The sequence below is a fragment of the Panthera pardus genome, unplaced genomic scaffold, assembly GCF_024362965.1.
Source record: "Panthera pardus isolate Hobbes unplaced genomic scaffold, ASM2436296v1 HiC_scaffold_16, whole genome shotgun sequence".
Lineage (NCBI taxonomy): Eukaryota > Metazoa > Chordata > Mammalia > Carnivora > Felidae > Panthera > Panthera pardus.
Genome location: NW_026526721.1, coordinates 85,223,537 through 85,367,715, shown reverse-complemented (window position 1 = coordinate 85,367,715; position 144,179 = coordinate 85,223,537). Strand labels below are relative to the sequence as shown.

General features: G+C 36.3%; 2 protein-coding genes and 2 pseudogenes across 7 annotated transcripts; 1 reads left to right on the top strand and 3 right to left on the bottom strand.

Moving 5' to 3' along the window:
* The first annotated feature begins 27,594 nt into the window (after nt 1-27,594).
* Nucleotides 27,595-94,627, top strand: FXR1 (FMR1 autosomal homolog 1). 5 transcript variants are annotated; one of them, XM_019463257.2, is made up of 18 exons: nt 27,600-27,787; nt 47,970-48,022; nt 49,634-49,727; nt 60,471-60,542; nt 60,963-61,111; nt 61,336-61,429; nt 61,856-61,972; nt 63,694-63,864; nt 65,160-65,238; nt 68,901-69,010; nt 73,820-73,906; nt 75,326-75,383; nt 75,471-75,533; nt 80,468-80,671; nt 82,444-82,644; nt 83,370-83,450; nt 86,970-87,061; nt 87,825-94,627. In XM_019463257.2, exons 1-18 carry the CDS (start codon nt 27,737-27,739, stop codon nt 87,993-87,995), a joined length of 1,947 nt encoding a protein of 648 aa, XP_019318802.1. In that variant the 5' UTR covers nt 27,600-27,736; the 3' UTR covers nt 87,996-94,627. The 5 variants fall into 5 exon arrangements, with proteins under 5 accessions (XP_019318800.1, XP_019318802.1, XP_019318805.1 ...); XM_019463255.2 differs by having other exon boundaries at nt 27,595-27,787; nt 75,326-75,533; XM_019463258.2 differs by lacking the exon at nt 83,370-83,450 and having other exon boundaries at nt 27,609-27,787.
* A 1,762-nt stretch (nt 94,628-96,389) lies between these two features.
* On the bottom strand, nt 96,390-101,154 carry DNAJC19 (DnaJ heat shock protein family (Hsp40) member C19). Of its 2 annotated transcripts, XM_019463264.2 has the most exons (7): nt 100,986-101,154; nt 100,378-100,489; nt 100,095-100,146; nt 99,942-100,015; nt 98,791-98,870; nt 98,176-98,246; nt 96,390-96,684 (listed from the first exon to the last, which is right to left on the bottom strand). In XM_019463264.2, the coding sequence occupies exons 2-7, from the start codon at nt 100,450-100,452 to the stop codon at nt 96,614-96,616; spliced, it is 423 nt and encodes a 140-aa protein (XP_019318809.1). In that variant the 5' UTR covers nt 100,453-100,489; nt 100,986-101,154; the 3' UTR covers nt 96,390-96,613. The 2 variants fall into 2 exon arrangements, with proteins under 2 accessions (XP_019318809.1, XP_019318810.1); XM_019463265.2 differs by lacking the exon at nt 100,378-100,489 and having other exon boundaries at nt 100,986-101,150.
* On the bottom strand, nt 101,124-112,067 carry LOC109275116 (cilia- and flagella-associated protein 44-like; annotated as a pseudogene).
* Nucleotides 112,068-123,108: 11,041 nt separating this feature from the next.
* On the bottom strand, nt 123,109-123,487 carry LOC109275184 (40S ribosomal protein S12-like; annotated as a pseudogene).
* Nucleotides 123,488-144,179: the final 20,692 nt, after the last annotated feature.

Genomic DNA, 144,179 nt, shown 5'->3' with positions numbered 1-144,179 from the left:
CTTTGAGTCACTCTCATATGCTTTCTTCAAGTTCTTACTTCATTACATACAGAGAATTATCTAACAGGTTATAATAACATATTATTTGAACAACTAGATCACTGCCTGCAGTGCACGTTACCTAAAATAGTATGCTTAATAAATGTCTCATGTCTCCAAATGGAACTGCAACAGACAAGTTCCCGAGCTGACTAATCTATTTGGGAATGCAGGCTGATTTTAGGCATGGTTTATTAGACCAAATTTCTTTCCTTCCTTCTTCCCTCCCTCTCTCTCTTCCTCTCTCCCTTCCCTCCCCCCTTCTTTCCTTTTTTCCCTCCTTTCCTCTTTCCTTCCTTCTTCTCACCCTCGTGCATTTCAGTAACCATTCATTACATATGTTAGAATACACCTTTCAAGTCTTGGTACTTCCATTAACCACTGAGACATACCTGTGAAATAGTTACAAGGTCTAAAGGGAAAGTGGGTGGCTCAGTCGGTTAACCCTCTGACTTCGGCTCAGGTCATGATCTCATGATTCGATTCGTGCTGTGTGTTCCAGCCCTGCACCCTGCGGCCTGTGCCCCACGTTGGGCTCTGTGACAGCTCAGAGCCTGGAGCCTGCTTTAGATTCTGTCTCTCTCTCTCTCTGTCTCTCTCTCTGCCCCTCCCCCGCTAGTACTGTCTCTCTCTCTCTCAAAAATAAATTTTAAAAAATTAAAAAATTAAAAGAAACTATAATAAGAAAGAAATAGGTATGATGTATGAACGACTACTAAGAGGTGTATCTAATTTTCACTACCAGTTGGAAAACTGAAAGACCAGGTTTTAAAAAGTGGTCCTCGTTTAAGCAATTACAGGATTACACTTGTCGAACTGTTTTTCATTACAAGGGAAGACTTCCATTATGTTTTTATTGCCTGAAAACAAAAACCCCTGCCATGCTTTTCATGTTATCATGTAATCTATAAATAGATTTTCTCATTCAGCAGAAAGGAAACAGAAATTTGAAAAGTTTTACATAAGGTATCAAATATTCTTGTGGTTCATGGGTCAACAAACTGAACAACTACACCAAATCTCCCTCATATATTACAGTCTCCATTAGCAGTAATTCTTAGTTTAGCAACCTAAGAAGAATATTGTAACAGAATCAAGGTCTGAAGGCATCAGAGGGTATTTTTAGACTTCAGTAGGGTCATGATCTGCTCTTTTTAGGTGTGGATTTCATATATTAAAATTCAGTGACTAGTTTTCTCAACTTCATAAAGCCCTTTAGGCAAAATGCATAATGAAAAATTCTGTGGGGCCCAAACAGTAACAAGGGATATGTTCTAATTTTATTTCCAATATCGTTTTCAGTAGTTATTCAGCTTGTTTACTGTCATACCCTAGGTCTTCCTAGGCAGCCAGTTGTAAAAAGCGTCTGTGATTTGGCAGTGTAAGAGCCTATAAAGGAATGGACACTGAGTTATTTCCAATTAGCACAAATGCTAGGTTAGATATCAGTCAAGTACAGCAACAGATAACATTTCTTGTATGTGTAAGAAATTTTTGTTCAACAAAACTTCCTGCCAGGTTGAATTTAATTTAAACATACTAAATAAAGAAAACTTCCAGAGACTTTGTAAATAGATTTCTCAGAAGGCTATAAAACGGGCTTCAGTTTCTCAGTTAAGTCTTTTAAAAAATCTGAATTATACTCTCTCAGCATTTTTATACTAACATCCAGAGCAATCTCTTTGTACTTTGACCAAAGATTTTTTTTTTAAGTTTATTTATTTATTTTTGAGAGAGAGAGAGAGAGAGAGAGAGAGAGAGAGAGAGAGAGCATGCGCATGAGCAGAGGAGGGGCAGAGAGAGGAGGAGAGAGAGAATCCCAAGCAGGCTTTGCCCTGTCAGTGCAGAGCCCAATGTGGGGCTTGAACTCCTGAACCGTGAGATCATGACCTGACCCAAAATCAAGACTCAGTCATTTGACTGAGCCACCCAGGTACCCCAAAAGATTACTTTAAAATGCAATGAGGTAGAATCAAGTTTTCCTTTGTATCTGCAAAGATGCTTACAAAATTAGGGAGAATTTTTAAATGCACTAGTAAAATCCATAAGACATTTTCATTCTAATTCTGATTCACCCTAAATAAGTTTAGGTAACTGTCCCAACTGTTTCATATCACTCGTGATTTATAATTATAAATACTTTCTCAAGTTTTGATTGTATGATGCCATAGTGTTCCAATATTATTCAAATTTTTAAAGCTTATATTTGAAATGATGTTATTAATCACACAGGAAAAAAAGGGACTATTATCAGCTCTTACTTTTGCAGCATGTGAAATTTATTTCATTTCTACTCAGGAGTGGCATGGGATTAGATCATGAGAGGTAAAATTTCTACTCATTATTCATTTTCTATGACCAAAGTTTGCCACATACTCATAGGTTGCCTCCATTTTATAGACAAGGAATATAAAGCATGGAGATGGTGAATAACTTTTCCAAGCTCATATAATATTTTAGTAACAAATCAGAATAGTCTTTCTGGAAATTTCAGAATGTGACTTAACCCACCAAATGATTTTAAAATACTAATGCAGTGACTGAACATAGGAATGGATTGTAGCTGATGCCATAGAGCAGAAGCTTGTTATATTTACCATTTTTCCTAGAATGAAAAATAGGGCAAAGTATAGAAACAGAGTAAGAAATATATTGGGGCGCTTGGGTGGCTCAGTCGGTTAAGCGTCCGACTTCAGCTCAGGCCATGATCTCGCGGTCCGTGAGTTTGAGCCCCGCGTCGGGCTCTGTGCTGACAGCTCAGAGCCTGGAACCTGTTTCGGATTCTGTGTCTCCCTCTCTATCTGACCCTCCCCCATTCATGGTCTGTCTCTCTCTGTCTCAAAAATAAATAAACGTTAAAAAAAAATTTAGAAATATATATAACTAATTAGCATATAAAATATGTATTGTCACTAAGAACTAAAAAAAAAAAAAGTAGATATACATAGAACAAAGTCTGAAAGACACATACCACTTAATAGTAGTTATTGAGAATCAAGATGATGAAAGACAAATCTTTTATTTTTAAATTTAAGCATTTTTGTATTGTTTATATTTGTTACAGTAAAAAAGGATCATAGTCAACAAATATTTATTAAACTTCCACAGTGTACCAGCACTGTATTTGGACTACATTAGTGAGCAAAATAAAAAATATTATTGCCATGAAGCTTACATTCAGCTTCTATTATATTGGAGTTCAAAAAAACCATAAGACATCCTTAATGTAAGTTTAATTTAAACTTCAGCAGAAAAACTGACAGGGGGAACGGCTTTCTCAAGCAACATAAGTTACACTGAGGTAGATTTGTTTGTTTGTTTTCATGACTAGTGAAAAAAAGCCCCATGGGAAGGTGGAAAAGACACAAAGCAAACAAATTAAAAACAGGAATTAGTGATAATATCATAAAATGTAAACTATTTTTATATCCAACACTAGCTATGCTTTATGATTTCAGTATAAAGCATGATTCACAAAACTTAAAAGTAAACCAAGAATAGGAGTTAGAGTTTGTATTTGTAGTAGAATATGGTTTCTGTAGCACATTTAAGAGACCTTGTATGTTTTTGTAACTTGGGTATCAGGTGACAGAGGAGGAGGAAATCTATGAAGGAAATGAGAGTATAACAAAATTCAGTCTGAAGTGCAACTTTGAATCTTAGCCCAACTGGTTCAGCCAATTTGCTGAACAAGGTATTGTAAATAATTCAGAGCAGGGGCATTTACTGCTTTGCTGCTGAGTAAACTGAGGGGCCAAATGATTGCTTCAAAATCTCCCCTTAATTAAAACTGGTTTCCTTTCTTACAAGAGTGATTCATATCTCTTATTTAATATTTTCCATTATCAAAAAGATGGCTTATACTGTTCTACACTTAGAAGACACTAATTTTTATTTATGATCGCATACATATTTTTCAAATGCCTTTCAGTTGTATACGTGATATATACACATATGTGTTCACATATGTGCATGAACACCATACCATTCATGGTGTGGATGCAATTAGGTTTGATTTTTAAATAATTTTTTTTTACATTTATTTATTTTTGAGAGACAGAGACAGCACAAGCGGGAGAGGGGCAGAGACAGAAGCAGACACAGAATAAGAAGCAGGCTTCAGGCTCTGAGCTGTCAGCACGGAGCCTGATGTGGGGCTCAAACTCACAAGCCATGAGATCATGACCTGAGCTGAAGTCGGACGCTTAACCAACTGAGCCACCCAGGCGCCCCTGATTTTTAAATGTTCTTGAGTTTATATTTGAAGATTTTCTCTGCTACGTGGTACATTTTATCTGAATTTGATTTTTAAATGCTACAGGAAAGTTTCAAAATGCTATATACACGTTGTACTTTGTAAGTCATACTGAGAAAAAACACTGATTTCCAAGTACGGGTCCATAATAATCATAGCTATACTCCTATTGAATACCATCAATTATGCTATAGAGAGCTATTGCACATATGGTGGTAAGTTCTGTATCATATATTCATTAAACTTTCATTTTGTTCATCTTGGATTATGAAAAATATATTATTATATATAACATATTTTTGAATCTATTAATATTTATATATATTTATAATATGTTAAAAATATATCATATATACCTACATATCATTTATGTTTTTTACATATTTTAAGTGTGTATTTTTTCTTAATTTATTCAATGGGAAAATAAGAAAAGAGGCAAAATGATAACCAGTGGACAATGATTTCTTTTTTTTTTTTAATATTTATTTATTTGTTTTGAGAGAGCTCGAGAAAGCAGAGAGAATCCCAAGCAGACTCCTTGTTGTAAGCACAAAGCTTAACATGGGGCTCAATCCCACGAACTGTGAGATCATGATCTGAGCCGAAATCAAGAGTTGGACACTCAACCAGGTGAGCCACCCAGATGCCCCAGTGGATAATGATTTCTTAATAATTAAAAGAAAGCAGTGAATATTCTTGGTGTATTTAATACTATTTTTCAAGTGTTAATACTTACCAGTTAAGCATTCCACATTTTTAAAATCACATTTTCCAGAGAGCGAGGTGAATTATATATTAAGTGAATCAAAATACTCTTGGTTGTTTTACACATGATTCTTCTAAAAATTTCTTGGTAAAATGAAATAATTATCCAAGAACCGATAGACATGTTTTTTGGTGTCTTCTATGATATTTTATTGTTAAGTTCTATTTTTGTGTTTACCTTATTAAACCAAAAGTTCTATTTTGTAGAATATGAACTGAATTGATCCTGAAAATCTTGAATTCATGCTTAAATCTCTAAATTTATGAAACAGGTTATGAGCAGGTTGGAATGATTAATTTTGCTTTTGTGTTAGGAATCAGAAAGAGTAGGTTTTGGTTCTCTTTCAAATTCTGAATTAATTTCATGTCAATGAAAATACACCCAAAATAGCTACATGATATTTTAGTAGTCTTCAATAAAGGCTAGGGGAAAGAAAAAAAGAAATCAGTAGCTGAAGGCCTAAGTTTGCCAGGAATTGATACAAATGTTTTTTCCTCAATCCCTACCAAAGTATTATGAAGTAGGAAATATTATTTTCAACGGTTCAAATTTTAAGGAAAGTAACTTTCTCAATGTCACACTGTTATTAAGTGTCTGTGTGGTTGAGCCCAGGATTGATGGCCTCAGAAACTCAGCCCTTCATGACTTTACCCTACTGCCCATCTGATTGACCTTAATTTCCTTTTGTTTCCTGGTTTACTGTTAACTTCCTGTTTTTATTCTACTTCTTTTTCTTCCTGTACCCCCTCTTTCTTTCTTTTACCATGTTATGAATGGAGAAACGCAAGAGAATAAGTATTACTTCATTGTGTTGGGGAAAATGCATTATGAATATCCTAGGCATTTTACATTATTTATTTTCAAATTCTTTAGGGTAAGGTCAAAAGCAGTAGAGTCCTAAAGGATTTTATCAGTGAGGAACTGGTAGGAAATTGATGACATACTCAAATTGGATCATTCAAGTACAGTTTTAAAAAGAGACTATTGGGGTGCCTGGGCGGCTTAGTCTGTTAAGCGACTGATTCTTGGTCTCGGTTCAGCTGATGATCTCACAGTTTATGAGTTCAAGCCCTGCATTGGGCTCTGTGCTGTCAGTGTGGAACCTGCTTGGGATTCTCTCTCTCTCTCAATCTCTCTCTCTCTCTCTCTGTCTCCCTGGCCTCCCCTGCTTGTACTTTCTCTCTCTCTCAAAATAAATAAATAAACTTAAAAAAAATTTTTTTTAAAGAGACTATTGTAGAGGCGCCTGAGTGATTTAGTTGGTTAAGGGTCTGACTCTTGATTTCGGTTCTGGTCATGATCTCACAGTTCATGAGTTCGAGGCCTGCATCGGGCTCTGTGCTGACAACACGGAGCCTGCTTGGGATTCTCTCACTCGCTCTCTCTCTGCCCCTCCCCTGTTCTCTCTCTCTCTCTCTCTCTCTCAACAAATTAAAAGAGAGAGAGAGAGAGAGAGAGAGAACCTATTGTAAAAGTGCCCCCAGGATATAGGGAAATTACCATATGAGATAGTGCAGTAGGAATTGGGTTCCCTTGCCACTGCAAGGCCTGCAGAGCAAGGGGGATGTGTAGCTTCCAGAACCTGGAGACTAAGAAAGCTCTGTGGAGAGGGTCTGACAGGCACTCTAACTCCAGTCAATAGATGCAAATATATGTTAGATGGTGGAACCAGTTCCCGAATAGCTCATGGCCCTTCTACCATCTCCTGCGGGGGTTCTCTCTTAGCAGCAAACACTCAAAGCTCAAAGAAAAAAAAGCCTGTGAGGCAGCCTATGCAGGTCAACCTCCCTGGTTGCTGCTAAAGGTTGCTAATCTAAAGAAAGAGTAGAGAAAGGGCCCAGCAAAGCAAACAGAAAATATCCAGCAAAAGGTCTAAATTGTGGTGAAAAGAGGTAGTGCATCTTCTCTAGCTGGGAGTAATTCCTTGTCTATCAAACGCTTTCATTTTTGCTAATATCAGAAGTAGCTTGCCCTGCTTAATCCCATCAAAATTAATGTAATTTCTTTGTACAAATTGTAATGACATTAAATATTTTATCTATGCCTGATTAATTTATCATTTCTTTCATGCATATCATTGTTCCTAAGTTTTTGCAATGTGTATATTTTATGTATGCTACTGCTGAATCATCAAAAGAGTATGCCTGGGCATCCTACATCAGCTGGCTAGGCCCTGGACAATATTGAGGACTGCTATGGTCCTCAGATACTAGCCTCAGGCAGCCTGTACTACACAATGTTTAAGAACAAGGACTTTGAAGCCAGACACTGCTACCTGCTAGCTGTATGATGTCGGGCAAATTATTTCTGCCTATGCAACCTATTCATAAAATAGGGAGTAACGATACCATCTACCTCAAAAGGTCATTCCAAAGTTTGGATGAATTGACACGTGCAAAGTGATTACAGCAATGCCTGACACATTGTAAGTACTGGACAAATGGTACCTTTATAATCTCAAAAATGAACGTTTCTGGTCTGACACAAATTGGCTGGTTAAAAGGAGACTATGTGTTAGAGTAAAGATAGATTAGTATAAATTACTAATTCAATTCTAAAAGCAACTCAAAGTGACTTTGAGACCACATAAAGAAACATCGAGGCAGAAACCATATTAAATGACCAATCTGCAAGCAAAAACATAATTCCAGAAACCAATTTTGCAGTATGGAGCCTCACATCAAATCTGCTTTATGTTTAGCTGACTATCATAGTCCCCTTATTCCACAATACTTTATCAAGTATTTTGGGGTCATCCCAAGTGACTACAAGTCAAATTGTTTTCCCCCTGGATCCTCTTACCTGATCTCATATCTCAAATGTCTTGATGAGCCACTTTCCCTCTCTATGTCTCTGGCTCTGCTCTGATTTCATTTGATGCCACTTTATTTTCCCTGCTTCTGGGGACAATGCCTTTTTCACCATTCCTGTTCCTACAGTTCTCTACTTAACTTAGCCTAGTTCACACTTAGGGCCCTGGATTATTCTCTCTAGAAACCCATAGCTTTATCAAATTTATTCCTGTCAAACAATTTCTTCCTCATACAAAATGGTTGCTTTTGAGTAGTCATTTTATGTACTTGTCCTTAACTTTCGTAGAACCAAAAATTGAAAGCACAGAAAACATGTTATCATAGGTAAATGAAAAAGTATTATTAGTAATCTAACAAGCTCAATGTTTTCCAAATTATAGGCCATGACTCATTATAGGGTCATAAGCTAAGTTTAGTTGGCAGACTCTAGAATGTTTTTAATTAAACAAAATACAATGAAATAGGATGGGATAAAAAAATAGAATTTAACCATAAAATAAGACTATGCATTCTTTCATGACTTTGTTTTAGTTATTTATGTGGATATATGCTTGGTCACCATGCAAAATGTATTTCTTACTCTGGTTCAAGATGTAAAAACTTTGAAAGCCACTCTAATATGTCTCATTTACTTGTTTATTGCTTTAAAAATGTTCTCGGTCTTAGGCACCTGGCTAGCTCAGTCGCTAGAGCATGCAACTCTTGATCTCAGGGTTGTGTATTCAAGTCCCGTGTTGGGTGTAGAGATTACTTAAAAATAAAATCTTTAAAAAATAAAAAGAAATAAAAATTCTCTTAATCTTTTCTATAAGAACATTTTTGTGTTTCCAATTAGATTGTAAGCTGGTTGAGGGAAAGGACTCATATCATTTACCTCTTGTATAACAGCCCCACAATTCAATTGAACCAACATTACTGAAAGCCTTAACACATACAGTATATAAGTATCCAATAAATATTGACCCTCTTGACATCTACATAACTGAAGAAAAATGAAAGCATGCTAGCTGAAAATAAATCTATAAATGAAATATCCAATTATGATAAGTCTCCAACTTATTTATAGGAGACCCACTACCATTTGTTCAATAGCATTAATTAAATTAAATGAAAAAAATTTGCCAAATACTTTTGCCAGACCAGGCATTTTGTTAAGTGTTTAAGGTAGAAGTGTGATTAACATATAGTCCCTGCTCCCAAAGAGTTCATGATCTATAAAGGATATGTATTTTGATGAAAGAAAATGGAATTATAAGTGTTAAGTATTAGGTGTTTTTCTCCCACAACATTCTACTGACATGGGTATCATATTCCCATTTAAAATTTTTTTAATGTTTTTATTTATTTTTGAGACAGAGAGAGACAGAGCATCAGCAGCGGAGGGGCAGAGAGAGAAGGAAACACAGAATCTGAAGCAGGCTCTAGGCTCTGAGCTGTCAGCACAGAGCCCGACGCGGGGCTCGAACTCACGGACTGTGAGATCATGACCTGAGCTGAAGTCGGACACTTAACCGACTGAGCCACCCAGGTGCCCCTCATATTCCCATTTTAAAGAAGTTGAAACATGTTTAGAAATGTTAAAGTATTACTGCAATTTTAATCCTTCTGAATTCAAAACTCATGAATTTCTACTAAGATTTTTATGTGACTTATTTTGCCAAATCCCAGGATATGGAGAGGCATACAACTGTAACACTTGCATTTATTAACTAATCAATACATTTTTTGAGTGCCTACTATATGCTTATGTTCTAGAAAGAAGATAAACATGTGGAAATTTAGTATAGAAATTAACTACCAAATTTAAGGAATCCCACAAGGTGGACAAAGTCAGTTGCCAGTGGGATGGACTTTATGAGAACTGCTATAAAAATCAAGTATTACAGAAAACTGCTGTAGAAGTCAAATAATTCAAGTTAGGTCTGGTTACACACAGCATTGCAAAGCATTTCAAAGAAGTCATAGCTCTCGTATCACAAAATTGGAATAGCCCTGAGAAACACTGCTTGTATGCCTCCACCAGATCCATTCATTCTAAAATGTGTAAATCTGAACCAAAATGAGAATACCAGCATCAAGTAATTAGGGTTTACTGCAGTAGTTAACTTTCCATAATGTTACAAAACTAACAGTTTCCTCTGTGGCAAGCTTACAATGAAGTCTAAAATAGAGAAGAAATAAAAGCAGAGTTGATCATGAAGAGACAGGTGGTCACACAGAGTAACACCCTTCTCTGTCAAACAGTATTTCATTGTTACAGGATTAGAAATAATTCCATCAGGCAGAGATTCCTTGCTTACTTTATTACATAGTAGGCATTGGTGGCGCCCTCAGGGTACAAGAGAAAGTTGGAGGAGAGGAGATTTAAACAGCCTTTAGGAGTTTATAAAACACATCTCATTTCCTCAGAATAATCTTGTGTGATAGGTTCTGGCAGAGATCTCAGACAATTTGGCAAGACTGTGAAGCTCCAACCTGATTTTTTTTAAATTGGTTCTTTCCTTCAGTGGTATTCATACAAGTGGCTTTATAAATATGTTCTTAAAATAATCAAAAAGTATTTTTACATACTGGATTCCTTGGTAATACCAAAAATCCTTTACGTTTTATCACAAAATAATAATGTATTGATGATTATTGATGGTGGAATGAGTCTAAACTTTGTCATTGTCTTATTCAGTATGCTTTGAGACTTCCTGAATAACTTAACATTTTACATTCTTCGTTCTCTTGATTTTAGGTTGACATGTAAGAAAGGCCTAAACTTTTGTGTCAAATTTATGTATTTACACTTTTTAAAAATATACCTAAGCTCCATACACATTGATTCAAGGGATTAGAATCCCACCTTAGCATCCTTAGCATCCTTAACATGTTTCCCATTCTTTAAAGTGGGGTTAAAGTTACTCACCTAAGGATCGTCTATTTGTAAAAATTAATTACCTATCAAATGTCAAGTTACTGAAGGTTTGCAGATGTGTCTTTAAGTATTTTCATTACACAGCCGATCCTTGAACGACATGGGTTTGCATGGCACAGGTCCACTTCTATGTAGATTTTTTTTCAATAAATATATCATAGTACTATAAATGTATTTTCTCTTACTTATGATTTTATAAATAAAATTTTATTTTCTCTAAGAGAGCTTACTTTATTGTAAGAATACAATATGTAATGCATACATAAAATATGTGTTAATTGACCGTTTATGTTATCAGTAAGGCTTCCAGTCAACAGCAGGCTGTTTGTAGTTAGGTTTGGGGAAGTCAACGTTATATGCAGATTTTCCAATGTATAAGGAGATCGGCACCACTTACCCCCTTTTTTGTTGCAGGGTAAACTGTAATTCCCATATATTCCAATTATAGATGTATTATGTAATTTCCTACTGTGAGATCTCAGCTTAAACCTCACTTCCTCCAGGAAATAATACATTTCCTCTCCCTATGATTACATTATGATGCCCTGTTTTGTGCTCTAATAGAACCCAGTCCTTTCCCCATCTGGAACCTATCTTATTCTATTGTAATTCCTTGTTCAGTCACCTTCTTGCCTGATAAACTGAAATCTCTTAGAGAACAATGACTCTATCCATCTTTCTCATACTATCATATCATATGTGTACCTAGGATAACACATAACATAGTAAAAGTCTAATAAATATTTGCAAGGTGAATGGAAAATTAAAGTTGGAGCTCTTTCTCCCTTTCATAAAACTTTATTTTCATTATTAAAAATTATTATTTAAAAAAATTAATGTTTTTATTTATTTTTGAGAGAGAGAGAGAGAAAACTAGTGAGGGAGGGGCAGAGAGAGAGGGAGACACAGAACCCAAAGCAGGCTCCAGGCTCCCAGCTGTCAGCACAGAGTCAGTCACCAGGCTCGGACTCGTAAACCATGAGATCATGACCTGAGCTGAGTTGGACGCTTAACCAACTGAGCCACCCAGGTGCCCTGAAAATTATTATTTAAAAAAATAATTTTACTAGTAATGCAATCCCCTAAGATTCTGATCACTTTACTCTTCCTGTAATCCATTTGTATAAACATTTTTGCATGGAAAATGCAATCATAATAGCAAAACAATCTTAAAGTGCCTCACAACATATTTGCCTAGAAAACTGGTGTTTTTGAATGAGGAGTCATTAAAATGAAATTCTGAGTTATCAAACTTGTTAAGTTGTTATGAGTTAATTACATATTATTCTCAAAAAATGTCATCTTACTAAGAACATCCTTTTCCCTAAGAAGATAATTCTTAGTAGAGAAGAAAATGTTTCTATTTTCTAGCCATGATAGAAAAAGAATTTACAAAGCAAGATCAGAAAAAGGAATAAAATAAATCCATAGGCAACTTTCAGAAAATAAAATTGTAGTAAAATACCAAGATTCATGGGTGCATTAACAATTTTTTTAACTTCTCAAGCCATTTCCCAAGTGAAGTTGTATATCTTGGTCTTTCTCATGATGAATACCAAGGTTATCTTAGTTTAAAAATACAATGTGACCTATGAATAATAGTAGTATGGTTTCTATTTTGATATTAAAGGGTATGTACAATGTAATTAGTAAATTAGAGAATTCATAGGAAATTGGAGATCCAAGTATTATCTCCTTTTTTCCCCCTTTTCTCCCACTGTTTACTCCATGGGGAAAGGAGGGGTAATTCACATAATATAAAAAATTTTGCTCAACATATACCCATAAAAAGAATATGAGAATCAGAGAAATTAACTGTATATATGTATTTTTGCTGTTTATATACTTGATACTTAACAAATGCTTGACATATTGTAGGGGTGCCCAGGTGGCTCAGTTGGTTGGGTGCTTTCAGTTCAGGTCATGGTCTCATGGTTCATGGGATTGAGCCCTGTGTTGGGCTCTGGGCTGACAGCACAGATCCTGCTTGGGATTCTCTCTCTCCCTCTCTCTCTCCCTCTTGCACATGTGCACACGCACATGCTCTCCATGCGCCCCCCCCCCCCCCGCCCAAAGTAAATAAATAAACATTTTTTTAAACCCTATATTGTATATATCCCAGAAATGTTTAATTGATAGATAAATGAAGAACAGTTTTTAAAAGAATTAGTTATTCTTTAAGATCACATTAGACTTTTTAAAAATTCTTAGTCTCCATACAAATGTATTTGCTTACATTGCTTATGCTAACTAAAACATCTAATAATACTTGTCAGAGGAAAAAAAAAACTTGTTATGGATAAGAACCTAACTTTATTTAGTGAACTAAATCCAATACAACTTCTACATCCCCAGCTTTCATGGTTTCTTAATAGAAATGTGTCATTAGAAGAATTACTGCAACTCCGTTTTCTTAAATCATTAGCTTATTCACAGAGAACAGAATGAAAACTCACCAAAGAAAAACAAACAAACAAAACAGTTAAACCAGGTCAAAAGATTCATCGAATCTAAGACAACCAAAAAAGCTTCTGCTTACCCTCAATTAGAACAGATGTTTTCTTTCCCATTTTTGCCTAACTGAATCTACCTGATTAAATGTTCTTTATATAGAAGTATCTTTTTCTCAACATCACCAAGTATAGATTTAAAGCAAAACAATTTTAATCAAATTCACATTCAGATTATATGGGCTCCAGCAAATTCCTCTTATCATAATTGACCAGAACTGTGGTACTGCTGTGCTTCATAGACTTTTAGAATAATTTTCTTTCATGCACATTTCATATCATTATGAAGTGATATGGCCTGTTTAAAAATATGTCTTATAAAATTATTTCCCTCTCCTGTCTTATTAACTCTTGAGAGTATTGAACAGTAAATATTTGAAGTTATTTATTTCCATCTTTTTGGCTTTGAAATTTCCTTTATATTGGAAATTAGAGAAAACATTATTAAGTTTCCATTGTGTTTCAGGGGTGCCTGGGTGGCTTAGTCAGTTAAGTGTCCAACTTTTGATTTCAGCTCAGGTCATGATCTCATGGTTTGTGAGATTGAACACTGCATCGGGCTTCACATTGGTAGCGCAGAGCCTGTTTGGGATTCTCTTTCCGCCCCTCCTCTGCTCTCTCTCTCAAAATAAATAAATAAACTTAAAAAATTTTCAGTGGTGTTTCAAAGTAGTTTTATTTATCCCAAATATATATATTTAAATATGTATATGTGTCTCTCTATATATGTGTGTGTATATATACGTATGTGTGTGTGTGTGTGTGTATTTTTTTTTTTTTTCAGTAAGCTGTAGGCCCATTGTGGGGCTTGAACTCATGATCCTGAGATCAAGAGTCACATTCTCTACCACCTGAGTGAGCTAGGCACCCCCCACCAAATATATTTTGAAAGTACTACAAAGTATACATTCTCTGCAGTTATGGAAATTGGAGTCAAAATTAGCCAAAGAAGTTAAATCCAAAATACAAAGAATTTTATAGTAAAATTGGAAATGCCTATCATTTTTTTTAGTTTGAAAATCATCTTTAAAATTTTTAGATACAGGCACCTGGGTGACTCAGTCAGTTAAGCATCTAATTTCTTGATTTTGACTCAGCTCATGATCTCACACTTCATGGGTTCAAGCCCTGCATCACGCTTTTTGCTGACATTGAGGAGCCTTCTTGGGATTCTCTCTCTCCTCTCTCTGCCCCTTCCCCTCCTCTCTCTCTCTCTCTCTCTCTGTCTCTCTCTCTCAAAATAAATAAATAAACATTAAAAAACTTCAGATATATCATGTATTCATAAAAGCATATAAAAAGCAGATCTTCTAGAGAACAAAATCAATAATAGGTTGAACTCCATAAACCTATTCACTTAATAAATAAAGCATTACTAGTATCTTAGAAACCCTTTTTAAACTCCTCTCAGATTGAAAATCTTTCCTTTTCCCATCTCAAGAGGTAACTGCTATCCTGATTTCTCTGTTAATTAGTCCCTTACTTTTCTTTTCTTTTTTTTTAATGTTTATTTATTTATTTTGAGAGAGGTGGGGGTAAGGGCAGAGAGTAAGAAAGAGAGAGAATCCCAGGCAGGGTCTATGCTGTCAGCACAGAGCCCTACGGAATGCAGGGCTTGAATCCATGAACTATGAGATCATGACCTAAGCTGAAATTAAGAGTTGGATTCTTAACTAACTGAGCCACCCAGGTGCCCCTGCTTTAGACTTTTTAATAGCAACATTGGAAACAAGAAGATACTTGAGCAATGTATTTCAAATGTCTGAAGGAATATGATTTCAACTTAAAATTTTATAGCCAGCCAAACTATCATCATCTATGAAGTAGAATAAAAATACTTAAGATACAGAAAAATGTAGAAAAATTTACTTCCCCACATTCTTTCTGCGGAAGCAACTGAAGATTATGATCTTTAAAAAAAAAATGAGATAAACGAGACTCTAATACAGGAGAGAGGTGAAGTGAAACCCTAGGATGTTGGTGAAGGAAGATCTCAGGATGATAGCTATGGGTCTGGTGAAGAGTATAACCAGTTCAGTTTAGAAAAAGTTAAAAAAAAAATCCCTGAGAGATACTTTTTTAAGACAAACCTGTTAGAATGGCTTATTGTGAACGAACTTGTTGAAATGACATTTAAACAATTAGTGAAAAGTTTGGGATTGAATTGCTGATAAATAATTAAAACATTAAGCAAGTTAACACAATAATTTAAAACTCCAGGAAAATTAAAAAAAATTTTTTTTAACGTTTATTTATTTTTGAGACAGAGGGAGACAGAGCGTGAACAGGGGAGGGGCAGAGAGAGAGGGAGACACAGAATCTGAAACAGGCTCCAGGCTGAGCTCTCAGCACAGAGCCCGACGCGGGGCTTGAACTCACAGATGGTGAGATCATGACCTGAGCCGAAGTCGGACGCTTAACCGACCGAGCCACCCAGGTGCCCCTCCAGGAAAATTTTAAAGTCATCCCGGGGGTGCCCGGGGGGCTCAGTCGATTAAGTGGCCAACTTGGGCTCAGGTAATGATCTCATGGTTTGTGAGTTTGAGCCCCAAGTCAGGCTCTGTGCTTACAGCCCAGAGCCTGGAGCCTGCTTTGGATTCTGTGTCCCCTTTCTTGCTGCCCCTCCCCCTCCTCTCAAAAATAAATAAACATTAAAAAAAAAAATTTAAGTCATCCCAGAAAACTAACTCTTATTTATCTTATGGCTCACCCCTGAGTATATGAATATATATTATATAAGTATAACATATACTATTATTACATAATATAATATACTGATCCAACCTAAATTCCAATAAGACTAAAGTAAAAGGATAACAATAGAAAGTGTGCATGTGCTGTGGTGGTAGTAAAAAGAAAAGACCTAAGGCCTCCTTTTTCACAATGGGAAGTCAATAGCTAATGCCCACATACTATCTGAGATACAGAAGATAGCTAATAAGTTATAAGTGGTTATCTCTGGGAAAGGGGAAATGATTATAGATGAGAGTGGGGCACTGAAGTTTCTAAAATTCATTGAGAACTAACTGATTCTTTAAATTAGATATAACTTTCAACAAAAAGAAAAACATACAAGAGAAGATATATAATTTTTCAAAAGAAAGAATGTGTATCCTATGTGCTTTGCATAGAATCCAGGACTGAAAAGTCTGAGATCTGGTAATACCAGTGAGGACTAAGAAAAGTAGAAGTATGTTCAGAAGGTCAGTAGACAATACCTGGTTCTCAAATTCAGATTCCTGTTCTTGGCTACATTATCAAATCCTTTGTCTACTCCTTTTTTTTTTTTTTTTTTGTTAAGATTTTATTTTATTTATTTTATTTTTTTATGTTTATTTATTTTTGAGAGAGAGAGACTGAGTATGAGTGGGGGAGGGGCAGAGGGAGGGAGACAGAATCTGAAACAGGCTCCAGGATCTGAGCTGTCAGCATAGAGCCAGACGAGGGGCTTGAACTCAGGAACAGCGAGATCATGACCTGAGCCAAAGTTGGATGCTTAACTGACTGAGCCACCCAGGTGTCCCAAGATCTTATTTTTAAGTCTACATCCAACATGAGGCTCAAATCCACAACTCTGAGACCAAGAGTTGCAAGTTCTAGAACTGAGCCAGCTGGGTGCCCCATTTGTCCACTCTTAACCTGACTTCCTCCACCATCTTTTGAGGCAGTTCTTATCATTTAACCCTTGTGCCCATTCCACCGTAATTAGCTTGCTAATGGTACTAAGATATTATAATTTGGCAGTTCAAAACATGAACTTTGGAGTTAGAAAGACTGGATTTGAATTCTAAGCTGATTGGTTAACATCTCTGAGCTTTGGTTTTCTCTTCTGTGAAATGAAGAATGATAATGGCCACCCCTCTAAGGGCTAATGAGAAAATTAAGTGAAGCAATGTATGTAGAAGAGCTGAGTATGGTGTCTGGCATGCAATGAGTGCTCAGTTATTATTATTAAACCCCAGAAGCACTGTTAGAATCAGTGCTGATTAGAGTATTAAAATTACCGTTTTTGTTAGAATCAGTATTTTATTTTATTTTTTAAAAATATTTATTTATTTTGGGGCACCTGGGTGGCTCAGTCGGTTAAGCATCCAACTCTTGATTTCAGCTCTTGATTAACTGCTCGGGGCTCTATCCCATGAATTGTGAGTTCATGATCTGAACCGAAATCAAGAGTCAGACACTTAACCAACTGAGCCAGCCAGGTGCCTGGAGAATCAGTATTTTAATTTAAGTGTGAGACTCATTTATTTGAAAAGACTATGGGTTCTTTGTGCAGTTTATTTATTTTTATTTTTATTTAATGTTTATTTATTTTTGAGAGAGAGACAGAGCATGAGCAGGGGAGGGGCAGAGAGAGAGGGAGACACAGAATCTGAGGCAGGCTCCAGGCTCTGAGACAGAGCCTGACGCTGGCTTGAACTCACAGACCGCGAGATCATGACCTGAGCTGAAGTTGGACGCTCAACCGACTGAGCCACCCAGGCGCCCCTGCTTTTTACCTTCTAAGAAGAAAAATTCCCTAAAAACAAGGACCATCCATTTATAGATGGTCCATCTATAAATTGCATTCACTCTTATTTTACTTTCTCCTCAAAAGCTTTCCTAGGAAATCTCATCCACTTTCCTAATCTTAAATGCTAAATATTCACCATAGGCTCCCAAAACTTAATCTCTACCCTACACCTCTACTAAACCTTCACAGAGTGTTTTCAAAACATCTCAAATGCAGTATTTCCTGAACAGAACTTATCTCCCTCCACAAATCTCCCCTTATGTTCTAAATTAATAGCATCATTATGTGCCCAGTTGCCCAGGTAAAAGCTAACATTTATCCTTGAGTCTCTCATTTCTCATCATATATCTAACTATTAGGTCCCATTGCTTCAACGTTTTAAATATCTCAATTTTATCTCTTTTTTGTCACTCTTATTGCTTTCATTTGAGTTTTATTTATCTCTTATCTAGCTTGCAATAGCCTTTTATCTGGTTTCTGTTTTTACTGTGATTTTTAAATCTATGCTCCTCTCTACTGATAAATTTTCTTTCTTAAAACCCAAACATAGTTAAGTGATCACCCTATTTCTGAACTTGTGGTGGCTTGTTCATTATCTGACTCCATCATCGTCATTTATTGAGCATCTATCTAAAATATACCTGACATTCTTCTAAGTTCTTTGTATATATTATTTCATTGAATCCTTATATCAATTCTTTTGGAGTAGTCATTTTCATTCCAGTTTTACAAGTGATAAAACCAGGGCACAGAGAGGTTAAATAATTTGCCCAAGGTTATAGCTAGTAAGTGGCAGAGCTAGCAGTTTGACTCTAGTGTTGTTACTTTTACTTTACATTACACAGCTGCCTTTCAGAAATACAATAATTCCGAACCTCTTAACATGGCTTACAGTATTTGTCCCAATGTTTACTAAATTTTTGTTTAGTAAATATTTATTAAATACCAAGTGCAGCTGAGTATAAACCAAAAACTTCCTTCAAAGAGCTTACAGGTTGGTAGAAAATGAGTGCAATATGTTTCAATTAAGTGGCATAATACAATGACATAGAAATATTCCCATATTCTATGTGAACAAACTAAAAATCTTTAACTGGACTGAATTTTCCTATTTCATGCATTTGGTCATTTTTCACATTGTTCTTAGGTTTGGAATGTATCCTTCTTTGACTACATGATAACTCGTGTCTTCAAGGTGCCACTTAATTGCATTCCTCCTTGGAATATCCACTTTACAGGGGCAGAGTTGTAACACAGTATGTTCTGTTGAATCGTCATTGCTTATTTATGGGGCTATTCTCTACCTCAACCCCCAGACTTCACCCACTGCAGAGGCCAATAGCTAAGTAAGTCCAGGCTGTCCTGTGCTTCTGACCAACCTACGAATTAGAGTTTTCTATGACCTCCTCCTTGGGTTCAATTAATTTGCTAGGGTGGTTCACAGAAGTCTTTACTTAGGTTTACCAGTTTATAATAAAGGAAATTATAAAGGATACAGATGAAGAGGTACATAGTGTGAGGTCAGGAAAGATCATGAGCATGGGAGCTTCTGTTCCTGAGGAACTAGGGTGCACCACCCTTCCAGTATGTGGATGTGTCATCAAATCTCCTTATTCAAGAGTTTTTACAGGGTCGGCTGTGTGGCTCAGTTGGTAAAGGATACAACTTTGGCTCAGATTATGCTCTTGCGTGCAGTTCATGAGTTGGAGCACATGGTGCTCTGTGCTGACAACTCAGAGCCTGGAGCCTGCTTTGGATTCTGTCTCCCTCTCTGTCCCTCCCAGGCTTGTGCCCGTGCTTTGTCTCTCCCTCAAAAAATAAATAAACATTAAAAAAAAAAAAAAGAGTTTTTACAGAGCTTTAGTTTCCAGCCACTCCACTCTTGTCCTTCCCAGAGGTCAGAAGTGGGGCTGAAAGTTCCAACAGCTCTAATCCCTTAGTCTTTTTGGTGACCAGCCCAATTCTGAGCCAGATAAGGGGTTCCATGCTAAAACACATTAGCATAAACTCAAGAGTGTTCAAAAAGGCTCCATGTGAATAACAAAAGACACTCCCATCACTTAGGAGATTCCAAGGAGGAGAGAGAGACAGAGACAGAGACTGATTAAAGAATTACCTCACAAAACTGTAAGGGCTGGTGAGTCTGAAATCTATAGCTAGGCCAGCAGAATAGAAGTTCTGGCAATTTTGAGTCTAAAGGTCTTATCCCATTCCTTTCAATGGGTGTATATTATTTAATTTTATGGATAAGTTTGCTCTAATTATTGCTGTATGAAGGGTTAATTTAGCATTGATTTTTATTTCTTACCTTTTTTATTTATTTTTTCTTAATTGGGACTATAAATTCCTTCCACCAATAAAAATCCTTATGAACAATCTTGCAACCTTATTGAGTAGATCTGTAGAATAAGTTCCTACAAATTGAATTGCTGGCTTAAACGGTATGATTAATTTAAACACTGAGACCATTGAAAAATGTCTCCAGGGGTGCCTGGTTGGCTCAGTCGGTTAAGCATCTGACTTTGGCTCAGGTCATGATCTTGTGGTTCGCGAGTTCAAGTTCCTTGTGGGGCTTTGTGCTGACAGCTTAAGCCTGGAGGTGGCTTTGGATTCTGTGTCTCCCTCTCTCTTCCCCCGCCCCCCTACTTGTGTTCTCTCTCTCTCAAAATAAATAAATAATCTTAAAAAAAAAAAAAAGAAAAATGTCTCCAAAGAAGTTGAACCAATTTACACATTTGTGTACCAATATGACTCTTTTCCAATTTTTTTCTAAAATGTTTCATCAAACTTTATTATATATTTATACATATTTATTATTTCTAGATAGTTATATTTTTATAAGTCATTATTTTTCAGAGATGGAAAAAAGTGGTATCTAGATGTATTTCTTTTGTTGAGAGTTTTACTTGAGTTTAAATATGTATTGACCATTTATATTTAGTTTTATGTCAATTGTTCATGTCCTTTATCCATTTTTCTTTGGGCTTATTTGTTTCCTTATGATTTGCAAGAGATCTTTGTTTAGTAAGGAATTCAGTTATTTTCCCCCTCAGGCTATATTTTGACTATGACAAATATTTTCTTTCCATTGAGAAGTTTTAAATGTTCATGTATTCACATTTCCAAGTCTTTCCCCATTGGCTGCTGGATATTTTGTTTTGGCAGAATCAGTCAAACAATAGTTTTTAAACTATTTACTATATTTACCTGTTTTGGCAGATATTTTGTTTTGGCAGAATCAAACAATAGTTTTTAAACTATTTACTATATTTACCTGTTATTTACCATAATTCCATGGTTATTTTTACCCTTAAGTTTTTGTTTCAACTGGAATTTATTTTGAAGTAGTAGAGTAGAAATGTTAGTAGTCTAGTATCATTGTGTCTTAACATTAATAAAATTGTCTTTCTCACTCACATATAATTCGAACTAGAAAATGACAGAGCTGGGGCACCTGGGTGGCCCAGTTGGTTAAGCATCTGACTTCAGCTCAGATTATCTCATGATTTGTGAGTTTGAGCCCTGCGTAGGGCTCTGTGCCAGCTCAGAGCCTGGAGCCTGCTTTTAGATTCTGTTTCTCTCTCTCTCTGCCCCTCCCCAGCTCAAGCTCTGTCTCTCTGTCTCTGTCAAAACTAAATAAACATTAAAAAAAAAAAAAAAAAAAAAAGACAGAGCTGAACTTCAGAAGGGCAATCCACATTCAGAGCCTATGCTCTTGATTTTATTATTTGTAATCTAGTCTTTTTTGCTTTAAATTCAACTTTACATTAGGTTAGGGCCGTGGGGAGGAATGAGATTCAATTTCTGACTTGCAAAATAAAACTTATATGGTGCCTTTCTTCTTTCACTCTAGTTGCCAATATCATAATAAATAAATTGAGGCATTATAATATGAAGACAACTGAACTCAATAGTTAGGTTTAATGTAGTTTTCTTTAATATTAGTTCTTATACTCAATGACTGATAACATATATTGTGATCAAAAAATTAAAAATGCCTGTGGAGCAAAAGCTAAAATATTTTAAACTATGACCCCTGAGTCTTTCATTAGCTATTTATGATATAGGGCACAATTTATCTTGGAAACTATTGGTTGAAATATTAAAAGTTATTTCACACAGTCTTTTTTTTTTTAAGTTTATTTATTTTTGGGGGCTCCTGGGTGGCCCAGTTGGTTGAGCATCCAACTCTTTTTTTTTAAATTTTTTAAACTTACATCCAAATTAGTTAGCATATAGTGCAACAATGATTTCAGAAATAGATTCCTTAGTGCCCCTTACCCATTTAACCAATCCCCCCTCCCACAACCCCTCCAGTAACCCTCAGTTTATTCTCTGTATTTATGAGTCTCTTATGTTTTGTCCCCCTCCCTGTTTTTATATTATTTTTGTTTCCCTTCCCTTATGTTCATCTGTTTTGTCTCTTAAAGTCCTCATATGAGTGAAGTCATATGATTTTTGTCTTTCACTGACTAATTTCACTTAGCATAATACCCTCCAGTTCCATCCACATAGTTGCAAATGACAAGATTTCAGTCTTTTTGATTGCCGAGTAATACTCCATTGTATATATATACCACATCTTCTTTATCCATTCATCCTTCAGTGGACATTTGGGCTCCTTCCATACTTCAGCTATTGTTGATAGTGCTGCTATAAACATGGGGGTGCATGTGTCCCATTGAAACAGCACACCTGTATCCCTTGGATAGATGCCTAGTAGTGCAATTGCTGAGTCATAGGGTAGTTCTATTTTTAGTTCTTTGAGGAAGCTCCATACTGTTTTCCAGAGTAGATGCACCAGCATGCATTTCCAGAGCATCTAACTCTTGATTTTGGCTCAGGTCATGATCTTATGGTTTGTGAGGTCAAGCCCTAGTCAGGTTCTGAGCTCACAGGATGGAGCCTGCTGGGGATTCTCTCTCTCTCCATCCCTCCCCAGCTCTCTCTCTCTCTTTCTCAAAAATAAGTAAATAAACATTTAAAAAATATTAAAGCTTATTATTTATTTATTTATTTATTTATTTATTTATTTATTTATTTATTTTAGTAATCTCTACACCAACGTGGGGCTTGAACTCATGATCCTAAGATCAGGAGTTGCTTGCTCTTCTGACTGAGCCATCCAGGTACCCGTATTTCACAGTTTCTAAATCTTTGTTTCTTTCTTCCTTTCTTGAGAAAGGAAAACTCATAGTCTCAAATTAGTTGGGTTAAAATTATTTTCCAGTGCAGTACCTTGAGAAGATTTAAAATGAATATAGCATGTTTCCATAACACATTTCATTAATACAACTCAAACTAAATATAGTGCCAAAAACTTGATCAAAACTTAAATTCTTAGTGTTTCAGTAGCTGTGTACATACAAAGTCTCATTGGGTGCATACTTAATTCTGTTTTGTAAATGTTTATTTAGGGGCACCTGGGTGGCTCAGTCAGTTGAGTGTCCAACTTCAGCTCAGGTCGTTATCTCATGGTTTGTGAGTTTGAGCCCTGCGATGGGCTTGCTGCTGTTAGCCTGTCAGCACAGAGCCCACTTTAGATCCTCTGTCCTCTTCTTTGGCCCTTCCCAGCTCATGTTCTCTCTCTCAAAATAAATAAACATTAAAAAAAATTTTTTTTAATGGTTTACTTGTTTATTTTGAGAGAGAGAGAGAATGAGAATGGGTGGAGGGAGCCAAGGGGAGGGACAGAGAGAGAAGAGGGAGAGAATCCCAAACAGGCTCCATGCTGTTAGCTCAGAGCCTGACCAGGGCTTGACCTCACAAACCATGAGACCATGACCTGAGCTGAAATCAGGATTTGAATGCTTAACCAACTGAGCCACCCAGGCACCCCAATTCTATTTTTTTAATGTTTATTTATTTTTGAGGGGGAGGAGAGGTAGAGAGAGAGGGAGACAGTTTTTGGTTTTAATTTTTTAAAATGTTTATTTTTGAGAGAGAGAGAGAGAGAGAGAGAGAGAGAGAGAGAGAGAACATGGCCAGGGTAGGTTGCTGCCTGTGTTCTCTAGGATTTTGATGGCTTCGTATCTCACATTTAGGTCTTTCATCCATATTGAATCTATTTTGGTGTATGGTGTAAGAAAGTGGTCCAGGTTCATTCTTCTGCATGGTGCTGCCCAGTTTACCCAACAGCATTTGTTGAAGAGACTGTGTTTTTTCCATGGGATATTCTTTCCTGCCTTGTCAAAGATTAGTTGACCATATAGTTGTGGGTCCATTTCTGGGTTTTCTATTCTGTTCCATTGATCTATATGTCTGTTTTTGTGCCTATACCATACTGTCTTAATTACTACAGCTTTGTAATATAGCTTGAAATCCAGAATTGTGGTGCCTCCAGTTTGTTTTTTTTTTCTCTTTCAGGATTGTTTTGACTATTTGGGGCTTTTGCAGTTCCATACTAATTTATAATTTTTAAAATTAGAAATGGTACTACTTGCCAATGCAGAGACTTTGGAAAACAGAAAACAGGAAGAAAATTGATCATTTATGATGCTACTGCTTTAAGATAACCAATGTTAATATTTTGGTAGAAGTCTTTACAATGTATTTTCTTTACAATTTTCTGTACAAAACTGATTCCACATGATATTTAACAATCTTCTTTTTATTAGTATATTATAAACATTTTCTCATATTAATAAATATTACTCTAAAACTTCATCTCTAATGGCCACAGAGGAGTCCATGGTATAATGCTAGAAAAATGGAAATATTTTTGTGAGAATCAAGTGATTTGCTCATTCCAAAAGATCCAGATATGTAAAAAATACAACAATTATAAAATTTATGGCTACCATAAGTTTCCCCTGTGGAAATATACACTAATAATAAACACACACAATATTTTAAATGTGATTATGCATGTTGCCTTTCTTTTCCTTTAATGATTTTTTTTTACTTTTACTTTTTTCCAGTTTTATTGAGATATAATTGACATTCTTTCCTTTTCATGACAAACGTCTAAGATGATGAAAATAGATCTATTCAAAATTCTAAACTTTGTGTAATATTTCATTATGAATATAACAAACAGGGTCACTGATGGGGATTTGGAAATGGAAAAGGGAGGACTTCAATCCTAGTCTGCTACTTAGAACTTGTGTGATCTTAGATAAATGTCTTTGCTGTGAATCTCAATTGCTTAATGGAAATCATAGGTCTACCTAGCAGGAGTAGTAAAGTGTTAGCGGCAAGAGGTCGGGGGTAGGGGCAAACTCGCATGTTTTTAGCATGCAAGTCCTGAAGAGGACCAACTTTTATTCTTCAAAGTTCAGATAATATGGAACGCTTTAGTTTGTCTCCAAATGGAATTTTTGCAGCCCTATCCAAAGTCATTCACACTGAGAAGTAGAAGAAAACAGTGCATAGTTCTCCAGAGTAAATTACATCTAAAGACCAGGTGAGAATGACCAGAAGAAGCTACCATAATGCACATTCCAGACTACTAGAGCTAGACATCTCAACACCAAGACCCCCTGGCTCCAAGGAATGACACCTGCTTACTCTGAGAGGAGATGTAGATCAGAACTCCATTCTCAACAGGACATGTAGATCAGAACTCCATACTCAATAACCCCTCCAGCACTCTCTCTCCAAACAAAGATGGGACTCCCTCCTTTCCTTTCTGAGTTTCCTGGATACTCACTCTGTCAATTGCTCTCTCTATATCTTCAGTTAAACTGCTCTCACGTCCTGCTAGCTTACATTTGATTTCCATCCTATGTCAAGCCAAGGACCCTTTTGGCTGGTCCTGTGGGACCCCCTCGGGGTCCTTCAACCTGGCCTGCTGGTATCAATATGATCAGCAATTTCAATTCTACATATATTAATGAATACATACATCTATACAATAACTTGTACAGGAATCTTCATTGCAACATTTTTTCCTAATAGACAAAACAATGTAAACAACTCAAATGTCTATCAAAGGATGGATGAATTAATAAAATGATGTTGTATATCCGTACAATGGTATACTTGACAGTAAAAAGGAATGAATAGTGATACATGGATGCTACAACATGGATGTAAATTGAAAACACTGTATAGGCTAACTGAAAGAACTCAGTCATAAAAGACCATGTACTATATGATTCCATTTATACGAAACGTCTAGATTAAGAAAATCTATAGACAGAAAGTTAGAGATTGCATAGTGTCTGGGACTTGTGTGAAATAGGGGGGTGAGGGGCGCCTGGGTGGCTCAGTCGGTTAAGTGTCCGGCTTCAGCTCAGGTCATGATCTCACAGTCTGTGAGTTCAAGCCCTGCGTCGGGCTCTGTGCTGACAGCTCAGAGCCTGGAGCCTGCTGTGGATTCTGTGTCTCCCTCTCTCTCTGCCCCTCCCCTGCTCATGCTCTGTCTCTCTCTGTCTCAAAAATGAATAAAAAACATTTAAAAAAAAATAGGGGGGTGATTGCCTACAGGTACAGAGATTCTTTTTGGAGGGATGAAAATGCTGTAAAATGGATTGTGGTGATAATTGGACAACTCTGTGAATGTACTAAAATCCATTGAATGGGACACTGTAAATGGATGAAATGTATGGTATGTGAATTATATCTCAATAAAGCTGTTGGAATAAAAAGCAAACTAGGGCATTGTAATTTGAAGGATCATAATAGGATGATATTAAAAAGTGTTGGGCAGATGAAGCCCTTAATAAACGGTGGCCATTACCCATTGATGAATTCAGTTTAATTACAGTTTCCTCACCATAATTAACATTGTAAAAAGGTCATTTTGTACAGTGCAAAACAATACTGAACACTGTTATATATTGTTTTCCTTCTGAACATTTGGAGATGTAGATGTGCCGATGAAAGGTTATGTACATTTAAGACCCCCTGTCCTAGAAAGGCTGGGCCCATGGGCGTTTCTTTGAGAATACAGTGTCAGCAAATCACCCTTTTTAAAGATTTTTTTCTGTCAGAATGCTAATAAGACACACACATAAAAGAGTCCTAATATTTTTTCCAACGGCCTTGCTAGGGGAAAATTTTTTAGTATGGTTAAAATAGATACTCAAAATATCTCCGTCATAATGCTTGGTAGAAAGCCATACAAGATGATTGTGCTTTGATCCTTTTCGTGGAAGTTTGCAGGATTTGCGGAAGGGGAAAACATGGTCTCCCGCTCAGAGCTAAGTTTCTCCGCCTACTTATAACAATGGGTACTAACCTAAACTCTGCTGCAGGTTGTACACACTTCTGACCCAAAACTAACAGCTTTAGCTTGACATTTAAGCATTTGAAACGTTAAACAGGTGGAGGGAGGATTCAGGCGAACTGTTAGGAGGTGTGGAACTGCGGAATTTGAGTCAACGGAGGGCCATCCGACTTAAATAAAAACGAGTGAGGTGAAAGAATTCGGAGAACATAGGTACATTTTTATGCTCCCTGCTCAGCCCAAAAGTTGTGCCAGTGGACAATTGGAGCCCCCAAAGTTGCCCTTCCGTAGGTGAGGAAGCTACTCCAGGGCTACCAGCACTTGCAAGAAGTTTAGGGCAGAATGCCCGAGCCCCAAGGAAAGCAGATGCGTGGGGCAGGCGGCGTCAGGGAAGCTCACGCCTGGGCAGCTGGAGGCACCCACTGGCCGGAGCGGGCAAGCCGCGGGCACTGGAGGGCGGGGACGTAGGGGCGGGTCAGCAAAGGTCGGGCGATTGTGTCGGGAGGCGAACGGGGGCGTGGGCGGCGGCGGGCGGAGCCCAGGACGAGTGATGTAAGAAAGCGAGGGATCTCACTGGGAGAGTCGGGGTCGTTGCTGTGAGACCCCAGGGGTGTGGGGCGGGGGATCCCAGTCCCCGCCGTGTTTTCCCCGCCCCTCCCCCCGCCTCCTTTACGCCCCTCCCCCCTCCTCCCCTCTGGTTGGAAAGTTTCTAGAATCTCTTCCCAGCGGCCTTTGCGGTTCCAACATGGCGGAGCTGACGGTGGAGGTTCGTGGCTCCAACGGGGCTTTCTACAAGGTACCGACCCTTTTGCCGCTTTGTCGGGTGTTGTGGGGGTTAAGTCAGGTTTGGGAGAATGCTGGTGGTCCTGGAGAGTGAGCTTTGGGGTCGAAAAGGACGGCCAGGCCGAAGCCCGAGGCTCCTGGTTTCCTCGCTTCTCCCCCCTCCACCCGCGGTTTAACGGTCTCGGGGGCCCGGGCTCCGTTATGTTTTGAAACAACACGTCGGACACCTCTTGTGTTTTTCTACTTATGGACCTTCTTCTTGGATGCTAGTGCAGTCCTTGGCTGGCCGGTGAAGAGAAGCCCAGTCGCTGCTCGGCGGCGGGGAGCTTCCCGGGAGTAGGCCTGAGCGCCGGGAGGTTGGGGAGTCGTGAAAGGAGGTGGTGGGATTGTGTGGTCACAGCAGCTCCCCCGCCCCTCGGACTGAGCCGAGCGGGAGCGCGTCGGCCCGCTGCTCCGACCCCTCCCCACCCCTTTGAGGGGGGGGGTGCGTCGCGGAATCTTAAGAATTCACCTTTGTTTTAGGGTTTTGGGCTAATAAACTTCAGTGTCTGATTGGGAAGCGGGTACCGAATTGAGGGTTAGGATCGAAGGGAAAACAGGAAAACCTTTTAATGTGGCGGGTTGAAATATTTTTGCGGCCTGGGAATTTGGGCGGCGCCTTAGCCCCTCTATTACGGAAGAAAAGGTTAGAGTTATAGGCTTTAAAGCAAGATTTAAAAAATGAAATCGATAAGGGAGACGGGTGGGGAGGTGACTAGTTTCTTTATATTGCCCAGTGTTTTTGGAAAGAAGTGTTGATTTTTTTTCTTCCCCACGAGGTTTTTTGTTTGTTTGCACCGGGAGATGCATTACGGGATCGGGCTGGAAAACAGAAGAGGAATTCGAGAGTAGAGGAATTTAGTGGGGGCTTCCAGTGCAGGGGTCACATAACTGAAAATGAAATCCTTACAATTTAGTTTTGCCAATATAAAGGTCCCTTGTCCCGATTCTTTCTCCAAAAGTATACCACCACAATGTTTCGAGATCAATACAAAATCTCCCCAGCTGTTGTCTGTCAGTCAATCTCACTAAGCCAGGATCTCAAATGTTTGAGAGTCCTGGCTATTTTTATGAAGGGCCTTCTCCTAAAACAGGAGTATTGTGCGTACGCAGAATGCATTCTCCCAGGGTTTCATTTCGGCGTACGTTTCAACCCACAGGATTTTGTTTTACTTGACGGTCGTAATTTCCTATTTCAGCGTTGTTTTCCTTTTGTAGTTTACTGATAAGCTGTGTGGATTTGGTTTAACTGTCACGTGGTAGTAGCATGGTGGGGAATCGCAGTTGGCGTCTAAAGGATCTCCCTAAGCTTTTTACAAGTTTAAGTCGCCTTAGGTGGTCAACATGAAGTGAAAACTGACTGCCTGGTGGAAAGGAGTCTTTTTGCTTGACTAGATGTATTAGCAGTTAAGATTTAAAACTTGGTGTCAGACAAGACCCAAGTGAAATTTGAGTAGATATTTCATTGACTTGTTATTGAAATCTAGTGGTTGCCTTCTCAGACCCTAGATACAATACAGTTGTGGCACAGTGCACAAAGAATGGGCTTGCCATACTTCTGTTAAGGGTAGGTAAGGTTCATCGTTTTTTGCCCCCCCCCCCCCCCCCCCCGGAAAAGTTTCAGATTCCTACTCTTTGCTGATACAATTGTGTAATGGAGGTATACTTTTCTTTCCTCTTGGCAAATTGAAAATAGAAAAAAGATTTTTTGTCTTAAATCATTTCACAGCATGTAGATGGTAGAACATTTCTTGTTTAGCCAAAGTATTGTGTTGGTTGCTAAATAAGCTGTTTTTCATTTCTTATTTTTATTTTGTAAGATTCATTATGTAAGGTCATCAGTTTACTAAAACTTTAAAGATTGTTTTTTTACAGTCTTGGGTTTTTCATAGTTTTTTAAAAATTAAATTCACAATATTCCCATTTTGGAACTCTAAAGTATTGTGGATTCTTACTCATACTCTACAAATCTACTTGATTCTACTTAGATTTTGAGTCCATTACTTATTTTTACTTCATAAATAAAGGTGGTTCTTTTGCAGAGGTTGGGAAAGATCCTAGCCACATTGTACCAAAATAATTGCACTTGAACATACAGAATTTTATGTCCTGTCATAATCCACTTGTACTTTGTGGAAACTGAGATCTTTAGAAGTCTGAAAAGAGTGGGAATGGTGAAGTGGAAGGAGCCCTGGATTTGAAGTTAAATAAATGGGAATTCTAGGTCTCTACTTCAGTTTACCATTATCTGCCAGTGGACTCTTGAATAAATCTCGAGTCCGTTTTCTTTTGTGTAAAATGAAGGGTCTGAAGTAGTTCAGATTACCAATTTTTTTAATCCACAGAATTGCCTACTTGGGGAAAAATTGATTTATGGCACAAGCAATAGTATTTTTAAGTATATGAGTTTTTAGGTTAATTTGCATGTGGTAAAATTCACCTATTCTGGTACACAATTACATGAGCTTTGGTAAAATGTTGTGTAACCACCATCAACATTGAAGAGAAAGAAGAGTTCCACTGTGCCCCCCAGTCTTCCTTATGCCTCTTTGTAATCATCCTGTCTTCTCACCCTCAGATCCAAGGGGGTTTTCCTGTCCTCATAGTTTTGCCTTTTCCAGAATGTCCTATAAATAGATTCATACACTATGCTGATTAGTATTTTGAGTCTGGTTTCTTATATTTAGCATAGCAGCAGTTTAATTTTAAGTAAAATTTCTTAATTTAAACAATAATAGTGGTCAGTGAGGGCATTTTCAAAACAAAAGTTGCCTTGGGATAACAACTGTTAACATTTTAGTTTATTGTTTCATAGTGTTTTTTTTTTCTTTTTCAATGTGCAGGTGATTCTGATTTTCCTTTTTTTTCCCCCTTCCCCCCATATACACACACAGCTGTAAATGTTGTAAATCTCAGTAGAAGAATTTCAGAGTCCTGGGTTTAGTAGCCAGTGTCACCATTCCTTGAGGCAGTGTTCTGTAGACCTTTATTACAAATTTTCTGGTGGAACTGAAACTGCATTTTACAAGTTAATTGGAATCAGTGAAAAGCTGAAGATGTGACCTAAAATTAGGATCGTTTTTTTCTTCGGTAAAAACCCCAAAAAACAAAACACGTAATATGTTTTGCATCTTGCCTTTTTTTTTTTAAACGACAAGTGGATCTATAGTTGTTAAAGAGATAAAAATCTTGATACATTAATGGGAGATATGTTAATTAAGTACCTGATAGGGGATATAATTTTATATAAAAATTTGTGTTTATAGCCTTTTCTACCTAGAGTGAGACATCTTAGGGTTTATACTACTGGCCATTTAAGGAGCTTTTCTAAAAAAATATTTAAGATAGAATTTACATTTTATGATTGTTAGCGTATTTATAGAGTTGTGTAAACCTTATCACAACCTTACTTTAGAACATTTCTATTATCATCCAAAAAAAAACCCCTTATGCCCATTTGGAGTCATTAAAATGCTTTTTAACTGATTTATTATATAAATGGGCTTTGTAATTGCATCGCAACTTGCATAGCCATGGGCAGAATATCATTTAAATGGAAGTTGAAAGTAACCCCTCAATTCCTAGCTGATGTAAAGGAAAGTTTCCATGGTGTTCCAAGCAAATATGTAATCTCTAAGATGGATGAATGAAATTTCAGGCCTTTTTTGTAAAAGAATTACTTTCAGAGCTCTATGATTTCTGCTTTTACTAATTGACTCCAAATTTCATTTTGTTTTTTAATTGTAAGTTTATTTATTTTGAGAGCGGTGGGGAGGGGCAGAAGAGAGGGAGAGAGAGAATCCCAAGCAGGCTCCCCACTGTCAGCACTGAGCCTGATGCAGGGCCCAAACTCCTGAACCTCGAGATATGACCTGAGCCAAAACCAAGAGTCAGTCGCTCAATGGACTGAGCCACCCAGGGATTCCTTGACTACAAATTTCAGAGCAATGCAGTGTTTCCAAAATTTCCCATTACTTTACCTTAATATTAAAATGAAGTTTGAGAGAGTAAATTAGGCAGTAGGTTTATTAACATTAATAAATGTTGTAAAACCTATAGAACTTTAGTAAAGGAGTTTTCTGGGAGTGTACTGATCTTTCAAAGTTAGTTTAGCATATTGATTTCTTTGTGCAGATTAATAATTTGGGAAAAGATGGTGGCTACTTTTTTTTTTCTTTTTTTCTTTTTTTTTTTTGAAGTTCATTTATATTTGAGGGAGAGGGGGAGAGAGCGCATCCCAAGCAAGCTCTGTGCTGACAGCACAGAGCCCAGTTTGGGGCTCAATCTCACAAACTGAGATCATGACTTGAGTTGAAATCAATCAAGAGTCACATGCTAACCCACTGAGCCACTCAGGCTTCCTGGTGGCTGATTAATATTAGGGAAACTGTTAAATTAAAACCCTACATTTCCAGATATTTTAAAGATTTTTAGTTGTACCTTTTTTTATTATTAAATTTAATACATGTACAAATGGGGTATCTACACAGATGTGGAAATTCCAAAGATTGTCCTAGTTGTTTTAAATGTTTTAAAATGTCTTTTGAGGGGCGCCTGGGTGACTCAGTCGGTTTAAGCGTCCGACTTCGGCTCAGGTCATGATCTTATGGTCTGTGGGTTCGAGCCCCGCATCGGGCTCTGTGCTGACAGCTCAGAGCCTGGAGCCTGTTTCAGATTCTGTGTCTCCCTCTCTCTCTGACCCTCCCCCGTTCATGCTCTGTCTCTCCCTGTCTCATAAATGTTAAAAAAAATGTCTTTTTATTAAAATGTAAAAGAACTAAGATTTAACTGGAAAGGCCACTTAATTTTTAAAAATTAAACTTAAATGCTGTCTGTAAAGTTTTGATAAAAGCAGTATGTAGGGGTGCCTTGGTGGCTCAGCTGGTTAAGTGGCTGACTCTTGATTTCAGCTCAGGTCATGATCTGATCTCCCTGTTGTGAGTTTGAGCCCTGAGTGGAGCTCTGCTTGGACAGCGCAGAGTCGGCTTGGGATTCTTTCCCTTTCTTTCTCTTCCTGTGTGTCTCTCCCTCCCTCCCTCCCTCCCTCCCTCCCTCCCTCTCTCTCTCTCTCTCTCTCTCTCTCAAAAATAAACATAAAAAAAGTAGCATGTAAGTATAAAAAACCTGAAAACAGAAAAGCAAAAAATGAAAAAAATTTATCTACCTAGACATAAATCATCAAGGCCTTGGCTTTATGTATTAAGAGAAAACATATTCTTTTCCATGTTTTCATGCACCTGTACATTTTCTGTAACATCAGATTCTTGTGTGGGTTATTTTAAATAATAGTTTACTATAAGTGCCTGTTATTTGCTGGATAGTCTATGAAGCTTATATGTATTTTCTGATTTTTTTTTTTTTTTGTCTCAAAGGCTCCATGAGGCATGTGTTTTTATTCCCATTTTATATATTAGGAAACTGACAATAACCCATAACTTTGTCCAAGACTACACTGTAGCCGAAAAGAGATTTAAATCTAGGGCTTCTCACTTCCAGTGCCTAGTTTAGTGTGACATTAGAGGATCTTCAAAGGAAATCTCAGGGTAGTGAGCTTATAATGTATTTTAATTAGACAAGGCAGACACTTGATAATTCGAGAAGTGAGGTTTTACCACAGTGTTAAGGATGTAGCAAACTAGTTTTTTAAAATTTTTATGTTTTTTATTTTAGAGTGTGTATGCATGGGTGGGGGGGAGGGGGCAGAAAGGGAGAGAGAACATCCCAAGCAGGCTCCATGCTCAGCTTGGAGCCCCACGTGGAGTTTGATCCCACGACCCCAGGACATAAGATCTGAGCCCAAATCAAGAGTCAGATATTCAACCAACTGAGCCACCCATGTGGCTCATTTTAAAAAAATTTTACTATTTTTTTTTAAGCAATCTTTACACCTATTGTTGGGCTCAAACTCCTGACCCTGAGATCACCATGCTCTTCTGATGGAGCCAGCCAGGTGTCCCAAACTAGCTTTTTTTTTTTTTTTTTTTTAAAGTATATCTTGATATCTCAGTATGCTAGCGCACGAGTGAGGGAGGGGCAGGGGGGTTGAGAGAATCCCAAGTTTGTGAGCTTGAACTCACAAACCTTGAGATAGTGACCTGGGCTGAAGTCAGAGACCACCCAGGTGTGCCCCCCCCCCCCCATTTTTTAAATGTATGTTTATTTTGAGAGAAAGAACTCCAGTGGGGGAAGGGGGGGGGTAGAAAGAACCTCAAGCAGCCTCCACACTGCCAGTGCAGAGCTTAGTGTGGGGCTAGATCTCTTCAACCGTGAGCTCATGACCTGAGCCTAAATCAAGAGTTGGATGCTTAACCTACTGAGCCACCCAGGAGCTGCCCTCTTTTTTTAAATAGTGAGAAGAGCAATATTTGTTCCATGAGTGACTCCACTTCTTGTACTAGGTGGTTGTAAGACCTTTTTTCTTTCTTTCATCTGCAGTATTAGGCAGTTAGATTTAACAGTTTATCAAGTGGTCTCTGCTAGGTTCATTTAGGTCTCATTTAGCTCCTAACAAAGCTACTGTTTATTGGCACCCAGGCTATCCATCAGACTGCACAGGTACTTTTCATGAACTTATTTCATTTAGTCTTCTCAATCACGGTGAAGGGGAGATAATGTTATAAACAACTGAGGAAATGAGACCAAGTGAATCCAGGTCCATAAAATTAATAGACTGATTCATGGTTCCCACCGGTCTTTCAGACTTCACTAAAGTGTGATTTTTAAAAATACACATAATTTTATCACACATTAAAAAAACCCAAAATGTAACATTAAAAAAAAAAAACCCAGAATTTACTATGGATGTTAATTTCTACAAGTTTGCTGTGCTACAGTACACAAGTTAATAAATTAGAAACATTCACCATCAGGAGCTTTAAAAATTTAACTGTAGTAGCCCTTCAAAAAGCTACAACCTGCATTTTAAAAAGTATTTCCTCTACAAAGAATGTTATCAGCTGTATAACAATCTGTACAGCTTTTATTGAGTTGCACTTGAGTTCACATTCTTAGAACAGTCGGCTGAGTACACACCCACTCTACACACATCGTTACAGGATAGCCAGTTATTCTTTTTTTTTCCTCTTCATCTTCATTTTCTTCCTCTTCATCTTCTTTGAGCCTGTTGGCCTGCCAGGGCCTTTCTTTTCTGCCTCAAAGTGTGATTTTTTTTTTTAAAGTACAAATATATAGCTTAAGAAACTATTATTAGTTAGATACAGTTACTAACAAGCTATTAATACATATTAATACAGTTGGAGTCCGGAACTAATTGAGAGGATTCCTGGAGAAATGATTTGATCTGTGCTTTCACATTACAAAAATTTCTTTCCAATATGATAGCCATAAGCCACAGGGCTGAAGTATGTTAGTGCGAATTGAGATGTGCTTTAATTGTAAAATCTATATTGAATTTCAAAGAGTTAGTATGAAAAAAAGAAGGTAGGACGTCATAATTTTAGAATCTTGATTACATGTTAAAATAGTATTTTGGATATATTGGGGTAATTTTGAAGTTAATTTTGCCTGTTTTTTTTTTTTTAAACTTTAGTATGGTTACTAGAATCTTTAGATATTTGCCTCAGATTATAATTTATGCTAGACAGTTATGATTTAAATATACTGTCCTCTCCTGGCTTTACATTATTCCTTGTATGAAGTATCTTGGGAAATATTTGAAATGCTTCCTATATGCATATAAAGTTGACCTTTTAACAACATGGGTTTGAACTATGTGTGTCCTCTTACATATGTAAATATTTTTGTTGTGATTTTCTTAACATTTTTCTCTAGCTTTACTGTAACAAGAGTATATATAACATATAAAACGTGTTAATAGACTAATTGGTAAGGCTTCTGGTCAATAGTAGTCTATTAGTATTAAGTTTGGGGGAATCAGATAATACACATGGTGGGTACCCCTATCTCTTGGTGGTTCAAGGGCCAACTGCATGAAACTTACTATTCACATTTTCTTATTCACATTCAAATTTTCTTATGACATGGCACCTCTGGGTAATCTGGCCATATAGTGTTGAATATTAAAAGGCTTTAGAACATTCTTTGGTGGATGTTTAGCCAATAATAAGAGATTTTTGATAGCCCTGTTAAATTTCCTAGTACCAAGTCTTAAATACCTTGAGCAAAACAAAATGAAGCAACACAAAGGGTTGCTTTGTTGTTCTGAATGTGTATATTTAAATGTACAATTCTTAGGGGTCTGAATGTGTATATTTAAATGTATAATTCTTTGGGGCGCCTGGGTGGCTCAGTAGGTTAAGCCTCCAACTTCAGCTCAGGTCATGAACTCATGGTTCGTGGGTTCAAGCCCCACCTCTGGCTCTGTGCTGATAGCTCAGAACCTGGAGCCTGCTTCAGATTCTTTGTCTCCCTCCTTCTCTGTCCCTCCCCTGCTCGCACTCTCTCTGTCTCAAAAATAAATAAACATTAAAAAAAATTAAAAAAACGTAGAATTATTTTATTTGTGCTTATATTAAAAGATGCTGAAAGCTGTGGCAAAATTTGGCCAACATTAAATCTCAGTTAATTATCAGTTGTTTTAACTTGTCTCCTTTACTCTAAGCCCCAGCATTTTTTGCTTAGCCTTTTTGGGAGAATGAGTAGCAGTCTCCCCCAGTAATAACTTATGAAGTTTGTAGTTATTGTTGGCAGAAGCACATGCATTCCTTGTGATCTCTTCAGGGTCAAGAATTTCTCTCAGGCTTCTGTATCTCCACCTTTCTTAACACTAGCTAATTAATAATAGTAAAACTTTTCTTCTTTCTTTCCCGTTTTGTAACCTTTTGCTTTTATAGTTTTTCAGGTGGTAGGATATTTTCAAGTCTTAAATTTTCCAGTGACTTGAGAATGTGTATTTAGTACATAGTAGACCTTCCTTATGTGTTTGTTGAATGAACAAGTGATTCAGTCATTCTTGGCTTCAAGACATTCTTTGATTTGTTTTTAAACTTAGGCAATATAATAGCATATACACAAAATTGACTTCATCATTTCTGATTTTGATTCATTCAATTTAAAATTTTTTGGGGGGGAGGCATCTGGTTAGCTTTGAAGAGCATGCAATTCTTGATATCAGGGTCTTGAGTTAAAGCCCCATGTTGGGTGTAGGGATTACTTGAATATTAAACTTTTTTTTTTTTTTTAACGTTTATTTATTTTTGAGACAGAGACCAAGCATGAACGGGGGAGGGGCAGAGAGAGAGGGAGACAGAATCGGAAGCAGGCTCCAGGCTCTGAGCCATCAGCCCAGAGCCCCACGTGGGGCTCGAACTCACGGACTGCGAGATCGTGACTCGGGCCGAAGTCGGACGCTCAACCGACTGAGCCACCCAAGCGCCCTGAATATTAAACTTTTTTAAGGCTTACATATTGATCCTTGTTGAGTTCTGATGTTATCACTGAATTTTATGGATACATAGAACCATAGGGAACTTCAACTCTTTGCAACTGGAAAGGTCACAATAGTTTTGGGTGGCCATGTGGAACCAGTAAGTGATTCCATTTTCTTTTCTTTTATTTTTTTTTCATTTATTTATTTTTTGACAGACCTAGAGAGACAGACCCCAAGTTGGGGAGGGGCAGAGAGAGGAGACACATAATCTGATGCAGGCTGCAGGCTCTGAGATGTCAGCACAGAGCCCAGTGCTGGACTCGAACTCACAAATCATGAGATTGTGACCTGAGCCGAAGTCGGATGCTTAACTGAGCCACCCAGGTGCCTCAAGTAATTCCATTTTCAAGGAGAACTGTTGGGTATTATAAATTTGTGAAATTAACAATCCAAGAACATTGTGGTATGTAAGCATTAGTAGGTATTTATACATCCTTAGGAAATTCTCATATTGTCATTTTTTAAAATTTATTTTTATTTTTTTTAAGATTTATTTTATTTATTTATTTATTTATTTTTTAATGTTTATTTTTGAGAGAGGGAGACAGAGCATGAATAGAGGACGGGCAGATAGAGAGGGAGACACAGAATCCAAAGCAAGTTTCCAGGCTCCAAGCCGTCAGCACAGAACCCAACATGGGGCTCGAACTCAGAAACCACGAGATTGCAACCTGAGCCAAAGTCATTGAGCCACCCAGGTGCCTCATTGTCATTTTCTTTTTTTTTTTTTTTTTTTTTATTCAGAACTCTTAAGTGCTCAATACTAAGGAATGCTGGAGGTTTACCTGAAATAATTTTTTCCATGGTAAAATTTACCCCATTATCCAATAATTTAATGTATAACGTATTTAGTAAATTTGCAGACTTTTATCTGTGGAACATGTGTCCATTGATTTGAAATGATGTCCATTTCTAGATTTAGTTATGTAGGTTTAAAAAAAAAAAACACATTTTTTTTTTTTTTAATGTTTAATTTTGAGAGAGAGAGTGAGAGTGAGAGCCGGGGAGGGGCAGAGAGAGAGGGAGACACAGAATCTGAAGCAGGCTCCAGGCTCTCAGCTGTCAGCACAGAGCCTGATGTGGGGCTTGAACCCTCAAACTGTGAGGTTATGACCTGAGCTGAAGTCGGGCACTTAACCAAATGAGTCACCCCGGCGCCCCTTCAAAAAAATACTGTTTGAAGTTAAATTTGATTGCAGTATCAGTCTTGAATGGTTGTGTCTGCTACTGGAATCAAATTACAATTCACATCTTTTAGGTGTTGTAAGCATCAAACTAGTTTGTTAATTAGAATGCAGAATTGAGATCTCTAGAGATGGAAAAATTAAAAAAGTGTATAAATGTGCTGTATGGAAAAAGTGCTGGTTGACAAAGTGTTTTAAGATATATTTATACATACACATATGTATAATTATACACCCATGCATTAAGTATTCATGAACTTGCTTTAAGTTTTTTTCCTTGCTCCCATTTGCCACTTAATCTCCTCTCATTCACACTCCATTTTAGGTAGCATAACCAGAGCGTATCGTACTAGATTTTTCTCTGTACTCCTATAATGGTGCATAGATAAATATCCATGCACGAATGTAGGGTTTTTTTTGTTTGTTTGTTTGTTTTTTTTTTTAGTATTGCTCTATGTAAGTATGATAATCTATTTTGGCTGTTTTCACTTGGAGTGTAATTTATTTTTAAATGGTCATATAATGTTCCATGGCAAGAATTATGAAATCCAGCCATTCCCCAGTTAATAGACACTCACTTTGTTCTCACATTTTTGCTACTCCACATGTTTCCATTGGATAAGTTTCGAAGAATGGGATAGGTTGGTGGAAGAGAGCTTTTTTAACTTTAATAAATGTTAACATTACTTGCCACAGGGCTTGACCCTTTGTATTTCCTCCGTCAGTAAATGTAAATGCTTTTCTTTACATCGTTGCCAGAAAATTGGTTCTATAATCTTTAATTTTGGCCAGTTTCTGTTGGACCTAAAGGATTATCATATCGGAACTTTGATTTGCAGATTTCTATGTGAGAATTTTAATGTTTTGTTGGCCATTTGGATCTGCTTTTCTGTAAATTGTTCGATGTTTGCCCATATTCCTGTTGTGCCTTTGTCACTTTTTGAGATCTCTTAGGATTCATTTATTGTTAAGAGTGTCCCCTTCTCATTTAATTCTTGTTGACTTTTTGGTATCTCTGGGTTGTAGAGAAGTTTTATGTTTTACATACTGAACTATTTTTTTCCTCGACAGAAACCAGAGTTTCTAGTCCTGGCTAAACACAGCCTGTGTCATGTTTATACATATAATTTCCTAAATTCTTTTGTGGTGTTTTCATTTATTTTATCTTAATTATAAGACTTATGTTTGAATATTCATAGGCAAATGTGCTAGTACCATGTATTAAAAAATCATCTGTTGTTTTAAAGGTGTTTTGTTTTGTTTTTGCATGTGTGGGAATTATGAGGAGGATATCCAGCATCCAGGAGAGCTGGGTCTCATTCAGGGTTGATAGAATATCCTGAGAATTGCTGCAGAAAGTCTTCTGGAGTGCTCTGGGAAGACCGTAAAGAGTCCTTGAAGGATGTGTGACATGTTTTGTGGCAAAAATGCAGCCACCTAGGAGTCTTATCCTTACCTTACTGCCCTGGGGCCCTCTTGTTTTACCAATCACATAGTAAGTAGTGTATATGCCACCCAGTCTTTAACAGCGAAAACACTGGGGGCACCTGGCTGGCTCAGTTGGAAGAGCATAGGACTCTTGGTCTCAGGGTCGTGAGTTCAAGTCCCATGTTGGGTGTAGAGATTACTTAAAAATTAAAAAATCTTAAAAAAACAAACCCAAAACAGTGAAACCATTGCACTCTAGTCTTTTTAGCAAGAATGTTTTCCCCCTTCCTTAATGAGGTCTTTTTATATCTGTTACCTGAATATATAGTCCAGAAACATAAAATGTTTAAATGTGAAATATTACTTGACATAAAAGCACTGGGAGGAAGGTTTTTAGATGGTATTTTTTTAGGGAGAGGAGTAGTTTTAAGTACTTCTGGCACACCTTTGAGTGCGTGGGAATACCTTGATTTAAGAAGCTTTGATTCCTTCAGCTTACAAATTGAGACATAAAAAATTAGGCAATGATGATGACCTGTATTTGGGAACCTATTATCTAAGTCCGTTATAATCTGATAGAGTTTCTCATCTGAATTATATAGAAGCACTATTTTCTTTAATTTTTCCGAGGTTAGTGCATAGCTTGTACCATTCTAGATGCATGGGAGAGAAGTTCATCACACATGGTAATGCTTAGTGAATGGATTGTATGTATTCTCTTAATACCCTGGTTGAGAAATACTGTGTGCTATATTCAGTTGCCTTATTTTTACCCTTGTAAAATGGATCATAATGTGTAGAGTGCAGAGCAGGACAAGAGATGATTCTGATTGTTGACATGTTGGTTTGAGGTAGGAGAGTGAGCCAGCAGCAGAGATGACCTGTACAGTTGAAATTGGGGTTTAGAGTCCAAGGAATAGGTTACTTTTCTGTACACAGATTTGGTAAGTTCGTGGGAGATATGTACAATTTCATTGTATCTAAAGTGGTATCAGTTCTAAGTGGCACTAAGAAATATTGCCAGTTAATCTTAGTGGATGTTGATGTTTATTGAAAGATTATTTATTAAAGTTTATTTATTTTGAGAGAGAGTGGGGGAGAGGCAGAGAATTCCAAGCAGGCTCTGCACTGTCAGTGTAGAGCCCCGTGCATGGCTTGAACTCATGAAGCGTGAGATCATGACCTAAGCCGAAATCAAGAGTTGGACACTTAACTGAGCCACCAGGCACCCCTTTATTTATTTTTCAGTATTTTATTTTTTAAGTAATCTCTGCACTCAACGTGGAGCTCAAACTTACAGCCCCGAAAGAGTTGCATGCTCAAGACTGAGTGGGCCAGGGGCTCCTGAAGGGTTTCTTAAACATTTGAATGCATAAAATGGAAGGAGTAAGCAGATTAAATTGGTTAAAGTATCTTCACATTCAGGTGATTGTGTTTCTACTTACAGTATCTTCCTCAGTGCCAAAGAGAGCATTGATATTGCAAGCATACTTTAAAAAGAACTCTCCTGGGGGCGCCTGGGTGGCTCAGTCGGTTAAACGTCCGACTTCGGCTCAGGTCACGATCTCGTGGTCCATGAGTTCGAGCCCCGCGTCGGGCTCTGGGCTGATGGCTCGGAGCCTGGAGCCTGCTTCCGATTCTGTCTCCCTCTCTCTCTGCCCCTCCCCCGTTCATGCTCTGTCTCTCTCTGTCTCAAAAATAAATAAAACGTTAAAAAAAAATTAAAAAAAAAAAGAACTCTCCTGTATTAACTCCAGGGTTTTCTTGCAAGAATTTTCGTCCACTCTGTAAGTTTTGGTGCTGGTGTTTTCTTGATTTTATCAGAAGGTGTCAACAGAACTACCTTCTGGTAAGAAACCTTTATCCTTGCTTTTCTTGGTTTGCTGAATGAAATGCCAAGAGGTTGCAGTCAAGTGCCACAGAAAATTGCAAGCAAACCGAGTTTGAGGGTGTTCAGTGACATTTATATCCTGGCTGCCATGTGCCTATCTGCTGTTCTCTTAAGATGCCATCAATTTTAAGATGTATCCTGATTTCAGAGAGATTAAATTAGAAGTGAAGAGCTAGGAAGGTAGACTGGGGCCAGACAATCAGTAAATAAGTAGGTAATTGATCGAGGGATAACAAGTGATCATCAAATCCATGGGGGTAGTTTTTGGGGGTAGTTTTTGGGGGTGGTGGTGGCAGAGGAAGACCTGAGGTGAATTTTTATATGCTGTCAACTTTTCCTTTCTCATGAGTTATGTTTTCATAATCCTATTTATGCACAGCAGTAACTTTTACTGATGTAGCTGGGGAAATGGAGAGTTAGCACAGAGGAAACAAAGGATCTAAGAAACTGAGCTCAGTGCCTTTAATATATAATTTTTTAATCCACTTAATTTTTAGAAATACAGTATTTTGTCACAGATTTGCTTATAATTAAGCCATCAGCTGTGATGTTTTAACACATTGGAAAAGGCATCCAGAAATATAGAATTAAAAAATTTGTTTTTAATTTTGGGGGAGCCCCGGGGGGGGGGGTGGGCACAGAGACAGGAGCCAGAGGATCTAAAGCGGGCTCTGTGCTAACAGGCTGACAGTAACGAACCTGATGTGGAGCCACGCAGTTGCCCCTAGAAGATGAGTTTTTAAATTCAGCATTTACAGCCTCTTATGGAGTGAATTTGGGGGCTGTGTGCATGTGGTTTCAGCTTCCCTTTTACAAAAATGAAGGATCTGGAAGGGCTATAAAAGAAAAATACATTTTTTTTTTTTAGGTAAACTTAACGCCCAACGTGTGGCTTGAACTCAAGGTTCCAAGGTCCAGGTGTGCTCTACTACTGAGCCAGTTAGGTGCCCTGGTAGAAATTTTATCTTCAGGATTATTAGTTAACTTTTCCACAGACAGGGTCCCTGATTCATCTGTCCTGATATTTGACTATATTTATAATCTCATTCTTCCCATTCCTGAAGTAATTCATACCATGTTTTTTTCTGTTTAATCAGTAAGATTCACCCCCTACACCCTCCTATGACTACCTTCATCAAGTTAAAAACTGTTTTTCAGCTGTAGTGTTTTCTGCCTTTTAGGTAGATAATTCTGTGCACCTTGTTCTTTCCACAGACAATTTAAGCTCTCACCTCAAAATTGCTAAATACATTATGCAAATGTTAAAAAAAATGAGGTTACTGTTTATATTCTGATAAGGAAGGATCTGCAAGATAGAAAGGAGAAAAGGGAAGTTCATAGGAATTGACAGTAAACATAAGATTTTAAAGAGGATTTGTATATTATTGAAATTACAACTTTTTCTGTGATTACTCCTTCATATAGTTCATACCCATTGTTACTTTTGCTTATTAGCTTTGTTCAGCTGTTAGGTCACTTGACACTTATAAATTGGGAATTTAACTCTGCTGTGTTCCATCCTCTTCTACTCTTTTCATGTGATGATTGTTTACCTATTTTAGCTTTTAGGTATTGTAAGCTTGTCAAACTTTTTGTGGCTTTTGGGTTTTGTTTATTTGGTTAGAAAGGACGTCCTTACTCTGAAGTTAAAAGTAACTTGTGGTTTGGGATCTTTATTGATTTAAAACACTTTGGGTCTTTCATCCATTAATTCTATTTTTGGTGAAAACATCTATTTCATTTTTTTTCCAATAATTATCCAGGTGTCCCAGTACCATTTAAAAACAATCCATTCCTCCCTCTATTTGTAATTTCCTAAGTGACTTGGACCTGTTTCTGGAATCTGTTTTCCTTTAAAATGTGTTTTCTTTTATCTTGGTTATTGTAGCTTTAAAATAAGCTTTACTATTTGGTAGGCATAGGGGTGCCTGACTGGCTGAGTCCACAGAACATCTGACTTTTGATCTTGGTCGTGAGTTTGAGCCCCACGTTGGGTGTAGTGATTACTTAAAACTTAAAATATTTGATTGGGATAGTGTGTTATCTTTACTTCCTACCCCCACTTAAGTTTCCTTTTTGAGTGTTTTCTTTCTTTCTTTTTTTTAAACAGATTTTGGTGTAATTTTATTAATATTAGCCCCTTTTCCCCCAATGGAATCATCATTCTCAGTATTTTAGTGGGGTCTCATAGAAGGGCATATTGTAAATTTTACAATATCAAGATCTCCTATCAAAGAATGTGATAGGATTTAACATTTTCCTGAGTATTCTACTTATGTTCATCAGTTGAATTTCAAATTTATGTACATAGGTCCTGTACATTTATGTTGTTTTAACTGTGGAGGCATACCTAAGATTATATTTTTTCATTGCTACTGCTATTAGAATATTTTTTGTCTTTTATTTTCCAGCTGCTTTTTGCTTTAATGCTTGAATTGTTGAAATTTAAAGAAAAAATTATTTTTGGAAAATACTTTTGAAAAATCACTTCAGGCAGTTCTTCTATAGCTCAGGGATTCTTGCTGTTCATCGTGTCCCTTATCTCAATTTTATACATGGTTCATGACATTCTGAGGTTTTTACTATGTAATGTTCTATTTGTTGTTTTGTTGGGGGTAGCATTTTATTTTATTTTATTTTTTTTACTTTTATTTTTTTAAAGAATTTACTTTTATTTATTTATTTTTTTAACGTTTATTTATTTTTGAGACAGAGACAGAGCATGAACGGGAGAGGGTCAGAGAGAGAGGGAGATACAGAATCAGAAGCAGGCTCCAGGCTCTGAGCCATCAGCACAGAGCCTGACATGGGGCTTGAACTCACGAACTGCGAGATCATGACCTGAGCCAAAGTCGGACGCTTAACTGACTGAGCCACCCAGGCGCCCCGGGGGTAGCATTTTAAAGATACATATATGTTTTTAATTTTTTTAAGTTTTTTTTTTTTTTTTTTTTTTTTTTAAGTTTATTTTGAGAGTGAGAGAGTGAGCAAGCATGAACAAGGGAGGGGCAGAGAGAGAGAATCCCAGGCAGGCTCTGCGCTGACAGTGCCCTGAAATAGGCTTCAAATTCAAAAACAGATCATGACCTGAGCTGAAATCAAGAGTTGGACGGTTAACCGACTGAGCCACCCAAGTGCCCCTAAAGATATTTCATCACATTTTAGATGTGGTATACTGCCTTGTTGCTTATTGATGCTATTTTAAATTATAGTTAATAGTGTTACATATAATCATATAAAGAGACCGTTTTGTAATGATGAATCTTCCATGTTTGCATAGCTATGGGAAGAAAAGAAAGAAATCTCAAAGGTTTTGTTCTGAGAAATATGGGTTCTGGGCCAGATGAATAGTGAATAGGAAGAGAGAAACAAATCCCCAAAGGTTGGACTAGAATACAAGGTGGACAGAAGTTGTGAAGACTTAGTCATAAAGCCCCCTACTGCTTTGTGCAGAGAAATGTGACCTTTGTAATTCAGTGTCCCCTGACTCCCAAGATTTTGGCAAGGACCCAACCCTGCCATTTTGGGTCTTGAGTGTATAGGGACCTAGCATCATCATTCTGGTGACTTTGAATGTACAGAAATAATTTCAGGAGTGTGGACTGAGTCCTGAATTAAATGGACAAAGTTTCATAGAGATCTGGCCATTAGAGGTACCTTATCCTTAGAATCTAGAATTTGGGGATTAGAACATGTTTCCTAACTGTTCATCACAGCCCAAATACATTTTAAGAACCGGGTTTTAAATTCTTTTTTTTTTTTTTTTTTTAAACCGGTTTATTTTGAGTGAAAGAGAGGCAGTAGGGGAGGGACAGAAAGAGGGAGAGAGAGAATCCCAAGCAGGCTCCTTGCCAGACTCGGGGCTCAATCTCATAAACAGGAGATCAGTGATTTGAGCTGATCAGTGACCTGAACTGAAATCCAGAGTAGGATGTAACTGACTGAGCCACCCAGGTACCTCCTGGGTGTCCAATTCTTAATCTGCTTAATCTCATGATTGAGGGGTATTAAGTAATTAGAATAGGTGTCTAGAGTTGTATTTTCTCTTAAAGTTTGTGGAAAATGTGCATCCAAATAAAGCTGGTGTTGGTGATGGAAGTAAAGGGGATGGGGCTGGAAAGAGATGAATAAGCATTGAATTTTAGATAGGATAAAAAAAGATTTTTACTGTAACGAAGGGTAGAATTTCCCCAGTGGCTTGAAGTTCTTATTTGAACGAATTCACTGTGTAAACTATACAGAAATCTTAAGGATTACTTAGTGAAACATTCTAGACTCTGAAAGTGGTTTCTGAAGGACTAGAAAACTAGTGAAAGTTGGAAATAGGACTCATTTCTGATGGCAAGATGTGTTTTATTGTCATATTCGTGAACTTGGAAATTTTCAGTTTCTGAAGTATTCCTTACAGATGTTATGGGTATTAATTTGTTGGTGATGTAACTATGAAAGTGATGACCAAAATTATTGCTGAAAGTGGATGTGTGGCTGAACCTACTAGAAATAAAGAAACTGGCTAGGCTGTCATTATAGCATGGTCAGATAATCAGAAGTGGAATGTTAGCTCTTAATATTTATTTATTTATTTATTTACTTACTTACTTATTTATTAATGTTTATTTTTGAGAGAGAGAGAGCGTGAGCAGGGGAGGGGCAGAGAGAGAGGGAGACAGAATCTGAAGCAGGCTCCAGGCTCTGCGCTGTCATCACAGAACCCGATGTGGGGCTTGAACTCAGACTGTGAGATCGTGACCTGAGCCAAAGTCGGACGCTTAACCGACTGAGCCACCCAGGCGCCCCTAGCTCTTAATTTTTAACTTTAAGGAAGAAAGGAATAAAAAGATCTCCAGAATTGCATGGCTGGAGCTTCTATAACACTCTTAAAAGGAATGTATTCTGAATTTTAGGCCTCATATGAGGATATTTGCATTGAAATGTCCCAAAGTACACAAACAAAGCAGGTAATAGACATTTGAAGCTGGAGTGAGAATCAGGGCCAAATACAAAATGATGCAGTTAATTGAGTAGCAAATGTGAGAAGAGTGCACTGACCTTAGATTTATTAGTTACCTACATTCTGTGATTGGTGAGTCTGCATTATTAAGGAAAATGTTTTTGTATTAAGCCACATCTGTTACTCTCTCCTTTTTTAAGAATTTCTGTCTGTAGTTCCAAAAGTTTTCTGTAGTACTGATCTTGCTTTTCGGTTTTTCCACTGCCAGTTTGTTTCAGTGTTGGGTTTGCTAATTTGCTTAGAATTATGTCTGATGTAGTAAGTATTCAATGTTAGTAATTGTTGGTTTGTTTTTTAAATAACTGACATTTACTCTTCTGTTTTGTAAATTTCTAAAGTTTTGTTGTAATGTTTTCTCTTTATTGTCTTTATTCTTGTGTCAGTTTACATCTTAAAATTCCTTTAATGCTATTTAATGGACTTTGGGAGGAAGATGAGGTCAACAGGATATGTTCATTCCTGCTTTGTTTTAAGCAGATACTGCAAGTGTGTTCTTTATTTAGCTAGTTTTTAGTGGACATTATGGAGTTTAGTGTGATAAAAATGTTTTAGAAAATTATTTACTGAATATCTTGTGGTTCAAAGTGTGTGTGTAAGCATTTGACTAAGGCTGAGAACTTTGCAGTTCTGTGTGACAGTAATATAAAGTATCATTTAATGTCAGTTGTAATCATACAAGTGCCAAGGACTGCTTTCCCAAGGTGTACAGTCGTGGAGCAAGCACTTGAACCATTATTCTACACCTAAGTCCTTTGCTCTCTTGAATGTCCTCTGACAGTTTCTTTCAGTTGCATCAGTCAGATGACGATAGATTAAAAATACTCAACTAGAAAATGACCCCTGATTTTTATTGAGAATCTTTATATTCATCCCAAAATGGTTTTGCAACAATGTATTTACTGTAGCCCCCCGTTTTTTTTTTAAGTGAAGGAAGATGGGAAGTTAGGAAAAAATGAGATTAAATTAATGGGAGGTTAGTATTCAGAACGAAGTCATGCTTTTTACTAACAGTTGATTATAATTTAGTGTTTATAATCATAATTTCACCAAGTACTATGGTGACTATTAAATGTTTTAAATTCTCATAATTCCATTCTGTGCCCCAAATGGGGCTTGAACTCATGACCCTGAGATCAAGAGTCACATGCTCTACTGACAGAGCCAGCAAGGCACCCCAGTATAACCTTTGATTGAATATTGATATGCTTTTGATAATGTCTTTGTTTTTCACAGGGATTTATCAAAGATGTTCATGAAGACTCCCTCACAGTTGTTTTTGAGAACAAGTAAGTTATTTTTTTTAAATCGATACAGACCTTGATTTTAACGATTGGTTGTGCTAAATTGGTGTTTGCTTTTGGATATTCCTGTTGCCAGTGAAAGTGATTTTGCTCTTGGGTGGGGATCTTTGGTTGTTTGATCATCTTATCAGTTCAAGTAATTCTAGTTTTGATGACTTTTCACCATTTTTCTGCCCACAATGTACTTGTCACTTTTTCATGACTTTCTTTTTTTTTCCAAAACATGGGTGAACAGGAATCAGTATTTTTTGTAAAAATGGGTGGCACAAATGGGATTATGCAATGCTTAATTCTTAAAATCCAAGAATGTTGAAATGATGTAGAAGGCCTTTCACATGGCTACTAGTAGTCCGAGTTGAGTATTGGGCTGCTTTTAATTTAAGCTGGATATTAATAAGGAGTAATAATCAGTTTTATAACTGTTGTAAGATCTAGGTCATGTAGTTTTAAAACTTGGTTAGGAAGAGCTATAAAGGAGCATTGTATAATTAAAGGTCAGAAAAGAAATCTTCAACTTCCACTTTTTAAAAGGTAGCTGCCCAGCAGCTGTTTTCATGTAGAAACAAGTGTTGGAATGATTTCTTTCTTTAGCAGCTGCCATTTAGACTGTAATAGTGAAAAGAAAGCACTCAAAAATATTCCTTATCTCCTGATGTTTTGCACAGCATTTGCACCTGGAAGCTATAGGAATTCATGTGGTGATGTACCTCCCAGGCATATGAATGACCTATTAGAACTTAGAGTAGGAATATCCATACAAAAAATGTGAGTTAAGCAACAGCTAAATTTTTAGTTTGAGAGAGCACACGTGCGTGTGTGCAAGTCAGAGGGGCAGAGAGGGGGGGAAAGCGAGAATCCCAAGCAGGCTCCACTCCCTCAGCCTGGGGGTTGATCTAATGAACTGTGAGATCATGACCTGAGCAGAAATCAAGACTCAGACACTTAACGGATTGAGCCACCCAGGCACCTCCTAAATTTGTTCTAATACAGTATTTGCTACAGAGATTGAAAGTAAACTTTTCCCAGGTTTTAAGATTGTTGTATGAATTCATTGCAGAAAACATAAATTCTGTGTAGGAAAATCTTTTATAATTCAGGCATGCAAAATAATTGAGTAATTTTCTGTGTTTCTGTGAACATGTACACATTATGCAGCTAATATTTTATAATCTCTGAAATTCTGTTCCTTGATAGATCATTTACTTGTAAAATTGAGAGAAGTTTATTGCACTGCCGTTTATTGGCAGCAGTGTAGATGTGACATTATTTTGAGTCTAAATTACTACTATGAACTTAGCCTATTTCATTTTTAGGATAACGTATGTATTCCCTTAGGATGAGTAATTTGGATGGTGATAGCATAATTACTATTAATGTTAATTTAGAAACTTCATCAACAGTCTTGCAAAGTCTGTTTTACCTCAACAAACTCATTACTTGGAAAAATAATATGAACGAAGCTTGTTTTTCCTTAGGGAAAGCTAAATGATTAACTTGAAAAATATATACCTCTAAGCATAGACTGTATAGTTTCCATATTAGGGGCTTATAGAATAATCTATTCTAAAATTGTTAATTATTTTTCTGATCCTTCAGCTGGCAGCCAGAACGCCAGGTTCCATTTAATGAAGTTAGATTACCACCACCGCCTGATATAAAAAAAGAAATTAGTGAAGGAGACGAAGTAGAGGTACGTATTTTAAGTTTTATTTTCTTGTGCTTTTTTTTGTTTTGTTTTAAATATCCTTGTAGGAAAGTCTCTTTAGCTGATAGAGAATAAATATAATTCCTCTTCTCTATTTGTATTGTTAATTGGCTGTGTAATATAGTAGTGCTTGAGTTTTGGAACCAGAACAGGGATTCATTGTCTCAGCTTTACCATTTTTACCTTTGTGGCCTTGATTAATTTTTTTTACCACTAAAATGAAAATAATTTGGGAATTAAACATGGTAGTACCTTTGTATTGGTTTGTATAAAATCTGACACAACTGTGTGGTGTTGGTTGCTGTTTTCCTTCTTTTTGCTAATTACTTGAAAATTCTCTTGTGCTTTTTTTTTTAGTGTCTTTGTAATAGGTATCCTTTAATATGGTGAACGTTGATATCGTTGATACGTAACTGTGAAATATTGTATTTAGCATATTGCCTTGTTGAATATTTTAGAAATGTCTGGAAAATTTTAAAAGTACAGAAAAACACAAAGGACTAAACAGGAATTGCTGCTGAGAGAACAAAACTGCTGTTAACCATTTTTGTCATTCCCAGGCTCGCTCTCACCTATTCTTTTTTTTTTTTTTATAACGTTTATTTATTTTTGAGACAGAGAGGGACAGAGCATGAACGGGGGAGGGTCAGAGAGAGGGAGACACAGAATCTGAAACAGGCTCCAGGCTCTGAGCAGTCAGCACAGGCCTCCACGCGGGGCTTGAACTCACAGGCTGTGAGATCATGACCCGAGCTGAAGTCGGACGCTCAACTGACTGAGCCACCCAGGCGCCCCTCGCTCTCACCTATTCTTAAAAATAAAAGTGAGATCATATAGTATTGCTTCTTTGTATATAGCTTTTTTTTTTTTTTTTTTTTTACACTTAGTAGATTTTAGATGTCTGTCTTAAGTATGTTAGTGTTGGTTAATATGCCTGATGTTATGTAAAATGAAACTTGGAAATACTTGTCAAATAGAGGTGTTATGAGTTTGTTGGAGATAGAAATTTGTGATTTTCAAGGAATTGACATAATTCCTTCAAGTGCTCTAATACGCTGAATATATTTCTCACAGGGAGTTGGTTTGATAATACTGAAAGAATTTTCAGGTTTCCTTTGTACCTAGTTTATGTAGGGCGGGGGTAGGGAAACCAGAGGTATAGGAGAACCTATACAGATGAAATAGCTGTCTAAATGTTTTTATAAGCACTTACCAGTACCTACTCTGTGCCAGACAATGGTCTGAGCACTTTGCACATGAATTCATTTAGTTATTTGCCTTTTTTTCCTGTAATTTTTAAAAAAAACATTTTTTTTTAACGTTTATTTATTTTTGAGACAGAGACAGAGCATGAACGGGGGAGGGGCAGAGAGAGAGGGAGACACAGAATTGGAAGCAGGCTCCAGGCTCTGAGCCATCAGCCCAGAGCCCGACGCGGGGCTCGAACTCACGGACCGTGAGATCGTGACCTGAGTTGAAGTCGGACGCTTAACCGACTGAGCCACCCAGGCGCCCCTTTCCTGTAATTTTTAATGGTAAATTTTGAGTTCCCATTAACCGTAGGTGTTATATACTAGGAAACCAAAGAATTATGGCACTCCTGACAGCCTGAAAGCATTTCCATTCTAATATTCAACCTAGATTTTAATTACTTGCTCTAAGTTCGTGGGGGCACTCTTGTTTTTGGTAAATCAAGGCATGTTGTAACTTAATTGTGTCTGGGCACCATGAGCCTGCTCCCTAATGGTATAATGGTATAGGTTTCACTTTACTCACTTTTTTCTTTTATAGTTCACTTCCACTAAAAGTGGGTACTAAGAACTTTTTTATAAGGAGATCTGTAACTGTAGTCTTGGTGTGTGTATTTGTGTCCTTTAGGGAAATGTCATAGATGGTATGGGAAGACACAGGGAAACAAAGTGGCAAAGTGATTGCTAAAAATTAAGGAATGTGAAGTAGGTTACTGGTGGGTAGTACTATGAACTGGTAGTGGTGATGCTGCTAATTACTACTGTACCTGTTCGCTTGGACTTCCGTGAAAAAATGTTTTTCTCAATACTATATCCTTTCCTAATTAATTTCTTTCTGTAGGGATGGTAAAAGAGCTTGATTTATTTTCAGTTTTGAAATTTTATTTCTGTTTTAGAAGTTCTTCCTTCTGGAATTCTGGTAATTAGTCAGGAAAAGCAAGGAATGACTTCATTTTTCGAAATGTTCTAGAATTAGGAATGTGTGGTGGTTGATTCTGAGATTAATGCTTTTCATACTTTTTAAATTGTTGGTCAGATACTCATTGATAGTGTAAAGGCTCAGATTTAAGGAAAAACTTGGTGGTGTGCTCACAATGTTGTTACATTGTGCTTTCCCCTGTCTCAGACTTAGAAGTTCCTATCCGGTTCCTGGACATCTTTTTGGCTTGCCTCCCCAGCAGTATACAAAATACTGGTGTAAGAGATGGAATGAATTGGAAATTGATGATTGCAGAGTATTTTATTTCACATTGTGTTTTATGGTTCAGTTGGTGAAATTTGCTCCTTAAATTGTGAGACTCATCTGAAACTAAGATGTTCTTGTCATTTTTTCCACTTTTGAAAAATTCGAAAATTTAAATAAAGTTAAAATTGATACTCTACCCATGGATTTGTTGGCTCCCCCCCCCCCTTTTTTTTTTTTTTTGCTATCATTAGTTAGGAATCTGTCTACATGACCTGGAATGTTTAGGAATTGTGGTTATTGATGCTTTATATTTTGAACCAATTTTTTGAAAACTCCACTTTTTTTAATTTTTAATTAAAAAAATTTTAATTTTAGTGTAGTTAACATACAGTGTTACATTAGTTTAGTTGTACAATATAGTGATTGAATAGTTCCATGTATTACTCAGTGCTCATCAAGATGAGTGTACTCTTTATTCCTTTCACCTGTTTCACCCATCCCCTCTGGTAACCATGTGTTCTCTATAAGAATTTGTATTTTGGTTTATCTTCCTTTTTTTTTCTTTCTTTTGTTTTATTCCACATATGAGTGAAATGATATGGCATTTGTCTTTCTCTGACTGGCTTATTTTGCTTAATGTTATACCCTTTACCTTCGTCCATGTCACTGTAAATGGCAAGATTTCATTCTTTTTGTGGCTGAATTGTATTCCATTGTATATGTTCTGTGTATGTGTACTATGTCTTCTTTATTCATCAGTTGATGCACATTTGGTCTGATGCACATTTTGATGCTTCCATAGTTTGAATATTGTAAATAATGCTGCAGTCAACATAAGGGTGCATGTATCCCTTCAAATTGGTGTTTTTGTATTTTTTAGGTAAATACCCAGTGGTGTGATTAGTAGGTTGTAAGATAGTTCTATTTTTAATTTAAATTTAAGTAAAGTGTAATATAAGAAATGAAATGATACAGAATTATATAAAGTGAAAAGCAGACCTTCCCTCTTAGTGTGGGTGTGCTTGTCTGTTCACCATATCTTAATTATCATTTACCAGAGTTGTGTTTCTCTTCAGCTTTTTTATTTGCATTTATAAATAATGTTTTATTTTAAGTTAGAGAAATTGGGAATACATTATATTTGTGATTTCTGTGTTCATTTAGGATGTAATTGGACCTTTTCATGTCTGCATATACAGATTTACCTCATTCTTTCTAAGCACCCCATCATATTTATTAAGATAGGTGTATCATAATTAGAAGACATTGAAATTGCTAAATTGGAGGCATGTATATTTCAAATTTTGATGGTACCAAAATGTACCAATTTTGTCCTCCAAAATGCATTTTGATTTACCACTTACACATTGGCTGACACATAAAGGTGTTTGTTTCCTCATAGATTGGCTGGCTGGGTTGTTATTAATTGTAAAGTTTTATAAACCTGATAACAGGAAGGGGATGTCTTCTGAGTGTTCATTTGTTTGATCACTAGTGATATGGAGCTTCTTTTAAATTAGTTTATTGGCTTTTAGCCCTTTGTTCTATGAATTGTGTGAGTTTTTTTGTCCGTGTAGATTTTGATAATAGAACATTTTTGTATTTTATGTAGGTTTTTGTGTTATATGTGCAGTCACATGCTCTACCCCTGAGCTATACCCCCATTTTTGTGTTATATATTGTACTTTCTCCCAGTCAGTTAAAAAGCGTATTTAATGCCTTTTGCCACAAAGTTATAATTTATTCCAATCTGCCAATTTTTTTTGGTGTGGCCTTCAAGATACTCCTTTTAGTATTTCTACAGGTATGGTCTGTTCTTTTTTTTTATTAAGGAGTGTTTAGGTTTTTAATCTAACTTCTCTAACTTAATACACAGTATATTTTAGTATATTGATATATTTAAATCATCAGCCACTGTTTCTGCTAGTCACATATCATAAAGCAGTAATAATAGCTGATGCTTGTATAGCACTAACATGTGTAATATATGAATAATTGGTTTTTTAAACAGATTATCTCAGTTTGACATAACAGTCTCTTTAGGGCCTCTTCTAAATGCTGTGAATACTTTATTAAATCTTTCCTGGGTCGTATAGCCCGAAGGTTGGGAAGCTGAGAACCAGTTTCAGTTTTTGTCTTAAGTGTTATTCTCTAATATGTTAATTATGCTGTATTCACAGGGTGTTGTCAGTTTTGTGCCAGACTTGCAACTCCTGTTCTTTTGCACCTTTGGGAACCTTTCCTTTTTGCAGAAGGGAAAGATCACTTTGATTTGGCTGTCAGTAATGAATTAGAACAAAAATGATCCAGGAGAGAGCTTTTTGTGGAACTTTTCAGGCATTTGTTTAAAGTTCAGCCATCTGAAATTTTCATTCTTGTCAGTCAGGAATGGCTGAATATTGACAATTTCATATGATTTACTCTAAAATATTTCTGTTATAAAAATGTTAGGCTACTTGAGGATTTACCTTTCCAGTCAACCTGAGGCTGACGTGGAATTAGAGAACGTAAATTAATGTCATTGGTCCAGTGTTGTCAAGAAAACACTATATGATTTATAATACAAAGATGATTTTGAGAGGTCTAAAATTCCAAGCTTTATTTTTAAGCCCTCTTTGTCACTTTCTTTGACTTTTAAGAAGCTGTGAATAGGTTTTAAAATCCTTACAACATTTAATACAATTAAATTTTTCATCATTTGTTTGCTTGTTTGATTTTGCTAACTTAAGATTGCTAAGAAAATGCTCAGCTTGTGAAGTTGGAGGTAATGAGAAAACAAAGATTTTTTTTTAGAATTTCTTAAGATGGCTATATAATGTGAGATTACCGAAGTGCAGTAGAAAATGTTTTTCCCCTGGTGATTTTACATGTGAAGTTTTGTCTTTATTATAGATACCTGCCTTGTTCAGTAAGTTAATACGTGAGCTCACACAAACACATTACATAGAAAGTCTGACATCTGAGGCTAGTGTATCATTTTACAAGGTTTTTAAAGTTTTCTTCTTGGGTTTAACATATTTGATTAAAAAACCTTTGTTTCTTTGTTTCTTTCTTTCTTTCTTTCTTTCTTTCTTAATTTCTTTTGAATTGTGATGCTTTTTGTTTGAGATAAGAATTCGCACATTTTTGTTCTTGCAGCATAGGACTTTTCTCTCATTTTATGGCAGATTGTCAGGCTTTGTTAATACTTTAATAAATGTTGGGATAGAGGCCTTGAGAGAAAGTAGGTAAAGGTAATAAGAATACTTTGAGATAGGACACTCCCTTACCTTAAAATTTTTTAAATTCAGTATTTTAGGGGTGCCTGTGTGTCTCAATTGGTTAAGCATCTGACTCTTGATTTCAGCTCAGGCCATGATCTCACAGTTTGTGAGTGTAAGCCCTATATCAAGCTCTGTTCTGACAGTGTGGAGCCTGCTCCAGATTCTCCCTCTCTCTCTGCCCCTCCCCCTTTCTTGCATGTGTGCACGTTCTCTCTCTCTCCCTCTCAAAGATAAATAAAAATGTAAAACAATTTAAAAAAATAAGCATTTGACTTATACAAAAGATGCAAGATATGTGTAGTTTCCATTGTACCTTTATTTAAAACAATATTTTTTTAATGTTTATTTTTGGGAGAGAGAGCAAGAGCCAGGGAGGGACAGAGAGACAGACAGACAGACACAGAATCTGAAGCAGGCTCCAGGCTCTGAGCTGTCAGCACAGAGCCCAGCGTGGGGCTTGATCCCATGAACAGTGAGATCATGACCTGAGCCGAAGTTGGACTGACTTAACGGAAGGTTAACTGACTGAGCCATCCAGGCACCCCTCCGTTGTACCTTTAAAAAATGTCTCCGTTTGATTCTTGGAACCAGTCTGAAAATTTTACCTATTTGTAGTCTTTCTTATAATACCAAGTCTGTTGTTAGTCTTAGTGCTTGGGAAGTGTTCTTAAATGTGCTTCTTAAAGAAGAGGTGAACATACTCATCTTTATTAGGTGGGAAATGGATATTTTCCAAGACTTAAGAAACTCATTTGTTAAAAGTATCAGCAACATACACAGATGAGAAAATACTATTGTATAGGTAGATAAGTCACATTAGTGTGTTCTAGATGTTAAGCTTGTTTTTCTAATGTACATATTCCATTTTTTCATAATAGATTATGATTGTAATGAGATAGCGGATACAGAGGAATAGTACTCAACAAATATATCTCAGTTATAAAACCAGCTGCTGTGATTAAATATTCAGTTTAATGGTTAATATTATTTAGAAATTTTCTTTATAATTAGGTGAAATTAATAAACATTCTTTATTTCTGGTGTTCATATTATCTTTATTTGGTTGTGACTTTGAAAGGGATAGTTGAATGTTATTATCTTGAATGAACAGTTGATTACGTTAGGATCCAGACTGAATTCCATTTAAGTAATAGTTTGGTAGTGTGCTAGAATTTGGAGACCATTTTGTAATAAGGTTTGACTTGGAGTTGTTTGGTAGCAAGAACCCTGAAATAGATTTTTGGAATTTGAGTCTTCATATTCTATCCTCCACTACATGAAACTGGACTTTTTCAGCTTGAGTACTGTTGTGTGTTTAGGTCTGTCACAGGTGCTTTTTGATCTGCTTTTTTTTTTTTTTAAAGATCTTCCTTGGATTTGAAGAAAGAGAATATTAAAACCAATGAGGGCCATCGCTTGAGAGTGTGATTTGCTCCCTTGGAATAGTTTGGAAATTTAAAGTCTGAATAAAGGGAATTTCTATGAGGTGCTTCTACTCCAATGATGTAGTCATAAATATAGTAGTCAACATCTGAGACATAGTATAGTAGGTCACAATAACAATGCTGGGTCAATAAAGTGATTTTTTTATTGTATGGAATACACTCTTCATTTTATAAAGAATGTGATTTGACTCACTGCACTCAGGTGGAGCCAAATTCATACTGTTTGATTCAAGCTTCAGGGACTTGGATTTAGTTGGCTTTATGTGAGTGAGTGGCTTTGTCTTTCAGCGGTAAACTTACTAATGAAGCTTACAGAGGTAGATGTTAAGTATGGAATGGAATCCAGCATTTTAATGTTCATGAGAGATAAAGCCTCAAGGCAGTTCAGAATGGTTTATTCTCTCTTTTGGAGGTAAACTCAAATAGGAAGCCAGATTCCTAGAAGATTGTGTTTTGGTGAAAACAGAATTAGAACAAGGGGATTAGGTAGATTAAAGACCTATTTTTGTCAGCAAACTTTTGAGGCACCCATTCACTAGATCACCAAGAGATACTCCAGTCTGCTTAGCTGAACTGCCTTTCCGAGATAGTACTTGGCATGGACACTTTCCCTCTGGTTCTTAGGGTTTTCTTGTAATCTGCAGCGTTTTTGGGAAAATGGTCATCACTTCCATTTGGGTCCAGTGGGCCGTTAAAACAATTTTTTTTTTAAGTCATTTCACATATAATTTCACAGAAGTTAATAAAAGGATGCTGAAAGTCAACATTAAGGATTTTAATGAGCATTTAAAAGATAGCAAATTCAACTTTTTTTTTGATGTTTATTTACTTGAGAGAGAGAGCACGAGAGAGTGCGCGGGGGAGAGGCAGAGAGAACTAGAGACACAGAATCTGAAGGAGTCTCCAGGCTCTGAGCAGTCAGCACAGAACCTGATGCAGGGCTTGAATTCAGGAGCGGTGAGATCATGCCCTGAGCTGAAGTCAGACACTCATCCGACTGAGCCATCCACGCACCCCAGTAAATTCAGCTTTTTATTTCGTATTTTTTTGTTTTGATAATACATCTACCTAAAGTGAGAACAGGTCCCTATTGCTCATCAGCTCATGCATATAAACCCAGAATAAATTCATCTTACAGATACTAATGTCAAATTTAAAACACATCTAGTAAGTTCTGGTTTATCATTTCATTCTAGTTCATCTTATACTTGAATTGTAATTATAATTATATAATTATAATTATCAGAATCCAATACTCTAAGAATATTTTGGAACTTTTAGTAGCTTCTAAAATTATTGAACAGACCATAGTCATTTTTGTGCTACAGTTATACCATTTTCATATTTAACCGATTGCATTGACTAATCCATTGAATTTTTTCATGTCTTCATCATCTGTTTCTTTCTAGTTATCTTTGCATGCACAGCTGTTTTGGCATTTGTCCATTTATGAATTGTATGGTGTACATTTTGGTGTGCAAACAAAAGATGAAAGAATATGGAATATGGTCACATGTCCTTTTAGAAAAACAGAATGGTCCCCAGTCTTGTCTCAGGATTTTGTATGATGAAGTCCAATTTGAATGATTAACTGGATGAGAATACTAAATTTCCTTTTTCTCCTTAGAAGTGTATTGTTTGGGAATATTCATCTAGGTTGTTGTCATCTAAGGGCTTCATATTGGGGAGATTCTGCTTGTAATTTCACATTCATCATTTGAATCTAGGGTGCTGTCTGCATCAGTCCTGGTTCCTCTGATAGTTATGAAAGTTCTTCCTCTGTAAATTTTGTCTTTACAGTTATGGGTGGAAAATTAAAAATTCTGAATTCTTAACTGTTCAGTGAAAACCAAAGGCAGACTGCAAGAATGGTGTCTCCAGTCTTTTTATACTTTATTCTTGAAAGACTATGCAGTAAAACTACAGGGTGATGCAGTAGTAACACTATATTTCACTGTTGTGTTCTTTCAGGTGATACCATCATTCTTTTCTTTAGACTTTTTTAAAGCACAATTGGAAATAATTGATGAATGATGGTGAAGTAGTAAAGTGTTTCAAGATCCAGAAGAAACAGGATCACTAGATTTCCCCAGAGAGGTTCCATTGGATACATACAATAATTGCAAGATAGAATGAGTTTTGTTTCACCCTAAAGAAAGTAAAATTTATTTTTTGGAGACCTATAAGAAAGGAAAAAAGTTGCGACGAAGTAGATTTGCTCATAAAAAATGTACAGGTAAAGTTAAGTCCACTGGAGCCTGATTGGTATATAGGTCTTCCTTTTTTCTGATCATGGTGCACTGTGAAGTTGATCATGAGGTTTTGACTTATTTACATTCCCAGTATTCCCCCACTTCAAGATTACTCTCAGATCACCTCAGTGAAGCTTCAGGCTTTCCAACAGTATTTGCATGTTTAATAGTTTGCATTTAACCCACATATGGATGTTATCATTGGTAGGTTTTCTCTGCAGAGGCATCCTTAGTTCATATAATCAAGACTTTTGTGGGGGTACTTCTTGGTCATCTGTTCCTCCAGCCTCCCCCCTCCACCCCCTGATTTCCATGTATTGAAAATGGTATATCAAACAAGATGCTGTATGATAATAACTCTAATCCCTAATGGAAACTTCTCTAATGTGTTATGTTAACAAACTACTTGATAATTACAAATACAGAGCATATAAGGTGATTTTTTGTTGTTGTTGTTGTTGCATAGGATGCTTGTAAGATACTTATGTACCCTGCTAGAGGTTCTAAATTTAGAATTTAAATATTTATTGTTCAGGTGAACCATTTGTGCATTTGATTCAGGTTCTTCAGCAAGGAATCTAAATATCATATCCTTGAAGGAATTTTAAAGTTGGGTTTCTTCTTGAAAACAGCTCTTGATTTCAACATTAAAAATTTTTTTTAAATGTTTTTATTTATTTTTGAGATAGAGTGTGAGTGAGGGAGGGGCAGAGAGAGAGGGAGACACAGATTCCAAAGCAGCCTCCAGGCTCTGAGCTGTGAGCACAGAGCCTGACGCAGGGCTCGAACTCACAGACTGTGAGATCATGACCTGAGCTGAAGTCAGACGCCCAACCGACTGAGACACCCAGGCGCCCCTGATTTCAACATTTTAAAAATAGTTATCAGATTTCAAATACATCTTTAATAAGTTCTAGCTTATCCTTGTGTCTGATACTTGCATCACCACAACACAGTGCTTACAGATGAACAGTATTGACAGAAACTGAAAGAACTCTCTTTCACACTGTGTTAAACTGTCTTGTAAGAAGAGTTCTTTAAAATACTTACTTATGTTTAGGAAACTCACAAATTTGGAATTAGATTTCCAAGGAGCCAAATGGCCCAAAAAAGGGTTCATTTTTGTTTTTCAGTAGTCAAATTTAACTGTACATGACTCTTTTATTAAATTATTTGTAGCACACTAGTTTCAGTACAGTGACATTTTTGATTCTGGAGTTTCACGGGATTTCGCATTTAAAATAAGTCATTGTTTATAATGTTGAAATCTTTCAGAATGAAGGATTCTTCATTCAAAAAAGATAAGGACCTTTTATCCCCCCCTCTTCTTAGGTGTATTCAAGAGCAAATGACCAAGAACCATGTGGATGGTGGTTGGCTAAAGTTCGAATGATGAAAGGAGAGGTAAGTAATGTTAACGCTTGCATTGTGACTAGTTTCTAGGGAAATAACCTCAACTCTTGGTTTCTGTAAATGCTACTTCAACTCTTAGTTTTGTTTCTAAATGCCTACTTTATAAATAGTTCATCATACATTTAAAAAGTTCATCAGACCATTAATTTTTATTTGTTTTCTGAACTTGCAAACATCAAAGCTGCTCTCCAGGGGTGCACTTCAAACATGTGAGGACACCAAGGTTCATGCTTGTAAGAACATATAATCTAGTTTTAAGGCAAATCAGATTGACGTAACTAAGCTGTACTTAGTATTTGTGCCACAAGGGGGAGGTTCTACTGGTTAAGCTGAGCAAGGCAATTAGAATTTCATTTAAAGCTCATTATTTTTGTTCAGATGGGATTTTAAAAGTATTTTGATGTCTTTTAGTTTTATGTCATTGAATATGCTGCTTGTGATGCCACTTACAATGAAATAGTCACATTTGAACGACTTCGGCCTGTCAATCAAAATAAAACTGTCAAAAAAAATACCTTCTTTAAATGCACAGTGGATGTTCCTGAGGATTTGAGAGAGGCGTGAGTAGTTTTGTTTACTACTGAATTGCTTTGTGAATTAAGAGGATTTTTTAGTGCTACAAAAATCTTTTTTTCCCAAATACCCAATCAGAAACTTGATAGAAAATCTTTTTAATAAACAAAAGTTTTAATGGGTAGTGTTGAAATGAAAAACTTAGTTTGTGTTATAATTGCCTTCTGAATTTAATCTGTTATTTAAGTCTTAAATATGAATTCCTCTCTAGGTGTGCTAATGAAAATGCACATAAAGATTTTAAGAAAGCAGTAGGAGCATGCAGAATTTTTTACCATCCAGAAACCACACAGCTAATGATACTGGTAAGATAATTCCATATTTTAAGGTAGTCAATGGATATTTTCCGGATTTTATAATTAAGTATTTCAAAAGATAAAAGCTAACTTGGTACAATAGTGAATTTATTAATCCATGTGGGAGAAAAATTTTTACAGCTATAAAATGTTAAATTCTTTTGTGGAATTAGGAGGAAAAAATATGACATTCTTAACAACATGAAATTATTAACATGTGGGATCCTGGATCCTTCTGTCTCCACCAATCATAATTTGAATAGCAGAACTAAATAATATGGGAATTCAGAAAAGAGTAAGATTACTCGTGGAAGAGGGTATGGTGGGTGAGGAGAGAAGTGTAGTAGTTGAGAATCAAGGAAGGCTCTATGTGGAAGCCCTTTGTATTATCTTGAAAAATAAGATTTTTTGAGTGATTAATTTGTTTGTTAATAGTCTGCCAGTGAAGCAACTGTGAAGAGAGTAAACATTTTAAGTGACATGCATTTGCGAAGTATTCGTACGAAGTTGATGCTTATGTCCAGAAATGAAGAGGCCACTAAGCATTTAGAAGTAAGTGGGTTTACTTAAAAGATTTTTTGTGTGTCCCACTTAGTTTCATAAGTATATTATTCATAAGTATATTGAGTTCCCTGGCTCAAACTACTTGACTGTTAGGTAAGGCAACTTGGGACCTGTTCTGTGGCTAATACTAGGAGTCATTGTGTCTATAGAACAATTGTTTTTTGTTACTTTCCCCAAATATAGCCTTCTGTTTGCTAAATGCCTGTTGAGTTTTTGGTTACGACTGAGGTAACGGTGCTAAAAGAACTTAGAAACACATTAGGGATGTCCAGTAGAAAACTATATTGCTAGTTTTTCTTTATTCTGTCCTTACCGTTTTTTAGTGCCCTGTCAGCTGTCAGTCATAACACACTTCCATTAGTAAGTAGTTCAGTTTAATAACTCTTATGTAAGAGGAGAGGAGGACACATAGCATGTAGTTTTTAAAAAGAGCCTGTTGTTGGCTTTTCTATCCCATCCTAAGGTACTCCTCTCTTTTCTCCTGCTCTTCACTGGCCCACTGTTAGGAGAACCCAACATACATTCAAATCTTTTAGAAATTGACGTTTGTTTAGGACGAATTTGTGCATACCCTTATTAATTTAAAAGTTCCAAATAAGGGATATGTGACTGTGTTGTGAAAAATGAATCCTCTGAATTGGGGAACTCGTTGTATCAGTAATTCCAGAACATTGTTTTAGAATTACTATTTTCTGTGATCGTGACTAAATAGGCTGATCAAACTCTTTTTCCCCCTATTACATGATGCCAAATGAGTATCCTTTATATATTTTTTCTTAGTTCTTTTTTTTAATTATGGTAAGATCCAACATAAAATTTACCATCTTAGCCATTTTTATTTTTTTTTTTAGTTTATTTATTTTGAGAGAGAGCCTGAGTGGAGGAGGGGCAGCAACAGAGGGAGAGAGAGAATCCCTAGGAGCTTGAACCCACAAACCATGAGATCATGACCTGAGCTGAAATCAAGAGTTGGATGCTCAACCAACTGACTGAGCCACCCAGACACCCCTCATTTTAACCATTTTTAAGTGTGCAGTTCAGGAGTGTGAAGTATGTTCACATTGTTAATCAACCAGTTTCCAGAACTTTTCATTTTGCAGAACTGAAACTATACCTGTTAAACAACTTCCGTATCCCCTTCCTCCCAACCTCAGGCAACCACCATTCTACTTTTTGTTGCTATAAATTTAACTACTCTAGAAACCATGTAACTGGAATCATACAGTATTAGTTTTTTTGTTAACTGGCTCATGTCATTTAGCACAATGTTCTCAGTCCACATTGTAGTGTGTGTTAGAATTTCCTTCTTTTTTTTTTTTTTCTTTTTCTTTTTTTTCTTTGAGAGACTGAGAGAGAGAAAGCACGAGCAGGGGAGGGGCAGAGAGAGGGAGACAGAGAATCTGAAGCAGGCTCCAGGCTCTGAGCTGTCAGCACAGAGCCTGATGTGGGGCTTGAACTCACAAATTGTGAGAGCATGACCTTAGCCGAAGTTGGGACGCTTAACCGACTGAACCACCCAGGCCCTCCTAGAATTTCCATTTGAAGACTGAATCATTTTGTATGCGTATATCATTTTGTTTATCTGTTCATTCAGTTGACATTTGGTTTACTTCTACTTCTTGACTGTTATGAGTAATGCTGCAAACCGATGTGTAAAAAACTTTATTTTTAATCTTTTGTAATAAGTTCTGACATACCTCTTTTACTAGTGCACAAAACAACTTGCGGCAGCTTTTCATGAGGAATTTGTTGTGAGAGAAGATCTAATGGGCCTGGCAATAGGAACACATGGTAGTAACATACAGCAAGCTAGGAAGGTTCCTGGAGTTACAGCTATTGAGCTAGATGAAGATACTGGCACATTCAGAATCTATGGAGAGGTAAGCTATTGTCTGACCCCACCTTGGGTAACTTAGAGCATAACTATTGTTTGATTGTATTTTCTCTGGAATTTCAGTTTCCCAGTGATAAAATACTTAAAAATCAGTCAGCCCAAGTAATCATTACATGCCATGGAGGTGGGTTAAAGAGGATATTGTATTATATGGGGCAACGAGAGATTTACTGAGTATTTAATATGTACTGTTTTCTGAAGTTTCTTAACCCAACTGCTTCTGATTTTAACTCCCGATTTATGTGCATTATAAATAATGCACTTTGTTTTGAGGGCTTCCTACATGTCAGGCGCTGGTATTTATAAATAGCATGTAGTAGAGGAGCCTTTTTCTTTTTCTTTTTCTTTTTTTTTTATTTTTTAAATTTTTTTAGCGTTTATTTTTGGGAGAGAGTGCAAACGAGGGAGGGGCAGAGAGAGAGGGAGAGACAGAATCTGAAGCAGGCTCCAGGCTCTGAGCTGTCCGCACAGAGCCCGATGCAGTGCTTGAACCCACAAACTGCAAGATCATGACCTGAGCCCAAGTCAGATGCTTAACTGACTGAGCCACCCAGGTGCCCCAGGAATTTTAATGATCATAATCAGTAGGTGCTTTTTAAAAAATATGTCTGCACAAAAATATCTTTTTAAATAATTTCTTATGTTGAGAATAAAAAAACTGCACAGACAGTATAGACAGTGTGAACAATTTGGTTATTTTAAACTTCATTTATTATGAGAGTGCATGAGTGTGAGACGGGTGGGGGAGCAGAGAGAGAGGTTGAGAGAATCCCTGGCAGTCTCCGTGCTATCAGTGCAGAGCCTAGTAATGGGCTCGATCTCACGAAGTATGAGATGATGACCTGAGCTGAAATCAGGAGTTGGATGCTTAACCCACTGAGCCACCCAGGTGCTGCCCCATGAACAATTTGTTTTTAGCATTCACCTGAAGAAATAACATGCGAGTGTAGAACAAATACATTTAGGATAAGGCTAAAATTTGGCTAACATGATAAGTAAGTTTAACTCTTGCTGTTTTATTAGGAGTTTAAAAGGGCTTAGAAGAGATTTTTTTTTTTAAAGAGATGTTGTAATAGTATACTTTCTCCTAGGCTTTTTATAATTCTTTTTTTTTTCTTAAGTACTTCATGAATTTTTTGACTTAAAATGTCACATTGATGGGCTGAGCAGAATCTTGTACTAGAGCATAATAATTCAGAACTTCTCATTTCTTTGTTTTTATTTTGGGTTGGGGTTTTCTTTAGGATTCTTTTTTATGTTTATTTTTTCCTCGTTCTGCAGAGTGCTGATGCTGTAAAAAAGGCTAGAGGTTTCTTGGAATTTGTGGAGGATTTTATTCAGGTTCCTAGGAATCTTGTTGGTAGGTACTTCTACTAACTATTAAATAAGTTAAATGTTAGTAATTATATACAGTGATTTAATGGAGATTTAATGTTTCTGATAACCATATTTTATAGTTACGGGAACATTTGATAGGGGTACTTTTCATTTTTTAGTAACATTGTGTGTGTCTTGTATCTCATTATCCTATTAAAAAAGTAAAGGAGTTTTCTTCTGTACAGAGTGACTCACTGATAAGATCCATGATTTTTATAACAGTTTGTCATTAAGTTTTTTAAAAGCCGTTTCATCCCTTGGGCTTTATTTTCTTATTCACTTAATGTCTTTTTATCCTTCATATGTCCATCAAAGTTGTCATCGTAATTTTTGAGAAGGTGTTTGTGATATTTCTTTTGTTTAGTGCAGAAGAAAAAGTAAGAGTGGACTAACAATAGGGTAATAAACTTCTACACAGTAGGCCCTGAATAAATAATAATTGGTTGTTGCAAAGGCATAGAATAAGGTAAGAAGTCATGGGCAGGAGAAAAGGATGGTGATTGTGATAGAGGGGAGTTTTCACTACTAAGTTTCTGACACCATTAATGAAAATTGTACCCATGGCTTATTAAGATAGTGACAAAACTTTGAGATTCCTCCCTCGCCCCGAAATTTTGAGTTTGAAGCTGTAAAAGAGCTTTATAGTTTGGGATGAGTTGTTTAATAGCTTTGGTATTAAATCCTCTACATCTGTGCCAACTGTCCTTTTTAAATGCTATTTAGGACAAATGGGGAAATTTTTGTCCTGTATTAAATAGTGATTATCCTAAACGTTTAATACAAAAATAAGCATTCACAGAAAGCAGAGATGTTTAGAGGAGGGGCTTGAGTTTTTGTCCACTGTTGTGGTTTTTTGACGTTACTGAAACAGAGCCCCTTGGGCTTCATTTATATTTAATTAGGCTTGTTATGCCTTTAGGAAATGATTTCTTGCTATAGGTGTTCTATTTTTCAAATACTGTTAAAAAAAAAATAGCTGGAGAAAATATTTAAAAAGATGTTTGTTTTGACCAGTAACAAGTTAATATACCCTGGGACAAAAGTCTACAGCACAATAACTTGGGCAGTTTTCTTTGTTTTCAACTATCTGTTTGCTTCTAGCTCTGCCTAAGCATTTGGATAGGTATGACATACTGCTGATTAAGTTAATTCCATTTTATTTGTTTTTATTCACTGTAGATTGAACTGAAAAGACGAGGTTAGATGTCAAAATTGAGTCTAAGCTTGAAGGGTTTTGTATAATTCTAATAAACAATACACAAAATATAATCAGATGTTTATTGTCAAATGAAATCACCTTCAAAAAGCTGCTTTTGAAAATGATTCCCTGTTTTGTTTAAATCACAATTATTGACATCCATCAGCACTAACATTGTGGTTGCTGCTTCACAGAACATAATTTAACTTTGGTTTCTTCACTTGTAAAAATGATTTGGCTATGAGTGTGTGCATGGGAATCAGGGTTTTTCCAACCCAACAAGTATGTAGAAGATAGCCTTGGTCTTCTAGAATTTGTGGTAGTGTTAATTTTGAGTAAAAATTCCTGATATTTCAGAAATAACAAAATTGGATATATTTGTAGTTCTCTGGTTCTTTTGTTTATTCATTTATCTGTGCAATGATATGAGTGTGTCATGTCTCTTTTTACTCTGTCTTGGTTGGCTTTGGTGATTTGGATTATTTGGGGCTCTTCAGAAAATATATATTAGCAGCAACTGTTACATTAGTGAACTGTTACATTAGTGAAATACTCAGATAGTGTAAAGATTTCTTGGTTGTTGTGTATAATAATGCTACGTTTTGCTTCAAAATGTTTTATGGGTGAAGCAGTCTTTTGAAAAATAGTAAATTCTTAGTCAAAGTGAAAAAGAAAAAGTGGACTGAGGAGTAGAAGGGAATGAGGACTTCTTGGTGGGTAAGTTCAAGAGAATTTCCTTATACATTCAGGTTCCAAGAATTCTAGACCCTGATCATTCCCACCCCTCCTAAGTCAAAAAGAAAAATACTATGTGGTCATTGATTTAAAGTGAATTGAAACCTTTCGCCTCCTGGAAGCCTTCCTTAATCACTTCTTTACTCTGTCCCTTCAGCATTTATGCTCAGTGCTCAATTTATACTACAGGTCTGCTTCAGTTTGTCAATATGCTTTGGAATTTAAACTATGGAAATGATCAGTTAAAATATTGACGGTCTCTGGTGGGACTAAATAAAACTTGCAGGTAGGTCCCTGCCACAGACCCCAGAAGGGTGATGGATGTACACTCACCAGTGGTATAGTTCATAGAAGGAAGGGGCAATGAATGATTCTGGGGGAGGGATTATGATATATCAATCTGATTTTTGTTTTTTCGAAAAGACATTTGCTTATTTTTAGCAGGGTCAAGGATGGAGTTGCTGCTTGAGCTTCACTGTGTTAACAATGAAGGTTGCTTTTATATACTGCTGCTAGGGCTGCTCAGAGAAGATCTACATCATGTGAATCCCTTGTCCTACTGTATTTTTTTCTTTTTTACCTGTTCAGTTGCTGCTGCTTTTAAATTTAGGGTTATTAATGGGGAAGGAGGGTTGAGAATAGGGATAGAAAAATCCTGTAATGGTGTCTTTGCTGTATTGACCCACTTGCTGTTGTTCCCATTTATTCTTTAATGGAAACTGTTCTCAAGCATGCAATAGGAAAATTTTCTATTTTAACTCTTTTCAACCAAAATGAATTTATTGTAGAAATAGATTGCTTGATTTAGTTAAAAAAAAAAAAAAACAACTGGGGGGATTTGGACTTAGTAACTTTTATAAGGAGTGTACACATCTGTTTCATACAGGGAAGGTTACCTGGATATTTACTTCTGTTACCAGGTAACACTGTCCAGTATTGCTTTGGTATTTTGACTTTGCTGTCTTTGTAACTAGCAATTTCCTAAGGGGAAGAGAATCTTCCTTCCCCCCTTTTAGTTTCTGTTTTCGTTATTGGATACTCAATAACTGCTGTTTGACACATTACATGTTAAGTGTGGAGAAGGTAAATAATTTGGAATTTGTGTCTGTATACAGTATTTCATACCTAGGAAGATAGCATACCATGTACATGCTATGTGTATTTGTATAGCTGTGAAATACTTAAAAACTTGGTGAAAAATGTTACAGACATTTCATTGAAGAGAATATTCATTTTAAAAGTATGTTCAAATTATAGGCGTGTTTTGGATGAGTAGCAACTTGAATATGAAAGCAAGATTGAATTTGTTAACTTAATATATAATAAACAAATTGTTATGATTAATGCCAAAATAAAAGTGTTTGTTTTGCCTTTATTTGTATATCTAAGCTTTTGGAATGGGTTGCATTGATATTTTAAAAATACTGAAAAATGACATAGAACATGTTTAGTCTTTGAAAATATCTTAACATGTGAGCAGTATTGTCAATCCTAGCTAACTATAGCCTTAAGAATTCTAAAGAGAAGGGAAGTTTCAGACCAAGGATAAAAATTTCTCAGTAGTTTTCAGGATGAATATATTGAGATTAAGAAGATGGAACTATGCTTGGTTTTTAAAAATTTGATAGCAAGTCAAATTATTTGGGAGATAGTGTTGGAAGGATAGCAGTACTGATTTTTAACTTATTGCTATCTTTTTTCTCTTATTAAAGGAAAAGTAATTGGAAAAAATGGCAAAGTTATTCAGGAAATAGTGGACAAATCTGGTGTGGTTCGGGTGAGAATTGAAGGAGACAATGAAAATAAACTACCTAGAGAAGATGTAAGTATTCAAAATGTAATTTGGTTTGAGCTTTGCCTGTTTTTCTTTCTTTCTTTCTTCTTTCTTTCTTTTCTTTTCTTTTTTCTTTTTTCTTTTCTTTTCTTTTCTTTCTTTTCTTTCTCTCTCCCTCCCTCCCCCCCCTTCTTTCCTTTCTTCTTTCTTTCACCATGTTCTGTTCTTGGCTGACTTACAATGTTATTTTATATTTTGGAAATCATTTTGGTGAGTTGTATGTAGTGAAGTACTTCCACTCTGATAACAGTGGGTTTTTTTCGTTTAAAAAATTTTTGTCCCTTACCGTATTGCTTTACATACTTAGAAAATAAGTCATCTTTCAACGTGGGCTTTGAGATCTCATTTGGTTTCTTAGTACTTCAGTAAAAAACCCCATTTTTGATAAAAAGACTTCAATTTGATAATTTCAACAGTTATTTTTTGTACTTAACAAGAGGATAGAGCTGTAAAATTTGATACTCTGACAAAAGTTTGTTTTAAAGGAATTCTTAGTAAATAACTGTGTACTTGACCCTTTTTGGAATCTGAAAGCCCTGATTATTTTTTAATTGAAATCTTTAAGGTTTTATGTTGCTATTCTTTTCAAAAAAAATTTTTTTTTTATTTTTTAATGTTTATTTTTGAGACAGAGTATGAGTGCGGGAGGGGCAGAGAGAGAGAGGGAGAAACAGACTCTGAAGCAAGCTTCAGGCTCTGAGCTGTTAGCAAAGAGCCTGCCATGGGGCTCAAATCCACGAACCCTGAGATCATGACCTGAGCTGAAGTCAGATGCTCAATCAATTGAGCCACCCAGGTGCCCCTGTGTTGCTATTCTGACAACAACTTTCTGAAATTCCTTGTTCAGTCCCTTCTCACATGTTAATGTTTTGTCTATACTGCACTTCCTTACACATCCATCCCTTTAAGGATCTCTTAACTGGGTGGCTCCAGTGTCTTAAACTTTGTATGCTTGTGAATATAAGGTAAGCATTTTCTTCCAAATTATCTCCTAGAAAGCAGCTTTAGTTTTGCAGAATAGATTATTGCTTGAAGAGTTTGTTAGCCTGTTGGGAAAAACCACCTCTTTAAAAAAACAAAAACAACTGTAGTCAAAGGAGTCCTCATGTGTTGGATGTTGTAAAGATGCCTATTGAAGAGCCATTTCCTTTATTCCCTTTAATTAGAATGTAGAGGCAAAAAAAAAAAAAAAAAAAAAGGAAAAACACATGACTTAGAGAAATGAGTAGTTGGTGGCTCAAATTGGTTTCATGCCTACACTGCTTCCAAAGTTGCTTTAAATTTCAAGTAAATTTTACTTTTTAAGCAACCCTACCTCCCATTGCCTTTGAGAGGGGGATTAAAATCAAGGTGTCATAGTATTGGAATTTGTACTTTTCCCCTTTATATTTAATGTATAAAATAATCCATTTGGCATACAACCACTGCCTAAAAATTGGTTTGACTATCAAGATGTGTATTGGTTAGGGCCATTATAGGAATCCAGTGTAAATTTCTTAGTTTTATCTACTTATCTGTTCTTCTCTTAGCTTGACTTACCTCTAGTTGCTTTCTAGTATTTAACATTTTCTTGTGGGGCACCTGACTAGCTCAGTCGATATACATCAAGCAACTCTTAATCTCAGGGTCAAGAGTCCAAGCCGCATGTTGGGTGTGGAGCCTACTTAAAAAAAAAAAAGAAAGAAAAATCTTGTTGCAGGCTGACTCTTTTAGGTCTTTCTTATAAATAAGAACTTCACCATACTATATACTGTTTGTAGTTTTGGTCAGTGTCACCCCTATTTCTGTGCCAGCGTTAAGAAACTTATATGCTTACAGAAACCAAGCAGATTATTAAATGATGAAGCAGGTTGGGTTATACAAGACCAAGGATAGGGGAGTACACGGTCCATTTCTATAAAAGAAACAGATGCTGCTTAGCTTTTATCTGGTTGCCATGTGCGAATGTATGTGTTATGTGTTGCTATATCTTTGGTATTAAGAGAAGCTAGAAACCTATAATAATGTGTAAAATTTAAAAATTTTCAAAACATTGCATTTTAAGTCAAATCTGAAGGTTGGCATTCACTTATTTGGGGCTACCATTTCATAAGCTAAATCCTGTGGCCAACTCTGTTTATGGCTTGTTTACTCTGAAGTCCTTGGTGACCCACCTTTAGCCTGAGAGGGTCTTTTTCTATCTCTATCATAGCAATTATTATCTGTGTAATTGAGTATTTAATGGTTTTTCTCTCAATCTTCTGTTTATTATCTTAACCTCACCAAGCCACATTATGGACTCTGAATCAAGAAATGAAATCTGAATTCTCATATTCTCTACTCTAGCCCAATGAATTGTATAGGGTTAAGTGCTTGATAAATATTTTATATCAATTTTTAACATTGGGTTTGAGGGGTGCCTGGCTGGCTCAGTCAGTAGAGCATGTGACTCTTGATCTCAGGGTCCTGAGTTGAAGCCCCATGTTGGTGGATTTGAGTTTTTCACTGAAATATAAATAATATTTATATACAAGTTAGACTAGCACGGAAGGGTATAGTGTGAAAAACAAATGAGTGTCTGTGTTCTGTCCATATCTCTCCTCTCTCCATTGTGTCTAATAGATTTTAGATGGTTGTTGGTTGCCTTTTTTATGTCTTTGTTTTGCTACTAAAAACAGTGCTGCAGCAAACATCCTTTACAACTGGAGAGTAAATTCCTGGAAGTGGATTTCTTAGATCAAAGGGTAAAAGATATTTAAATTTTTAGATCTTCTTAGTTTCCCACACACCACACATTCCTTCTACCAGTGTAGGAATTATGTCTATTTTCCACATACTTGCCACCAGTTTGTTTGTTTGTTTGTTTTATAAATGTGGTCTCCAAGCTCAGCGTGGAGCCCAAGAGTCCACTGAGACACCCAGGCACCCCTAGAGCTTTTGTGTTTTAAGGAAGCTAGTCTTTTGTCTTTTCATATTTGTAGTAAATATTCTTTCTTTCTCCTTGATATGCCCCCCCCACCCCCCCGTAAATTTTTTATGCTGTTGGGATTTTTTAAGACTTTTGTTTTATGACTTAAGACATTTGATTTTGCCATGCTTGGCAAGGTCTTTCCTACATGTGGATAATTCAGAAATTCATTTGTATTTCATTTGCGGGGGTTTTTTAAGTATGTAAATTTTCACTCCAGTGGATTTGTGTGTGTGTGTGTGTGTGTGTGTGTGTGTGTGTGTGTGTGTATTAGGAACAGGGATCCTGCTTTATTTTTCCCATGTGCTAGTTGGTAGTCTCAGTGCCATCTATTAAATATAAGTGATCAGTTACTAGTATTTTTAAAAAATCAAGAAATTTCACTGAAAAACTCTTAGAAATCTGTATATTTAGTAATAATCATTTACTCTTCAGATTTTTTATTGTGGCTTTATAGTAGTCATTAAAATATGTTGTAGTATATGTGCCTTTAAGGTTGTGTTTCTGCCTGTCCTTTGGAGGTAGCTAACTGGTGATAGCATCTCATCTTCAGGGTCAAGGCATTGTATTTCTCTTAATTCCTTCCAGATCATCTGTCTGGAATGACTTTCTCTTCTTTACCTACTTGGTAAATTCTATTTGTTTTTAACATTTACTTTAATAATATTCTTAGGAATTCCCAAAGTTTCCATATCTGGGGTGGTGGCATAGTCCATATTCTACTTTAATATTCTTGTGTTTTTTATTGATATCACTAATATTACATAATAAGATTATTGCAGAAATGTTTAGTATCTTTTCTGAGATTGTGATTGCCTTTAGAATAGGGACTTTGTTTTATTTGTCCATTTTCCTTAGTGTAGATTCTGGCAAGTAACATGTAGTTGTTATTTGGAGTTAGGTGACCGGATATGAAATTGGCTGACTGATTTGCTAATTGTATGACTTTGGGCAAATTGCCTTCTCAACTGTAAAAGTGGACTATTTTTTTTAATTGGAGTATTAAAGTTACTTTTTAATGAATATTAAGATACAGATGTAGAATAAATAATATACTCCCAGAAATATAGTATGTGCTTAAAATGTTTTAGATTCCCCCCCCCCCCCCCGTCCCCCCTTATTAATTCACTTTGCACCCTCTTATATCTGCTTGTGAATTCCAGAGGACAGGGTCAAGACTTCCATACTTCCTAAGCTTGTTATATTCCCTTTTTTCATGCTCTCTTAAGCCAATCTGTTTAAATAGCTGTTAGGAACTAATTTGTAGAATCAAAATAAGGCAAGGCACTGAAACTGATTGGGTGAGTGTATTTAGGCTTTATACTTATTTTCCTTAGCCATTAAGAAGCTGGAAGTGTACTACTTCATAAATTCAGCAAAGTTAATCCTGTGATTTGCTTTAATAGTGGTGACTAAATATTTGCCCATATTAGTAATTCCTTTATATTGTGTAAATGTTTGTATTCCTTAGGTGACACTTGTGTTAATGGTCAAGAAGCACTCCCTCCAATACACAGACGTTAACGGTTTTGTTATGTGCCCTTGTCAGGGATAATCTAGGTGATGTACTTGACCATTTTAAAGCCATCACCACCAAGGTGAGGTATCTAGTCTGTAAATTCATACCAGTTCAAGGAAAATGTCTTTAAAAGGTGGTTTGTATACAGAGAAAGATTGAATTAGAAATTAGAAAATCTGATACAAACTGGTATTTTAAAAGTAAAAATTTAAAATTTAAAATTTTAAATCGCTGTTTTAGAAAAGTTTTCAAAATTATACATTGGTATGTCACATTTATACTAGAACTTTGTTAAAATATTAAATACTGAAGACATTGTGTTTTCTTACAGGGTATGGTTCCATTTGTATTTGTTGGCACTAAAGAAAGCATCGGAAATGTGCAAGTTCTTTTAGAGTACCATATTGCTTATCTAAAGGTTTGTATGCTGTTCCACATTCATGTCATTGTTGCTTCATATGTTAAACTAAAGGTTACATCAATTTTATATTCATGTTAAATTTCAATTCTTTATTTTAAAATAAATTAATTTAATTTAATCAAGCTTCAGATTTACCCTGTTTTTCTACATGAGAATTTAAAAGTAAAAAGTCCTTTAAAATTTTTAAAAATTTAAAGTCCCATAATAAAATGATGGGCTTTATGCACGTTGTTTCTCTTTTTTCTGAACTGTTATATTTCTTTCCTTACTCTTTAGGAAATGATCATGCTTGTGTTCCTATAATGTGACTGTCATCACTTTATGTATCTACCTGTGCTACACTGAAACCATTTTATTTTACCTTGATGTTTTAGGTGCAAATAGGGCAGAGAACTGGGAGTGAAAATGTGCTTTCTTGGTAACTTTGGTGTTCTCTGAATCAGATGCACTACCCTGTAGACCTCATTTGATCTTAACCATTGTTTCTAATATAATCTATTTGAGTTGATAAAGAGCAAGGGTTTTAGGAAAATGCCCCATAAGTTACTAAAAGTTACAATTGTTATTTTTTTTACTTTTATTACTAAGTTTCTCTTGTAAAACCTTCAACAGCTCTGTCGCTAGTAGTGGGTTTTTCTTTTAGTCACTCATATCATTGCTGCTATGTTAATATTTCGAAAGCATATCTGATACCATTCTTTTGAAATTCATCTCTAGAAATCTTAGTTCAGTCTGGCATTTTATGTTCATGCTTTATCTTCTAGTACTCTGCTACCTTTTAGTCAAGAGCTTTGTCAAGTTACCTTACCTTCACATCTTGTAATGACCTTAGTTTCTGAATGACCAAGTCTCCTGGTACCTCTAGGCCACAACTTGGGTGTCACTGTTTTGATGGAAAAGTAGGTTAATAGTCCCTCTTATACATGGCACCTATATCCCACTTAGCAGAGTTTTAATTTCTTGAGGGGTGAGTCTGGTAATATTGTGTAATTATTAGCTATTTAACAGTTTATGCATACATACATTATTACATATAGGAACTAAAACTCCCAGTGAGAATACTGCCCTAGCATAAGAAACATTTATTCTACCTTGTAACCACCAACAAATAGTTTAATGCGTGTCCGTTAAACATAACCCTTGAACATGGAGAGTCCTTGTCTTTTTTAATATTGTATGCCTGTAACACTTAGCATAGTTGGTGCTCAGTAAGGTATTTAATAAATGTTTAATGAATTGAGTCAGCAAATGACCTTGTGAATTGTATTTATTAAGTACACAGTTGTATTTTACCAAATGGTCACAATCATAGTTTCTTTCATTGGTAGGGAGTAGTATAGCTTCAGTTTTTTTTTTTTAAGATGGTAAAAATGATACAACATAGAAGAATATTTACCTTTTTTGTTTTACTCATAGGAAGTAGAACAGCTAAGAATGGAACGCCTACAGATTGATGAACAGCTACGACAGATTGGTATGGGTTTCAGACCTTCTTCCACCAGAGGGCCTGAAAAGGAAAAAGGATATGCCACTGATGAAAGTACCGTCTCTTCTGTACAAGGTTCTAGGTCTTATAGTGGAAGAGGCAGAGGTCGTCGGGGCCCTAATTACACCTCCGGTTATGGTAAAAAAAACAATTTTTTTTTTTTTTTAACTTTTTGATTTAGTTAGTTCTTCACTCTGTTTTGGCATGGAGGGCAGGAGAGCGTTCCAAGTCATATGTCTTTATAGTAATGACTGTAAAAGGTATATGATGTTCAAGGAGCTATGTAATGAGATCAAACATGTTTTTTGTTAGGTTGGCAGTTCATGATCATGTTTATTCTAAATATATATGGAATTTTTGTACACATATTTATATATAGAAAGTAAACATATCAAACCTACTAATGGTGATGATATTGCTAGGAATCTTTTTTTTTTTTTTAATCCTCTTTTGCCTACCCTCCAGGAGAAGTAAAAATGAAATACTATGCTAATTAGTGTGCTAAGGTTGCATGTAGCACATCTGTACTAGTTTTTTAAAATATACTTAATAGCTCTGTTGGCAGTTTTGAATATAAATCTGTCACATCTGCCAATATTTTGTCAAAGAACATTTCACTAAAATGAGGGCTTTTTAAAAGCCAGAACCAAATCAACACTTTATAGATGAACATTTTTCTAAAATGTATTTCATTGTGAGGATGGGGCCCTAACCGATGTATGAAGGGGCCAGTGGATGGTGGTGGTCAACAATTTTCTAATCCTAAATTTTCACTTATTCTTCTTCAGCTTCGGAGTTCCATTTTTCTGCATTTGGACTTGGATCTTAGCAGTGACCTGATTTGTCTTCCCTTGTTTTCTTCCCTTTCTCTTTTCCTTCTCTTTTCTCCATTCCTCTGTTCATCCTAACTGCTTTAGGAAAATATTTCATAAGACTTTTCCAAAGTAGAAGGCATTTAGAGAAAGTGGGAATATATAAAAGCTTACAGTGTGCAGATTCCACATCTGATTTCATGTTTGAAGACTCATCTAATAATGCCAGCATTATATTAAATCTGTACTTTGATTTGTTGTAGACTTGAAAGGTTAATTATCCCTTTCCTTTCATATATTTCCATGTTCTAATTTCTTGATATTTTTTATTATTTAAAGTTAACTCTGTATTGAGAGCTGAAAAGCAAAATTCCAGGAACATGTTTTAGCATGTGAAGATCTGAGAATTGTGAAGTACTACCGTATTCTTGAAAATACATTTAATACAGAAGACAGATAATGAGTGATTAAAGAGAAAATAAGTATATTGAATGATTCTAGAGCCACAAACTACTAGTACAGATAATTAGATTTGGCTTTTTTTTTTTGGGTGATGAGGATGGTGAATTCATTGAAGACTTTTATAAGCCTTTGGGAAGTCAACTTACTGAGGCCAGTCTTTTGCAAAATACCTTTGTTGAAAGTAGATAATAAGTTTTTATGATTAGATAATAAATTTTTATGAGTGGTAGAGGGAATATCCTCTGGATTGAAGAAAGTTATGCAAGTTGTTCAGTAGATGGCACTCTTACCTCTGAAACTTTGCAGACTAGTAGTATCATTGCGTTTGTTGAAATAGCTATTGAATTTTAGTGGGCTTGAGAGAAAACCATTTGAATTTGGTTATAGATGTTCTCTTGTCTACTTAATACCAGGATTTTTAGGTGATAATATATATACACACACACATATACGTGTGTGTGTGTGTATGTCATGTAAGAAACTTTTTCTAGTAGCCCTGAAGTTGGTATATACCTTAGAATGGATGATGTTTTAAAACTGCAATTGGCAACATTTTCTTTAGTGGCACACAAAATATGTCTTTCAGTGAATGGATGGCATATTGGAGTTGATAAAACATGGTACTTTTGCTGTTAAGCAGTCATGATCATTGAAAAGGATGTAAAGCATCTTCATAAGAGCTTTTAGAAGTTTTGGAGAGGGGAAAATATGATGTAAAGTTCTGTTAAAAATAAGTATTTGGAGTCATGAAAAAATGGATTACTTTGAATCATTTTTAAAGCCCAGTGTAAAACATTTTTTTTTGGATTCATTAACTTCTGTTTTACAAAATTAAAAGAATGGTTGCAGTGATTTCAACACATTGTTAGTTTTCTGTTGATGCTTTAACACATTTCAAATTTAAAGGCTTAACACTGATGTATTAAGAGTTTTCTAGGTCAGAAGTCAGACATGAGTCTCAGTGGGCTAAAATTGTCAGCAGGACTGTATGTTCGTCCTTTCTTGAGGCTCCAGGTTAGAATCTGTTCCCTTGATATTTCCAGCTTCTGACCCCCTCTTTGTCTGTTTTGTAAAGCCAGTGACTGTAGAGTTCTGCTGCTGTGTCTCTGGTTCTCTGTAGCTGAGATCCACTCGATTAGTTTGGCCTCACCTGGATGATCTCCCCACCTCAGTATTCTTAACCTTATCACATCTGCAAAGTTCTATTTGCCATCCCAGAAACGTTTAAGCTTTATTTAATATGAATAAAGCAAAAGCACTAGCCAAATTCATTAGTCATTTTTGTTTTTGACTTCAGTATCTGTCTTATCTACTGAAATGTATTTATGATTTAGACCACCCCCCCTTAAGTCTTTTGAATACTATATTTTTTTATTAATATAATTTATTGTCAAATTGGCTTTTATACAACACCCAGTGCTCATCCTAACAAGTGCCTTCCTCAGTGCCCAGCACTCATTTTCCCCTCTTCCCCACCCCCCCACCCCCATCCACCTTCAGTTTGTTCTCTGTATTTAAGAGTCTCTTGTGGTTTGCCGCCCTCCCTCTCTGTAACTATTTTTTCCCCCTTCCCTCTCCCCATGGACTTCTGTTAAGTTTCTCAAGATCCACATATAAGTGAAAACATGTATCTGTCCTTCTCTGACTTATTTCACTTAGCATAATACTCTCCAGTTCTATCCATGTTGCTGCAAATGGCCAGATTTCATTCTTTCTCATTTCCAAGTAGTATTCCATTGTATATATAAACTACATCTTCTTTATCCATTCATCAGTTGATGGACATTTAGGCTCCTTCCATAATTTAGCTATTGTTGAAAGTGCTGCTGTAAACATTGGGGTACATGTGCCCCTATGTATCAGCACTCCTGTGAATATTAGATTTAGGTTAAACTTTAGTAGGAATTCCCTTGCTTGTGACACTGAGTTAAATACACTGTATTTCTAGAGAGAGTTCAATAGGGACTTTGTAAAAATTTCAAAAATGAGATTACTTATCTTCAGATTTTGGTAATGTTTTCAGGCAGTGCATAAGTTTGTCAATAAATTCAGATACATTCCAAAGGATGTTTTCACTACTCATGAAATGATAAATTGCCCTTACTCCAACAAAACCGTGACATCAGTTAATAAATTCTTTTTTGTCATTTGGATAAATAAGTGTTTGGGAGAGACATTCTCTTTTGTGAGATTCTCGTTCCTAATAAACACACTTGAGTGTAAATACTAGAAACTTGCTGTATTTTTTATAAAAGTTCCAACTAAGTCATTCTTATATCATTGACTGGTTACATCCATATTTAATGTCAAGTGGAGAAAAAAAGATGAATGTTGAAGAATTTTCTTTAAAGGAGAAAGGAAATTGTTAGGCCTCTTCATTTGTTAAGTTTTATTGTGGGTACCTTACTGTTGTGCATCTGAAGAATTCTTACGTTTTACTTCCATCATCAAATGACTGGGGTTTAACTGTAGGGAACTTGTGGTTTATCATGGAATCACTTTTATTTGGGAGATGAGCAAATGAACATCAAAGTCATGCAGCAGATTGCTTTAACAGAATTGTGCTAATTGTTAGGTGTGTGGGGGGCATTTAGAGGTAGAAGAAAGCTCTACCATAGGCCAAGGGAGATGTAAATCCAAAGGGAAAAAAATAGAAAACAACACATGACAGCATTGCATGATAGATACATGTTACTTCTAAGGAAATAAGAGGAGGGGAGGAGTCTTTTCAGTTAAATTGGTCTGAAACTACAAATTGAACTGGGCTCTCAAGGAGAGATATATTTGGATATTTGATATAAAAGGGAGGGATGGAAGTGGCATCCCAGAATTAACAAAGAATAGAAGTGGAAATGAGTATTGTAGTGATTGAGTCATCTAAATCTAACACATAATTGTGATATAATGATAATGATATTGCAGGCTTTTATAGAATCTTTGCAATGTTTAAATTTTTAAAAGATCACTATTAAAATAGGTCACTGGAACCTTAGAAATGGTCTGTAAACTCTTAGAGTCATGATAAATTTTTCTGTCAGGTTAAAGTTGTCTTCTCAGTAACATTCTTAAAATTTATTCTGTAATTTCAAATAGTGTATTCTAATTTAAGCCACTGTTCATAAAATGTAATTGTTTTATGTACAACCACTAAAGATACACTCACAATTTATAAGAGACTATCAATTATGAGAAACACTGTGATTTCAGAGATGTTAAAGTGTGAAATAGTGTGCTTCATAGAATCAATAAAATAATGGTAGAATACACTGTACAATTAAACTATTCGTTTTTGTGAATATGATTAAATTTGCTTTAAAATATAATAGCGGTTATTTCATTATACTAAAACCTAAAAGTGGGCAAGTTTTTTTTTTGACTATTTCCAGATACTAACTGCATTTGCATTATCTATGTAATGTTTTGTGTCTTTGCTGTAATACTATATTGGCTGTATTTCTGCACATCTAAACCAGTTTTTTTTTTTTTTTTTGCTTGTTTTAATATTTATTTTCTGTATTCATGGAAACAGAAATCTCTGCTAAGTATAATTACCAAGTTACAGTATATCTAAACCAATTTTTAATCTCCCACTAGTAGATCCTATATTATTAGTATAATATTATATTTGATTATTACTTAGTAAATTTCACATTAATTTTAATTTAGCTTCCTTTGAATCAGCCAATTAATAGGGTGATTAAAATAATTTGTAGGAAATAATTTTGGAAAGTTTCACTCCTTATTTTCCCTTTTTTAAAAAAATCAGGAATCTAATTGGCTTATGTTCTCTTTCCCAAGGTACAAACTCTGAGCTGTCTAACCCCTCTGAAACAGAATCTGAGCGTAAAGACGAGCTGAGTGATTGGTCATTGGCAGGAGAAGATGATCGAGAGAGCCGACATCAGCGTGACAGTAGGAGACGCCCAGGAGGAAGAGGGAGAAGTGTTTCAGGGGGTCGAGGTCGTGGTGGACCACGTGGTGGCAAATCCTCCATCAGTTCTGGTAGTCTTTTATGTACTATGTCAGCATCCTTATTTTGTAAACAGTATAACCTTGTACAAGTTAATTCATTCCCCAAGTGTCTTCTCGCTGAGGAAGGTAGTGGAGCATATGATAAGGAGAAACCTTGGAGAGTGTTTCTCAGTGAAGGTTTAGCTAGAATTTTCCAGTCAGAAATTTTAGTTGGCTGATTCTGTTTCAGTGGTCAAAGATTCCTCTAGTTTTGGGGGGCTTACATAATTAATTAGAATGTTTTTTTTTCCGCTAGAATTTTTGGGTTCTATATTTCTGTTTGCCAGACCCAGAAAATTCTAATGCAAAGAGAGATCTAAGTTATGTAATACTAAATATTCTTAATGTTGAAAATCAACTGAGAACTTTTGCTGCACTATGTACGATTTTGGGAACAGGGAAGAATTGTGAAATTTAAAAATTTTTGTATTGTTTGAGGAATTGAGCTGTATAGAAGACTGAGAACTGAGATGCATGAGCAACTTTTTACTCCAATGTCTTTTTCTTCCTTCCTTTTTTTTTTTTTTTTTTTTTTTTTTGGTAGGAGTTGTGAGAATGTTTTTGCTTAGCTTAATGGGCTGGGGGACAGAATCATTAGAGTTGTGTGAACTAGATTATGTCATAGACACAGCCTTAACATATCTTTATTGTATACCACTTTAAGAAAACCATGTTTTCTTAATGTATATATATACCTCGTGAAAGTTTGTATGGTATTTTAAATGTTATAGAACATACGTATATATAATTAAATATATACCAGACTTGCTTACAAACTACAAAAAACTGGAACAAATCACACAATTTTTAAAAGGTACTCTGGTTCCAGTGATCTTTGAGCCCTAAGTTCATTTTACAGGCTTTTAGGGAAATACTTTTATATTTTACTACATTGCTCACTATTACCAAGGTTTGTAAAATTGTAGTATGCTGAATTGCACAATAAATGTACTTTACCTAGTGCTTATGATTAATGGATAAACTTAGTGTCTTTTGCAAAGATGCTAGCTTGCTAGCTGTTACGGAAACTTAGAAAGGAAAAATCGTGATTAGGTGAATTTCTTCTATAATTTGATTGGTGGAGGCAATAAATGCACATAGGTAAGATGGGTATTTTTTTCCTTATGATTATATCTTAAAACTTTCCCTTTCTCACCCTCACCCTACTTTACCCCACCTTCATTCTTTGTTTCTGGAGATGGGAGTACTAGTCAACTTTATATTTTCCTATAACCAGTTAGAATTTGAACCTTCTTAGTTTGATTTTTTTTGTATACACTTGTTTTGATTGCTTCAGTTTTGTAACATTTCTATTATGCCATGGAATGCAGGTGTTGTGATTTACTTGGGTATAGCACATTAACATTAGCACAAAGAAGCAGCTGACACCTTGAACTTGGTAAAGGGGACAGAATTGTGTATTTATGTCTCTCCACTTTTCATTTCTCTAGCTTCTGGGTAGGACTAGCTAAGGATGTGAATGTCAAAAATAGCAAGTAATAATATACTGTTTTCTAATACATTTTCAAAACAAAGAGAAGTGGTAGGAAGGTGAGGGTGTTTGCTCATCTTCTGCTTTAATTTTTCATTGCCATTTAAAGTTCTTCATATTACTTTCCAGGAAAAATAGTCATACAGGAAACATTTTTTTTGAATATGGAATATAGGGGGAGAATTGTAGATGTAGTTCAATATAGATCAAAGCATTTCTAATGACTGCAGCTCTCTTAAACGAATATTTCTTGCCTCTGACATGCATATAGTGCTCAAAGATCCAGACAGCAATCCATACAGCTTACTTGATAATACAGAATCTGATCAGACTGCAGACACTGATGCCAGCGAATCTCATCACAGTACTAACCGTCGTAGGCGGTCTCGTAGACGAAGGACTGATGAAGATGCTGTTCTGATGGATGGGATGACTGAATCTGATACAGCTTCAGTTAACGAAAATGGGCTAGGTATGTAAGCACTTAGGGAAAAAGATATATTATTGTCTATTGTTAATGTATGATGCTTTTTTCAAAAAACAAAAACAAAACAAAACCCAAACTTAATGCAATTCACATACTGAAGTTTTCTTAGTGTTTACTTCAATTCAAACAAGGTAGATAGCTTTGTATCTGTCTGAAATGTCTGGTTTTCAGATTTATATAGCCAAATTATTTGAAACTTGAAAGTGTTTATTAAAAGTGCCCTTTGATGCCATTAAATCAGTATAAATATTCAAACTGCAAGGCACTTAATACTCTTACTGTTCATAAACCAAAATTGGGCTTTCAGCTTGCTTCTTTAGAAATTATTATGATGACATTAGTGAAGGTATGTATATTGAGTAGGCATTAACTTTCAAAGGGCTAAAATGTTATTAACTTTGCTAAAAACTAAATTGTATTGGAAAGGAAGACTTTATTCCTGAATCATGGTAATTTAAATTAAGTCTTTCAGTTTGTTCAATTAAGAGTTAAAACCCTCTTACTTTCCAGATGGTAATTCCATTTTTAATCTATTTGAAATGGTTAAAACTACAAAATTATTTTCTTGTCAGTAATGTATGTCGTTTTATCTTCCCTGTTTAATTAAAAGGTTCTCTCTCGCTTTTCTTAAATCTTTGAAGGAAAGAAGTTTTTTTTATTTTGTTTTTTGTTTTTGTCAGAATAGTTCATGGTAAACTTTGCAATTACAGATGATAGTGAAAAAAAACCCCAGCGACGCAATCGTAGCCGCAGGCGTCGTTTCAGGGGTCAGGCAGAAGATAGACAGCCAGGTAACTTTTGAGTGGACCTGTTGACAACACCAGGTCACAAGCATGAAAAAAATGTCATGTGTCTGCTTTCTAAATATATTATACTTACATGTACACATGTGTGCATATACATTCAAGATGTGCATTACATAAATTGTTTTCTCAACTAATAAGACTACTAAAATGCATTCTTTCTTCACTTCGTAAATGTTTAGTAACCTGTCTAATTGAACTAATGTTGTGTTTTAATTTTTTTACATGGAAATACTATTGAGAAGACGATTATTTTGTCCACTTGGCAGATTCTTCATACTTGAATTGGGGCCTGCCATCCCAGGGACTATGCTGTAGATTGTGGTTGAGGTTGATTGGCAAAATTGGGCAACTTTTGCATGGTGCTGCTCACTATATCTGGATTCAGCACCTCATTTTTGTGGGAATTGTAAATACCCACAGTTAACAAAAAAAGCATAAATGAGAAAAATACTTGAAAGTGTCTTTTTTCTAATAAGAGGAATGCATGTTATGTTTTGTTTGTTTACTGTAGTGTGATGCCTTTTCCCTTACACCTACTAACTATTCAAATTAATAGTACTTACTTAGTTTTAGAATGTTAATTTAAGTAGACATAATTTTTAGTAACTTCAAAGAAACTTGTTTGCTGTGTCTATATTATTTTGAACATAATTCCGTTTCCTGTGTACAGAGAATCACCTGTATATTCACAATGAAGAAATTGTGTGCACCAAAAATAAACCCCTTTTGAACTAATCATTTTCTGCATTCTTTACAAAAGCAAATTTTTGGGTGTCTATTCCCCAAATACAGAATGTAAATTCAAGTATCTTTAATATTTTAGGTTTAGTGGTTGCAGAGACATTTGGGAAAACTGGTTTTAAAGGTGTTAGTTCCATTCTTGAAGAAAAGTCCGTGTTTTAAAGGTAGTTGTAAATTAAAAAGGAATTTAATATTGTCAAAAATAGAAAGTTTCCACCAAGTTTTTTTATTGTTTTCCTTTCTCTTCTTCTCTCTGTAGTGTTAGAAATATTCTTTAGATCAAGCAATCATATTTATTTTGTTTTTTAAAGTTGGCACAGTGGTGAATACAGTACTTTCTGGCCATAGTTTATAAGAAAATTCAAGGTACATTGTGGGTTTAACATATAACATAATTTTTTAACTAGATGGTGGTTTATTAAGTCAGTGGACATCAAAAACATAGTGGTGTTAAAGAAGAGAAAGATTTTTCTGTATGATATTAATTGAAAATTGAGTAGTTTGGGGTGTCCAGTAATATGATGGTTTGTGTTCTATAGTGCATTTATTCCTATTTTACTCTGTTCTTTGGATTGCCACTTTTCCTGGAAATTCTTGTTCCCTAGCCTGCCTTTCCGCCTCCTCCCCCTAAAAAACTGTTAAAAGCCCCCCCTCCAGCCCCCCCAAGATAGGATTAATGGAACAGGCACATCATTTTCTCCTTGCCCCTGGCAGTGCTTCTAGGAAAGTAGCCTCCTAAAATGTCAACATTCCCTTATATAATTTAATTTATTCTCATTTGCTCAAGATTTCTTGTTGTCTTTAGTATAAATTAAGCAGTGAATATTCCTTACTAATAAGAATGTGATTATAACACTTGTGTCAAGTTGGTTTACTTAGACCACTTAGGAAATTCTACAGTCCAAATTATGCTGCACAAATTGCCTATCTTTTTTTCTAATTATTAATTAATCTTCATTGACCTTTTAAGTGGCTAGTATTGTAAGGACTAGCTATAAACAGGTTTTGAGTCAATTGAGTTTGTTTTTAGTTGTACCTCCCTTTATGGGGGAGGGGCACTGGTAAGTTTTTACCTTTCCAGCTATGTGCCTCTAATGTTGATACCCATATCAAAAAAGTATATTATTCTGTGTGTGTGCATAGTGGATGAAGGGTTCTAACAGTTGTCACATACTCAAAGTTAGCAATATGTCTGTCTATGCAGAAGGGTTTCCAAGTAGCTGAGTTCTTCCAGGTGTCACTAAGGGTTGAACTATGGAAACAGAATGAATTCATGAAGGTGTTACACAAACTAGAATCATTTCTAGAATGTTTTTGCCACCATATATGTGTACATAATAATGAAATGGACTTGATAGTATTCCTCTTCTTAATTGTGGAAACTATTACTAAGTGTTTTTATAAATTAACAGTGGATTTAAATGATTTTAAAAGCTTCAAAATGAGCACAGTGAGTTTCTTACAATTTGGAAGACAAGAGGCAGTTTTAGACAGGAAACATCTCTTATTTAGTGCTGTTTCTAATAAATGATTTGCATTCTGAATTAAGTGGTTTTTTGAGATTTAAAAAGATTAATAGTTTCAGAACGTTCCTGGATCTTATAAAAGGATTATGTTAGTTTGTGATCACAAAAAAGTGAATTGTAAATACCATCCAGCTTTCTTATTTTATCAAAATGATTTATTTTCATACAATTTGAAACTAATGAACTGACCATTTCTCCCCTAGTAACTTTAAATAAATAATTTAAAATTTACTTGAAGTTTTCATTCTTTACATAAACCTGCTCTCATCCTGTAATTTAAAATACCTTGTATTTCACATAATCAGAGATTTTCTTCACCAGTTTCTGGGAGAAAATAATTCTTTGAAAGAGAGCAATCATTTTGACATTTCTTCAAATCAGTAAATTCTAAGCTATAAAGTCCTAAAGAGAAAGGATTGAGGTGTTAAGTGAGGCCAGAGTACCTGTAGAACAGAGATCATTTTTTTCCACTTGGGTTGGCAGAAGGGTGTTAGCTTGTGTTAGTCTTTTTCTTATGTCACTATTGCCATCCACTTCCTTGCAAACACACATACACTTCAGTTAGTCCCTTGAAAGATTATTGAAGCAGGGAAGGGATTGTTACAGAATTAATGGCGGCCCTTTTCCCCACCAGGATTATTGTCCACGTTTTTAGGGTGATGGTCTGCCATCTTTAGTTTGCTTGTAGTTTTTTATTTTAGATCACTCACAATGGTTTCTAGTGTGAAATGTTAAAAGAAGGACTGTAAAATACCACACTTGGATATCTTGTACTTAAAAAAAAAAAAAAAAAAAAAACTAATATATGAGTACATCTTTTATATCTCTGGTGAAGTATAGCACACCGTGATTTGCACCAAATGTGCCCCATTTTTTCCCCACTGAGAATTGCAAACACTGGGCTGAGAATGCTGCATTTCCTATTCTTGGTTGTGGATTTCTATATCAAACTTTATCCCAACCGTGGAGTCAACCAGAAGCAATGGCTGGATTCTTAAGAAAGCTGACTTAAAATCTAGGCTTCCTTGATCTCCAGCTTGGAATTTTCTATTGTCAGCACTAAATCACAGGCACATTTTTCAAGCTTTGTTTTTGGTTGGAGGTGGTACCCAGCTTAAAATTTTGAAATTGGGTTACCCACCGTCAGTTTATTTTAAAAGTAAAATTACTCTTTATCCATAAATAAACTTTAGAAATATTTTTTCAACACCTGTAATTTTTTTCTCATCTTCAACAGTCACAGTTGCAGATTATATTTCTAGAGCTGAGTCTCAGAGCAGACAAAGAAACATCCCAAGGGAAACTTTGGCTAAAAACAAGAAAGAAATGGTAAGGAGAATTTAACCTGTAGGTTTTGTTGGTTTGGTTTTCGTTTCTGTTTTTTTTGTTTTTGTTTTTTATTATTATTTTATTATTTTATTTTTTTTTGGTATGGTTTAGCTTTATGTTTACTTCTTATCTTATTGTATGATCACTTGTTTCCCCAACTAGACAAATAATATTTTAAAGACTACTCTTTGTTTTGTTCTTGGCCCCAGGTAACTGAAGATATGCATGCTTGAGCCTGGAATACTTTTCATTTAGAATTCCAAATAGCATTTGTAAAATTCAGTCTATCCAAAGATATTGGACAGAGACTATTGGCTTAATTTGGGGAGCAGTAGGCTATATATATCTCTTCTCAGTGATAGCTATAGACCTCTTTAAGTGTCAAGTCTTTTAAATGCTTTAACGGATGTGAAATGTAAAGGTGAGTAAAATAGGCGTTATTTGCTTAGGGTATTAACCTTATATCTTTTACATGGTGAGCTTTCCAGTGGTTAAAATTAAATTAGGTTCAAGTTGTCAGTAAACAAGTCCAGATTCTTCCTGTTGTTAAGGGCTGCTAGGTACTAGAGATAGAGTTGAAAGACCAGTAGAGGTGGAATACATTGGTATATGCTTTGAAACTTTTAAGAACATTTTAATTCTTTGATCCAATGTCATATGTGAAACTGAAATGATTTATTAGCTAATGTTTATATAGCTGTTTTCCTCCTCAGCTATAGATTTCATTTATAAAGAAGTTGAAAAAGTTGTCTCCCTTTGGCAGGCAAAAGATGTGATTGAAGAGCATGGTCCTTCAGAAAAGGCAATAAATGGCCCAACTAGTGCTTCTGGCGATGAAATTTCTAAGCTACAGCGTACTCCAGGAGAAGAAAAGATTAATACCTTAAAAGAAGAAAACACTCAAGAAGCAGCAGTCCTGAATGGTGTTTCATAAACTGAAGAAGTTCCTAGTTTACAGTTCTTTTACATTACATTTTACAATAGTGCTTGTACAAGCTTGCCAAAGATAGAATATGGATCGCCAGTCTTTACATCGCACTTTCAGTTCCTCCATTTGGAATTCAGAAAGGGGAGGGATCCTGAAGAAATCATATGTTAAACATACTTTGACACCTACTGTGTTATAAAATATATCATCAGATGTGCCTTGAGAATAGTATATGTAACATTAAAAAAAGTTGCTGGCTATAGGAAATGTTATTTTGTTTTCAAAATATGGCAGAGATGGGGGGAGGAGGGTGGGGTGGGATCCCTAACGTAATATTCTTTATGAAAGCATTAGCTGCTTTTGTTACATTTTTAATAATATGCAACCACTTCTTCACCTGAGGAAAACTAGAATGAAATGCAGTCTAAAATATTTTGCACTGAATTGTAATTCTTCATTAGTTTAGTCTGGAAACTGGTCTGTTTTAATGTGTTTTTTAAATGCTGTATGTTGAGGAAAATCTGCAGACCACTGGAATACATTTGTTAAACTCATCTGCAGGGACACTGGGTGATATTGGCAGTGACTGTTCTACATTGAGGCTTTGTTTGGTTTATTTATTAAAGTGTACAGTATTTAAAAATCAAACATAGCTTTAGTTAAAACACTAAGCTGAATTAGTCATGTCCATTTCAGAGATAACCTGAACTACTGAAAAGATCAATTTCCAGGTTTATTCTGTATAAAAGTACATGTTAGTCTTCAGTAGAGTATCTTTTCCTTTTTTTCTTTTTCTTTTCCTTTTTTTCTTTTTTCTTTTTCTTTTTTCTTTTTTGATTTTGGTTGTTTGATGTGCAATATGTTTTTGTATGCAGGTAGTAAATAAACTTTGATCTTCCATTTGCTGATTTTTAACTTTCTACTTTTTATACCAGTATACTTTTTATAGCATAGTAGTTGGAACTAGTAATAGGCCTAGAATAGTTATCCTAATTGCTTTTAAAAAAGCATTACTTGCTCATAAATAGTATAAAAATATTAATTGATGAGTTAATTATTTTGTAATGAAACCTCTGAAAGCTTAAAATTTAGTCTGTTAGAATAGATTGGCTTAGGGAATTGGTCATTTAATAATTAGGAAAAGTTTTATAATCTACTCAAAGGCAACTTTTGGAAGGCAGTGGGATAAAATGCAGAATTTTACTTTGGCCTTTGATAATTTACTAAAAAATATTTTTATAAATCAGAATGGTGAGCAATTTTAAAGTAAGAAGTAGACCATGAACTTGGTTTTTGATTCTCAAGGAAATAATTTTGAAGATTGTCAAACTAATGATTGTATTTTTTGTATATATTTTAGCCACATTACTTAATTTTAGGAAGATGAAGACTTCACATAAAGTGTTTCAAAGAGTAATAATGATATAATTATGCAGATAATTGTGAGGTCATATCAGATAATTGTGGATTTACTGGAGGATTTTTTTCTATAGTGGTATATATAGACCACTGAGCAAGAAAGACAGCCTTTTCTGTCACTTGATGTTTGAAAGTGTTTTTTATGTGCATAATTTGTGTTAATTTGTTATGTGCATAAAACTGTTAAGTGGTTTTAGTTAATTTATAATGGCTGAAAGACATTTCAAGGTATTGCTAAAAATGTAATAATTGTCAGGTCAGTGTACATATAACCCTAGACCTCACGTTTATTATCACTGAGGTTAACATGTGATGGCATTAACTGCATTTCCCTAAAATCCTAATAATAGAATTTATAAGTAAGGTGTGGTATGAATAGTGCAATCCTTGGATTTTGAATAACAGTATCAAATCATATCCTGAGTTTAAAAAAAAACTTAACCCACAGATGTCTTTTTTAACCATCAAAAGAAAGAAGTAAAACTGTTGGCCTTTTAATTCTTGTCTAGAGTAACAGGGTTACAGATTAATTACAAGTTAAGAGAATTTTCATTAACCCCCAAAGTGGTAAATACGGTGTAAAGAAAAAAATGATTTTTCATTTTCTTCCATGTAGAATAGATTCACTAAGATTCTTCTGCCATAAAGATTGTTTCACTGAGAAAGTAACCTAAAACCATCTTAGAAAGTGGGTATTATACAATCAGTTGTTCAGAATAACCACATTCTAGGAAATAAGTATCAAGATTTCATTATTTACAAGTGACTAAACCCAGCATCTTCTGTACTGCAGAACCATGAGTCTTTTCTTGGGTAAATACCGTATACTCTGATTCAGAAAAGCCTATTCCCCAAAGGCGGTAGCTATTGGTGATTAGGTAGCCCACCAGATTATTTGAGAGGGATGTATGTTTTTTTGGCTACTACACCAGTTAAGTGAGATGTTGCTCTGGGAAAACTTACTGCTGTTAGGCCATGCTAAAAGACACTCAACAGAAAAGCCTAAACGTCTTGTGCAACCCCCATATTTCAGTATACTTAGGTGAAATCACATCTGGAAGCTTAAGATTATGTGGGGATAAAAATCTTTTCCTGAAACTTTGGCAAGCCTAGGATCTTGGGTTTGGCATTACCTTTTCATTTCATTATTTTTTAAAGATTTTAAGTAATGTCTACATCGGACGTGTGGCTCAAATTCACAATCCTGAGATGGAGTTGCATGCTCTACCAACTGAGTGAGCCAAGCGCCCATGGAATCACCTTTTTAAAGCCTTCAGTGGGCCTAAAACTTGCAAAATGGTGTGTATGGGTCTTTGTTGATAGATCAGTCACCTTTGGTAAAACAGTCACCTTTGGTAAAATTGTACTAAGAATACACCAATTTTTAAGTCGTTTTGTGTATTTTAATGTGGAGTTAAGCAGCACATCAAACTGTTCGTGAAAACCTCAGACATTCCTTAGAACAAGACTGAGGGAAGTTGCCTAAATAGTTGTGCAAAACAAATACAGGTACACGTAGGGAAGCAAAATATCTAAGAACAGAGACACTAATAAGTTACTGAGGAAGAGGCAAAAGTAGCTGGTATTTTATTGTTTTCTGGATCTCCATGTCAGCCATTCTTTAGTAGCTCGGATCCATCCATCACCTTGATGCTAACATCGGGGATTTTTGTAGCTGTTATTTGCTAGAAATCTGATTTGTAATTTGAGAGAGGTCTCTGCGGAGTTGGCATATTAACAATGTTGCACTTAGATTGGATAATAGTACCAGATACAACTTAACACAGATTTGCATTTTCTTGAGGTTGAAATCAACCTAGTTTTCCTATAGGCTATGCCTACAATAAAGCTTTTAATCTAAGGAAGGACAGATGAATGGAAAACCTGATTGTAATGCATTAAGCCCTGTACTGGTGATTATTGGAGAGTAAAGGTAAATTACTTTTACACTTGGGTTTTCTAGAAGGCTTTAAGGAATTTGGATTGAACTGGATCTCTGTGTTTGGCATTATTCCAAAAGATAAAAGGATGGTGTGAATCCTCACTGAGTTTCCTACCTTTGCTATTATGGTTTGGATCCCCTATACCTTTTTTCTTTTGAGAGAGTGCACACGCAGGCAGGGGAGGGGCAGAGAGAGAGAATCCCAAGCAGGCTCTGCTCTTGGGATCATGACCTGAGCTGAATTGAAAATCAAGGGACTCTCAATGGACCCAGCCACTCAGGGGCCCCTCCCAGGATCCCCTATGTTTTTTTATAAGGACATCTGGTATAGTGAATTTGGGGACTCCTTTTTTAAACTTTGTTTTATTAGAAAGCTTTCTTGAATGGATAGTAGTCACAACCTTTGATAGCATTTGGGTTTTATTTCAGAAACTCAAAGCAACAATCAGTCTGCTATATATAGTTAAATTTTGGCAAGTGGTAGTAATTTGAAGTTGCACTCAACTCGTTGAAAGTCCGATATGTTGAAATATAGGAGATTGCCACTAGTTGACCCATTTTTGACCTACAAACGTGGCATTTTCTTATGTATGATTTTTTAAGTATGATCATTTTACTCTAGAAATCAACCAAGAGTCTAATCATCCTGAAAACCCCTTATTGGTGAGAGATATACATACACTCAAATATATTGTTTTTTAAAAGGTTATCAGCGGATCACGTTGTAAAGAATCATCTGTACCTTCTATATTACTACTTCAAGTGCTGAAATGTGTAGACTATCATGTAGCTTTCTCTTTAAGAGGATCTCCACCAATACATTTGGTTTGCATATTACTTCTTTGGTAATTTGAAAATTGCAGGTATAGATTTATAGAATTGGGAGCTTCTGTGTACTTAAACCAGACATTTCCAACTATGCCATGTGCAGTCTAAAGATAGCAAAAAGCAAGGGCAAGATTATTTTTCACTGATCTCAGTCTTAAAGCCCCCCTATTCCCTAGTATACTAGTTAATAACTCGCCAAATTTGTTTCAGTGATTGGTAAATTTTTCTTGGGGTGAAACTACAGGGGTATTCTGTGAATAATTTTGTAACTTTTTTACTTGCATTGTCAAAAGTAGTTGCTCATTTTTTAATTTAGAGAGTATTGCAAAAAATTTCCCACAGTTTTTGTGGATAAACCAATTTATATTGCTTTGGAGCTTGCGTCAACCTGTTTGAGTTTCATTTTCAACCTGCCCATTTTCAGGTTGTAAAGAAGAATGGAAACATTACTTTTGACATGCCATTAATTGCACTTGTACTAAGGTAACAGCAAGTGTTAACATATTCATATTAGACCTTAACACTGGATTGTAGACATTGTCTTTTGGTCAGGAAAAACTAGTAACACTGGATAGAAGCTCCTATATTCTGTTGCTAAGGCAACACTTGGCTTTGGCTGTAAGCAGAGATACACAGTACTCTTAACAGTGCCAAGAGCAAAAGGAGCTTAGGTCATTGACGTTTCCTGGTACTCAAGGTTACTTTCAGTCCAAGATTCTCTTTTATAACCAAAAACCCACTCTAACATTTTAAACAGTGTTTTTGTATTTTATCTCAAATTTAGATATTTTTTCTATCCTGTTCTCCCATTGAAACAACTGTTTCAATTCTAGCCTGAGTGTTGAAACTTAAATGTGACTTGTCAACTCTTTGAAGCATTCTGCCTGAGTGAATTTTTTAAATAATCATTTCTGACGCAGGGTTTAAGGTAAGGTGTACATTTTCAGTACGCTGAATATAACTGTAGTGTGGCACAGTTAACATGCTTAGGGTTTTACCCCTGTATTAAAGATGCTAGTTACCTACTTTTTCTAGCTGCCTTACGCCCTTTTTTGCTTCGATTCTAGAGTAAGGATAGCAGAGAAAACCATATAATCAATCTTCTGGAATTAGAATACATATGTATGGATATTCCACCTATTTTCACACAAGTTCTTGAATGGTTTGGGTGTTCTGGGATACTGATTTTGTAGAACTGGAATTTTTTTTAAGTTTATTTTGAGAAAGAGAGCACAAGTGGGGGAGGGTCAGAGAGAAGTAGAACCAGAATCCCAAGCAAGACTCTGCAGTATCAGTGCAGAGCCTGATGTGGGGCTTGAACTCAAAAATGGTGAAACCATGACCTCAGTTGAGATCAAGACTTGGACGCTTAACCAACTGCGCCACCCAAGCATCCCAATTTTTTTTTCCCCCCATAGGTATTTTCATCATTTGGAAAATAAGAGAGGGAAAAGGTTTAACTTTGAGGACCACTTATTATACCCTACTTTCCTCACCAACAAAGCATTTTTTATAAAGCAGCATAGGACTCATAATGTCAACTCTGAGGCAGTCAAGGCAAAATTAGGGGAACTATATCTCTGGTATGCTAGATATTCCTATGTCCCAGTGTTGTGTTCATACCTCCACTTCCCCCCACCCCACCCCACCCTTAAAAAACCATTTGAGTACCTACTGATAAAAAGGCCCCAAGCTGAAGGTGTAAGGACAAAGTCCCAGACTCAAATTTCCTTACCACTAAGGCAAATATCCCTGGGTTTTCAAATATGTGAAGGGTACCACAGTGCAGAGGTTAACAAAGCATGGAACTTTAGGTTTGAGAAAGATCAGCCTTCTCATTCAGAATGCTGTTTTGGGTAAATTACTTAATCTCACTATTGTTTCCTTGTGAAACGCTTAAATGCTTACTTGTCTAGCACACTGTTAAGTAGTCAATGTTAACATTACACATCAAGTATTTCATTAAAAAAAAAAAAACATTAAAAGAGGAAGGCTCTTTTACACAGATCATACTTGAATCAATTACCCACTATGATCTGGAAGCCCTCTGTCAAGTGACCTTTCCCCAAGAAAAATGGTAGGAGTGCTTAATAGCCTACAATGAAATGTGGATTCTTCTATTTAAGGTAAGCCTAGAGGAAATAAAACTGATTACTGTGAAAGAAAAACATGCTTTGTTGTGCTCAGTGTTATTTTAAAGCATTTTTCATTGTCTTAATATTTGCCTTTAAACAGGTGTGCTATTTGTATTACACACCTAAAAATATACCTACTACATGACGTTTTCCCTTTCAAGGTTCATGCTTGACTGCCTGTGGGCCTATTAACACTCTATTTGTCTTTCAAAAATTTGTTTTTAGTTTTAATTGATAATATCTCTTAAAGCTCTTGTTCAAGAAACTTGATTAGTCGAAAAGACTGAAATAAAAGGTTAGTAAGCCAAAATACAGTTGGTGTTCTTCATTAGATTCCTTATTTGCAAATTCACCTACTTGGTAAAATTTATTTGTAACCCCAAAATCAACATGTGTAGGTACTTTTCCTAGTCATTCGTGGCCATAAAGAGTAGTGAAAAATTTAATGACCCAGTGCCCAAAGTGAAGCTTGCCTTGTTTCATTTATATTGTAAACAAGTATGCCTTCTGTGGTCCATTTAATGCCAAGTTCTTCACATTTTTGTCCTTATTGATGGCTTTCCTGTTTAACTGTCCTCAAGCCTAGTGAAGTGCTGCCTAGCATTCCTAAACACAAGGCTGCAATATGCTGACAGGAGCCATATTGTTGACTACAAGTTTAATGTTAATGAATCAACAACATGAATAAGATGTCTTTAAATAGAAGCACACATAAAACAAGGTTATATATTGACTGGTTGATAAAAATGGGACCCAGAAGTTCAGAGGTATGAACAAATGGTTCGGTGTTTGTTCAATTCAGTGTTTCAGTAACTTCTAGAACATAACTACTTTGAATCACAAACTACCTTCATACCTCTTTACTAAAAAAGACTTCTCATATGGAACACCCATGGCTGCTGTAAACTGGTGCTTTCTCATACTCTAAATCTTAACAAGTGGACTCGATCAGATTTTAAACAAGGAAACAGGATGGGAAATAAACCTAGGGCAGGTCTAACCCAACTCTGAAGCGCAGGTAAACACATTCCAACACTAAATATGATTGCCTTCCACAATTTTGACCTTGAAGGTCTTGTGCTCTCCATTGACAATTAGGAACTTTAAGATGACTTAAAGGTTTAGATGATAGGTAGTATAAATTACCATTTTAGAGCTAAAGATAGTATTTCCAGTGGTGGCCACAGACTACTTATTTACTTCATATGTTTTATACAGGTCTTGTGGTTAAGATCCCTAGGTTTTAGGTTTAGGCCAATAGCCATTTTACCCTCAAATATCATTTAAATAGGAGTATAAATTCTCCAGTAGTCCAAGCTGAGTATTTTGATAACTGAGAGCATTTCATTTCAGTTTTACTAATTATGGTTAACCTTGGTTATAGCAAATGCAAAACTTTATTATGCAAATATGTGTGTGTGTGTGTATATATATATATATATATATATATATATATATATATTCCATTTCTTTAAGTGGCTAGTTCAATACAATGTAATTATTTTCTTGATTAAAAACAAGACCTATACTCTAACATCTTACAGTGGTATAGTTTTTAATGTATGAAATCTAAATTGTCAATAATATAGTTAGATATATTTCTTAGGTCAAAGATGTACCTAAATTCATTTTTTAAATTTAAGGTTACAAGCAGTGGGGTCAGTTTTCTGAACTGTGAACAGCCTTTTCTCACAAGAAGATGAATCCCTCCTATAACAAACCTGTGTGAATTCATGCCATCCTAATATCCCACTGTTTCTGTTTTTGTTTTTTGAGAATGCGTGTGTGCACGTGTGTGAGCCTGGGAGAGGGAGGGAGAGAGAGAATCTTAAGCAGGCTTCATGCCCAGTGCAGAGTCCTATGTGGGGCTTGATCTTACAGCTGTGAGATCATGACCTGAGCTGAAGTCAGATGCTTAACAGACTGAGCCATCCACGTGCCCCTATCCCTGCTGTATTTTAATTACCAGTTTATCAGCATCCCATTAGATTGGGAGCCCTTTCAAAGTCAGACTGTCACATTCATTTTGCCTTGAAGTGGGTAAGAAATTACTTGCTAAATGAATAATGAAAAATATTTCTATTCAGATGGTATGCATTTATCCATAATTACTGAGTGTTAAATCTCCAAATATTTTATCACCTGATTTAAAATCCTCAAATTCAAAGAAACTTATACCCAAGCTTTGGTTTAGCTTGTGCTAAATCATTTTTAAAATTTGTAGCTTTGAGGCCTTTTATTATAAAAAGCTAGCACGCATATACATAAACTAACAAGAACTTAAAATTCACACATTTACTTCATTTTTTAGCTTGACCTTCTAGTAAATCTTTAGCTTCATTGATTTTGGCTGCTATATAAGGAGATCCTCCTATAGGAAGAAAGAAAAAAGGAATAGTTATTTTATTTAAAAAAAATTTTTTTTTAATATTTATTTTTGAGAGAGAGAAACACAGCCGGAGTGGGGGAGGGGGAGAGAGACAGGGAGACAGAATCAGAAGCAGGCTCCAGCCTCTGAGGTGTCAGCACAGAGCCCAACGCGGGGCTCAAACCCACGGACCGCAAAATCATGACCTGAGCTGAAGTCAGCTGCTTAATCGACTGAGCTACCCAGGCGCCCCAAAAGGAATAGTTATAATATGGTTTCTTAATTTCTGCTTGGTGAAAACCTATTCTCTTCAAGCATCCCTATGCTCATCTGATAGGTGGAATTAGCAGAAAATAATGAGGACACTGCAACCAGATCACCAAATGTATGGTAATATGTATGATCAACAGTAAACGAAGTAAATCACATGAGGAATATTTCCACAAAAATGGCACCTTTAAAAACTTAAACTTGACAAAAAGGATTAAAAACACCTCCACATGTGACCTTGAAATGGTGTATGTTACCTATTTATGATGATTATAAGTTGTAAATGAACATGAATTTATTGTACTATGTTATTTTGAAAACATGATGTTCTCAGAGGTTTCTGAGCTTTGTTGGAAAGACCCCACTATGATTTGCACTCCTTTTCTATCCTTCACAGTTTTTCTCTTTTCATGTTACTAATTGTGCCTTCATGATGTTATCTGCAGGTGCTTTCCTACTACTCTGCTGGAGCAATGATTCTCAAAGTGTGATTCTCAGACCAGCAAGCATCAGCATCCCAGTAAGAAGCTTGGTAGAAATGCAATGTTACAGGCACCATACTATACTTAATGAATCAGAAGCCCCCCTAATGCAAGCTAAATTTCGTTAAAGGAGGCTACTACAGTCAGATAAAAACAATCACAACCAAGTTTAAACTCAAAACACTCTTAATGAAAGGCCTATCCTATGAAAGTAAAAAGATTTGTGCACTGGAACATGGATTTTGTGGTCTCTATTTTGGTATTCCTAAATAATTATTTGCTTTCTTTGAACACAGCCAAGGCTGCTGAGACATGTATCAGAGAGAAATATATCCTATAGGTTTCTAACTAGGAAACCTATAGTTCAAAGGTCTAAATGGATAGAAAAAATTAAATTTTTAGTTTAACTGAAACTTAACATTTCCTTTAAGAATATGTCCACCCCCCAAAAAAAACCAGTAGTATTAATAGTATTTAGAAGTTACATTTTATCACTACTTAAGATCTGAAAACATTGTTAATGCTTACCCCTACTTTCAAATGACATGGTCATTATTCTATAAATTTTTTCACTCAGGATTTATTCTTCTAAGACACCAGAAAACCGATCCAGCCTGGGCAACAGTGCTTACACACAGATTTAAGCATTTCCCTTGTAATAGCCAAGAATTAAATATGAAATTATTCCACTAGTAACAACTAGTCACTTTAAAACATGTGTAAGAATTTAACAGGTACTTACCCTTGTCTGGGTGATTTAAAAGCATAATTCGTCTATGGGCATCTCTTATTTTTCCTTTATTGGCAGTAGGGCTAATTTAAAAAGGAAAAGGTATAGTTTACTTCAGATTATGTCTGGATCACATCAAAAAATTGTATATAAAAGCCAATTAAAGATGCTGTGAAACTGGAGTCAAGTCATCAAAACAATATGAGAAGTGGTTTAGGAACCTCTTTCATATCACATAAGGAAGATGAATATTCTGAATCAAGGAACTAAACAGCTCCTTAGAAAAATAAGACATTCTTAAAAAATTAGTTGAACTTGATAATCATAAAAACCCTTTTACTAAAAGGTAAAACATGTTTAAGTATCTGGAAATGAAGGCAGAATTTCACCACAAAAAAAAAAAAAATGTGTTCTAGTGAACAACACTGAGCACTGCAATTATCTGTTTAAAAGCCTTTCAATGAACTGAGTGCTTATGTACCAGAGTGCCTTCTCAATGGACTTGTAGGGAGTGTTTAGATCTTAAAAATGTATACAACTATCATAACTCTTAACAAAAGATCTTTTTATGTTTGCTCATAGCTCTAGAATTGTAGAAAAATATTACAAATATTAGAAATTATTTACCTTACGCCTAATATTAATGCTGCTTCTCGTTTTGTCATTTTAGGTTCAAACCCACCTCTATAATAGCCACCACTGAAAGCCTGAAAGAGGAAATGCATTCGTAAAAATGGGTTATTAGAATAAACTGAATGTTTATTAAAGTTGATAACTGAAAAACTGAAAGTTTAATTTTGATAACTGTTCCTAGAAACAGCAGAAAAATTAAGACTTTTCAGAGAATTTTAACTGCAACTCCTATGGTATTTTAGCTTTGTAAGTAGCAGCAAATACTTTAATGATTGTTAAACATCCATATTTTTTTTTCCCCCAGAAAAACTGTCTTAAAAATGTAAGACAAAACAACAGTGCCTCAAAGCCAGTTCTGGGAGTAACAGGAAGATTATTCCAAGTTAGCTAGCTGTGTTACAGATAAAAATTTGATGTAAGAATATGATTATATGTTTTAGAAAAACAAGTGCCTCAAGAAAAGGATTTGGAGATGTTTTCAGATGAGTGAGTCAAGGGTATTTTGAGGGTCAAGGCAACTACTAAAACAAGACTAAGTATCGAGAATATTATGTTACCAGCTCTTCTGACCTTGTTATGTCAGAGATCATATTGGTAAAGCCTACCATCACTCTATTCTCTCACATTCAATCACAACAATAAAAATAAATACTCAACAGGCTGCCACAGCCAATTTCATTCTGAACTGTGACCATGGAAGGTGTGACATTCATATCCAGTCATACTCTATAGCCTACTTAATTCCAGTGATATCCAAGTATCTATTAGAGAATACCAGGGCCACACAGTTAAGAATGGATCACTTCAGCTTCCTAGATTCCTGTGTTTTTGTGATGTAGAGCAGATGAGGGAAGGCAAGAATTTGTGGACAAATGATGCTGGAGTTAATAGTATCTACACAATGAAGTAGAATTGATTTTCATAGTACCAGAATTGTGTTAATCCCTCAGCCCCAATTCTGTCACACAAAACATTTTGATTTTTTTCAGGGTAACAATACAAAGCTCAGAACCCTTCTTGCTGGAAGCAAGAGAAGGGGCCCCTCTTAAGAGCTTCATGGATGTTTGGAAATTTACCCTCTTCAAATGTGACTCTGGGCTTCATAACACAGCAAAGAATTAGCAAAAATGTTTAGTAAGTCTTACAGATTTTGGTAGACTTTGAAAAACTTGTTTTACTTGAGGCTCCATATGTTTCATGGCTTGCAAAACATAACGGCCTAAAAACAAAAGCAACAAAATAATTAAAAAGTCTCCAACTTTCCCTGCTTCATTTCCACTTCCAAACCATAAACAAACCTGCAAATCCTGCAGCAGCAATGGTCAGTCCAACTGCTACCACTGTACTGGCCTGGTAAGGGGAAGCAGAGTAAATATTTACTTCTTTTAATTATCACCCTTCCCTATGGTACCCATTCTCCCATTCCACCTCATCACAAGTTTTATTTCAAAGGGAGAAACAACTTTTAGGATGAAAATATCCTACCCAATGGCCCTTTAAAAGGACTTTTATGTCCAATTCATTGTAGAGATACTGGATTTTCACTGTGAAAGGGAAGGGCGAGCCGACTTGCATATTTACCTTTACAGCAGTGAAAAGAATGATTTCCCTCCCTTTGAAAACGTCTTTTGCATCTCCGGGCAAATGAGGCCACATTCAAGTTCAATCAAGAATAATGGAAATAAAATTTCCGCTAGAGAAAGAACTGTTTAAGGTCACTGTAGAATTCTGATAACGCATCTCAACGTCAAATGTGGACTTCACTAGACTCGCTTTTCAGAGTGCCTTCGGCACTGGGGCGTCTCTCGACCACAGAACCGACGCCCAAATGTGTTCAGGAACCGAGAAGAGATGTATCGGCAAGAGCCAAGGAAAAAGAGCAAAGTAGAGAAGGTACTGTTAGGATGTTTGCGGAAGGGCAGATCTAATCAAACGCGTTTCCAGTAATCTTTCAGCCTCGGAGACAGTGGACCAGGGACTGCAGCCCCCTGCACAAAGGCCATAGTAGAACACAAAGGCCCTAGAGAGCTGAGCCAGCAGCTCTGTGTCCTAGAGGGTGCGACTCTTCGGGGCCCTACATCTTCAGAGTCTCACTGGGGAGACAACCTCGGCTCCCCTCCTCCCAGGTCACGACTTGAGATTGTGGCCTGGGCCCGAGATCGCCCAGGGGACCAGAAAACCGCACTTACCATGGCTCTGGCTCGGCTCCCCGGCCTCCACCGAGAGCGCCGTTCATTCCAGACCAAATGCCGTAGCCACAAAATTTCACGCCCCTACCAGAGAGCGACGCGGACACCAGCAGGCACAAACCGCTCAGACACAGGTGCCTAGGAAATACGGCAGTAGCGGCCGCAAATTAGGCCGGAAAACTGTCGTAAAAGGGGACCGCAGCGGGCCGTAGGGGAAAGGTCGCTCAAGCAGTGGGCAGGTGCGGAATACGGCTTCAGATTGGCTGATGGGTGGGCGGATGGCCTCCTTACTGGGCTCAAAGCTGGGGCTTTTCTGTTTTGCCCTTTGCTACCTGGCCGGAGGTATTTGGAAATTCCTGTGGGGAAAGGTATTGGTGCAACAGGGCGTGAACAAATACTGTGTAGCCTTACTCTGAACGTTTTTCCTCCCTTCTCAGCAAATGCATTCACCGTTTATTTCGTTTATGATTGTCGAGGGTAATGAATATTCTTAAATGTGCAGTAACAGTTCCACCTGAAGCCAAATAAATATGTAGCAAGCCAGTATAGCAAACGAGAATATGTCCCAGAAAACTAAAACAACAAACAACAAACCAGGGGTGCTCGGTAGCATTCTCATATTTAAAAGAATTTTAATTTGTGACTTGATGGGACCTTGTGGGAATATTTGGGGTTTGTTTTGTGAAGTGGAATTACCACTTTACATACAGTTAGTATTCTGATCATGGGATCCCCAAATCCCCACAACCCCTCAAAAAGTAGGGGTGGTTTTGCCATTACAAGGCATCAGCTTCATACAGCCCTACATATATGCTTGGGAAGACAAAAGTAACGGAGACATTAATCGAAGTTTTACAGTGTTTGGATGATCAAGTAAGTTTGGAGTTACTTTCCACTTAGAATTTACAAAGTATTAAAAATTTGCTTACATTGCAAGGAAATTTTGCTTTGATTAGCTGGTTGCATATTAGACATGTATGCAAATTTGTTGGCCTTGTTTTCCCTTTCTGTAAAAAGATTCGCTATTTGGATCTTTAAGAATTCTTCTAGCCCTGATATTTTTGTAATGTCATTTCTTGTGAACAAAATTTCTTGTTATGTAATATGTAAAGAATTTCTTATTATGTATATTTTTGTATGTACAAACTGCAGCATACAGCTTGCTTGAGGAACAGGTTAACATACAGAAGCCCAGTCTCAGGAAACCAAGGATAGGTAACACAGAGAGACACTTGAAGTTTAAGTGGCCAGGGCTCTGTTTTTGGAGGCAAATCAAAATAGATGTACAACCTAGTTCTGTCATTAGTTGTAGGACTTTGGATAAGTTATTTGTGACTCTGAGTTTTCTCATTTGTAAAACAAGGGTAATGATGCACACCTCACCGAATTATGTACATGGTATGTTCTGCATGTAATTATTACTCAGTGTATTGGCCATTATTATTATGAGGCATGTTGAAGTACAAGTTGATGTGCAGAGCCTTCCCAATTCTCAGGATATCTCACCTCACTCATAGATGTAAGTCTGGTAATCTTTTCACGCTAAGGGCATGGAAAGAACCTTTAAAATTAATCTTTTGAAATTTCCAGCAACTGAAGAATGGATAATCATTCTTTGCTTCTTCTAACTTCTAATGACCGCCAGCATTCCTTGACTTGTGACTGCATCACTTCGATCTTCAGGGAAGGTCAGTATCTTGAAATCTCTCTCTACTCTGTCTTCAGATTGACTTTGTTTATGTATAGAATCTCCTCTTCCTCTCTTTTAAAGGATGCAACAGTTGCATTTAGGGCCCAATCCTATAATCGAGGATAATATCTGCATCTCAAAATCCTTATTCATAGCGGCAGAGACTTTGCCATATAAGGTATTGTTTACAGGTTCCTGATTTTAAGACCTGATATCTTGGGGGCCATTATTTTGTCTACTACAGAGAGTAAGAGAAGACAAAAGAGGGAGCTTGTAGGGACAAGAGAATGAGAAAGGACTCTGCTCAATTTTTTTTCCCAAATTTGCTAGTCAGGTAAGTAACTTCTTGGGGAAGAATAAGTGAGAGACGAGAGTGGATAAAGTGTTCTTGCATTGTGCCTTTCAAATACTTTGAGACTATGATCTCTTAGTAAGAAATACATTTTACATTACAGAGAATACATACAAATACATACTTGAACACACACACACACATGCACACACAAATACGCACTGAATTTAATGTGTGTGTGTGTATGTATGTATCTATTGATTTATTTTAATGACTGACACATTTTTTAAAATGCTTGAAAGGCACACATAGTTTAGGGCATACAACAGAAAAAGCAGGTAAAGGATGTTCTCCAGTATAGAAGCTCCTATACCAGAGACTTATGGTAATAGGTCTGAACTATTCAGACCTCTTAATTAGGAATATGAAAAAAATCTATGAGGAGAAACAAGTCCTATCTAATTTGGGGCATAGATCAGCAACCTCATCAGGTTAGGAAGACTTGACATTGCTGAGTCACTTTCTGCATTGATGCAATATTAGCTTCTTCACCTTTCCTTCTCAGCAATCAGTTTATACTCTGGGACAGCTCAGTGGAGTAGCTCATTAATATGGACCAATATTAGAGCTCTGAATCTAAATTGCTCTGTTCTATTACTAATAGGAATCCAAATATCAGTGGGACCATAAGTGGGTATAGCCATGAATTCCCATGAGCACTTAACCTCCAAGCGAAAAGGACACTTTCAAATTAGTTAAAATGTTATGCACAATCATGGGGCGCCTGGGTGACTCAGTCACTTAAGCATATGACTCTTGATTTTGGCTGAGGTCATGATCTTATGGTTCTTTTTTTTTTTTTTTTTTTTTTTTTGATCTTCTGGTTCTTCGATCGAGCCTTGCATTGGCTCTGTCAGCGAGGAGGCTACTTGGGATTCTCTCTCCCCCTCTCTTTCTGCCCCTCCCCCACTCATGTTCGCTCACTCATGCTCCCCCCCTCTCTCTCTCTCTCTCAAAATAAATAAATAAACTTAAAAAAAATGTTATGCACAATCAAAAGTGATTGTTAGAGATGATCTCTCAGGGCAATGTAACCTACCATTTCTTCTGGATCTATATCAAAAACAGCAAATGACTCTACTAGAACCTGAAAGAAAATGGCATAGGACATGAGAAACTATGGAAATACCTAGAATACTGGTAGAGCTGCAAACATCTTCAGAGAAAAACCTCCTTATTGACCATTTTGTAAAACACACTACTCCATTCAGAGCTGAGTAATTTGCTGAAACCAGAGGTGATTCAGGAAACTGGGTAGTCTCCTGATTTCTGCCAGTCCAAAGCAAACTGCTCTGTGTTTCCTGCATCCTGAACCCTTAAATAACTGCTCTGTGAAGTTAACAATGTCTGAATTCTAATTTGCATTTCTTATTCTAAGATAATGTTGGCAGAATAGTTTGTGCTTTTACTTTTTGTCCTCTCAGAGAACACTTGACTTCAGAGTTTATTTTCCAAGCATTGGAAAACAAGTTTTCTCACAGATTGCTGAATGATAGTTTGTCTTGCCAATGGCTAAAAATTCCGATAACCAAGAGACAAATTTACTAACACACGATGTATTACAGATGCTTTCTTGCAATTTTGAGGTACAGCCTTCTGAGACTCCATATTCAATCCGCTGGGTTCCAAACGGATCAAAAATGATTCAGTTCAATAGGAAATAGATGTTAAGTGCTTCAGTCCTAAGGTAACCAAGTTGGAGAAAAATTATTAAAACTGTATGACTGGATCTGGTCTTAGACTTTTAGATAAGTTTACTTTAAAATAATAGGATTGTTGCAGGAGACAAGGAAACAACTTCTGGTCAGTTCTATGTCAGAAATCCTGGATGGATTTGAGAAAAAGGCATACTTAGAGACAATGCATACGGGCTTCATCTTATTCTCTTGTGGAGGCTGAATGGCTGAGAGGATGAGACCACCTTTCTGAAGTAAAAGAAACCTCTTCCTTTAAGACCCAAATCCTTTCTGCCTGGACTTGGATCAGTTCTGTGACCTTTTCTTTTGCCACAATGTCTGCTTTCCTAGGGCCCTGGAAGGCAGTGCCCTGGTGGTTCTTTAGGTATTCAACCGAGATTCAAGTTCCTTCTTTTCGATACATAAATCATTCATCTGATGAAGCTTTTCAGTGTGTTCCTTGGTCTTTGTCATCAGCTTCCATCACACTTGAGCAAGCTTTTCCTACCACATCTTCTTTTGCATTCAGTAATTCCTTTCAAAGTTTCTTGATCTTTAGCTCTCCAGGCGTTGTATTCACAGAAACCGTCTGAAGGACTTCTAGGTATATCGTACCGCCAAACTTTCCTATCGTTAGTTGACAAACTGTTTCTTCTATTCTGCTTATAGTTTTACCATCTCTCTCTTTTTGGATAAGCTGTTTATACCTCTCCCAACATTCTTTGTTAAGTTTTCCTGTACCTGGAATCCTCCACCTGGGCCTGCAAATGCTGCCTGTTCCACTTCAGGGGGCCTTTTCATCTTGACTCTTCATTTACTGTTGCTTAAAACTAGGAGCATTTCCTCATCATATTGAAATCTCTTTTCTGGAACTTCTCCTGGGTGTATCTGGGGCATTTGGGGACTAGGAATATGCTGGGATACGTGGGGAAGAATCGACTGAATGCTCTTCAGTTCTTGTACCAGGCACTGTATTTCTTTGATGGCAGCCACTTTAAGGTCTTGAAGAGAGAGGATGCACTTGTTCATGTGCATTTTCTTTGAATGGGCCATGGAGTCTGGGTGTCCCAGTTTCTCTTTCTTCTTGACAGTGTTTATTCTCATGTGCTCAGGTATCTTATAGTCTGAGGCTGTCTTCAGATTGAAGTCTGCCGTGTTACAACTGGGCCTCTTTGATGGTTTGAGCATCTTTGGGATCTTCATAGTCATCATAAGATTTACTGTTGTATGGTTTCTTCCATTCTTTTTTTTCACTGCTGAATCTTAAATTGGGCCCTTTCAGCTTTTATATATTTCCTCCTTTTCTCAATTTGATTTTCCACCATAATTTCGCTTAGGATTTTATGCCGACATTTCTTCCTTTTTTCTGTAATCGATTCTTCCAGCACACTAATAATCCCACCTGTGTGTTTCTGGCCACCCTTTCTTCCAGCTCCCTTTTTCAAACCTCTCCAATTTAGTTGTTCTTCTCTTTGATTGACTTACTCATTTGGACTTGGAGTACTTAGAGGGCTTCACAAACCTATAGGAAGATACTTGTGATCACTTTGTATGGCATGAACCACAATAGTATCACTTTCTTTTTTTTCTTAATTTTTTTTTAATGTTTATTCATTTTTGAGAGAGAGAGAGAGAGACAGTGCAAACATGGAAGGGCAGAGAGAAAGGAGACACAGAATCTGAAGCAGGCTCTGGGCTTCGAGTTGTAAGCATAGAGCCCGATGTGGGGCTTAAACTCACAAACTGCAAGATCCCAACCTGAGCTGAGGTCGGATGCTTAATCAGCTGAGCCACCCAGGCTCCCCAATAGTATCACTTTCCAATGAATCATGAAATCTGTTCTGTAGCTTCATGAAGCCAAGTTGATGTTTCTCTTCTTCCGAAGCAAATTCCTTTCCCACTTGTTGAATTTTATAAGCTGTCAATCTTGACATGAATTTTGGAATCTAGATCAAAATCTGTTCATTTAAATTGTGTATGCTTTGGTAATTTTTTTTTAAATTTTGTTTGTTTGTTTGCAAGAGAGAAGGAGAGAGAGAAAGAATGTTAGGCAGGCTCCGTGCTCAGTGCAGAGCCTGACACGGGGCTCAATCCCATGACCCTAAGATCATGACCTGGGCCAAAATCAAGAGTCAGATGCTCAAATGACTGAGCCACTCAGATGCCTCGCTTTGGTAATTATTCATTCATTTCTAGGAGTTTCCAAATTTTTTTCCTCAAAGCTTTGAGTTGTTCTTTCTTCCCACCTTTATTTCTTTCACTTCTTTCATTAACTTATCATGTTCTCTTTTTCTTCTGGCGTTCTCAATACTGTAGACTTTGGGATCTTCAATATCTTCTGTAATTGGCTGTGCTTCGGTTCCAAACCTGAGCGACAGCACTTTGGCTTTGATGGCTTTCTTTAGCTCAAATTCAGAAAAAATGGTGAAAGCAAAAATATTATTATCTATTCCAGTAGTCACCAAGAAATGGTTATCAAGCTGGGATAGATGCCTTTAATCCATCCATGCATATTGTCATGCATATTGAAGTGCCAGTAGTCCACCATAGTTGTCAATGAAGGATTTTTCTGATTTAGGATATAGACTTGAATTGCTCTGTTTTGAGCAATTTGCATTGCATTTGCATTCCAAAAAACATCATATCTTGGTTAATGCTGAAAGTGATAGTTTGGATGGTATTATCCTCTGTATCTTCAAGAAGATGAAAATCAACAAGTTCATCTTTCTTTTCTGTGATATCACTACTTTTGTCATATGGGGGGAACTCACAATGATATAGAAAACCAGAATCATACCCTCCCAAAAAAGCCTAGAACTTCCCTGGCTCAGAGTAAAATCCATAGAGGATGTGACAGGGAATTGATGGAATAAAGATTTCAGGTAATGGTTTCTCTTCCTCCTTTTTGCCCTGGAAATCCTTTTCTCCATCTTCTCTCATCTCTGCTGCTGTCCATTTCCTCCTTTCTTTCATTTCTTTCTCTTCTGGCTCCTTTTATTTATTTCTCTTTTCTGTTTCTGTTAATCACAGAATCTTAGATTTGACACCTGAGGGATGGAAACATTTTATGCACATGTCTTCGATTTCATAGGAAACTACATCATGATCTTCCCCTTCCTCCTTAATGGTTGGAAATAGAGTTTCAAGAGCATAGCCGTTTCACAGATAATCAGTAAAGTACTTTCAGGATGGGAGGTCAAAGACCATATTAACTGGCAAACAGGTCCAAGAATAGTAACATAATTGATTAGCTTATAATCTTTTTCTACCTCAAAGAAGACAGTTTAGTCTTTATTCCCTGTAGCTAGAATTTCTCCATCATGTTCATAAGGTAAAGCAGTGACACAAGCAGTATAGGATTTGAAAAACCATTTCAAATGAATATCTGCATTTGAAATTTTCTTCCTTTCTGCAAAATTGTGAGGCCTTTTGGATCGCAGAGTTCAAGAATTTGAACAACTCCATCTTTAAATACTAAAATAATATGTCTTCCAGTGTAGCTTACCAGTTGGGGTACCCAAGCCAGGGCAATACCTCTTTGAATTTCATCTGAGCCAAAGATGTTTTGCTAGCAAAATCCTAGATTACAAAAGAGCAGTTCAAGGAAGTAGTGGTCATGAGATAAGTGAGAGGAGAGATAGCCAAGGCTTCAGTAGCTCCCAAATGGAAGGAGAAAAAACATTCTGAGTCCTAGGTATTATTTTGAGTTTGAATTTTATGTGTATTTAAATTGAATTTAATTGAAATGAATGTTTTTGAGACAATATTTATCCTTACTTCATGAGATGTATGCTGGTCATTTCTGTTTCTTAGAAAAAAATGCTTGGAAAACCCATGAAGTTTACAGCCCATTAATTGGTCATGATAGGAAGTATGGAAAGCATAGCTCCATAAAATTCCACACTTGGAAATATGATACCAGGCAAATAAGATTGTTTTTCCCTAGAACCTATGTGCTAGACATTGTGCTATATTCTTTATGTAGATTATTTCACTTTACTTTATGACAATAATACTTATTTCTGTTTTGCAGATGAGGATATTTTGCCAGATATATTGTTTTTCTCTACAGATCCCTTCTCTGTCATTTTCCATTCTGCTCTATATCCCAGAGGAACACACGAAGTTAGGAAGCTCTCTTGTATTCTGGCTTGGGGTTCATTTATGTCCATGATCAGAAGATGAGAAGGTAGGAGGACAGTCAGTTAATGATGTTCATTTCTTCATCTTCATACCTAGTGGTTGCCACAGGCTGACTGAGTTTGTCCATTGAAGAATACAGTTTCTGTCGTATGTGTGTGTTCGCATGTGAACATATGTGTGTTATTCCCACTCCTTGCTCCTTCAAGTCTAAGAGTAGTAGTGACTACTACTACTAATAAGGCCCCAGTGGCCTTATTAGACGCAGACACTTTGGCCATCATTTTGAGTTTCTCTTAATCCTGTTGATACCTTTGTAAATAGTTCCTTTATTAAATTCTCCCCAGTTAGTCCATTTGGCTATGCTTTCTGTCTGTCTCTAGCATGGGTGGTGACTGTTCTAAGAAGCTACTGAAATAATTCAAGTAGGAGATGATGGTAGCAGTGGAAATGGAAAGGAGGGCCGGACTCCTGCTTATGTTTTGAAGAAAGAACTGATAGATTTTGCTGATGGAGGAAATGTAGTGTGTGAGAAAAAGAAAGGAGTCAACAGTGACTCCAAAAGTGTAGGCTTGAGCAGCTGGAAGGATTGAGTTGCCACTGGATGGGACCAGAAAGACTTCAGGAAGAACAAGCTGGGGAACTTTTTTCATGTTAAATTTGAACTTAGATATCAATTAGGTATATAAAGAATGTTTTCACATAGGCTTTTGGATGTATAAGTATGATGTCAAGAGAGAGGTCTGGGAGTCATCAGCCCAGAGATAGTCTTCAAGGCCAAGGAACAGATGAAATCATTGATTGCCTAAGTGGGGAGAGAAAGAAGAGGAATAAGGGCTGTTTTGTGGATCCTCTGTGTTTGGAATTCAGGGAGATGAGGAAGAACCAGAAAGTTAGACTCTAAAGGGTGACCAGAAACCAGGTGAGTGTGGTGTCCTGGAAGTCAAATGAAGAAAGTGTTGAGTGGAGAAGTGTGTAAAATGCTGCTAATAGTCAAATGAAACAACAACTGAGAATTGACTGCTAGAGATCACTGGTGATATGAGAAGAGCTTCTGTGCTGTGATGGGGACAGAAGAATAGAGATAGGGATTATAAGACATCTCTTTCAAAGAATTTTGCTGAGAAAGGAATTGGAGAAAGAGGACAGTTCCCAGAGGGAGAAGTAGTGTAAGGAGGGGTTTTTGTTTTTTTAAGATGGAAGAAATAAAAGCATGTTTATCTGCTGTAGGAATGACCTTATAGAGGGGGAAATTTGGCAAAATTCATTGAATTACATATTTTAACCATATAGTTAATTAATATTTTAATTCAATTATTTTAACTGAATCTAATAATTTTGATGAAATTAAATTATATAATTTAAGAATGAGAAGAAAGTGTAGAGACCATTTTTTCCCCAACAGCTTTACTTTATACAGGGCCTCGGAGTGGTTGACTGACTTCTAAAGCGCTGACACAGTTCAGTAACTGCACACCCTTATTGTCCACACTCCAGGTGTGTGTAATGTTAGGGCATGAGGTGAGAGGGTCACAGAATTACCTTTTCCTGTCTTTCCTGACCACTGTTTTTTAGGAATTATCTCAGATCTGGATTAGTGGAGTCTTAAGTTCCTGACTAACAACCATTTAGCCTAGGGAATCTTATGTAGGCAGCTGCTCACATAATGCTATATGTAAAACTAAATGGTGCTCAGTATATATTTTCTTCCTTTCCTTCTTCATTCCACCTCCACTTATCCTATTCCTGCCCTCCTTTCCTCCAGTGATCCTGCCATGACCTGACAATCTTCCATTGGGAATTCATCTTGTTGTTCCCTGTTTGGATATGAATACTGAGCTGTGATCAACAGCTCCTCTGTGAAGTATTTTAAGAGATACTTTTGGGGTTATAACTAGTAAGAGGAATACTTTAATTGGAGTACAGAAAGAAAGGAAGAAAGAAGAGATTTAGAACAAGTGGGACCAAAGACTGCCCAGGTAGGAACCATTCAAAGACCTACGGTAATGGGGAAGTGGAGGGGTTGCTATGAAGCCAGAAAGGAGGACCCAAGGTCCAGACACTGTTTACTCCAGTCAGCCTCATCTGCATCCAGTCAGCTGAGCCTGCCCTGTGGCTATTATAAAATAATTTATAACTATGTCTCCTGTGATTTTTTCTTCCCTTTTCTCAAGCTGTTTCATTTTTTCCTTACTGCATCTTAGTCTGACTTCCTGATTTACTTTTTAATTACCAGAACTGTTCTCCTTATTTGGTCCAGAGCATGAGTGGAGGGCCAGTCAGAAAAATGAAATGTATTTGACCAGGGTGACAGCACTTAGGGGGCATGTATTTGTGGATAAAGACTCTGCTTTCAGTCTGTGAGGAAGGAAAATTGAGGCACTCAGAATTTCAGGGGACTTGGAAATTGGGGTAGCCTAGGTGCCTTTTTCCAAACGGAGATTTCCCAATCAACCCTCCATTTCATTCCATCTTTGCATGTCTTTTTCTGTTGTGTTTCTCAGTTCTTTTTCCCCCGTCCCCAGCCAGGGTTCCACGTGTATGTAGTAGCTTTATGCATTGAGTAAATTGAGCCCTCCCTGCTGAGCTGTCAGCAAATGGAACTGACCAGCAGAACAGTCTGTGTAAGTGCATCTTGTGCCCGGGCCAGACAGACAAGCACAATTATTTGATTGCAGGAGATTGCCACTAAATGAGGGTGAAATAGTGGGTCTGTGACTTGTTGGTGAATATTATTAATAATATAGTGTCATGAATTAATAACATAGTGTCATGTGAAACAAAAGCTACACTGGAGGGTCTGTCTGAAGTCCCATTTTAAATCACATTTTCAGGGAGGTAGATGGTGGAGGAGATGAGATGTAATAAAACAAGGTGTCTTTAGGCACCCGTTTGGGAGTTTCAGTTTGACGTAGGCTGAAGTTAAGGGGATACGTGTTGCATTCATAAGTTATTTGGTGGCCAGAATGAAGCATGGGATTCATTCCTGGCTAATTGTCATAAGCATCTCATTGCTATAGTGCTCTACTGTGAAACAAATCATCTTCTAGAGTCCTTGAAGAGAGGCCATTGCAAAAACCCCATGAAATTCTTCCTGGCAACTGTGATGTCCTTGGTGACTGCATAGTCAACTTCTTTAGCCCATCCACCACACAATCATTCCAGACTCTTCCACTTCTCCCTTCATAAACCTCATAGTCCTGCCAAATAGGATTTGTCACCATTATTCTCCAGATGTGCACTCAAGTCCACTGCCCCTGGGTTTTTATTCAAACGATTCTCTCTGTTCCAAGTGCCCTTTCCCCATCCCATATCTCTGTCCATCAGTTAAAGGCCCAGATCCAGTGTGCCTGCGGTGAAGCTTTCTTTTGTTTATTCTTCTTTGTTCATTGTGAACAGGTGTCCATAAACTTTATGTAAAGTGACAGTAAAATTTAGGCTGTCCAGGCCATATGTAATCTATTTATTCTTCTATCAAAATGTGAAAACTACCTTTTTAGTTTGTGGACCTTGACAAAAACAAGCCACAGGATGAATTTGGCTCATGGCACTGAGCTAGTCCATGGTCTAAAGTGATCTCTTTTCTCTAAACTGTACAATTTTGTTTTACACATGCCGCTTACCTCATCTAGCCTTGTATAGAAATTATTGGTATACAAGTATTTTCTCTATTGAACTTAAGATTCTTGTTTTTTTTTTTCAATATATGAAATTTATTGTCAAATTGGTTTCCATACAACACCCAGTGCTCATCCCAAAATGTGCCCTCCTCAATACCCATCACCCACCCTCCCCTCCCTCCCACCCCCCATCAACCCTCAGTTTGTTCTCCGTTTTTAAGAGTCTCTTATGCTTTGGCTCTCTTCCACTCTAACCTCTTTTTTTTTTTTTTTTTTTCCTTCCCCTCCCCCATGGGTTTCTGTTAAGTTTCTCAGGATCCACATAAGAGTGAAAACTTACGGTATCTGTCTTTCTCTGTATGGCTTATTTCACTTAGCATCACACTCTCCAGTTCCATCCACGTTGCTACAAAGGGCCATATTTCGTTCTTTCTCATTGCCATGTAGTACTCCATTGTGTATATAAACCACAATTTCTTTATCCATTCATCAGTTGATGGACATTTAGGCTCTTTCCACAATTTGGCTATTGTTGAGAGTGCTGCTATAAACATTGGGGTACAAGTGCCCCTATGCATCAGTACTCCTGTATCCCTTGGGTAAATTCCTAGCAGTGCTATTGCTGGGTCATACGGTAGGTCTATTTTTAATTTTCTGAGGAACCTCCACACTGCTTTCCAGAGTGGCTGCACCAATTTTCATTCCCACCAACAGTGCAAGAGGGTTCCCGTTTCTCCACATCCTCTCCAGCATCTATAGTCTCCTGATTTGTTCATTTTGGCCACTCTGACTGGCGTGAGGTGATATCTGAGTGTGGTTTTGATTTGTATTTCCCTGATGAGGAGCGACATTGAGCATCTTTTCATGTGCCTGTTGGCCATCCGGATGTCTTCTTTAGAGAAGTGTCTATTCATGTTTTCTGCCCATTTCTTCACTGGGTTATTTGTTTTTCGGGTGTGGAGTTTGGTGAGCTCTTTATAGATTTTGGATACTAGCCTTTTGTCCTATATGTCATTTGCAAATATCTTTTCCCATTCCTGAAGATTCTTGTGAGTTGAAATCATGTCTCATATACTTTACTCCTTACAAGATCTATTATCATATCTATTATCATATAGAAAGTGCTCAAAGGATATTTGTAAAATGAATGAACTTATTACTTGCAGTATCTTCTATCAAGAACATAATTTATTTTCCACTCTTCCAAGCCCTACCAAGCCCTTCACTTTCTGACAGGTAAGTCTTCTACCTCTACTTTGAACCTGGATCCGAACCTGGATCCCTCAATAAGGCCATTGTGCACCACAAATACAACTGGTATTCAGACATTGAATATTGTTTTCATTTATTAAATATTGTACTCATTGAGCACTTACTGTACTCACTGAACCCTCAGAGCAGAGCTCTGAGAAAAAATCTATGGTGAGACAGATGAAAACCTCAGCCTCTGTGGTGCTTTTGCAGTCTAGGCTGGGAAGCATGATCTTAGTATGATCTTTCCTCCTGACATGTTTTAATTTCACTCTTCTGTTTTTCAGATCATGACTTAATAATAGTATATGCTATTTGGTTTACCAGGATGCAAGAAATAATAAAAACTATCATAGTAGAAGCTGACATTTATTATGTACTTGAGACAGTTATAGATACCCTTTTTAATGCATGTAACCATAAGGATATTAGGGAATTTATCTGTAAGCAATTTATCCATAAGGAAGTTAATGAAGCAGTTAACAGCATTTAGTTATTTCATTGTCACTCTGGATAAGCTGGTGATCACAGCTGTCACTTAACCAGGTTATAGGAGATAAAACAGTCTACTAGAGGCAATATCTTGATCATCAGCTAAAGTAAGCAACATCAGTTAGCATAGGCACATAATGCTTAATAAGCGGCTCTTGGTTTAAAAACATAACTTAGCCAGTACGTGAAGGACTAGAGATTTTATTTAAGGTCTGTTTGCGTCCTAAGCCTGATCTTTCCAGTATAATGAAAACAATGTTGGCTCATGTTGAAGTTCATTCTGAGCACATATTTGCACTGATAGGAACAACAGTGAAGCAGAACATAAAAACAAACAAAAATAACTGCACATACAATTTGTTGAAAGAAATTAAGATATTTTCGGCGGTCTCTGAAGAAAATATTTTAAGAGGGACTAAGACATAATAGAAGAATTTCTTTAAGGTCTTGTGTCCTTATTGTCTCTTTCTTACTGTCTGCCTCACACAAAATCTATTGACAGACAAAGCTCTAAGCGCTCCCAGTTCCCCTCAATGCTGTTTGCTCAGCTCTTTTTCTCCTTGCCATCACTCCTCAATCCGTTTTATTCCCTTTTCCAGTTACTCTCTACCCATTCAAGGTTTTTCCATTCCTTTGTATTCTCTTCCTCCCCACAGTCCACACTGTGGTAAGTCAAATTCTACGATAGTTCCCGAGATTCCGAGGCACTGGTGTTCATCCATAGCATGATTTATCCCTGTGGGTGTGGGCTGGACCTGTGGACATGGTGGGCTCATTGCTCTTGATTAGATTACATAATATGGCAAAGGTGATTTGATAGTCATTCCTGTGGTTATATTACTTTATGTAAGAAACTGTCACAGCAGACTGGAAGGAGATTCTCCCACTTGCTTTGAAGAAGTAAGCCGTCATGTTTCAAAAGGCCTGTGGCTAGGACCTGAAGGTGGCTTCTGGGAGCTGAGAACAACTTCTAGGAGCTGACAGCCAATAAGAAAACGAGTCCTTAGTTTACACCTGCAAGAACTGAATTCTGTCAATAACTGCACTGAGTTGGGAAGAGGCCCCCAAGCCTCAGGTGAGATTGCAGCCTGAGTTGACAACTTGGTTTCAGCCATGTGAGACCCTGAGCAGAGAATTTAACTACATTGTTTCTTTCTTATCCTCTTTTGGATTAGTCAAGTGTTTTGTTTTTTGAATTCTGTTTCTGCTCTTCCATTACTTGTTAGTTACACACTCTTTTACTGTTATTGTGGTGGCTACTCTTAATAGTATACCATGGCTTTTCGACTTCCTAGAATCTAATATACATTAATACTTCTGTGATTTCTTAAAAGACTTTTTCCCCTTTCTGCCTTCTGTGTTATTTTCATATATTTTAATTATACATGCATTTTAAATGCTGAAAACCTTATTTTTATTTTATACAGTCAGTATTCACTAAGATTTACCCATATAGTTATCATCTCTGTTGTTCTTTATTCTTTTTGTTTTTCTTTTCTTCATTTCCATGCCTCTGTCTGTGATCATATTCCCTCCACCTGAAGAAATACTTCCAGTAGTTCTTTATTGCAGGCCTGTTGGTGACCTACAATTTTTGTTTACTCAGAAATATCTTTGTTTTGTTTATTAAAGGTTATATTCTCTATATAGCTGTAGATTAATAGCTAATTTCTTTTATAACTTTAAATAAGCCATTTCATTATCTGTGGTTCCCATTGTATTCTGGTGAGAAGAAAGGTCTCTCAGTATAGTTTTGTACCTCTATCATTTTTTGGAGGGGTGTGCTTTTAAGTTTTTATCTTTATCTTTTTTTCCCTCAGCAATTTAATTATAATATACCTACATGTGGGTTTTTTTTTAATGTTTATTTATTTCTGAGACAGAGACAGAGCATGAGTGGGGGAGGGGCAGAGAAAGAGGGAGACACAGAATCAGAAGCAGGCTCTAAGCTCTGAGCTGTCAGCACAGAGCCCGATGCGGGGCTTGAACTCACAGACTGCGAGATCATGACCTGAGCCGAAGTTGGATGCTCAACTGACTGAGCCATGCAGGTGCCCCAGATGTGGATTTTTTTTTAATTTACATTTCTTGGGAATAGTTTTTCTTCACGAACCTATGGATTTTTGTTTTCAGTTTGAAAAATTCTCAGTCATATTTCCTCAGGTATTATTTTTACCCTGTTTTCAGTTTTCTCTTTTTCTGAAACCTCAGTTAGATAACGTGTAAAAAATTCTTACTGCATCTGTTTTCTTTTATTCTGTGAATTTGTTATCCGTGACTGAATAACAAACCACCCCAAAATTTATAGCTTAAAGCAACAAACATTAGTTATAATGCAGTTTCTTTAGATCAAGAATTATAGAGCAATCATCATTCTGGCTCAGGCTCTCTCATGAGGTTGCAGTTGAGATGTTGGTTAGAGCCATACTCATCTAAAGGTTTTTATGTGGCTAAAGGGAACTCTTTCAAAATGGCTTGCTCACATGGCTCTTGAAAGGAGGCCACATTTCCTCACCACGTGGATAGTATATTTCATAAGGCTGTTGCATGTCTCATGATAGGGTATCTGGCTATCCCCTTAATCCCCAGATTAAGTGAAATGAGAGAGAATGCAAGGAAGAGATTGTAATGCCTTCTATGACCTAATTTTGGAAGTTCTACACTGTTACTTCCACCATATTCCATTTGTTAGAAGTAAATTATTAAGTCCAGCCCACAGTCTAGAGGAGAGGAATTAAACTCTAACTTTTGAGAGGATGAATGTCAAATATATATTGTGGATATATCTTAAGATATATTGTGGATATATGGAATATATAAGATATATTATGGATATTTCTTAAAACCACCAAACTCTGAATTCTGTTTTGTGCATCCTTTTCTATTTCTGTGCTTCATTATTAAAGGTTTTTTTTTTTTTTTTTTTTTTTCCTGATCTTTCAGTTTATAGATTCCCTCATTAGCTAAGTTTAATATGCTGCTAAACACAGCAGTTGTGTTCCTAATTTTGGTTCCTTTTCAATTTTAGAATTTCTGTTTGGCTCTTTATAAACTTTCTGGTCACTGGGTATAGTTTTAGCTCACTGACAAAATTTTTAATCTCTTCAATGAAAAAAAAAAAGCATAGCTATTTTAAGTTCATGTATGATCAAATCTAGAGCTGTTTGTTGTTTATACTTATTCTTGTTTGTTGTCCTGACTTCTCTTGTATTTGCTTATACTTCATTTTCTGCCAGATATTTCATTTAAAAATTATTTGTAGAAATTAGTTGGAACTTGAGAAATGTTACATTTTCCATAGGGGATTTTTTTCTCCCTTTCCCAAATGTCTACAAACACCTACTTATGTAATTACTTTAATCCAACTAATATTTTCTAAACCACTCAGATAACTAACTTGAAGCTGGGTTTCATTCTGGTTCTCTCAACTCAACAGAGAATGCTCTTTGGGAGTGCTAATACAAAGATGGATCGTTTACTGGAGCTCTTATCATTGGGAAGCCTGGAATCAATTTTGTCATCCTTGCTGCATAAACCTGTCAAAAAACGCTCTATAGTATCTCAGTCACCTCACCCAAAATTGGCAAATGCCACCAGTCAAGGCAAAAGAGGCCAATGTTTGGCTAAACTCTCTGAATCTCTGACTTCTCTAATATTTCAGATAAATTATTCTTTAATCTTGTTAGCTGTCCTGACTTATCCAAGTCAATGTTTTATGTATGTTATCTATTCTTTCCAGTTTGCCTTTTTTCAGAGGATGATCTGAATTACTTTGGCCACCATCACTGAAATCCAAAGTCTCCTTGTTCTTTATAGCAATATAAAAAAACTAGCAAGATCTGACTATAAATAAATAAAGGATCTTATCAAAGAATATGAAGAAATTGCATTTTTTTCCTTTGTTGCAAAAATATTGTTCATCTGCTGGGAATGGACATAGAAAATCTTGCATACCTTGCTTGAAAGCACAAATCATGGTTATTCCATTTACTTCCAATGAAGAGGAACGTAGTTGAAGAGATCTCTTCATATAGTTTTCATATAGTCTCATGTATCTAATTTGCCTTGGGAGCTCTTATAACATAGATTATAAATGGAATGGACAAGCTGATGTGACATTTTGAATTTAGTTGATAAAGAGGGAGGAAAGAAGGAGAGGAAAAGAGAGAAAAGAGAGAACAGACTAGTTTACAGTGATATTACTATAAGTCTAAAACAGATTTATATGTAGGCCTGTGAGATAAACTGTCACAGGGTTTAATTGCATAAGGATTGTGGTTGGATGTTGATGGGGTTTTGGAGTGTTGGGGGTCCAGAGCCAATGTCCAAGAAAGAATTATTGAGATATCTTTGGTGCAAAAAGGTGATTTTATTAAAGCATGGGACAGGACCCATGGGCAGTAAGATCTGCACTGGATGGTTGTGAAGAGTGACTGCTTATATACTGTGGAGTTGGGGGAAGTAAGTCAAGAGAAGTTTCTTTTTTTTTTTTTTTAAGAAAAAAAAATATATTTTTTTCAAGAATAGAACTTAGTAATTCATCACTTACATGTAACACCCAGTGCTCATCCCAGCTAGTGTCCTCCTTAATGCCCCTCACCCTTTAGCCCTTTCCCCTGCTTAACAGCCCACCAGCAGCCCTCAGTTTGTTCTCTATATTTAGGAGTCACTTATGGTTTGCCTCCCTCTCTGTTTTTATATTATTTTTGCTTTCCTTCCCTTATTTTCACCTGTTTTGTATCTTATGAGTGAAGTCATATGATATTTGTCATTTTTTGACTGATTTATTTTGCTTACCATAATACACTCTAGTTTCACCGACATTGTTGCAAATGGCAAGATTTCATTCTTTTTGAGTGCTGAGTAATTTTCCATTGTATATACCACATCTTTTTTATCCATTCATCAGTTGATGGACATTTGGGCTATTTCCATACTTTGGCTATTGTCGATAGTGCTCCTATAAACATTGGGTTGCATGTGTCCCTTCAAATCAGCATTTATGTATCCTTTGGATAAATACCTAGTAGTGCAATTGTTGGGCCATAGGGTAGTGAGGTGGTATCTCATGGTGGTTGTGATTTGTATTTCCTGATGATGAGTGATGTTGTGCATTTTTTTCATGTGTCTGTTAACCATCTGGATTTCTTTCTTGGAAAAGTCATGTCTTTTGCCCATTTCTTCACTGGATTTTTGTTGTTGTTTTTGTTGTTAGGTATTGAGTTTGAGAAGTTCCTTATAGATACTGGATACTAACCCTTTATCTATCTGATACATCATTTGCAAATATCTTTTCCCATTCTTTTGGTGCCTTTTAGTTTTGCTGATTGTTTCCTTCCCTGTGCTGAAGCTTTTTATCTTGATGAAGTCCCAGTCTTTCATTTTTAAGAGGAAGTTTCTTAAAGCGATTTCCATATGCTAAAGAAGACTCACAGATTACTGGAGGCCTAGCTATTGTCAAGCTAGGGTTGTTTTACCTCTAGCAAAGCATTCTCATTAAGATAGTAGGGAGTTCCTGGAGGTAAGGCTGTTGATAAGATATTTGTAAACTGATGGAGACTCTGTCAGTTTAACCACTTGTTTTCTGTCCTTTCCTTTGTTCTTGGGCTACCAGGAGTGCCTGGGGAATGTCACAAAAATCCCACCTGGGGGTGGGAGGTTGCTAGCTTGTGTTTTGTCCTCAGCTTGCTTTATGCTCCCTCATCAGATGTGACTGGAAATGGGGAGGAGGAGACCTTGGTACTTTAGATTTGAGCCTGAGCCTTGTGGAGAGAGAAACTTTAGGCAGAAGCTGAAGTTGTTGCCTTAATGATGGGCTTATTGAAATGAGGGCACCAGCAAAGCTGTCCTAATTCCCAGGAACAAGTGAGATACAGAAGGACCATGAGAGGATTTGGTATTGGGAACTCTGTGGGAATCAAGTGCCATTTAAGTATTTTGGTGCTGTGACAATGAGACATCTAATGAAAGTTCAATAGGCAACTGGAATTATGGAGTATGAGTTAGAATTTGGTATGGAAAAATCAAATTTGGCAGTCATTAGCCTAGAGGTGAGATCAATATCCTTAGAATAAGGATATTGTTAAAAATAATGATTCTATATAAATTATAAAAAGTTCTATTTTTTAAGATTTTATTTTAGACAGAGAGAGTACAAGCCGGGGGGGGGGGGGGGTGCTCAGAGAGAGAGAGAGAGAGAGAGAGAGAGAGAGAGAGAGAATCTTAAGCAGGCTCCATGCTCAGCACAGAGCCTGATGAGGGGGTTGATCTCATGACCCCGGGATCATGGCTTGAGCCAAAATCAAGAGTTAGATGCTCAACTGACTGAGCCATCCAGATGCCCCTAAAGATTTTATTTTTAAGTAATCTCTACACCCAATGTGGGGCTTGAACTCACAACCTTGAGGTTGGGAGTCACTTGCTTCACTCACTGAGCCGGCCAGGTGCTCCCCAAATTCTATTGTTTTAAAGACACAATTCATTTATGCTTGCATTTCTTTATTTTTGACATATCCTTTAGTTGAGATGCTTAGATCATTCAAAGTTGAAGGGTTTTATAAAAGGAAAAAAAGAACAGTGAAGTAATGATATCACTGAAAGGAATCTGTCAGCAGAGTAAGATTAGCTTGTAGGGGAGGGGCTTAGTGACTGTTAAGCAAATGAAAAGAAAAATGGAATTAAGAACAGAATCATTCATTCTCCATACACTGAAATATAGTTTGTAATAAATTAACTGCCATAGTTAGAAAGACATATGGGCTCAGTCTCAAATACCAGACAGCATTCATTAGACAGAATCAAGGATAAATTTGGAGTTGAATGATTTCTGTGAACTTCTTTCCTCAGGTCACCTTTCAGACAGTTGAGAATTCACTACCTGGGGCACTAGGAAGTCTGTTTCCCTCTTGTTCTCCTGTCTTCTTTCCATTTACCCCTCCCCTACCAGGCTCTGGCTTGCCCTGGATCTTCACCATCTCCACACTGGAGACCTGTCAAACAAACAAACCTTTCCTGTTGCAGTTAATTTATTGTTATGGTAAATCATCTTCTTTTCATTTGGTGTGAGCATGGGGTAGGATGTGAGAGAGAATCCTCTTCTGCCCTTCTGGTGAAGATCAGGTGGGACAAAGGTAGGAAGGGGACAGAGTTTCCAGTCTTGTGTGTGAGTGATGAAAATATTACTGTTTACACAGAAATACAGTAGCCAGGAAATGGGCCATGTATTAGAGAAGGCTTTTAAATGTTATAAATGCTATTTTTAAATTATCGAGTGTAGTCACTGAAGGGAAGGGTGTAGAGATATGCAGAGTTAAACTTCTTTTTTAATTTTTATTTATTTTATTTAAAAAAATATTTTCTTCTTCTCCTTCTTCTCCTCCTCCTCCTCCTCCTCCTCCTCCTCCTCCTCCTCCTCCTCCTCCTTCTCCTTCTCTGAGACCATACAAGCAGGGAAGAGGGGCCTGAGGGAGGGATAGAGAATCTTAAGCAGGCTCCAGGCTCAGTGCAGAGCTCAACACAGAGCTCAATTCCAGGACCCATGACCTGAGCAGGAACCAAGAGTCAGATGCTCAACTGGAGCCACCCAGATGCCCCTAGCTTCTTTCTATTAGTAGGCATTTACAGCTATAAAGTTTCGTCTGAGCCATGCTTTGACTCAGTTCCACATTGTTAGAAGTTGTATTTTTGTTTTCATTAATCTCACAGTATTTTCTAATTTCCTTTCTGATTTCTTTTGACCCATTGGTTATTTTGGAATGTGTTGTTTAATTTCCCCAATTTCCTTCTGTTATTGATTTCTAGTTTCACTCCATTGTCATCAGAGAATACACTTTGCATGATTTCAGTTCCCAAATTAATAAGAATTGTTTTATGTCCTAAAATATCATCTGTTTTAGAGAATATTCCATGTGCACTTGAGTGGCATATGTATTTTTCTGTTACAGAGCATTCTGTAGATGTCTGTTAGGTGTAGTTGGTTTATAGTGTTGTTTAAGGCTTCTATTTCCTTACTGATCTTCTGTCTAGCTGTTCTGTTCATAATTGAAAATGAGGATATTGAAATTTCTAATTAGTGCTATTGAATTAACTATTTCTTTCTTTAATTCTGTCAGTTTTTTATTCCCGCATTTTGAAGCTCTGTTAGATGCATATATGTTTATAAATGTTATATATTCTTGGTTCACATTTTTTATCATTATAAAATGTCATTCTTTATCTCTACTACAATTTTTTGAATTTTTTTATTATTTACAATAATAAATTATTATATACAAAAATTATAATAATACAAAATTATTACAATTTTTTATTTTTGAGAGAGAGAGCACGTGCATGTGAATGGGGGAGGGGCAGAAAGAGAGGCAGGCACAGAGTCAGTCCAGAGCCCAATGTGGGGCTTGAAGCCATGAACTGTAAGATCATGACCTGAGCTGAAGCTGAGTAGGATGCTTAACCGACTGAGCCACCCAGGTGCCCCTCTAGTAACAATTTTTGTCTTAAATTCTGTTTTGTCTGATATTAATATCACTACTCTAGCTCTTTTCATTTCTTTTCACGTGGTATACCTTTTTCCATTTTCTTTTAACCTGTTTGTGTTTTCGAATTTGAAGTGTGTCTATTGTATAAAGCATATAGCTGCATCATGTTTCTTTGTTCATTAATGTCTCCCTTTTAATTGGAGAGTTTAATCTGTTTACATTTAATACAATTACTAATAAGGTAGGAATTACACATTTTGCTGTTTTTAACATATCTTATGTCTTTTTTTTTGATCCTCCAGTTCTCCATTACTCCTTTCTTTTGTGTTAAATAGATCTTTTCTTTCTCTCTTTTTCTTTTCTTTTCTTTCTTTCTTTCTTTCTTTCCTTCTTTTCTTGGAACAAGAACCAAGTTTTCTATTTGTTCATTTCTTGCATTTAAAGTATTCTTCAATGACATCCTTGGCCTGAACTCTTTACCATAGTCCTTAGCCACCACACAACTGCTTTACAGGGTTTTCCTTCTTTGTCAATTTTACTGAGGCCTACCCATTCCCCTAGCTTCTTGTTGTCATCAGCCTTAATCAGGTTGATTTGGTGTTCAGCACAAAGGGCCTCCACCAACTTGGCATACATAGGCTCATCACAGTTGGATGCAAGCACACAAAGATGGGCTTGGCGCTTATTAAGCTTTTGGCAGCTTTGTGAATTCCATGTACTAGGCCATGTACTCTAATCATGGATGAGAGTGGTCTTCAGCAACTCAGTATTTACACCTCCAACAGCAATGCCTTCCTCAGCCATGGTGGCAGATTATGGGTGGAGCTGAATCTTTAAAAAAAAACAAGTTTTTTTTTAATGTTTATTTTTGAGAGAGAGAGAGAGAGACAGAGCATGAGCAGGGGAGGGGCAGAGAGAGGGAGACACAGAATCCAAAGCAGGCTCCACGCTCTGAGCTGTCAGCATGGAGCCCAATGCGAGGCTCAAACTCACAAACTGTGAGATCACAACCTGAGCTGAATTTGGACACTTAACTGACTGAGCCACCCAGGCACCCATGTGGAGCTGAATCTTGACTGCACCTGAGCCTCCGCCTCCACGCAACTGGGTGGCCGCAAGGAAAGAGCAGATATTTTCTACTATAGAAAATATCAGTTGTCAGTTCTTTTGCTATGTATCTTAGATTGCTTTGGGGATTACCATTAACCTCTTAATTTATAACAATCTGGTTTCAATTAAAACCAACTTAATTTCGGGGCGCCTGGGTGGCGCAGTCGGTTAAGTGTCCGACTTCAGCCAGGTCACGATCTCGCGGTCCGTGAGTTTGAGCCCCGCGTCAGGCTCTGGGCTGATGGCTCGGAGCCTGGAGCCTGTTTCCGATTCTGTGTCTCCCTCTCTCTCTCTGCCCCTCCCCCGTTCATGCTCTGTCTCTCTCTCTGTCCCAAAAATAAATTAAGAAAGTTGAAAAAAAAAAAAATTAAAAAAAAAAAAAACCAACTTAATTTCGGCAGTATACAAAACTTTGCTCCTCTATAGATCCATTCCACCCACCCTCATATGCTGTTATGTCACAAATTACATCTTTATAATTTTATTTGCCTGCCAAAGTAGATTTATAATTATTGAATTATGCAGTTGTCATTTATATTTGATGGAAAATAAATTAAAAACAAAAAACACATTTATACCATTTTTTATATTTACCTATGTAGTTACATTTATTGGTGTTCTTTATTTTATCACTGTCTAGTATCCTTTTATTTCAGTCTGAAAAAGTTCCTTTGGTATTAATTGTAGGGCAGATCTGCTAGAGAAGAACTATCTTACTTTTTTTATTATCTGGGAATGTCTTAATTTCTCCTTCATTTTTGAGGGTTAATTTTGCTGGATATAGAATTCTTGGTTGATAGTTTAAATTTTTTAGCACTTTGAATATGTCTTCCCACTTCCTTCTGGCCTCCATGGTTTCTGATGGGGAATTAGCAATTAATGTTATTGCGAATCCCTTGTATATGATGAGGCATTTCCTTCTTGCTTATTGATAACGACAGATCTTTTGAGTAGGGCCTTATAGGAACAAGACAGATCAAATACTGACTCCTTTTTGGAACTGAGCCTCTGAAAGAGCTCTAGGTCTGTTTTGCTCCCTCCAGTACCTAAATGTGGATTGTTGTTTTTTCAAAGCTGCTGAATAGCTAGGAAGCAGGAGATGGGAGTAGGGTAAGTTAAAATGCCACAAAGCTCACTCTTCTAACCAATATCTAATAGTTTTTCTTGACTAAATAAATTCTGACAATTTTTGCAAGTTTTTTCATTGATTTTATGGAGGATTGAACTTTCAGAGTTTCTTATCCTGCCAGTTTTGCTGACATCTGTGGGTAATATTTACTTAATCATGACATATTATCTTCTTAATCAAATTTTGAATTCAAACTTGCTAATATATTATTTTTGCTTGGGAATTTTTTTCTCCTTTTCTTTTTTTTACATTTATTATTTTTGACAGACAGAGAGAGACAGAGCACAAGTGGGGGAGGGGCAGAGAGAGACTAAGACACAGAATCCAAAGCAGGCTCCAGGCTCTGAGCTGTCAGCACAGGGTGCTGGGCTCGAACTCACAAACCCCGAGATTATGACCTGAGCTGAAGTTGGACGCTCTACCAACTGAGCCACTCAGGTGCCCTGGAAGTTTTCTATCTTTTTATGAAGGCTGTAAAATTTAAATAACTTAATAATTGTTACTTGTTGACTTTATAGAAGATTAACAAGTAAAGCTCTTTGGGCCTGGTTTCTTTTTTCCTTCTCTCTGCCTCTCATGCATTGGTAAAAACTGGGATGTAGAACTTTGCCACTTCAGTTTATTCCATTCAGTTTGTTTACTTCATTTTGAGTCAATTGTTAATTGACTCTTTTTTAAAGAGTTAATTTTTGTTTTTTCAAAAACATTTATTTATTTTGAGAGAGAGAGAGAGAGCACGCACACATGTGTGCGAGTGGAGCAGGGGCAGAGAGAGGAAGAGAGGGAAGAGAGAATCTCCTGAGAGCACAGAGCCTGATGCAGGGCTTGAACCCACTAACTATGAGATCATGACATGAGCTGAAATCAAGAGTTGGATGCATAACTGACTGAGTCACCCAGGTTCCTCTGTTAATTTTTCTTTTATAACAATCAAACACTTCATCTAAATTTTTTAATGAGAAAAATTTTTGTTATGTTTTATTTTATATTTGAGAGAGAGAGACAGGGATATATATAGAGAGAGACAGCGCAAGCAGGGGAGGGGCAGAGAAATGGACACAGAATATGAAGCAGGCTCCAGGCTCCTAGCTGTCAGCCCAGAGCCCGACGCAGGGCTTGAACCCAAGAGCAGTGAGATTGTGATCTGAGCTGAAGTCGGATGCTTAACTGACTGAGCCACCAAGCCTCCCCTCATCAAAATTTTTAAATATTTTAGTGGTTTTTTTGTTTTGTTTTTGTACTCTCTCTGCCCAATGTGGGGCTTGAATTCATGACCCTCAGATCCAGAGACACATGCTGCACTGACTGAGCCAGCCAGGTGCCCCTTTAATATCTTAGTTTCGATTTGAACATAACAGCAATCTTTAGAGTACTTGTATCTCTGAGGATATATGACAATGTTCCTAAGGGTCTACCGGCCATAAACTTTTGATCAGAATGCAAGAAGAGCATAGCTTTTATCCACTCCAAATCTTGGTTTATTGTTCCAAAGTTTCACAATCCCAGTGTATCAAACAAGAGATAAGTTTGAAATATTTGGCTCTCCAAAGACTACTTCAATCAGGGCATACTTTTAAAATGGTTTTCTTTGTTCCTCTTAATTCTTGCTTTTTCCTAAAAGGACAGTTTCTTTCTGTGCTTCCCATGATTTTTTTCTTCCATGCTGTAGATTTTACTTAAATATATGAGGATTTTTATCTGCCTATTCTTGGTTTGGAAATGAAGGAAAATGAAGATTGACTGGGAGCTCTGTGTGAGGACCATCCATTGTGTTGGAGGACCCTGAATATTAAGATTGAGAAAACATCATTATGGGGCAGCATCCACAAAATACTAGCAAACTGAATTCAACAGCACATTAAAAAGATTATATCCCATCATCATGAAGGATTTATCTCTGAGATGCAAGGATAGTTCAACATCCATAAATCAAGTGCGATACACATTAACAGAATGAAGGATAAAAGTCATATAAGTATCTCCATAGATGTAGAAAAAGCATTTGATAGAATTCAATATCCTTTCATGGTAAAAACTCAAACTGGGTATAGAGGAGATATACCTCAATGTAATAAACAGCCCATATATGACAAGCCCACAGCAACACCCATATTAACAGCCCTGGCTTTTTCCAACGGGTCATTCAGTTTCTTGAGAACAATTTCAGTGACAGAATGGTGGCACTGGAAGTGGGGTATAGTCCATCAAAGAATCTCATGAATCTCCCTATTTTTATTATTATTTTTTTTATTGTTCAGTTTTAAGAATTCTTGGTATGTGTTAGATAAGAGTCTTCTTTCCAATATATATTTTGTTGATATTTTCTCTAAGTCTTGGACTTCTCTCTTCACTCTTTTACCAGCGGCTTTCACAGAGCAGAAGTTTTCCTGCTGGTGTTCTCTCCCTGTCTCTCAAAATAAAGAAATAAACTTAAGAAAGATCGTCTGCTAATTTTAATGTCCAGAGTATCCTGAGGTCACACTTTCCTGTCCTTCTGTTTGAGTATAAATAATGTTTATTCTATTTTTTGATATGTTAAGTGATTTTGGATTGTATCCTGGACATTGTGAAAAATACTGGAGACTATGGAGACTGAATTTTATTATGTTAAAAAAATTTTGTTTAAATTATTTTTTAATTAAAAACTTTTTTTTTTTTTTTTTTTTTACTTATGACCCTCTTTGCCCTTTTCTCTTACCCTCTCTCTGCCTCTGGCAACTACTAATATGTTTTTTTGTATCTATGATCTTGTTTTTTTTTGTTTTTTAAAGATGGCAAATAAAAGATTATGCAATATTTGGTTTTCTCTAACTTATTTCACTTAGCATAAAATCCTCAAGTCTTGAGGTTCATCCATATTGTTGCAAATGAAAAAGATTCATTCCTTGTTAAGGCTGAATAATATTCCATGGTATATATACCGCAATTTTATTATCCATTCATCTATCATTGGACACTTAGATTGTTTCCATATCTTTTCTGTTGGAAAGAGTGCTGCAGTGGGCATAGGGATGCCTATTATCTTTTCAAATTGGTGTTTTCATTTTTCATATATATTCCTGTAAATACCTGGAAGTGGAATTGCTGGATCGTATGATAATTCTATTTTTTTAATGTTTACTTATTTATTTTGAGAGAGAGAGAGCATGAACAGGGGAAGGGCAGAGAGAGAGGGAGAGGGAGAGAATCCCAAGCAGGTTCTGTGCTGTCAGTGCAGAGCCCAATGCAGGGCTTGAATCCACAAACTGAGATCATGACCTGAGTTGAAATCAAAAGTCAGATGCTTAATCAACTGAGCCACCCAAGTACCCTGATAATTATATTTTTAATTTTGTGAGAAACCTCCAAACTGTTTTCCATAGTGGCTGTATCAATTTTCAGTCCCGCTAAGAGTGTGCAAGTTTTCTCTTTTCTCCATATCTTCACCAAAACTTGTTATTTCTTATCTTTTTGATACTAGCCATTCTGACAGGTGTGAGGTGATATCTCATTGTGGTTTTGATTTTCATTTTCTGGAAGATTAATGATGTTGAGCATCTTTTCATGTGCTTGTTGGCCATTTGTATGTCTTTAGAAAAATGTCTATTCAGATCTTCTCCCCATTTTTAAATAGAATTATTTGTTTTCACTATTGGGTTGTTACCGTTCTTTATATATTTTTAATATTAACCCCTTACAAGATATATGATTTGCAAGTATCTTTTCCCATCCAGTAGGTTACCTTTTTGTCTTGTTGATTATTTTCCTATGTTGTGCAGAAGCTTTTTAGTTTGATATAGTCCTACTTGCTAATTTTTGCTTTTGTTTTTATTTTTGGTGTCGGATTCAAAAAATCATTGCCAAAGTTTATGTTAAGAAGCTTACCACCTGGGGTACCTGGGTGGCTCAGTTGGTTAAGCATCCAAATCTTGATTTCAGTGCAGGTCATCATCTCACAGTTTTGTGAGTTTGAGCACCCTGTTGGGCTTTGTGCTGTCCCTGCAGAACCTGCTTGGGATTACCTCTCTCTCTTTCTCTCTCTCTGCCCCTCCCCTGTTCATGTACTCACTGTCTCTCTCAAAATAAATAAATAAACTTTAAAAAATATTTAAAAAAAGAAGCTTACCATCTATGTTTTCTTCTAGAACTTTTATAATTTCAGGTGTTACATTCATATCTTTAACCCATTTGAGTTAATTTTTGTGTATGGTATATGAAAGTCCAGTTTCATTCTTTTGCATGTGACTGTCTAGTTTTCCCAGCACTGTTTATTGATCTGCCCTTTCTCCATTATATATTCTTGGATCCTTTCTTGTAATTGTATTGACCAAATATGCATGTGTTTATTTCTGGGCTCACTATTCTGTTGATTAATCTGTTTGCTTTTATGCCAGTAATTATACTGTTTTAATTATTATAGCTCTGTAATAGAGTTTGAAACCAGGGAGTATGACATCTCTAGCTTTGTTCATTTTTCTCAAGATTGCTTTGGGAATTTGGGGCCTTTTGTGGCTCCATACAAATTTTAAGATTGTTTTTTCTATTTCTGTGAAAAATACCATTGGAATGTTGATAAGGATTGCGTTGAGTCTGTGGATTGCTTTGGGTAGTATGGACATTTAAAAAGTATTTATTATTATAATCCATGATCAAAAATTATTTTTCCGTTTTTTGTATCTTCAATTTCTTACATTAATGTCTCATAGTTTTCGCTACACAAGTCTTTCACTTCCTTACTTAAATTTATTTCTAGGTATTTTATTCTTTTTGATGCAATTCTAAATGGATTGTTTTTCAAATTTATCATTTCTGATAGTCTGTTATTAGTGTATAGAAATACAACAGATTTTTGTGTAATGGTTTTGTATCTTACAACATTACTGAATTCATTTATTCTAATAGATTCATAAAATTCATAAAACATAAAACCCAACATTTTAACCATTTTATTTATTTGTTTATTTATTTGTAAAGTTTATTTGTTTTGAGAGAGAAAGCATGTGAGTGAGTGGGGATGGGGACCAGAGAGAAAGTAGGAGAGAGAATCCTAAGTAGGCTTCATGCTGTCAGCACGGAGCCTGACTTGGGGCTTGAATTTACAAACCACGAGATCATGACCTGAGCCAAAACTAAGAGTTGGACGCTTAACTGACTGAACCACCCAGGCGCCCTTAACCATTTAAAAGTTTACAATTTACTGGCATTTAGTGTATTCATAATATTAACTGTCACCACTATCTAATTTCAGAACATTTTCATCTTCTAGAAGGGAACCTGTGTCAATTGGTTACTCACTTCTCATTCTCCCCTGCCCCCATCCTCTGGAAATCACTAATCTGCATTCTTTCTTATGGATTTGCCGACTCTGTATATTTCATGTAAGTCAAATAATGAATATATAGTCTTTTGTGTCTAGCTTCTTTCACTTAGCATTATGTTTTCATGGTTAATCCATGTTGTAGTATGTCTATGAGTATTTCACTCCTTTTTATGGCTGTATAATATTCCATCATATGGATATGCCACATTTTGTTTATCCACTCACCAGTTGATGGACATTTGGGTTGTTTCTATCTTATGGCTATTGTGAATAGAACTGCTAGAATCATTAATGTACAAGTTTTTATTTGAACACCTATTTTCAATTCTTTTGGATATGTACCTAGGATTGGAATTATTGGGTTACATGTTAATTCTCTGCTTACATTTTTGAGTAAATCCTAACCTCTTCTCCAAAAGAACTGCATAATTTTATATTCCCACCACTCTTCAGGCCTGAGAAAGCTCTAAATTATGTGGGTGTAAAGAGGGAGTAGAGAAGCCCCTGAGGTGACACCTCAGTGAGCTATCAGATAGAACAAAAACACAACTACAGTTCTTTAAGGACAAGGTTCATATTGTTCACCTTTGTCACCAGAAAGCTGCATCAGGAATCTGGGCCACTATCTTCATGGTTGCCACCTGATCTGGGTGGGGTGGGGATTTTAGGTAAATAAATGTTACAGTCCTCTCTTACCAAAACTCAGTAGTTTCTTTATTATGTGTTCTTCTGGATGTTTTAAGTCTTTTATTATATCCAGAGTTCAGAAAAAGTTGATTCTGACTTTTTTTTTTGTCAGCTTGTTGATTGCTTTAAGAGGGATGAAGGTTTGGAGTTCTCCATTCTGCTATTTGCAGTAATGTCACTCATTATTTTTTTGAAGATACTGATTTGTTTTGTCATTTTCTCTCAGCTCAAACTGAAAATTTGGTCTTTTCTATAAGAGAGCAATAGCTGAAGTTTCATTTTAGCTCCTCTAGCCTTATCTAGGCTGATTGCAATTTGCCCTGTGCAAACATGGTTCAAGAGTTAGCCAGAGATTTGAGCAGAGATTATAGACAGAATCTAGGACACTCTTTTCTGGCTCTCTTCTTTCTGGGATGTCCTTTCTTCCCAGATGTGATTATCTTGGAGTCTTTCCTTAACGTGTTGAGTTCATAAGACTGTATGTTTCTATCTAATTTTTAGTGTCCCAAATGTCATGTACTTGGTCCTTAGCTGTGTGCTCTTTAAATAATTTAAGAGGAGTACCTAAGGTGAAGTTTCAGGCACCATCTAGTTGGAGAAGTTATATTAAGGATTTGGTCTTCTAGATATGCCATAACAAAATACCCTGGAATGGGTAGTTTAAACAGCAGAAATTTATTTCTCACTGTTTGGAAACCTGGAAGTCCAAGACCAGGGTGTCAGCAGGTTTGGTTTTTCCTGCTGGTGCAGATGGCCACCTTTTTGGTGTATCCTCACATGGCCTTTTCTCTGGGTATGCATAGAGACCCCTGATGTTTCTCCTTTTTTTATAGTGATGCCAGTTTTATTGGATGAGGGCCCCACCTGTGTGACCTCATTTATCCTTAATTAGCTCTTTAATTTTTTGTTAAAATTTTTAAAAATGTTTATTTAATTTTGAGAGATTGAGAGAGAGAGAGAGAGAGAGAGAGAGAGAGAGAGGGAGGGAGAGAGGGGGAGACAAAGAGAGAGGGGTCACAGAATCCAAAGCAGGCTTCAGGCTCTGAGTTGTCAGCACAGAACCTGACACGGGGCTTGAACCTATGAACTGTGAGATCATAACCTGAACCAAAGTTGGACTAAGCTACTCAGATGCCCCCTTAATTACCTCTTTAAAGGTCCTATCTCCAAATGCAGTCATAGTGAGGGTTAGGACGACAACATAAATTTGGAGGGACACATTTCAGTCCATAGCAGCATCTTAGTCTCATGATATCACTGAGATCAAAGAGAGGTGTGCTTTTCTTCTGAGGAAGGCATGTAAACTTTAAAAATAAAAAAGAAAGAAAAATTCAAAATCAGCTTCCCAAGAAAATACTTCAATTGTGGTGTCACTATCCACTCCTGGATGGGTGAGTGACAATTGAATACCAGAGCATTCCTTTACTTTCCTGCTAGTGAAAAAAGCTTCTCTTACAGAACCAATCATCTCAATATTTCCAACTAATCACGAGTCTTTATTTATTCATTCATTCATTCATTCATTCACTCACTCCAGTTAGTTAATACACAGTGTTATATTAGTTTCAGGTATACAATACAGTGATTCACCAATTCTGTATATCACTCAGTACTCATCATGATAAGTGTACTCTTTATCTCTTTCATCTGTTGCACTCATCCCCCAACCCATCTCCCCTCTGGTAACCATCAGTTTGTTCTCTGTAGTTAAGAGTCTGTTCTTTGTTTTTTCTCTCTCTTTTGTTCATTTGTTTTTTTTCCATAAATTCACATGAGTGAAATCGCATGAATATTTGTCTTTTACTGACTGATATTTCACTTAACATTATACTCTGTAGCTCCATTCATGTCATTGCAAATGCCAAGATTTCATTCTTTTTTGTGGCTAAATAATATTCCATCACATATGTATACCACATCTTCTTTACTCATCTATTGATGGACACTTGGACTGCTTCCATAATTTGACTATTGCAAATAATGCTGCAATAAACATAGGGGTCCATGTATCCCTTTGAATTAGTGTTCTTGTATTTTTTTTTTTTGAGTAAATAATGTAATGATATTAGTAGCGGATGGTAGGTATTTCTAAATTTTTGAGGAACCTACATACTGTTTTCTACAGTGCTGCACCACTTTGCATTCCCACTGACAGTGCATGAATGTTCCTTTTTCTCCACATCCTCGTCAACACTTGTTGTTTCTTGTGTTGTTGATTTTATCCATTCTGATAGGTGTGAAGTGATATCTCATTGTAGTTTTGATTTACATTTCCTGATGATGAGTGATGTTGAGGATCTTTTTATGTGTCTGTTGGCTCTCTGTATGTTTTCTTTGGAGAAACGTCTGTTGTTTTCTGCCCATTTTTGAAAAGTGTTTATTTTTGAGAGAGAGAGAGAGAGAGAGAGAGAGAGAAGAGAGAGAGAGAGAAAATGCAAGTGGGGGAGGGGCAAAGAGAGAGGGAGACACAGAACCCAAAGCAGGCTCCAGGCTCTGAGCTGTCAGCAGAGAGCCCAGTGTGGGGCTTGAACTCACGAGGTGTGAGATCATGACCTGGGCTCAAGTCGGACGCTTAACCGACTGTGCCACTAAGGCACCCCAATCTTCTGCCCATTTTTAATTGGATTGTTTGTTTTTTGGGTGTTGAGTTATATCAGTTCTCTCTATATTTTTTTTACTAACCCTTTATCTGATATGTTATTTGCAAATATCTTCTCCCATTCCTGAGGTTGCCTTTTAGTTTAGTTGATTCCTTCACTTTGCTGAAGCTTTTCTTTTGATATAGTCCCAATAGTTTATTTTTGCTTTTGTTTCCCTTGCCTCAGAAGACATATCTAGAAAGAAGTTACTAAGGCTGATGTCAGAGAAATTACTGCCTGTATTCTCTTCTAGGATTTTTATGTTTTCAGGTGTGACCTTTAGGTCTTTAATCCATTTTGAGTTCATTTTTGTGTATAATGAAGAGTGGTCCAATTTCATTCTTTTTTTGCACATAGCTGTCCAATTTTCCCAACACCATTTGTTGAAGAGACTGTCTTTTTCACATTAGATATTCCTCTTTCCTTTGTTAAAGATTAATTGATCATATAACTGTGAGTTATTTTTGGGTTTTCTATTCTATTCCATTGATCCGTGTGTCTTTTTTTGTGCCATTGCCATACTATTTTGATTACTACAGCTTTGTAATATAACTTGATGTCAGAAATGTGATACCTCATTTTTCTTCCTCAATATTTCTCCGAGTATTTGGGTTCTTTTGTGGTTCCATGTAAATTTTAGGATTGTTTGTTCTTATTGTGTGAAAAATGCTGTTGGTATTTTGATAGGGATAGCATTAAATGTGTATATTGCTTTGGGTAGTATAGACATTTTAACAATATTCGTTCTTTCAATCTGTGAACATGAAATGTCTTTCCATTTGTTTGTGTCTTATTCAATTTCTTTCATCAGTGTTTTATAGTTTTCTGAGTACAGGTCTCTTTAAGTTTTCTTCTAGGTATTTTATTATTTTTGATGTGGTTGTAAATGGGATTGTTTTCTTAATTTCTCTCTCTGGTGCTTACAATATTAGTATATATAAGTGTAACATATTTATGTACATTTATTTTGTATCCTGTGACTTCACTGAATTCATTTATTAGTTTAGCAGTTTCTGGGTGGAATCTTTCAAGTTTCCTATATATATTATCATGTTGTCTGCAAATAGTGAAACTTCTACTTCTTCCTTACAAATTTGGATGGCTTTTATTCCTTTCTCTTTTCGGATTGCTGTGTCTAGGACTTCCAGTACTATGTTGAATCAGAGAGTGTGAGTGGACATCCTTGTCTTGTTCCTGATGTTAGGGGAAAAGCTCTGTTTTTCCTCATCAAGTATGAGGTTAGCTGTGGGTTTTTCATATATGGCTTTTATTATGTTGAGGTATGTACCCTCTATACCTACCTTGTTGATGGGTTTTATTGTGAATATATGTTGTACTTTGTCAAATGCTTTTTCTGCATTTTTTGAACAGATCATATAGTTCTTATCCTTTTGCTTATTGATGTGATGTATCATATTGATTGATTTATGAATAGTGAACCACTCTTGAATCCTAGGAATAAATCCCTCTTGATTGTGTGAGATGTCTTTAAAATATGTTGTTGAATCAGGTTTGCTAGTATTTTGTTGAGGATTTTTGCCTCTGTTCGTTAGAGATACTGGCCTGTGGTTCTCTTTTTTTTGTGGTGTCTATATCACATTTTGGTATCAGGGTCATGCTGGCCTCATAGAATGAATTTGGAAATTTTTCTTCCTCTTCTGTTTTTTTGAATGGTTTGAGAAGAATAGGTTTTAACTCTTCTTTAAATGTCTGGTAGAATTTGCCTCTGAGGCCATCAGGTTCTGGACTTTTGCTTTTGGGGAGTTTTTTGATTACTAATTCAATCTTTTAATGTTTGTTTATTTTTGAGAGAGAGGGAGAGAGAGCATGAGCGAGTGCAGGGGAAGGGCAGAGAGAAGGGGACATAGGATCCAAAGCAGAGTCCGTGCTGACAGCAGAGAGCCTGATCCGGGTTCGAACCCACAAACCATGAAATCATGACCTGAGCTGAAGTTGGATGCTTAACCGACTGGCCACCCATGCATCCTACTAACTCAATTTTATTGTTGGTAATGAGTCTGTTCAAATTTTCCATTTCTTCCTGCTTCAGTTTTGGTAGGTTGTATGTTTCTAGGAATTTATCCATTTCTTCCAGGGTATCCCAATCTGTTGGCATATGATTTTTTGTGATATTCTCTTACAATCCTTTGTATTTCTGTGATATTGGTTGTTATTTCTCCTCTTACATTTCTGATTTTATTCGAGTCCTGTCTCTTTCTTTTTTTGTTTTCATGAGTCTTGCTAGAAGTTTATCAATTTTGTTGATCTTTTTGAAGAACCAGTTCCTGCTTTCATTGATCTGTTCTATTGTTTTTTTAGTATCTATTTTATTTATTTATTTATTTATTTATTTATTTATTTATTTATTTATTTATTTATAAATTTAAAAAAATGTTTGAGAGAGAGAAAAGCCAGTAAGAAACTGGCTTTCACATGATGGTAACCAGGAACTCATCTTTAATATTAAATTCTAGGGACGCCTGAGTGACTCAGTCAGTTAGGCGTTTGACTTCAGCCCTGTGTTCGGCTCTGTGCTGACAGCTCAGAGTCTGGAGCCTGCCTCAGATTCTTTGTCTCCCTCTCTCTGTGCCCCTTCCCTGCTTGCACTCTATCTCTCTCTCTGAAAAATAAACATTTAAAAAAATTTAATATTAAATTCTAGGACTGCTTCAAAGATTTGAGAGTCCCCTTAATGGGGCCTTGTTGGTTCACTTTTGTGCCAAGTCATGGAGATCATATTTCTTTAGCCAAATATTGGGACTCATGATTCTGATAATGAGATACAAAAATTGGGATTGAGATCATTTCAGCAAATCTAGGGTATACAATATAGTATGTGGTAGCCTATAAGGATAGGCCTAAGATGCCTGGCAAAGAAAACCAGCGCATCTACTGGCTGAATTGTTCCTAAAGAGAAACCCCTATGGGAATGGGTTGATGCTGGGTTTTCTGCAAGTTTTCAGAACAGCTTCAGCGAGAAATCAGAAGGTTCTGGTTCAGTTAGGATCTTGATTAAATGGAATTGATTATAATATCCATGGGATGTCCACAGCTTCCAGTGTACTTTCTGAAACCCATGACCAGTATGAACTTTGTTTTTCATCCTGTTTGCTAAAACCTTTTAAGCAAACTAAATGAATCTTTCTTTTGATTGTGTTTCTAACTGAATTACCATCTGCTATTTGGAAATCATAATTAGTTTTGAAATTTACATTTAAATATAAATTGTGCACTATCACACTGATTGGTCTGAGTCTAGGATAAGGAGTACAGAATTATTCTTATAGTTTGGTCTTATTATTCACTCCAATGCTTCATCTATTACATAGAATCCCAAATGTATCTTAAAAACCCTGATTGGTGTATAGAGGCTTCAAGTGCTTATTATTCTTTCCTTAGCTTCTCATATTTTCAGCATCTCATTCATTTAAGACACAGTTTTAATTTCCATGGCCACTGTGGCTTTTCTGGGCTCTCTTAAAGGAAAACTGCCAAGGTTGATAGGTTCAAATTTGACTTTTCTTTGTAAGTGCATTTATACATTGCCAGGATCTTCCTGCTTTTTAACATACTTTTGATTTTAATGGTTGATGCACTGCCAGTTGACTCAAGGACCAAGCAATTACAATAATGTCAGCCCTCAAATCTGATTGTATAAATCCAGAACAGTATGCTGCTTTTCTTTGTACTTAAGGAATGTAACAAGAACAGTGCCCAGGAATCAATTTAAGAACAATAGGCTGTTGAGTTAAAGCATCATTGTCATTAAGAGGTATTTTTACAATGCTTGGCATTTTTCAGTAGATGCAATGATTAGATCTAGGTTCTCAGCCCATTCCTACCATGACTTATTAGTTGATGTTGGACAAGTCACTCTAATTCCTCTGAGCTTCCTCATTTGTAAAATGAATGTTGGACTGGATATTACTTTTCCAGATTATTTCAGATTCTTAAAATTTATGATTAATAAAATTATTCTGCTGAATACTTTTCAAGTTATTCTCACCTTTACGAATGAAAACGGAGCCACAGTGGTATTAGAACTCAGGGTTATATAATAAGGCTTTTATGAAACGGATTTGAATTCCTAACTTTTTTAATTCCTAATTTTTGATCCACACATATACTACTTTATAGGTTTTAAAACTTGAGTAATATAAAGACAACTTTTAGAGGAAAAAGTATTTTAGATTTATGATACTGACTTAAATAATTGTGAAGTATGTAAAAGTTTAAGAATATAAAATTAGGCATAGATTTCTTATGTTTGTAGCTTCTACAAAATTGAAGGGAATCAATAAATTAAGCATAAACAAGCAAAAATTTTAATTTAATACATTGGATGATGTTGTTTGCTGAAACCAAATCATCTGTTGAAGTTGTGTTTGATACTGTCTGTTATGGGGTAAGTTTGTTTTAATTTGGCATATCTAATTAATAGTGCCCAGTCATGACTCAACTATTTAACCAATTTCTTTTATTCATTTGTACAGCAAACTGAGATATTATTTGGTCTCAAGTAAGTGCAAGCATATCATTTACTTACTTAATCTACCTTTCTCTTTTTCTCTTTAGCTTTTTAAAAAAAATGTTTTTAATCTTTATTTTTGAGAGAGAGACAGAGATAGAGACAGAGTGTGAGCAGGGGAAGGGCAGAGAGAGAGGGAGACACAAGAATCCAAAGCAGGCTCCAGGCTCTGAGCTGTGAGCAGAGCCCAACACTGGGCTCGAACCCACAAACTGTGAGATGATGACCTGAGCCAAAGTCAGATGCTCAACTGACTGAGCCACCCAGGAGCCTCTCTTTAGCTTTTAACAATAGAAACAGGACACCTTAGTGCCAGTGTGAACATGACACAAACATGTGTAATGGACTTATGTGGCAGAAATTAGTTATGAGTTGATTTGTTCATTAGTAATTCATGTGTCAGATACTTATATGTTTCAGACCCTGTTTTAGGCACTGGGGGTAAATAGGGAATAAAAAAGAAAAAAAAAAGCTCAGCCCTCAGAGACCTTATATTCTACTAGGAGTATCAATATAGATTTGAAATATTAATTTTAGATTATTGTAAATCAGACATAAACATATTGCTGTAAGGAACTTGTTGACTTTTGGGAATAAGTCTATGGTGCACATTTCTAAGAGGTCAGTGGATCCATATTTGAGAAAAATTGCTTTCTTTAGTTTCTTCCTTTCACATTATGAACTTCTGTGATACATTTGAAAATAGAAAAGCTTATCCAGTTCTCAACTTTTAATAAAATTTTAATTTGAAAGAAGTTGCAACCTGGACCATACTGCCCAGTGAGCTAAGTTAAGGCAGTGTGGCAACATGGAAAGAGCATTTGTTCAGGGATCAGAAGACTGGAATCTTGCCTTGTTCTGATATTAGCAGATTGTTGTGACATTGAGGAAGGCATTTAATCCCTCTGAACCTCAGTTTCCTCCTCTTTAAAATTGCAAGGGCACCCTCGTCATTCCATTCTTTCCTTTTTTGGGAACTATAACCCTTTGAGAACCAGATAATTACTATGAAGCATATCCATACTAAATGGCTTATTCACACAGAATTTTGCTTCTAAGTTCAGAGGATTTATAAACTCCACTATTAATATGTTGTAAATAATTTCATTCTTTTAGTTACTGCTTTCTCCTATCTTAACAATATATTGTGGAAATCTTTCCATGTAAAAAAAATAATCTTCTTCAACCTAATTTTAATGGATGTATCATACTATATTTGAGCAGTGGCTTAATCCTGGACATCATGGGAGATGCCTGTGTCTGTTGCCTAGTATCAATTCTCCCTCTTAGTAGTAATTGTATTCTGCATTTCTTTGGTAAACTCCCACTATGTAATTTTTAGCCATATGTTATGGGTGAGATTACTCTAGCAAAGCCATATGATCAGGTTCAGGGTGGACATATAGCCATGTTAGAGCTAGTATGATTTAAGAAGACATTTGTCAGAACTTCTGGGAATAAGATTTTCATACTCTGTTTGGTGTATTCAAATAATAACCATTAAGTGGGCCAGTTAGAAGATGAAACTGACCTTCAGAAAAAAAAATGCGGCAGAATCAAAGGATGAGTGTTGGTGACATTAATGAAACCTGAAGATAGCCCTAAAATCTTCTTCTCTTGGAGATTTTTCAGTTATAAGAGCCAACAAATAACGTTTCTTTCTGTTTAAACCCTTTTAAGTTGAGTTCTTGGTCATTTGCAACCTAAAACATGTTACAATACGGGCATTTAGATTATTTTCAAAATATTGGCTCTTATAAATAATGCTATAATAAATATGCTCACATTGTTAACTATTTGAAATATTTTTATTTCTTTAGTGTTAATTCCTAAAAGCAGAAGTCATACTAATTTTTCAGCATGATTGTCTGGTTCTGTTTTCTGAATCATGTATGGTAGAACTGATTCAATTAAAAATTGATGTAGATTGAATGGTTTATTGCCTTGAATCAATGACAGTGTAACATTTTTTTCTTTACAACCCGGGAACCAATCCATGATTATGCACTACACCTTATCGTTATAATTCTATAGTTTCCTGTAATAGTTCCTTAATCCTTCTTTTTCTTTCATGTTATTATTTTTGGAACATACCTGCTGATTTTGTTTTTAAGTTTATTTATTTATTTTGAGAGAGTGAGAGCACGTGCACATGCGAACAGGGAAGGGACAGAGAGAGAGGGAGAGAGAGAATTCCAGGCTGGGCTTGATCCCACAACCATGAGATCATGACCTGAGCCAAAAATCAAGATTCAGATGCTTAACCTAACTGAGCCACTCAGGCACCCCTACCTGCCAGTTGTTTTACAGACTCTCAGTTGGGTTTGACTGTTGTTTCCTCATAAGTAAATCTAGATTATGAATTTTTGATAGGAAAATTATATAAGCGACATTGTGTCCACCTTAGTGCATCATATCAGGAGGTACCTGATGTCAGTTGTCCTATTATTGGTAATATTAACCATTTTTACCTTTGAAATTAGTAACTGATATGTGTTTCTCTGATATTGTGTATCTTTTTATCCTTAAAGTCTCTCTCAATAGTTATAACATCCTTTTCTGATTCTTGCCTGAAATTATTATTTTTATGATGATTGTAAAATGGAATTTCCTAACTCTGCCATTCTTTTTACATTTATTAACTGATATTCTGCAGTTAGAGCTTTTCCTTTTTTCCTATTCATTTGTTCATTCACTTATACTATCAGTATGTACTCTTTCATTCTTATTTTCTTAAGTGGGTTATCATTGTTTATCATTTTTTTAAAATAAACTTTTTATTTTGGAATAATTTAAGTATATAGAAAAATAGAAAAGTCAGTATAGGGAGAGTTCCTATATACCCCTCTCACAGTTTCCCCTCATGTTAACATCTTATGTGAACATGATATATTTATCAAAATTAAAAAACTTAACTTTGGAATATGCTATTAGCTAGATTAGAGACTTTATTTGCCTTTCATGAGTTTTTTCAATAGTATTCTTTTTCTCTTCCAGAATTCATCCTGGAATACCACAGTTCATTTAGCCTATATGTTTCCTTAGTTTCCTTGGATCTGTGATAGTTTCTCAGTCTTTCATTGTTTTCATAACCTCGACAGTTTTGAAGATTACTGGTCAGGTACTTTGTAGATGTGAGATGTACCTCACTTTGGGTATGTTTAATATTTTCTCATTATTAGACTGGGGTTATGGGTTTTGGGGAAGAATACCACAGGGACAGGGATATTCTTCTCATTGCATTATATTAGGTGGTACATGATATTAACTTGCCTTATCACTGATGATTTTAACTTTGATCACTTGGTTAAGATAGTATCTGCCAGATATCTCTGTTTTCCCCTTTCTTTATTTTTTGGAAGCTAGACACTATTCTTTTGAAGGTATCCCACACTCAGAGGGATTTATTTTTTTATTTTTTATTTTTTAATGTTTATTTATTTATTTTAAGAGAGCACGAGCATGAGCAGGAAAGAAGCAGAGAGAGAGGGAGAGAGGGAATCCCAAGCAGGGTCAGTGCTGTCATTCCGGAGCCTGAGGTGGGGTTTGATCTCCCGAGATCATGAGATTATGACCTGAGCCAAAATCAAGAGTTAGACATTTAACTGACTGAGCCACCCAGGCACCCCACTCAAAGGAATTTAAATTAAGTTCTACTTCTTAAAGTGGGGGATATCTACATATATTGTTTAGAGTTCATGTGTAATGAAAATTTGTTCCTTTGCTCCCATATATTTATTTATTAAATCATTTATATCAGTATTAACTCATGCCTACTTATTTTATACTTTGGGTTATAATTCAATACTATGTTATTAATTTTGAAGTTCAAATTATTCCTGTTTCAGCCATTTATACTTCTTTCAGTTTGGCTTCTGAGTCTTTTTTTACATGTTCCTTTCTGGCTCAGCAGTTTCTTACTTTCAGGGCATCACAAAAACAACTCAACACTGCAAAAACAAACAATCCAATTAAAAAATGGTTAGAGGACCTGAATAGACATTTTTCCAAAGAACACATACAGATAGCCAACAGATGCATGAAAAGATGCCCAAACTCTATTCATCATCAGAGAAATGCAAATAAAAACCACAATGAGCTGTCACATCACACTTGTTAGAATGGCTAAACTCAAAAACACAAGAAACAAGTGTTGGTGAGCATGTAGAGAAAAGGAACTCTCATTCACTGTTGGTGGGAATATAAATTGGTGCAGCCACTTGGAAAACAGTAAGGACGTTCCTCAAAAAATTAAAGACAGAAATACCATATGATCCAGTATACATATAATTACATAATTGGGTATTTAGCTAGGGAAAACAACAACACTAACTAAAAAAGATATATGCACTCCTATGTTTATTGCAGCATTATTTATAATAGCCAAGACATGGAAGCAACCTAAGTATCCATTAGTAGATGAATAGAAAAGAAAAATGTGGTGTTGGGGTGCCTGGGTGGCTCAGTTGGTTAAGCGTCTGACTTCGGCCCAGGTCGTGATCTCACAGTTCATGAGTTTAAGCCCCACGTCGGGCTCTGTGCTGACGGTTTGGAGCCTGGAGCCTGCTTCGGATTCTGTGTCTCCCTCTTTCTCTACCCCTTCCCTGCTCGTGTTCTGTCTGTCTGTCTCTCTCTCTCTTTCAAAAATAAACATTAAAAAAAATTTTAAAAAAGGAAAAATGTGGTGTACACACACACACACACACACACACACACACATACACACACACCATGGAATATTAAACAGCCATAAAAAAGGATGAGGTTGAGACCTAGAGGGTATTATGCTGAGTGGAATAAGTCAGACTAAGAAGGACAAATACCATATGATTCCATTCATAAATTGAATCTAAAAAATGAATAAAAACAGAAAACAGACTTAATAAATACAGAGAATAAACTGATGCTTGCCAAAGGGGAGGGGAGTGGGAGGTTGGGCAAAATGGGTGAAGGGGAGTGGGAGACAGGCCTCCAGTTATGGAATAGGTAAGTCACGGGAATAAAAAGACTATAAGGAATATAGTCAATGATACTGTAATAGTAATGTAATGGGGCAGATGGTAGTTATACTTGTGGTGAACATAGTGTAATGTATAAACTTGTCAAATCACTAAGTTGTATACCTGAAACTAATGTAACATTGTGTGTCAACTATACTCAAATAAAAATGGTCCAGACTAATTTTGTAATTTCCCTCTCTAGCCCTTAGAATCAGCTATTTCTCCAGATATTATTTTTTATTTAAAAAATTTCCAAGATTTTCCTGTGAGAACATTTTTTAAGCAGGCTTCTTGGTTATTTTAACATGTCCCATCAATTTTTCAGCAATTTTAACTTTATTGCACAATGAGATAGATGTTCCAGTCTCATCTTATTTTTTGCCTCTGCTGAGGAATCTGCCATTTCTCTAAAGAGTTCTGGTTCATTTCATATGGGAATGATATTTAGAAACCAAGATCTAGGCAGTGGTATGTTAATTGCTATTAGGGACTTACCACTTTTAGGATCTCTGCAGATGGATCTAGGTTGATGGCAGCTAGGTTGATGGCTCATCTAAGCGTTATCTCATTCCATATTTATATTGTTCTTTTCCAACAGTGAGAACTATGGTTCCCAATAACTTCAATATTTACTCACTTGGTCACTTCTATAATACATAAAATATAGTCTCAGAATTATTATCTTCATATCACTATGATGAAAACTACTAAATAGAGTTCGAGATTGTTGATCTTTTTATCTTAATCCTTAAGTATACAGTCTATGTATTGTATTAGTCAGAGTTTTCTAGAGAAACAGGTTCATATATATTATGAAGAATTATTTGATGCAGTAATGGAAGCTGAATAGTTCTATGGTCTGTCATATACAAGCTGGAGACCCAGGAAAGCCAGTGGTGTAATTTAGTTCAAGTCTGAGGGACCAAGAACCAGGGGAGCCAGTGGTGTAAATCCCAGTCTAAAGGCCAGAGAAGCTGAGATATACCAGCTAAACAATGATGCAGGAAAAAAGGGGATAATTCCTTTTCCTTTGCCTTTTGTTCTATTCAGGCCATCAAGAGTTTGAATGATGAGAAGGGCAATCTACTTTACTGAGTCCATGGA

Bases quoted from the DNA above. Each gene is read 5' to 3' on its own strand.
- DNAJC19 (XM_019463264.2), bottom strand. From the start codon at position 100,452: ATGTGGCCTCATTTGCCCGGAGATGCAAAAGACGTTTTCAAAGGGAGG. The intron at 98,871-99,941 runs GTAAGACTTACT...TTCCTCTTTCAG, and splicing joins TTCAAAGTCTACCAAAATCT to GCTTTCAGTGGTGGCTATTA. The intron at 98,247-98,790 runs GTAAATAATTTC...TTTTTAAATTAG, and splicing joins GCATTAATATTAGGCGTAAG to CCCTACTGCCAATAAAGGAA.
- FXR1 (XM_019463255.2), top strand. From the start codon at position 27,737: ATGGCGGAGCTGACGGTGGAGGTTCGTGGCTCCAACGGGGCTTTCTAC. The intron at 48,023-49,633 runs GTAAGTTATTTT...CTGATCCTTCAG, and splicing joins ACAGTTGTTTTTGAGAACAA to CTGGCAGCCAGAACGCCAGG. The intron at 65,239-68,900 runs GTAGGTACTTCT...CTCTTATTAAAG, and splicing joins GGTTCCTAGGAATCTTGTTG to GAAAAGTAATTGGAAAAAAT.